This window comes from Dermacentor albipictus, chromosome 1, assembly GCF_038994185.2.
Source record: "Dermacentor albipictus isolate Rhodes 1998 colony chromosome 1, USDA_Dalb.pri_finalv2, whole genome shotgun sequence".
Taxonomy (NCBI): Eukaryota; Metazoa; Arthropoda; class Arachnida; order Ixodida; family Ixodidae; genus Dermacentor; species Dermacentor albipictus.
Window position 1 is genome coordinate 445,644,664 of NC_091821.1, and position 144,179 is coordinate 445,788,842.

General features: G+C 44.6%; 2 protein-coding genes and 3 long non-coding RNA genes across 5 annotated transcripts; 1 reads left to right on the plus strand and 4 right to left on the minus strand.

The window, feature by feature from the left end:
• Positions 1–8,398: 8,398 nt before the first annotated feature.
• Positions 8,399–10,944, minus strand: LOC135903102 (uncharacterized). The gene is made up of 3 exons (XM_065433483.1): positions 10,896–10,944; positions 10,135–10,232; positions 8,399–8,702 (listed from the first exon to the last, which is right to left on the minus strand). Exons 2-3 carry the CDS (start codon positions 10,220–10,222, stop codon positions 8,437–8,439), a joined length of 354 nt encoding a protein of 117 aa, XP_065289555.1. The 5' UTR covers positions 10,223–10,232; positions 10,896–10,944; the 3' UTR covers positions 8,399–8,436.
• A 16,553-nt stretch (positions 10,945–27,497) lies between these two features.
• On the minus strand, positions 27,498–33,913 carry LOC135903101 (uncharacterized). Its single transcript, XR_010564721.1, has 3 exons — positions 33,859–33,913; positions 33,138–33,235; positions 27,498–27,969 (listed from the first exon to the last, which is right to left on the minus strand). It is a non-coding gene; the product is annotated as an uncharacterized lncRNA (long non-coding RNA).
• Positions 33,914–43,676: 9,763 nt separating this feature from the next.
• On the minus strand, positions 43,677–109,196 carry LOC135903100 (uncharacterized). Its single transcript, XM_070537240.1, has 3 exons — positions 108,955–109,196; positions 45,572–45,669; positions 43,677–43,994 (listed from the first exon to the last, which is right to left on the minus strand). Exons 1-3 carry the CDS (start codon positions 109,032–109,034, stop codon positions 43,729–43,731), a joined length of 444 nt encoding a protein of 147 aa, XP_070393341.1. The 5' UTR covers positions 109,035–109,196; the 3' UTR covers positions 43,677–43,728.
• LOC139059190 (uncharacterized) lies at positions 59,891–62,879 on the minus strand. The gene is made up of 3 exons (XR_011513984.1): positions 62,862–62,879; positions 62,121–62,218; positions 59,891–60,204 (listed from the first exon to the last, which is right to left on the minus strand). It is a non-coding gene; the product is annotated as an uncharacterized lncRNA (long non-coding RNA).
• Positions 109,197–113,754: 4,558 nt separating the features above from the next.
• Positions 113,755–130,495, plus strand: LOC135903099 (uncharacterized). The gene is made up of 3 exons (XR_010564719.1): positions 113,755–114,203; positions 118,206–118,291; positions 129,669–130,495. It is a non-coding gene; the product is annotated as an uncharacterized lncRNA (long non-coding RNA).
• Positions 130,496–144,179: the final 13,684 nt, after the last annotated feature.

Genomic DNA, 144,179 nt, shown 5'->3' on the forward strand with positions numbered 1-144,179 from the left:
CTGTAAAAACAGCTGGTTGCTAATTAGTACTTATGTACACAATTATGTGTATGTACAGTTTGTACAAGGCTGCTAAACATTTTTGTAATCGACCATTCAATAGACATTTAGGCTATCGGTACAAATATTTCTGTATTACTTTTTCCTAATCATATATAAGGTTCCCTTTTGACTGAGTTGATTGATTGATTCTCAAGGTTAAATTGTAACGGATGTTTTTGGAACGGTAGCTATTGTCCCTGTTTTTCGTCGGGCCACTCTGATATTGTTGAACTTTTCCTAAAGTCAATGGGGAAAAGGCTCTCAGAAGATGGGGACTTCATACCGTTCTGTGCGTTTTTATCTATTGTGAGAATGATTTCGCACACTACAGGCTTTACTGTTCATTAAACGCTTTGTTAAACATATTTATGGGCAATTTGTTTATTTAATAAAGGAACAATATGCATTGTGCCTAATTAAGTATCGAATAGAAGCCTTGTCCGTTTATACTCATCAGTGTGACATGCCACTTCGAAATGAAATTGGTTCGTGCATACAGCTCGCTTATAAAGAAGATATAATGGTGTTTTCTAAACCTAATTTCTGCCAAAACTGTGCCTAAACGTATTTTCAGTAAAAGTGTTGCATGCAGATTACTTTGAGAAAAGGATGCAGTGTTCGCCGACGTCACACTGTGAGATACTGACTGAATAGCGGCCTGAAAAGCGAATGGAGAAACTCGGAATAAGAAGCCGGTAGGCGTGCAACAGAATATATTTCAGAGGATTCCTAAACACTGTGGCGTTCCAGGCAGCACAAAAGCAGACAGTTTAGAACGCGGTGCGCATACTGAAAATAGCACTCATGTGACACATCTGTGTCACAGCGATGTACGCAATAGTTTACAGCTTTCAGTTTCATTATCATTATCATGTAGCCATAACTGCTTTTAAAACGGTGGTCAAAAATGCATTTAATTTAGGATTGGCCCGAAAATACAGTTCACTATTACAGCAACACTTAATCGTTCTTTCAGCGCAATCTTGTTTTACAGTTCAACTCCGCTTAAAACAAACGCAGTTTTTTTTTAAGTGATGGGCATCAATGTGGTAGCAGAGGGGTACCCAAAATGAAGGGGGGAGGTAGGGGAGTGCACATGTCACTTCGTTCTTTTTTCTTCTAAGATTAGCATAGCGTCCGGAAGCACTATGAGAAGCCAATACGGCGGTACTGCAATACGTCACTGCCTGCTTCGTATGCTATGCAGTCAAGCTGCCGTCGCTGCGGCAGCTCGCAGAACAGCAATTTTTACCTGAAAGCGTACGCGGGGAGCGATACGTGCTTCAGACTGTATGTAGGCTCAGGAGCACCTTATCATGATTTATGGGGTTCGGATGCTTGTTTTCGGCTTGTTCTTTATTGACACGTATGATGTTCTGTATGTTGTACGCATGATTTCAAAGAATGGAATGTGTTCACTGTTCGCTTCCTTGAGCTGTGTGCTTGCGGCCTCGTCCTTACGGGGGTATGAGCCATTGCATTTCTGGGTATGAGCCACTGATGCCTACAATTTTCTGGGCACTCCACGCAACCAAGATATCCCGGTATGCTAGCCATAGATAGCTTTGCTGTAAAATGCGCTGCAATGATATATCGCTTCAGGTGCGGACAACAGCGAAAGCACACCATCCAGCCACTTACTATTTTGATGGCAGAAAGCGCAAGTTTGTTTCTCGACAGTTTCTCGACAGTTTGTTTCTCGACATCGCATAGCGTGCACATTTGTCGCACACATCTACGGAATGATAAAATGCAGAAGAGTACCTTGAAAAGCCACGGAAAAGAGGAAATGAGCGGAGACCGAGAGCGTGATGCAAGATTGGGCGCCTGTTATCGCGCCACATTTAGTTGACCGCGTCTAATGCATTGCAAGATAGGAGAGTCAGTGCTTTTACACCGTGGTTGTGACGTATCACGCCCCCATTTGAATTTTACTCTGCCTTAGTGCTTTCTGACCTGTATGCAGCTCTCATATTTATATCGTATTTCCTTTTAGTGTCTGCTACAGCCAGTATAATTTTTACGTACCATCTCCGTCTTTTCTTCCCTTCCTCCTTTTAGTTTCCTATATTTTATAAGAACTATTTGCCTAAGAGAGAAGTAGTAGTGGGCATCACCCATTATGCCAAACTCTCCTGCACGCAATTTCTAAAATAAATCTCTCCCCTCGCGAAATTATTTTTCCTATGCCATATTGTATGCAACTGCTTTTCTAAGATGAAACAAATTGACCGACACAAAGTTCAAAGGTGCAATTTCTACACACCTCAGCAGTACGGCAGAAGAGGATCACCGCTTTCGCATTCACTGGCATTTAAGTGCGCTCAAGATAAGTTGAACTTACGCGCCCTAATAAGTGTGATTAACCATACGGCGTGGAGAGGGGGCAAGAGATATAAACAGCGATGTCTGTGCTTTTTTTAGCGTTCAGTCCCAGGGCTGGAAGCGAAATTTTACGTCATTGGCCCCTACATCATTGGACTTCACTTGTAAGCCTTTGTAAAAATTTTAGTGAGTGTTTAGCCACCAGATAACTAGCGAGGAAAGTCATGCAGACTAAAATGCCAGACATTTAGTCTGCCGATGACACTGCGATATAATGTCACCCAACTATCACAACTAAAACAGTTTGGCAAAATACAGATTGGCAAAAAACGTCTGCCTTTAGCGATGGCTGGTCCTCGGAGAGGCCGCGCGTAACCACGAACATCATCTTTCTCGCCTTAAGGGTCCCGTGTCAACACGTGCAAACTTATTTCGCGTCATTGCTCCCCTCTCAAAAGCGACCGGCCTGGTCGCTTCAAGGGCAGCGGGCGCGCACTATGGGCAAGAGTGCCAACATGAAAAGACAAAAGAAAACAGAGGAATGTACACAACGCTGACGCGGTTTGTGAGGGTTGCTTAGCCCTGGCGTGCGTAGTACGGCTTCATCCGTACTACGTGGACGACTTCAGCATGGCGACGGCGTCGGTTCAAACCAGGATCAGAGCTTTGAGGCACCACCTCGTAGTTCACATCACTGAGGCGGCGTAGAGCTTCGTAGGGGCCGCAGTAGTGGCGCAACAATTTCTCTGAGAGCCCATGGTGTCGGATAGGTGTGCACACCCAGACGCGGTCGCCTGGTAAATACGGGACATTCCATCGGGTCCGGTTGCAACGGTAGGCATCGGTATTCTGCTGGGTGCGGATGCGATTCCGAGCAAGCTGGCGAGCTTCCTCGGCTTTCTCGACGAAATCTTCAGTGGTGTCATTCCTTGTGGTTCCGTGGTCTACTGGGAGCATGGCGTCTAAGGGGGTTGTAACGCGACGTCCGTAAACAAGCTCGAATGGTGTAAACTCGGTGGTCTCCTGCACAGCGGTATTGTAAGCAAATGTGACGTATGGCAAAATTTCATCCCATGTTTTGTGTTCCACATCAATGTACATGGAGAGCATGTCGGCTAATGTTCTGTTTTTTGGGGATGTTGGGCTGTGGTCTTTCGGTGGCCGGTGTGCGTCAGTGTGACGACTTGTTGCAATAACTCCGCTGCAAATGCTGCACCGTGGTCAGTAATGAGTACAGCGGGTGCACCGTGGCGAAGCACGATGTTCTGCACGAGGAAGCTGGCGACTTCAGCAGCAGTTCCCCGCGGCACAGCTTTCGTCTCGGCATAGCGAGTTAAATAGTCAGTTGCCACGATTATCCACTTATTTCGCAAGGAGGACGTGGGGAACGGCGCAAGAAGGTCCATTCCCACTTGCTGTAACGGCGCCGGAGGCGGATCCAAAGGCTGAAGGAGGCCGGCAGGCTTGACGGGTGGAACTTTACGCCTCTGACAGTCACGGCATGTTCGCACATAGCGCTGAACCGACGAGCATAGGTGTGGCCAATAGTATTTTTGCCGTATGCGCGCTGATGTCCTCGCGAAGCCTAAGTGGCCGGAACAAGAATCGTCATGACACGCCTGTAAAACTTCCTCGCGCAGTGCCGTCGGAACGACGAGAAGGAACGTTTCCTGGCTGTTCTCGAAATTTTTCTTGTACAGGACATCGTTTCGCAGGCAGTACGACGTCAATCCTCGGGAAAGTTGGCGTGGGACAACAACGGTCAGCTCCCTCGAGATATGGGATGACTGGAAGCAGCTCAGAGTCTGCACGTTGATAGTAAGCCATGCGCAGCACGTCGACGACACCAAGAAATGGCAAATCTAGCTCCAAGTCGGAGGATGTCAAGGAAATAGGCGAACTTCACAATCAGTCAGCGTCGCTATGCTTATGGCCGGATCTGTAGACAACAGTTACGTCGTATTCCTGGAGGCGGAGGCTTCAACGAGCGAGGCGACCTGACCGGTCTCGCAGATTGGCAAGCCAGCAGAGCGAGTGGTGATCACTGATCGCTCGAAATGGCCTGCCGTATAAGTAGGGTCGGAATTTGCTGATGGTCCACACGACTGCTAGGCACTCTTTTTCGGTCGTTGAATAATTAGCTTCTGCTTTTGTCAGACTATGACTCGCGTACGCAAATACACGTTCTGCGCCATCTTGCCATTGAACCACAATGGTCCCGAGTCCTACGTTGCTGGCGTCGGTGTGTATTTCAATTGCCGCGGTGTCATCAAAATGCGCCAGCACTGGAGCGGATTGAAGGCGTTTACGCAATTCGGTGAAGGCCTGCTCTTGGTCTTCCATCCACGCAAAGGGCACATCTTGTCGCGTCAGTTTCGTGAGCGGTTCAGCAATCCTTGAGAAGCCTTCAACGGAACAACGGTAGTAAGCGCAGAGGCCCAGGAACCGCTGAACAGCATTTTTGTCTTTAGGACGAGGAAACCCGGCAACGGCAACGAGTTTTTCCGGGTCTGGTCGTACTCCTTGGGAACTTACCACGTGGCCTAGAAACTTGAGTTCTTGGAAGCCAAAGTAAGATTTTTCAGGTTTGATGGTGAGGTTGGCCTTTCGTATTGCCGTGAGGACACTCCGTATCCGGGCGAGATGTTCATCGAACGTGCGGGAAAACACAACAACGTCGTCTAGATACACTAGACACGACTGCCACTTTAGTCCAACGAGTACAGTGTCCATCATTCGTCGGAACGTAGCAGGAGCGGAATAGAGACCAGCACAGAGGCAGCACTTTAAATTCATACAGCCCATCGGGAGTCACGAAGGCGGTTTTTTCACGGTCATGCTCGTCCACTTCGATTTGCCAGTAGCCTGACTTTAGGTCTAACGAAGTAAACAGCTGAGCATGACGCAGACGGTCCAAAGCGTCCTCGATCCATGGCAGGGGTCAAACGTCGCGTTTGGTGACTCCGTTAAGCCGTCTGTAGTCAACACAGAAGCGGAGTGTGTTGTCATTCTTTTTTACTAGTACGACAGGCGATGCTCACGGACTTGTCGACGGCTGGATGACGTCATCATTTAGCATTTCTTGAACTTGATGCTTAATTGCCTCCCGCTCCCTAGGTGACACGCGATACGAATGCTGACGAACAGGCCGCGCCGACTCCTCTGTAACGATCCGGTGTTGCGTAACGGAAGTGCGCTGGACTTTGGATTCCGTGGAAAAACAGCCGGAGAATTCTGTTAGTTGGCCCAGCAGCTGATCCTTTTGTACATTTGCTAAGTCAGCATTAATGTGGACGCGGATATTCAGGCTGGCGTGAGTTGTTGCATTCGGTGAAGTCACTTGTAAAGGGCCGATATCGGAGAAGTCAGCAATGTCGTTCAGGAATGCCACATCTGTACCTTGAGGGACGTGCTGATACTCATGGCTGAAATTTGTCAACAAAACTTGCGAGTACTTATGCTGTATTGGAACAAAGCCCCGGGCGATGCAGATGCGTCTTTCGAGCAGCAGCGCGATATTTGCCTCGGCAGTACCCTCATAGCCGTCGAATGCATGGAAGGTGACGAGGGTCACTGCGCTGCTCCTTGGCGGCACCGTGATGTTCTCGTCAACAATCTTCAAGGCTTTGACATACGTGTCGTCAGTGCTGCTCCCTGCTAAGGCCTGCGTCGTCGAAAATGTTACCCGTGACTTTTGTAAGTTAATCACAGCTCCATTAGCCCGCAGAAAGTCCATTCCCAGAATCAGGTCCCTCGAACAGCTTGGGAGGATAACGAAATCTCCGAGCTACGTGAACCCACGAATGCTCACTCGCGCTGTGCATCTTCCTACCGTGGTTAGCAGATGGCGCCCTGCAGTTCGAATCTGTGACCCAGTCCACTCGGTAGAAACTTTCTTTAGCTTGCAGGCAAGGTCCATGCTCATAACTAAGGTGTCCGCTCCAGTGTCGATTAACGCCGTGTTTTCTTCGTCGTCTATGGTGACGGTAATGTTCGACGTTACTACCTCTCGTAAGGTGTTCGACTCTGTCTGTACGTCGGCGTCATTCTGTGTTCGTCGTTGTCATCGTAGTGGAGGATATTGCGTACGGTCGTCGTCAGCGGCCTCACCTCCGGAGGTCGCTAAACTCAGTTCTCCCGACCCGCCAGTCTAGGCGAGCCGCATCTCAGAGCGCCACGAGTAAAGGCTTGGCTTGGTGATTGTGACCTGTAACGAGCAGGAGACGACGAACGGGTCTCCGGCCATCGCTGATCAGCATTTCAACGATTTGCGACGAAACTCACTATTTCCGGCGGCCGCTCACCAGGTCGTGGATGAGAAGCATTCGGCGAGAATCCACGGAGCCCCACATGACGATAAGGACACATTCTGTAGATGTGTCCGGCTTCGTCACAACGAAAACAAAGGGGCTTGTAGTTTGTGGTGCGCCAGACGTCGCTCTTCCTAGTCCTTGCTTCGGCGATGTGCGGTGGGCATCGAGGCGGCCTGAAGCTTACGTCCATTTGTTGAGTGGGGTGTACCATGCTGCACGCACTTGAGGTTGGCGGACGGCGTACTGCTTCAGCGTAACTCATTTCGGCGTGCGTACCCTGCTGTGGTGCCTCGTACTGTCCAGGAACTGTCGGACCTCGGCGCGCACCATTTCCGCAATGGAAAGTTGTCCCACAGGGGCAGTGGTCGTCTGCATCTTCTGCAGTTCCTCCTGTACGACAGCCCTGATAAGTTCTCGCAAGGCGCCAACGTCGTTACCGAGGGTAACGGGAGATAGCTCCCTTGAAATCACGGCGTCGCGGTTGTTTTGCCTGGCCCGCTGTTGAAGGGCCTTTTCCATAGTAGTGGCTTCGTCGTGGAACTCTTCAAGTGTCGTCGGCGGATTTTTAATGAGGCCAGCAAAGATTTCCTCTTTGACGCCGCGCATGAGATGGCGCACCTTCTTTGTTTCAGTCATAGAAGGGTCCGCACGTCTGAAAAGCCGATTCATGTCTTCTACGTACGCGGTCACTCGCTCATTCGGGCCTTGAATTCTTGCCTCTAACGCTAACTCTGCCCTCTCCTTCCTGTTCGCCCTGGCGAAGGCATTGAGGAATTGCGCATGAAATTCTTCCCATGACGTCAGTGTCACCTCGTGGTTCTCAAACCATGTTTTCGTGGAATCCTCAAGAGCAAAGTACCCGTAGTGTAGCTTACGCTCGGGGTTCCAGTCGTTGAGGTTGGCAACCCGGTCAAAATGGTCAAGCCGGTCGTCGGCGCCCTGTGAATCACTTCCGTGGATAGGTTCGGCGTCCGGATGCGATTGACGACAATGTGCGATGCTGCAGGAGTGGCAGGAGGTGATTGGTTCGTCATTCTAGTTCGTTCGGGTCGCAGACCGTGCTGTGGCTGGAGTCCTTGGAGATGTCGGCTGGCACGTACGTGTACAGGGGTAAGCTCGGCTGAATTACTCGCCGGGCTTAGGTCTGGGGTATGCTCCGGAGATCTTAACATCGACCATACCCCGCACCTCCACCAGAAACGTCACCACAACTAAAACAACACAACTAAAACAGTTTGGCAAAACACAGATTGGCAAGAAACGTCTGCCTTTAGCGATGGCTGGCGCTCGGAGAGCCCGCGCGCAACCACAAACTTCATCGTTCTCGCCTTAAGGGTCCCGTGTCAACAGGTGCAAACTTATTTCGCGTCAGTATGTGAAGTATACCTTGACATATAAGTACATATCACCTTGTGTTCATGTCTGCTCTTATGCCTTTCGCGAGCGTTTTTCTGTTTAATAGTATCACACACCAATTAGTCCAGACTACTGTTCTGGACATGTATCCAGCGTATAACGCAATGTTATGCATACTTGTACTTGACCTATGACATCTTGTTATTCAAGAAGGTAGCCGCCACAACGCCTTGCGAGAAAATGGCATGCAACTGAGATTTTGTAGCTCAGTGAAATGTTTTTTTTGTAAGATTGTAATTGGATTTATGTGAAGAAATAGAAAACAAGCAGAAATTGTTGGCCTTATTGCCGTACATTTAATTTGTCCAGCGAAGACGGAAATTCACATTAGGAATCAGATTTATCCAATCATTCCAGCGACGGCACCAACAGCTTTGTTTATCACAACTGCCTTAGCAACATTCCCGACTATCCTCCGGATCAGCTTGAAAAAGTACTCTGAGGTTTTCTCATCCAGTTCGTAGTCGGTGCCATGGAAGGCCCCTAGTTGACTCGCGAGTTCAGCCAGGAGTGCACGCCTTTCCATCGGGGTATCTTTTCCTTGCAAAATCTGTCCCAGCGTTTCCAAGGCACGTCCCTCTTGCTTGAGTGCATTCGCCTCTGTGTCTGCAAAAACGGAAAGTAGGTGTGAATTGTCGCTCTGAATGATGCCATGGGAACGTTCCCCAGTTAAATGATACTCAAAATGTTGACAATACTTGTAAAATTATTAACCACAAGCTGCCATTATGTCGAAATTCTGGTCGTTTTGATAAGTTCACACATGCAATGCAAATACATATCTGTAAACAGTGCATGAAAGATCCTGTGCAGAAATTGTTTGAGAGAGCAAGTGTAAGGGAAAAATACTTCTGCCATGGTGTGGACGAAGATTTATTAGGTTTCGACTGGTTTAGACGTACGCATCTGTAAAATTATTATTATGGTTAAACAATGAGAATGTGAGAAAAAGTTGCTTGCTTCATAGACTCCGTGTTCCAATGAGAATAGAAGAGGAACCTCTTATATTCATACCTACGTACGACAAGACGTAGGCACGTTGTACACGGACGTTGTACACGGACATGGCCAATTTTCGGTTTAGGGCAGAAAGAGAGGAAGACGACGAATAACGTTGATAATGTTGGTGTCGCAAAGTTACATTCCGGCCTGTTTCCTCACATGTACATAAATATAACTTCACGCGACGATGTTTATATATTAGTTGCTAAGTGCTAACTTCCTATAATACGTTGTTCGAAAATGGTTCTATCCCTAAAAGAATACGTAAATTTTTATTCTTCAGTAGTCAAAACTTCGCTTATACATTAAAGGAAATGCTTGGCCTAAAGACACAAGGAAACAATATGTTACTGAAAAGGGGCCGTGCGACTAGTGCAGACGCCCATTTTTTTTTTCGGGTGCCTCAGTTGCGCCCTTGCGCCAAACAATATGTCAGGTTTGCCCTACGTACTGTTAATTTCGAAAAGCACGATAAGGAATGTAGCTTTCAAACTGTGTACTTATTCTGTGCTAGGACGACCTTGGATTTCTGGGGCCTAACGTCTCAAAGTGAAAAACTTGGTTATCGGTACAATTGTAATATGGGCCTGATGTCTATAGTTTTCACGGGGACTTGTTCGTTTTTTTTCTGAAAGAAACTATCACAGCGAGAAACGAGCCCCCGAAAATAATGGGGCCGTCGCAGTCGCACATCGAGCCTACCACCAGGTGGCTCGCAGCTATACGCAAAGCGTGCGCCACCGCGGCCGGCGAAACGAAATGTTGCGCAATTGATGAGGGTTGTGCGTGTTTGGGAACCTGTGTTTGTAAGAGGGGCATACTGGTGAAATGAAGACGATCATCACGAGCACTGTTCCAAACTAATTATACATGTGTACATTTAGGGATGTTTAAACAATACCTTTTTTTTAATGCCAACCATCGAATAAGTAAGAAACGCAACCTAGCACGCTTAATTTGCCATCTGTGCAACAAATGCTACGCTGTATTGAAGGTTCGCTGAATTGAATGGGGCGCTTGGAACATGTGTGCTTACCTTTCTCGTTGTGTTCATTTGCGGGGTATGCAATGCAAGTACCGGTGAAGGCCATTGCCAGGACAAAGAACAGCGCCGCTGACTTCATTTTGGTGATCCTGCCATGGAAATAAGAATAGAAGACATGTTTTGTGACAGCAAGAAGGGCTCAAGTTGTAATTACGGTTGCCAACATACAGCGATCATTACGGTAGAAGGAAGGAAGGAAATCAACTTTATTCGAGGTCCTGCAGGCCACGAGAGCTTTGCGCTCTCATGGAGTGGGCGTCTCCCACGACGGAAATAGTAACCGCTGTGATGTAGCTTCGGCATACTGTTTGAAAGTCGCGCCGGTGTAGAATAATAAATAGATCGTTTTTAGATCAACGAACGTGTTCGAAGCTCGAAATAATTAGGTTTTCATGCGCTTTTGTTGGTTGGCTTTCGTCTCCCAAATTATTCGGAATTTCTTTACAGCAATCAGGTACGATCGTGAAACAAAACACTGTGCATGTTGCCTTTGCGAAGCCGTGAACAAAATATGGAATTAGTGCTACAGTTATTTCTGACTGCGGTGCATTTAGTAGCCGCCTTGTAAGTAAAAAGAACTTTCCATGTGTCAAAATTGTCCACACATAAACCTTTGCTTTTTTGTATTGCCCCAAAGTGCCCTAATCCACAGACAAAAAGCTAACAAAAGCATCCCAGTTTACCTCAAATCAATGAAAAACCCAATCAAAGTCACATGTACATATTAAAAACAACTCAATTCATCACCTTACCTGATAGGCAAGACACAGAGGTGTGCGAAGTACGTACTTTGTTGACGCCGAGAAGTTTTTGCTACTGAAACTGTGCTTGCGGGGACGATATTTATATAACTGGTACATGCGTGTCACATGCAAACTCGACGCGTAGGGCATAGCGCTTGAAAACACAGATAAACACGCCCGTACGTTCAACTCCTTTATTATCAGTAAAATGCAGCTAGCGCAAGCCCATCAAATTACGCGCGGAACAAGGCAGAGTCCTTTGCAAATCCCGCTAACAATGTAATCACTAATTATGTAGATAAGCCTTGGCCCTGCTTCATAGCCAATTGTCCATCAGGGAAAAGCTTGCAGAATGCTACTCCTTAACGTCGAAATTTGGAGATCACTGTGCACTCAATGTCAATAGGTTTTTTTTAGAAGCCTGGTGAGTGTACTTCGTTGTGGCCGCGCACAGGTGAAAAAGGAGAGCGAGGTAGTCTAATTTGCACTCTCTTGAATGCCGCCATTGTCACAGGCCTAGACCTCATAGTAAACAGTTCCTATTCAGATGGCACTCAAGAGGAATACGTACACACAAGCTAGGGCGTGTGAAGTCAGGTGTACTTAAATTATGATTGTAGGTTAACTAGCCCTACTATGAACCAATAATGACGAAGTTGGTAAATTCAGGAATTATGAGACTGGGCCAGCCATAATTATAAAGATAGAGTGATTATAACAAAAGTCAGAAAGGTAGTGAAGCAGTGGACATGTGCTTAAGTATATACATATACGCTAATGTAACACACGCCGTACCAGCAGAAAGTAAATAACTGCTGATGACTATGTCTGTTCGATTTTTTGCAAACCTTTATTTCTCTTTAGAATTCTGCTGCACCTGCTATAATGGTTTACCCTATCACCACCTGTCTATAGTTCCAAATAGTTCCACAAACCATGAATGACGTTCGAGGCACGGAATAAAGAAGTGCATGGGCATAAACAGTGTAAGACACTAATTTATCGAAAACGGGTCATCTGGAATATGAAGCACAGCGAGACTTTACAGAAAAGCAAATTGGTAACAACAATCAGCTGCTGATAATTTGAAACAATGAAGTGCGGAAATCAATGTAAAGAATGACGATTCATGTTCAAGTTACAAACTATATTATTAAAGTACAATATTTGCGCGGATAACCTTGAACTACGTTCGGCATCGTGTATCAATAACGGTCAGTCGTCTCAGCTTCCATTGGCGATCACTTGAGAATTTCGTTCTACAAAGCTGAATATATATATTGCGAAAACAGCCCGCATTATTGAAGATAATATGAGCCGTGGAATACCGGCTTTACTTCCAGGTTTAAAACTGAATAATGCGTTCGTTCTGGGACATTAAGGCTTACTACAATATTATATCCTAGATTGCTGGGAAGCAGGTCCTAACAAAACGAAAATGGGAACCTTGTGCGCACCAAAAACGATGATTTTGTACTAAGGCACAGACTTTGGGGGCAATTCAGTAGGGGGACAAAAATAAAACGGAAAAAAATCTAAATATACCGTCCACGACAGGCATCACATCACAGGAATGTGCGTTGAGCGACAATTGGGTTTGCAGTTTTGTTTGTATCCAAAGGCGGATATACAAACAGCAACCGAGCTTGACGACAGATGACTATCTTGGCAGTATGTCTCGTATTTCGTAGAAGCTGACGTCCGAACCGTTTGCTCTTATTAGGCCTGAAATGGCGCTGCTAAACGGGGAGTGTTAAGATAGTTGACGGTGGGGGAATCTACGGCGATTATTAGCGCAATACAGGCGGAGAATTGATAAGAAGGTAAGTAGCATACAGTACGAAAAACAAGTGTTTCTCTAGAGCGATAATATAAAATGCCATTGAATGGCTTGCTAGCACGTACCCCTTTTATCGCGGGCCTGGAACAAACGCAGCAATTGCGCCACCGCTGCAGCAGCCATGTGCTGACTCGACCCGTAGCGGAGGCGATTTCCATATGCACGTTGTGCAGTAGTTTATACATGTATTTGTTGTACCTTCTGTCCGCTCGTTCAGAATTATCGCATTAAATCTCGGTTTCCTCCAGCCACGTTTACAGTTTTCGTAACCAGTAATTTTTACTGACGCTGTAGACTCAATGGAGTGTTCAAGTTCTATGAGTAGATTTTGCCTTTTTCAATTTATAACCCGAGTTTTCGTAGTTGTACTCGATGACGCAGAACGTTAATAATTCTTTGTCGGGGCAGAAATGCATTATGCGCCCGCAGTGTCTGCTCTGTTTCTGGTAATGTTTCTTGGATGGAGGAAGTCTTCCTTTTGAGACAACCGGCTGCAGCGGGCATTACATCAACCGTCACCTCGGCCGGGGGTCCTACGCATGAAAACCAAGAGAACCGGCCAAAGTGTTTTGGGTGGTTCTCCACAGATACACTGGACATTTACCGCCTAGTACGGCACTACCTACTTTGGATGGCTACTTCAGAAGATGTTCTGATAAGTGCCAAGCCAATAACGGGGCAGAAAAGCTGTAATAGACGTTGGGTCATGAACCATGAGTTCGCTAAGCCATCATTGCAATTTAGCTGATGAGGCGCTACACGCTTTTATTTAAATCCAGAATTACGTCGCAGACGAAGCTGATGACAGGAAATGAAAATGGTGGTAATATTTAGGTGATCAGAGTGAAAGTGTACTTCAATGCGCTGAAGTAGCGAGAGATAGAGAAAAAACATTTATTAGTCCCAAAGGAACTGAGGTCCCAGTCCGGGCCTAGAGGTAGGCTCATGCCTCCTGACCCGGCACTTTCTTGACGTGCCGCACCAGAAGTGGCCTCAACAGTTTTTCCAGCTTTCGTTGCGAGAACTGTAGCAAACCGATCTAAATATAGGACGAGTTAGTACTTTGCTAAAACGAGTCTGTAGCAGTTTTTCTGTTAGTTGACTGGCGCTTTACAGTAGTGCGCTAAACGTGCGAGTTCTTTGCATTAGGGTCACGTGGCCGAAACTGCTATAAATGATGGTGCTGCGTTATTCCAGACACTTAGCCAGGGGTACCTCGCAGCAAAGCCTACTTTATTATGTGCCGAAACCAGGATTTACTTATGAAGCACGCCGCTGTAGGGAGCTTCGGACACGTTTGGGCCAGCTGGAGTTGATTAACGTGCACCCAATTCAAGATACACAGTTTTTTCTTCCCTTCGCCCCGTTCGAAGTGCGGCCGCTGTGGCCAGGATTTTATCCCGCGCCCTGGGACAGCAGTGCAACGTCAAAGCCACTATGCAGCCACTGCGGGTGCTATGGGATGAACCTTTAAACAATGCACCTTTAAAGGTGCATTGTTTTGGTAGGCAGCGCACACTTGTTTTCATTATTATATATGCGATGATTATTATCACATTAGCTGATGTTAGGTTTCTGTAAATAGTGCGGAGAGAGAAAGGAGATAAAGAGAAAAAGAAGAGGAAGCCACCAGCCAACCCATCGCATGAAGAGCACGGGAATTAGTAGCTATGGTCTACTGCCATACACTTTACAATAATTGTAGTACATCTTTTTGAGCCTCACAGCAAGATTAAGCACGAATTCTCGGAAACGTGAAGTCATTGAATGCAGTTTCAGTAAGATGTGGTGATGAGTCACTTCCAGCTGGTTGGCATAGTTAAAAAACGCATAAACCGGTGCACACATACGATGGTCGTCCTTTCTCTCGCTTTCCTTTATTATGAGAGTTTTCGCCCTCTTGACTACGTTAAAACATGCGTTCATAGTGCGCTGCGCTGTCAGCTGACCTACGCTATTTCCATGGCCACTTTGCAACATGCTTGACGCAACCATTTTACCATCACATTGCGACTCCTCCCGCCTCTCATTAGTCGACAAACCTGAAGGTGAAGCCGAACCGTAGTCTCTAAGATGTATTCAATTCGCCCGTAAAACTTTTACAGCAAAGCTGTCTGTGGCTAGGGTGCCGGCATACTTTTCGCATCCGTCACGTTGGCAGAAAGCCCAGGCGGGCCGATCTCGGCGGCTGTGCAGGGCCAGGAGCAATAACTCATACCCCCCTAAGGCAGAGGCCTGAAGCGAACATATAGCGCAGTTCTCGTTTCCATACGAAACGCACTAATAAAAAAGGCCATCCAACCACATGATTGATGACGAGGCGCGCGTACTTCCGCGTTGATTAACGTACGTTGCCGCTAATCCCTCGCTGGTGGTCGTTGTCCGAGACACTAGCCTAGACATATCAATACCAGATACAAATCAGTGGTTCTCCCACTTTGTGGAAGAGTTGCGCGTTGGTTACTTCAATAATCTGAGTCAACCAACTAGCGCACATGGTCATCCATCAATTTAAATTTGGGCACAAACATCTTTCCAGTAAGAACGGAAAGCATCCGTGCGTATCTACGGCCACAAAGCAGTTATAGCAGTCACTTCAAAGTAAGAAGTAAAAAAAAATGTTTAGTAAACTGCATTTAAACATGTGTACGTGTCATATCTGAGGCGATACGAGGCCGCGGCAATGGTGTAGGAGTAGAGCATCCTACTCGCGTGCAAAAGGACCGTGGTTGAAATTCTGGTGCCACACAATCTTCCACCGGATTAAAAAAATATGCGCGTTGATAATGTTGTATAAACAGGCCTGGAGTGCGGCCTGACCCGGTGACCAGAACCAGTAAATCACTCCTTCACCAGAACAGGATTGGTCATCTTGGTGCAGCACATGGCCACAACATCCTATATCAATACAACAATCAAACCCCGGCCCTCAGTCCCAGTAGCTGCGAAGCAACTGACCATGGTGGTGGTAAGACCTGTGACGCAGCAGCGGGTGTTAAGAATCCCTGGATCCGGACAGGCCACCATTAGAATCTGAACCTGGCAATGTTTAACGCTAGAACGTTATCTATTGAGGCGAGTCGAGCAGCGCTATTGGAGGAAGTAGCGGACATTAAATGGGATGTAATAGGGCTCAGTGAGCTTAGCAGGGCCAATGAAGCATATACACTGCTAAAAAGTGGACACCTCCTGTGCTACCGGGGCTTAGCGGAGAAACGAGAACTGGGCGTCGGATTCCTGATTATTACGCATATAGCTGGTAACATGCAGGAAGTCTATAGGATTGACGAGATAGTGGCAGGTCTTGTTGTGAAATGTAAGATGTACAATTGAAGGCCGTAAAGGTCAACGCCCTTACATCCAGTCATGATGACCGGCAAGTCGAAAGCGTCTATAAAGACGTGGAATTGGCGATGGGTAAAGTCAAAACAAAATACACTATACTGAGGGGCGACTCCCATGCCAGGGAAGACAAGAAGCAGGCTGGAGACAAGTCAGTGGTGCAATATGGCATAGGTTCTAGGAATACCAGGGGAGAGTTATTAGTAGAGTTTGCAGAACGGAATTATTTGCGGATAATGAATACTTCCTTTCGAAAGCTGGATACCCGAAAGTGGACTTGGAGGAGTCCGAATGGCGAGTCTATAAATGAAATAGACATCGTACTTTGCACTAATCCTGGCATCATACAAGATGTGGGCGTGCTCGGTAAGGTGCGCTGCAGTGACCATAGGCTGGTAAGATCTCGAATTAGCCTAGACGTGAGGGGGAACGAAAGAAACTGGCACATAAGAAGCGGATCGATAAGTTAGCGGTGAGAGGAAATATAGGAAAATTCAGGATCGAGATGCAGAACAGGTATTCGGTTTTAACTCAGGAAGAGGACCTTATGTTCAAGCAATGAACGACAATCTTAGAGGCACCATTAATAAGTGTGCAATAGAAGTCGGTGGTAACTTCATTAGACAGGATACAGGCAAGCTATCGCAGGAGATGAAAGATCTCATTAAGAAATGCCAATGTCTGAAAACCTCTAACCCTACAGCTAAAATAGAACTCGCAGAACTTTCAAAGTTAATCAACAGGCGTAAGGTCACTGACATAAGGAAGTGCAATATGGATAGAAGTGAGTATGCTCTCAGGAACGGGGAAAGCCTAAAAGCAATGAAGAAGAAACTTGGAATAGGCAAGAATAAGATATATGCATTAAGAGGTAAAGCCGGCAATATCATTACTAATATGGACAAGATAGTTCAAGCGGCTGATGAATCCTATAGAGATTTGTACAGTACCAGTGGCACCCACAACGATAATGGAAGAGGGAATAGTCTACAGGAATTTGACATCCCACAAGTAACGCCGGAAGAATTACAGAAAGCCTTCGTAGCTATGTAAAGGGGGAAGGCAGCTGGGGAGGATCACGTAGCATCAGATTTGTTGACGGATGGCGGGCAGATTGTTTTAGAAAACCTGGCCACCCTGTAGACGCAATGCCTCATGATCTCGAGCGTACCGGCATCTTGGACGTACGCTTAGATAATCTTAATTGACAAAAAAGGGGACTCCAAATTATTTACTATGGTTATCCCAAATAGAATCAGGAACACCTTAGACTTCTTTCAACCAAAGGACCAGGCAGGATATTCTAATGGCTACTCAACAACAGGCCATATTCGCACTATCAATCAGGTGATAGAGAAATGTGCAGAATATAACCGACCCTTATATATAGCTTTCTTTGATTACGAGAAAGCATTTGATTGAGTTGAAACCTCAGCTGTCATTGAGGCATTACGGAATCAGGGTGTAGACGAGCCGTATGTAAAAATACTGAAAGACATCTATAACGGCTCCACAGCCACCGTAGTCCTCCATAAAGAAAGCAACAAAACCCCGATAAAGAAAGGAGTCAGGCAGGGAGATACGATCTCTCTAATGCTATTCACAGCGTGTTTACAGGAGGTATTCAGAGACCTGGATTGGGAAGAATTGTGGATAATATTTAATGGAGAATGCATTAGTAACTTGCGATTCGCTGATGAAATTGCCTTGCTTAGTTACTCACGGGATCAATTGCAATGTATGCTCACTGACCTGGAGAGGCAAAGCAGAAAGGTTGGTCTAAACATTAATCTGCAGAAAACTAAAGTAATGCACAACAGTCTTCGAAGAGAACAGCAGTTTACGATAGGTATCGAGGCAATGGAAGTTGTAAGGGAAGGCATCTTCTTAGGGGAGGTAGTGACCGCGGATCCGGATTATGAAACTGAAATAATCAGAAGAATAAGAATGGGCTGGGATGCGCTTGGCAGGCATTCTCAGATCATGAATAGCAGGTTGCCATTATCCATAAAGAGAAAGTGTTCAACAGCTGTGTCTTACCAGTACTCACCTGCGGGGCAGAAACCTGGAGGCTTACGAAAAGGGTTTTACTAAAATTGAGGACGAGGTAACGAGCTACAGAATGAAGAATGATGACAGTAACGTTAAGGAGGATAAGAGGAGAGAAGATTGGGTGAGGGAACAAATGCGAGGTAATGACATCTTAGTTGAAATCAAGAAGAAGAAATGGGCATGAGCCGGACATGTAATGAGGAGGGAACATAACCGATGGTCATTAAGGGTTACGGACGGGATACCAAGAGAAGGGAAGCGTAGCAGGGGGTGGCCAAAAGTTAGGTGGGCGGATGAGATTAAGAAGTTTACAGGGGCAACGTGGCCACAATTAGCACATGATCGGTGCAGTTGGAGAGGTATGAGAGAGGCCTTTGCCCTGCAGTGGGCGTAGACACGCTGATGACGATGATGATGAATTTGGGCACCTCAATTCGTATTACATCGAAAAGCGACGACAAAAAACTTAAATGGTCTTCGATTATCTGTATAGGTATCATCCAGGCTCACTCAGAAATTCTCTTAATCTGTTATTTTTCCTTAAAATAAAAGATTGCGCGATTTGTTTCTCAAGTAATGCTGAGCCGATTTTTGTTAAACCGTCTTCGAACATGAATTAACTCCTCATTTAGAGCTGCGTCTATTTTATAGAGTGTATTACCTTCGAAAATTCGTTCTGTATCACCACCGCACATCAGAGCTTCCGAATGTTTAAGGATACATGGGAAATCATTGACGCATGAGCTGAGCAGAAAATCCCGTAGAACACAGTCATGTATGGTATGCTGTTTAGTATTGTTTGGGCTGAGGAAGGTAAATCTTTATTTGCAAAACATTGCCATCTCTTAGAGGGGTAATTTTTTACTAGAAGCAAGTACGCTTAAAGGAAGGTCTACACGGTGTCTCCATCCTTAGCTTTTATTCAAAGCGAGTGCTCCCATTCTTTGGTAATGTCTCTAAATGAATCTTTATTCTGCTTAGACTACCTGACGGGAAATCTTGCTTCATAATTACCAGCACCAACGTCCTTTGAGGAATAATTGTTCGGTGTAACGGTTAAGTGAACTATTTACCAAACTTCTTGAGTTAAAACGCTTTCATCACATGTGCTTGTATTCTGCACGGACACTCGGCGATGTGTTGGACTCCAGTGTCGGGTAGACTACGGTGTCTGTTGGATGCACTAGATATAGCTCTTTGGTTAACCTCAAGTGGTACTCCTCACGTGGTACACCGTTTTTACTTTACTGAGCCTGATCGGAATATGCGTGTTTTGTACCCAATGCAGCCGACTTCGAAAATAGAGAAATGACACTCGCTACTGTCGCTTGTAAGAGCTAGGCATGCTGAACTGAGATTCTAAACCTTGCGTGCATTGTCAGTTCATTTTGCTAGCGGAATAACCAAACTACGCCCCGCATTAAGAATTTTCGCTTTGCGATATATAATGGGTCACAAGTTTTTACCTTTTACAGAACTTTGACAAATTGCCACCGGCGGACAGCATAATTATGTTCCCCCAATTCGATTCTTAGGAGCGGGACATACTTGCACGAGAAATTGAAACACATATACACCTAATTAGCAACCACTAATTATCTTTCTAAGTATTATTTTACGCTACATATAGCAATTTACGAATTATAGCCGGGGAGTTGGCGAGGCATAACCACTTAGAAATAATTTCCAGGCTGACACTAGTCTGGAGACATTCATTTCCAAAGTGTACGACAGTTACAAGGGCCTTCTAGTTATTTCAATGCGCAGGGATTCTTTGTCGAGTACCCCAGCAAAGTCTGTCTGTCAGGCGATAGTGCAGTGCCTCCTGTCTGCACAAAGATGTGAATTTTTTTTAAGTTAGGACATTTAATCGTTATAGTAGGGAAAATGTAGATGGTTGCTAGGATTATAAGCGATAAGGAACAATTAGAAAAATAAAACTGAATAGAGAGATTACCCATATGATCAGATGTAGGCATACCCATGGCGATACATATGGTTTCATAGAAAATGCACCGAAATTTATAGGTGGGAAAATTTGAAATTGGGGGTGGGCCAACTTAACATTTGGGACTGGATCAACTTAAACTTGGGGGTAGTCTAACTTTACATTTCGGGGTGGGCCGACTTCAAATTTGCGGATGGTACAACGTAAATTTTGAGGCAGTCCAACCGAAATTAGGAAGTGGGCCACGTTGAAATGTAGGGGTGGCCCAACTGAAATTTGGAGCTGAATCAACCTGAAATTTGGTGGTGGTCCAATTTGAAATGCAAATACCTTCCGCCCTTCCAACAAGGCTTCGTCCTTCAGGCAAAACTGCCGCTTTCTCCTCTCATTCCTAATCCCTGATAGAAGTCAAATATGTAAATTAATTGTTGTAATAGTAATCTATTTGGTATTTTTTTCTGTTAGCTTACCTTATTCTTGGTTTCGTTTGCACTGGTGTTTAATGTGCCTCTTGTTTTTAGCACCATCTCTTTCCGGGTTCCCGAGAGCACTTAAGAGTAAGCAAGCCCGTAAATATCGGGAAGGCGTTCCATTCTTTACATTTTATAGAATCAGTTGCTTAAAATTCATACTTTACCTTAACTACTTTAACTACTTTAACTTTAACTTGCTGGCTACTTTAACGCGAGTAAAGTGAACTTCCTTAGTTAAACATTTCAAGGGCAGTTGACATGTTTGTTTCCCTACGCACAACGAAAGTGACACCCAGAGTCGCACATCTTCGGGTAATAAACGAGAAAAAACAAACTGGGATCATTGCTTCTGATATGATGCAGATAGCTCTGTTATATCATAATAATAAATTGGCTGAATGAGTTCAAGTGTAATACAGTTATGTGTTTGACAGCCTGTTTATTCAAACGTTGGTTGCAGGGCACTAGTGGAACAACCAGAAGAATGTTAAATTGCACTGTAATGTAGTCATCTGGGGGAAAAAAAATAACCGCAGTTTCGCAATAAGGTCGAAGCAATGAATGCTATAGCGACGGCGAAGACTCGTAATTGCAGTGGCCGTATTAGTTGCCGTACACATAAACTGGCTAAATAAACGCGCGTGTTGCGGCATGTGCATACACAAAAATAGAGAGGGGAGTATTGTCAGCGTTGCCACGTTGCGTGCATTTCACGTTCCCGTAGGCGAACCAAAGCCTTTCCTCACCCGGACCTAGACAGGTGGCAAGCACGGGACTGGCGCCGCCTTCAAACAAACACTTTCCCACATTTATACAGGCTACACAAAATGTACCCAGACAACTACAGCAACACATGCCCGTGGTACGAAGGAACACCGACATTGGAACACATACCATTCCAGTGCGCGCTACGTCCGGCGGCTGCCACCTCGCCGCTGGTAGACAACGCTCTCCATAACTGGTCGTGGGAGGCGTGACTCGCGGAAGTGGAATACGGAAGCCAACTGGCGACCCTTGACCAGGCCCGGCGAGCCGCTGTAAGCAGTGGCGCCCTGGAGGAGGGGCTAACCAAACAACCTCTATTACAATAAACGTTTACTCTCTCTCTCTCATTCACACGCGCTCCCGTATTGCGGCAAGCTCACGGCGGTCGTGATCCGTGCGTCCGCTTTTCGCATTTAAACTGCAATGTTCTGCCGACGTTGTCGCTTAGCCTCTGGCTTTGGTTCCCGCAGCACCAAGTGCGGATGCCTTCAGCCTTGAGCTGCAGCGGGCGCCGCACACGCAGCAGCAGATTGTTCCTGCATCTGAACTAACGGAGTGGTCTTTGCGCGTAGGCGGGCCCGTCTTGCTTCATTGCGATTAGCGTTTGGCTGGAGCTTCTCGGCCGGCGTTCGGACAAAACGCGGGGACGCGTTTTGTCCAAGAGGGACGCGGTGCTTTGTTGTGGAAGCTACGCACAGACAGGTACTGTTCTGGCCACCGTGCCCTGGCTAATACATGTGGGAAAACAATCGCTCAGGCGGACACGGTCTGCATGGTCTGCATAGGCCGCGTTAAAATTTGTCCCAGCAGGCAAAATTGTCTAACCTGAATTTTTAGAATACAACTACTCCTGCGCACCCGTTCATGCAATTAGACCACGAACACGATTAGACATCTTTCGCCACCTGGCAAAAGATGTCTCCGAAAGATGTCGCCATCTGACGCACAGAGAATCGTGTAGTTATTGCGAGTAATGTTCTACAGAAAAATGATGAGAACGATAGAAATCAGTATTTCTGTGTGTAATACTCTATGGTCATAGAGGTTCTTACTTTATTGCAGGCACGTTTCAGGCCCCACCCCCGAAATTAAGTGGCGTATTCCCCCCCCCCCCCCCCCCACGCACGTACCAAACAGGGGGCCCGGGGGGGCTGAGGCCCCCCTGAAATTAGGACGCATACCCTCCCCCCCCCATTCCCCGCCCATACCCTCACTTCTCAAACACATTCCTAAAGCGCCGCCAAATCAATGTCGAACCTTGACAGCTATTCGGTGGTCAATGTTTTGCTATATTCATTTATTTTGGATGGCGGTAGCTATCGGCATCTCCTGGGATGTGAAGGCCAGTTTCGTCATCGATTCGGTGCTCAGGCGATTATCTCGAGATGCATTCACTTGTTACAGTCTTTTTGATAGTCGCAAGCATCGCTGTTGCTTAGTTTGTTCAACCTTGTTTGTTTAGACTGATCCAGGGGCCAGGAAAGGGATTCGGTTCGTGGTCAGCACGGTCTGTATGCAAGTGCAACGAGTTGCGGTTAGAGAAAACGCCAACTGCTTTTCCTTTTGCTCAATTATTTCCTCGAGTAACGGCGCGCCGCGACGATGACAGATCCTCGGAACCATATACCCGTGATATGGGTTAGAGAAGGGGAAAATAAAATAATGCGAGACAGCGTCCATCACCAAACCGTGCAATAACCCTTAAACTCATCGGCATTATGATTGTCGCACGTTAACTCGTCTGGTTTTTCCCTAATATTAGAGCTCTTTTCGAGCAAAATTGCCAACTGGAAACAATAGTTGCAAGGAGTTGAGAAATCAAGCGATCTACTCAGGGGAGAGAGCCAAGGCAACAACCAAACAGGAAGCAAAAGCGAAAATTAACAAATTAAACCGTTGTTTATGAAAATATTTGTGGATCAACATCATTTTATTGAAAAAGGAAGTAGGCAGAAAAAGGAAATGAAGAACAGTTCTGTGTGTACTGAATGACGCTTCTAAAGTTATCATTAGAGCCGCCTGAGGTAGCCACTTCTCTGCTGTGCTTATATAGGTGTTTTTCTAACCTTCCGCGGTGGGTGTAGTACGTCTAGAATTGCAGCGTCCTGCGCCCTACGTGGTTGTACGGGACTGGCAGCCACGCATCGTTACGTAACTTCCGAAATAACAATAGGAGTCTGTTGTGACACTTAACGTGGTAAAGCAGTAAACGAGCGATCCAAAAGAAAATTAAATTATGGGGTTTTACGCGCCAAAACCACTTTCTGATTATGAGGCACGCCGTAGTGGAGGACTCTGGAAAATTTGACCACCTGGGCTTCTTTAACTTGCACCTAAATCAAAGTACATGGGTGTTTTCGCATTTCGCCCCCATCAAAATGCGGCCGAAGTGGCCGGTATTTGATCCCGTGACGTCGTGCTCAGCAGCCGAACACCATATACCCACTGAGCAACCACGGCGGGTTGAATCCAACATAACTGTGAGAAAGTGTTCCGCAAGTATATATTCCTCTATATATCTTCCAAAGCTAATTCAAAAATTGCTGCTATAGTCAGATACAAATTAAATCTGCTGTGAAGCCCCGCCCCCGCTCTCATAACTGCCAGTCGCTGTTGCTCCGCGAGGCTGCAAATAATTCGTACCTTAAACCTCTTCTGTTGCCCAAATAATGCGGTAAGCACAAAAATAAAATTATTAGCGCGTAATTTTATACGTTTTCTCTCGACTATCAAAATGGAATGACGAAAGCCTAATTCTTTATTGAATTTAAATAACATGCTTGCTTCAATGCAACAATTTATTCTCAAGTTTTACATTTAGTTTGCAGTGCAGTTTCATGAGTAAAACGGATTCAGCATCGAAATGAATGGCACCGCAGACTTTTGAAGAGTGAAATACTCAGACTCCATACACTTTGTCCATATCTGTTGCACACTTCATTGCTTCCGCCGATGAAAAGAATCTTGGAGAACAACAGACGCTCCGGAGGTATCAAGCACGACGCCATTTTGCAAAGGCCGCCTGTCGACGATTTTATTTGCTTCTGTGATTGGCTGGAGAAACACAACTCCGCGTGGTTTGTGCGCCTTGGTTACCAACTGCTGTTTTTTAAGTTGTATTCTACTAAAGTAATCCTGATTTTACACTTTGGCTTCTTTACTTGTTCTTGGCAGTGTTCTTCCTGTGCTTCTTTGCGGCGCAAGTCCATTTGACGTAGTTACTTATTTGCCAAGTAAAAGGGAGGTGTATCGCACAGGCGTACCTGTAACATACGCCTTATTTAATTTTTATTTTGTGGGTTTACGCGTTTTTATGGTGAATGGTGGACGTTATTCACATTTGTACTAGTAAAGGTACCTCCCCCTCGTTTGCATATAAATTACGTTGGATCGCCCCCCCCCCCCCCCCCCCCCAAGAAAAAACCTGGGTATGCGCCTGCCCCCGCCCATGCCACCACTCATCACACACATCCCTAAAGCGCCTGGAAATTACGCGTGGATCTTGACAACTATTCGGCGGCTAATATTTTCCTGCCTTTTCAACTCCTTTTGTATGGCGGTAGTTATCAGAATCTCCTGGGGTGGGAAGGACAGTTTTCTTATTAATTCGGCGCCCGCACATTTAACTCTAGATGCGTTCAGTTACCAGCACGTATTCCAATGGTCACGCGTATCGGTATTGCTTCGTTAGTTTTACCTTCTTTGGTTAGACTGACCCAGGGACCAAAATATGGTCGGATCGTTGTCAGCTGGTCTGTACGCTAGTGGAACGAGTTGCGGCTGGAGAAAACGCAGCTTGCGTGTAATATTTATTTTTGCTTCATTATTTCCTCAAGTGGCGGACCACCACTGCGCTGGCAGATCTTCGGCACCATATAACGGTGATATCGGTTCATATAAATAAAATCATGCGAAACAGCATCCATCACCAAACCTTGCAAAAACTGTTAAACCCACATGAAATATGAATGTCACCCGTTACCTCGTCTGGTTTCTCCCCAATTGTACAGCTTTTTCCGTGCAAAATTGGCAACTTGAAACAAGAGTCACAAGGAGTTGAGAAATTATGCGATCTACTAAGAGACCAAAGGCAGCAGCCAAACAGTACGAAAAAGAAAAAAAATACAAATTTTAACCGTTGTTTGGGACAATACCTATGGATCAGCATCATATTATTTAAAAAGGAAGTAGAGAAAACGCCGCCAGAACTGGAGAATGATTCGGTGGGTTTTGAATGGCACTTCTGCCGTTATCAGTCGAGCCGTCCGAGGAAGACACCTATCTGCTTTGCTTATGTAGGTGTTTTTCTCACCTTCCGCGGTAGGCGCAGTACGTATAGAACCGCAGCGTCTTGTACTCTACGCGGTTGTACGAGACTGGCAACCAGGCATCCTTACGCAACTTCCCAAATAAATATACGAGCCTGTATCGCACTTCACTTGGTAGAGGTGTAAACCCAGGATCCAAAAGAACTGTGATTGTTCCGTAAATATGTATTTTTTGATCATTCATTCAGATCTAATTCAGAAAACGCAACTTCATATCTTTATTTTGCACTTTCATTTGTTTACTTGTTATTGGCAATGATCTTCCTGCGTTTCTTTCCTTCGCGAGTACAAGTTTTGTGGTTCCCTGTTTGCCAACTAAAGAAGAGGTGTATCTCGCAGGTGTACCAGTGATATACACCTTATTTCATTTCTCTTTTGCGGGCTTACGCATCTTTATGGCGAACGGGGGGCGTTATTCACCTTTTTACTAGTAAAGCTACACTCCCTCGTTTGCATAAAAGTTACCTTGTGTAGCCCACCTCCCCTCCAAAAAAGATCCTGGGTTGTGCCTGCTGTATTACGTAGAGGGAAATCTGGCATTGCAGCGCTGTTGCATGCATGGGAATGGTGTTATATGGTGGCTTCGGATTGGAATCGTTCTCGGAGAGCTAGGACACCACGATGGCGCACCTGACTACTCAGTAGGAAGGAGGAAGTAAGAGGGAAAATTACGTCACGCAGCCTGCCTTGGCAAGCGAACACTCCATGACGACGGTCCCTTTGCCCTGTACATTGCTGAGTGTCGGCCCTACCCGTGACCTCTTTAGTGGGGATCAAGGAGCAAGAATCGAGATTTGTCGAGACCTCTGGCACCCGGTACGTGGTTCTTTATTCTATGGGTAGCTTTCAATCGATGCGCAGCTGCTGCGCCTGTATCTGTGGTCACGTGCCGGGACGACACTCTCGACTTTAATCGCGCTGCGCGATGCACCTTTTTATCTTTTTTCTTCCTACATGCTGGCTAGCACCACTCGGTCTGTTTTAATGGTTCATTTGCAGCTAAAGCATTAGGTAACGAGCTGTTTTCACTTCATTCCTTCGCGGGCAGCGAGTATGTGCTAACAGTTTTTAACAATCGAATCGCGGGCTAGGTTTTCGAACCCCCCTTAGAGATCTTTGGCTAGCACGGCGCGGCATTGTGCAGAAGATGTTAAGTTTGTGGTGTCATGTTTGAGTAGACAATTATGTCGTGAGTATACATGGTACTAATACAGCCATAAATGGTGTCGGGGAGTGCGGAGGTGACAGAAAGAAATTTTTATAGACAGAGCTACAGAAAAGTTTTGAGTAGTTTGCGAAAGCCCGAGATGAGAGAAACCAGGAACATGTTAAATGAGAAGGTTTTTTCCAGGTTTAGGAAACAGAATAACTGCGGCCTCTTCCCACTATTCTAGGAGGGGACTGGAATCACGTATTTCATTCCAGTAAGTCATACATTCATTCGTGTCCGAACCACAGAGGTTGGCGAGCACCGCGCACATCTCATCGACAGTTAATTGCGCTCTAAGATAAGCCAGTGTGTTGGGAGTACTCGTGTGGCCCTCATAGCGTGGCGTATATAGTAGTAGGACACAAAATAGTCGTAACTGTGCAAGAAATTTGGAGTCTGTGAGGTTATGTGTCTGGTAAAGTTTCAATATGCTTGTGGATTTCTGTGATTTTTCTTAGCCCGGATAGGTTAGGTGATATTACACAGCCCAGATGCGTACAGTGATAAGAATTCCATTTAGGTTTTCAAAGAGTAAGCGCCAGTTTTGACTTCTAAGGCTATCAGCCTAACAGCAAGCCTCAGCAGAGAGCTGTGCCACGCGCAGCTTACGACTCTGACGTTGCTACCATTTATTTATGCATACTTGCACTTGATTGAACTCTTTATTATTCAAGAAGATAGCCACAATGCTTTACGAAAAAATGGCAACTTACATACGTCGGGACTTTGTGAAGAGCATTTTTATGATATCTTAGTTTTATCTATGCGAAGGAAAGCAAAACAGACAGAAATTGTTGGCCTTGTAGCGTTACATTCAACTTTATACAGCGAAGATGGGAATAATCATTAACAATAATATTTATCCAATCATTCCACCAACAGCACCAGCAGTTTTGTTTACTACAACTACCTTAGCTACGTTCTCGACCACCCTCCGGATCTTCTTGAAGAAGTACTCAGAGGCGTCCTCATCCAGTTGGGTGTCCGTGCCATCGAAGGCCCCTAGTTGACTCGCGAGTTCAGCTAGAGCTGCACGCCCTTCAATCGTGGTATCTTTTCCTTGCAAAATCCTTCCCAGCGTTTCCAAAGCACGTCCATCTTGTTTGAGTGAGTTCTCTTCTGCGTCTGTAAATAAAAACGGAAAGTTGGCGTGAAATATTGCACTGAATGATATCTAGGGGACGTCCTCCACACAAACAAGAATAAAAACGTTGAAAAAAAAAACATGTAAAAAATTTTCAACTATGAATTGCCCATATTCAGAAATTGTGTTTTTTTTTCGGTAAATTGATACCTAAAATGCACCCCAACAATCACAACCACTCAACGTAGCGCCCTGTCCATATATTAAACAAGTGAAGGCGTACCAGCGCAACACAACTCTGACAAATGTGGACAACCTCTTATTCAATTTGGCCTGTTTATGTACACTTCTTCAAACTTTGTGCATATGATTTCGAGTAAAAAGAAACTGGAAAGCGGTGCAGCGGTGGCGTAGAGGTAGAACACCCGCCTCGCGTGCAAGAGGTCCGTGGTTCGAATCCCGGTGCCGGCAATTTTCCACCGGATTAAAAAAAAATTCCGCGTGTTCATAAAATTGCATAAACAGGCCTGGAGTGTGGCCTGATCCCGGTGACCAGAACCGGTAACGCACTCCCTCACCAGAGCAGGATTGGCCACCCTGGTGCAGTACTTGGCCACAACCTCTTATATGAACAACACAATCAAACCCCGGCCCTCAGTACCCAGCAGCTGCGAAGCAACTGACCACGGCGGCGGTCAGACCTGCGACGCTGCAGAGGGTGCTAAGAATCACTGGCTCCGGACAGGCCGCCATTGGAATATGAACCTGGCAACGTTTAACGCTAGAACGTTATCTAGTGAGGCGAGTCTAGCAGTGCTATTGGAGGAATTAGAGGGCAGTAAATGGGATATAATAAGGCTCAGCGAAGTTAGGAGGCCAAAAGAAGCATATACAGTGCTAAAAAGCGGCCACGTCCTGTGCTACCGGGGCTTAGCAGAGAGAAGGGAACTAGGCGTCGGATTCCTGATTAGTAAGAATATAGCTGGTAACATACAGGAATTCTATAGCATTAACGACAGGGTGGCAGGTCTTGTTGTGAAACTTAATAAGAGGTACAAAATGAAGATTGTACAGGTCTACGCCCCTACATCCAGTCGTGATGACCAGGAAGTCGAAAGCTTCTATGAAGACGTGGAATCGGTGATGGGTAGAGCGAAAAATAAATACACTATACTAACGGGTGACTTTAATGCCAAGGTAGGCAAAAAGCAGGCTGGAGACAAGGCAGTGGGGGAATATGGCATAGGCACTACGAATATCAGGGGGGAGTTATTGGTAGAGTTTGCGGAAAAGAATAATATGAGGATAATGAATACCTTCTTCCGCAAACGGGATAGCCGAAAGTGGACGTGGAGGGGCCCGAACGGCGAGACTAGAAATGAAATAGACTTCATACTCTGCGCTAACCCTGGCATCATAAAAGATGTGGACGTGCTCGGCAAGGTGCGCTGCAGTGACCACAGGATGGTAAGAACTCGAATTAGCCTAGACCTGAGAAGGGAACGGAAGAAACTTGTACATAATAAGCCGATCAATGAGTTAGCGGTAAGAGGGAAAATAGAGCAATTCCAGATCAAGCTACAGAACAGGTATTCGGCTTTAACTCAGGAAGAGGACCTTAGTGTTGAAGCAATGAACGACAATCTTGTGGACATCATTAAGGAGTGTGCAATGGAAGTCGGTGGTAACTCCGTTAGGCAGGATACCAGTAAACTATCGCAGGAGACGAAAGATCTGATCAAGAAACGCCAATGTATGAAAGCCTCTAACCCTACAGCTAGAATAGAACTGGCAGAACTTTCGAAGTTAACAAACAAGCGTAAGACAGCTGACATAAGGAAGTATAATATGGATATAATTGAACATGCTCTCAGGAACGGAGGAAGCCTAAAAACAGTGAAGAAGAAACTAGGAATTGGCAAGAATCAGATGTATGCGTTAAGAGACAAAGCCGGCAATATCATTACTAATATGGATGAGATAATACAAGTGGCTGAGGAGTTCTATAGAGATTTGTACAGTACCAGTGCCACCCACGACGATAATGGAAGAGAAAATAGTCTTGGGAGATATGCAAAGGGGGAAGGCAGCTGGGGAGGATCAGGTAACAGCAGATTTGTTGAAGGATGGTGGGCAGATTGTTCTAGAGAAACTGGCCACCCTGTATACGCAATGCCTCATAACGTCGAGCGTACCGGAATCTTGGAAAAACGCTAACATAATCCTAATCCATAAGAAAGGGGACGCCAAAGACTTGAAAAATTATATACCAATCAGCTTACTGTCCGTTGCCTACAAACTATTTACTAAGCTAATCGCAAATAGAATCAGGAACACCTTAGACTTCTTAGACACCTTAGACCAGGCAGGATTCCGTAAAGGCTACTCAACAATAGATCATATTCACACTATCAATCAGGTGATAGAGAAATGTGCGGAATATAACCAACCCTTATATATAGCTTTTATTGATTACGAGAAAGCATTTGATTCTGTCGAAACCTCAGCAGTCATGGAGGCATTACGGAATCAGGGTGTAGACGAGCCATATATAAAAGTACTGGAAGTTATCTATAGCGGCTCCACAGCCACTATAGTCCTCCATTAAGAAAGCAACAAAATCCCAATAAAGAAAGGCGTCAGGCAGGGAGATACGATCTCTCCAATGCTATTCACAGCGTGTTAACAGGAGGTATTCAGAGACCTGGATTGGGAAGAAATGGGGATAAAAGTTAATGGAGAATACCTTAGTAACTTGCGATTCGCTCATGATATTGCCTTGCTTAGTAACTCAGGGGACCAACTGCAATGCATGCTCACTGACCTTGAGAGGCAAAGCAGAAGAGTGGGTCTAAAAATTAATCTGCAGAAAACTAAAGTAATGTTTAACAGTCTCGGAAGAGAACAGCAGTTTACAATAGGCAGCGAGGCACTGGAAGTCGTAAGGGAATACATCTACTTAGGGCAGGTAGTGTCTGCGGATCCGGATCATGAGACAGAAATAATCAGAAGAATAAGAATGGGCTGGGGTGCGTTTGGCAGGCATTCTCAGATCATGAACACCAGGTTGCCATTATCCCTCAAAAGAAAAGTGTATAATAGCTGTGTCTTACCAGTACTCACCTACGGGGCAGAAACCTGGAGGCTTACGAAAAGGGTTCTACTCAAATTGAGGACGACGCAACGAGCTATGGAAAGAAGAATGATAGGTGTAACGTTAAGGGACAAGAAAAGAGCAGATTGGGTGAGGGAACAAACGCGAGTTAATGACATCTTAGTTGAAATCAAGAAAAAGAAATGGGCATGGGCAGGACATGTAATGAGGAGGGAAGATAACCGATGGTCATTAAGGGTTACGGACTGGATTCCAAGGGAAGGGAAGCGTAGCAGGGGACGGCAGAAAGTTAGGTGGGCGGATGAGATTAAGAAGTTTGTAGGGACGGCATGGCCACAATTAGTACATGACCGGGGTTGTTGGGGAAATATGGGAGAGGCCTTTGCCCTGCAGTGGGCGTAACCAGGCTGATGATGATGATGATGAAAAAGAAACTGAAATGTGAAAAGTTTCTGCGTGTTTTTAGTGTGAGTTTTTCAATAAAAATAAGTGGCGAATATTCTGTTTTAGAAAATAATTAGAAGTTGCCTGTGATCAAGAATATTCTATGAGTCATACGTTACATGTACTAGAAATTGAAGCACATATTCTATTTATTAGCACATATGTACTAATTACCTTATTTCTAATTTAATTTATGGCACATATTGTAAACTAGGAATGGTAGCTGTTGAGCTTGCAAGGCCTATTCACTTGGAATAAATTTCCTCCATGACACCACTTTCGAGATATACGCCATGGAGCTCTCCGTAAAAATGCGCGGTTGTCCACACACTTTTTTTCGAAAAAGCTGGTTTGTAGATTGAAGCACAAAAGCAGCACGATCGGGCATGTTTTTCATCCCACACACTGAGAAATGTTATTTCAAAACTGTTGTCAACATTGGAATTCATTTCAAGTGAATGCGTCTTATATCTCACCGGCTAGATTTCGTTAATTGTTGTACGTGTCAGAATAGTTATGCAGTTATTAAGCAAATTATTGTTAATTAGGTCAATACGTGTTTCGCTTTCTGGTACAATTATGTCCACATCATTGAATAATTGATGTCGATGAATAGAATTATCCTTTCAATGACAGGCTATGTGCAAAACTTCAGAAAAACTTCAGCAAAACTTCAACATAATCATTCCCTCCCCCCCCCCGTTCCATGCATTTCACTTTACAAAAATGAATGTGGACGTTCGATACTACATCAAGATGACCTGCATGCACTAACTGCGCTTTTGCTGTGTGCGCAACGAGCATATTTATTTGGGTGTTTTACTTGAAATAAAGTTAGCCTGAAGACGAGCTCTTCTGACTGTTTCCTTTTACAGCAAAGCTGCATATTGCTATATTTCCATGCATTTTGGTTTTCCGTGAGAAAAAGTACCACCAATGGCTCATACCTCCGTATGCATTGAAATTCCCGTAAGCAAGCAAAAAATGCAATGACTCATAGCCCTGTAAGGCAGACGCTACAAGCACTCACCAAAGGGAAGCGAACAGTGCTTAAATTATTTCTAATCGCGCATACAACATACAGAACAGCATGGCGAAAACTGTCCTCATCGATGGCTTGCACCACCGTGACGAATTGCTCATACCCCCGTAAGCAAGTAAAAAAATGCAATGACTCATAGTCCCGTAAGAGTCATGGCTACTCATTTTGCGTAAATTAGCTGTGATGACACTACCCGTTTCGTTGTCGGTGATTTCAATGTGGATGTGTCGGTGCTGAAAAGGGCGAGGTTTACGCGCTCCGAGTTGCAGACGTATCCATTGCGATGCCACACAGATCTGGCCGAACCGACCGCGCAATGTGGTACGTGCATCGATTTAACATGATGAAATGATGTGATTGCAGTTGTGAGTGAAATAATTACCACGTATCAATACACTAAATGAGTGTGCGTACCTTTCGTCACGCTGACCACCCATCAAGACAATAACTGAGTTCGTACCGTTGTTCAAAATTATCTGTCGCCTCTGTGTCCTGTGCTAAAGTTTCTCTGGTCAACCATCCTCACACAATGGAATGGCTTGTTTTTTTTCTTACGTATGTTATTTTACATTGCGCCACAATACCTTTGTCAGATTAATCGTGCTTACCTTTCTCATTGGTTTCACTTGTGGGGTAAGCGATGCAAGGAGCGGCTACAGCTAGCGCCAGGACAACAATCAGCAGCGCTGACTTCATTTTGTTTCACCTGTCATGGAGTGAAGATGAGCAGACACATTTGTTTCGGTAACAAGGAGCACGAAACCGATAGCCGCTGCTGGCGTCAGTAGCGAACATACCCCCTTTAATAACAACAGGAATAAAACTTTGTAAACGTAGTTTCAGCGTAACATTTTACACTGGGTATCTCTCAGTCGAAAAGTGTCAATGTAGAAGAATAAACACTTCGGTTTATATCAACACGACAGAGTTATATCTCCATTTTAAATATAATTCTTCTTCTGCGTTTCTAGCTCGTTTGCATGGATCTCCGCAATAAGTTGGAGTATCTTTACATCAATAAATTGTGCTCAAGAAATAGCCAAATGGGTATGTTGGCTATGCACAGCCGTGTACAAATCTTGGAGTTATTGAGATAAACAGTGCTTAATGTGGCGCTTTTAGTACCTGTTTTGTAATCACAAAGAATGTTCGGCATCTCATACCTGTACGCTTCTGCAAGGACAACTTTTTTACTTTCTATTGCGGTAAGGTGGCCGAAGCCATAGGCAGAATTTGCAAAACCCTTTAAACTACTTTTTCAAAAAAACAAAACATCGAGTAAAGGAGAAATGACACTACACTGTGTGAAAAGTTTACACAATACCGCACCTGGCTGGTAGTGACCGAAGTTCAGCGAGGTACGTGCTCTGTTGACGCCGACGAATTACTGCGACTGACATTTTGCTCCATGGAAGGACATATATACCCCTTTCAGCTGCGTTCGAGGGGAAAGTCCTCCCGTCACGCATACCGTTTGAAAACACAGATAACGCACGGGTGCTCCCCCTAGTCCTATATTATCAGAAAACTACAGCTATCGCTATATGGCCAAAATACGTGGGGAAAAAAACCCAGCGCTTTTGAAAACTTGACAACAACCTAGTCGCTCTAATAGCATAGATAAGGCTTGGCACTGTTTCTGACGGCCTGCAGGTCAGGGAAAATCCTGAAAAATGTTGCTCCTCTATGTCAAAAATTTGGAGGTTACTCCGTGCGATGACAATCAATTTTATTTATGGACGTTGTAAGTGTTCTGTAATGGGGCCATTCCCAGGTGAGGAAGAAAGCAGTGTCGGTCTATATTGCTAAGTCTTTTGTGTATTGCCATTACCGCGGGTGTACACAATGCGCATTACATGGACATTAGAACAAAAAAAGGCAATTCACAGGAAGACGAACACAGAGGTCACTGCGCTTGAAGTCAATTATATTTCAATTGTCGTGGCAAGTTATGCAGCCCTGTTATAACAAGAACACAAAAGGAAGTTTAAAAATTCCGCAAAAGTGAAAGTGCGTCTTTTATAGTTATAAACATACTCGAAGTATAAGAAAACAAGTGACAGCAGTAAAACTGCTCACATGCGATCAAGCATATCAATAAAAGCTGATCAAGTACACTCGGTAAAAACAGAAAAGGATACAACTGCCTGCGCCAAAGCCTGTGCCATTTTGTGTGAGTCGGCATTTTTCTTTAGGATTCGGCTGTAACTCAAAAACCGTGTGATATATTGGCTAATTAACCCGTAGATATATTGCATAAATGGTTGCGCAGAACCATGTTGTTGTCTTCAAAGCTCAGAATAAAGAAGTGTTTGAGTTTGGGCTTGTAAAGCTGCTGATTTAGAGGACGCTGGCAAAGGAGTATAAAAAGAAAGCAAGGCCTTTATGATAAGACAAATTCCTCTCAATATACGGCAGGAGTAATTCTCAAACAATGAACTGGTGGAATAAAAAAAAAGTATGACTCTTGATCTAAGCATTACTAAATATTGTATTAGGTAAAAATATTTGCGTAGATAATCATAGGCTACCTTGGGTATCCAGTATTTGAACCGGTCAGTTGGTGAGTAAAATCTTTTGGGTGGACACTTTGGAAACCTTGATAACAACCTAGTCGCTCTAATAGCATAGATAAGGCTTGGCACTGTTTCTGACGGCCTGCAGGTCAAGGAAAATCCTGCAAAATGTTACTCCTCTATGTCCAAAATTTGGAGATTACGCCGCGCGATGGCAATCAATATTATTTATGGGCGTTGTTTTATTTATGTTGCGCAAATCTAAATATTTTGTATAATGCATGGTATATCTTGTGAAAAGAGCTGGGCTCTTCGAAAATGGTTTGAGCCGGCGAATGAATGGTTGATTTTTATGGTTTCATACTGAACTTTACTCACAGTGACTTAACAGACTTCACCTATAACTAAGGTGGACGATCAGCTCGTGCTATAATAATAGGACTGATGTGAAGAATGTTATCGATGAAAAAAAGAACGAGAAACCTGGTTCGCACCATTTATTTCATATTATTTCACAGGCTTTGCAGGAGCTGCGCAATGGGCAATGAAAAAATAATAATGAAGTCGCTGTTCTCTTCACGACACGTGCACTTATCGAGGAATTTGCATTGAGAGGCATTGGACTCTGCAGCTCTGCTTCGATACCATCATGGATCTAGAAAAAGAAGGCCAAGCTAAACCGCAGGTGAGAATCTCCCCTGTATATGTGCCATCTCGTAGAAGATTTGTGCGCGCTTTTTGTATGGCCGGGCCTTATACTGCCCTGCTAGATGAAGACGGTCAAGCTGTCTAGTGAGAGCTGATGAAACATACAGCCGATATTATAGCAATGCACGAGATGAATCGGCGATCTAGGAAAACGCCACACAAAGGACAAAAAGTAAGTTTCTATAATTAGCAATAAAATAAAATTGAATGGTTTGATAGCACGAACCACACAATTTAAGCGACTAGAATTAGCACAACAGAATTGACGCCATAACAGCAGCCGCTGAACTGTACCGTTGCGGAAGCTTTCATTTGTGCATTCAAGGTCAGTGCGTCCATGAATTCGTCGTATTAAATGTCGGTTCATTCAGAATTATCGAAACGAGGCGGGCGTTTACTTCATTTATATTTACTGTTTTAACTACCATGTAGGCAATTTTTAGCGACACTGTAAACTCAATGGAGCGTTCATATTGTATGAATAAATGGTGGTTTTCATTGCACCTAAGATGCAGAACATTAATAATTCTTCTTCGTGGTACACATTTATTCATTACCTCTTTTATCTGTGATGTACCTCGGACATCGAAATTTCTTCGCAGAGAAGAAGCTGCAACGACCATTACATCATGCGTCATCTGCGCCAGGGATCCCGCATACGAACGCCTGGTGTACTGCCCTAAGTCTTCTGGTTCCGTTTCCTAACACTGGACACCCGCCACATAGTGTGGCACTGCCTAGGATGGATTGCTACTTGAGAAAAGGCTATCAGAGATGCAAAGCTATGAAAGGAACAGAAAATGTGTAATAGATGTTGGTTCCCGGAGCATAAGCTTGTTAAAACACTATTGCGATTGATCTCTGTAGAGGTCCTCAGAGCGCTTGTTTAAATTCACCTCTATTGTTCAGAACAAGGTGCTGACAGAAAAAGAATTGTGTTTGTTTTTAAGTGATAAGAGTGAAAGCATATTTGAAGGCAGTGAAGCGGCGAGAACTGTAGTCAACTGACTTAAATATAGGACGAAGATTTACTCTGGCCAAATGAGTCGCTAACACTCAGTTAGTTGACTGGCGAATTATAACACGACTACCTTACATAACGATTAGTTGAGAAAGCTTCGCGCGTCCCTGTAAGGAACGAGGCAACTTGCAGGCACTAACTCAACAAGCACTGCTGTCATCCGGCCACAGACTTATCTCAAAGTATAGCGGCGTGCTCAGAAATATATTCGCCTCTACCATCCGATACAGGCTTTAAGCCACTATAAAGAATTTGGTGTGGTCTTAAACAGTAAAAACGTTTGCCCGCTAATGGTGCTTGATTTTTATTTGCCCCATAGCTAACACCCTTACCCTTAAGTGTCAATATGAAATTGTTGATGTTGCAACATAGGCTTTTTTATTTTTACTTCTTTTTCTTGCAAGCAAATGTGATCATAGCTGCGGCAAATGAAGGGGAACCTGCAGGATATAAGCATTTCAGGCTATCACAATTAAACTCTTGTGTCAGATATTTAGGGGCACATCATATGATACAAATTATTGCTCAATTTACCACTAGGCTTTCTCCCATTTGAGGGGCAGTTAGAGCGCGCTGCTGTGCATAATGAAATTATTTCGCACCCTTAAGGGTAAGGGTGTGGGACAAAAAAGTATTAGATTCTGGGGTGTTACGTGCCAAAACAGGAATATTATTATCAGGCTCACCGTAGTGGATGACACCGGGATATTTTGATGATCTCGGGTTGCGTAAGGTGCACGCAAGGCACAGCATCTGCCACCGCGGCCAGAATTTCAGCCTTCACCCTCGAACAGCAGCGCAATGCCAATACCACTAGGCCACCATGGCAGGCGCTAGGGACAAACGGGGGCTCTATAGGTGCAAAAACTTCTTTTTTTTTTGTAGGGCGCGCGTACTTCACCTTTATGGTACTGATATTGATATATAGAATATCCTCATACTATATTGGTTTTGAGTTTATAGCGCAGAGAGAGAAAGGGGGTAAAAAGAAGAAGAGAAAGACTGATCACAATGCGCCATCACCTAAGGAATACATACCATATTATACAATGCAACACATCACACGCAGAGTACGAGCATTGCCGACGAGGTTCTATAAAACCGGTATTCATGAAAGTTGTAGTACAGCTTCGTGAGTGTAGTAGCGGGTTCAAGCACGACCTCTACGAAATATGATTGCATTAAATGGACTTCGAAGGTCATGTGCTGCTGAGCCTGTTCCGGTTGCTCCACATCGTAAGAAAAGTAAGAAAAATAAACGCACACACACGACCCGATGTCTCCATCTTGTATGCGCGTTTGAGCGCTTCTTACTACGCTTAGAAAAATTCCTTGATGATGGGTGACCATATGAGTTGGTGTAGGCTATCCCACATGCTTCGGTGCAATGAGTTGAACGCATTCGTTTTATCAACGCAGTTGCTGCTCATCACACCTCTCACCTGTTTAGGGAAGCGCCTTCGCCTCGGTGAAGTTTACTTGTCTCGCCAATCGCCAAATTATTACTTTTGTCAATTTCGGAAAACACTCGAACATTTGAAACAAAAAAAGAAGGCGTTTATTTTTTCAAAATTCCGGATGTCAGCGGAGCATTTAGGTCAAGCTTGCGATGCACCTTGAAACCCTAAATAAAGTAAACTTATGCTCAGCCAATTGTGCGTCACTCTAGGGCCCGAAAACAAAAAAAAAAGTACTAACCGTGCTGAATGCTGTGCTAATCTGACGAGACTCTGCAGAGATTGTGGCACCTGCGTAAACAAGCGTTTGTTATCTTCGAGTGCTCGTACCCGAGAAAGGCAGCGTTCTTCATGGTTTTCACGGCTTCCTTATCTGTGTGTTTTCCGCGAGAACGACACGTCTGAATTCCGGTATATGAGTACATGAGTGTATAGCAATTCATTTGAAAAGAAAAAAAAATGACTGCGTAGTCGCTTCGATTCATGATTAGCTATTGTCGAAACTGAGTGTGCCTATTCTGTGATCATAGTCCTGAATGAATATTTGATCTGCTTATGCAAGCTCAGGGGAAAGCGTCCTTGAAATTTAAAATTATTGGGTGTACGTGTCAGTGATACAATCTGATTATGAAGCACGCCGAAGTGGGCGTCTCCAGATTAATTTTCACAGCCTGGTGTTCTTTAAGGTGCACCCGAATCTATGTTAAAGGTTTTCTTTTTTTTTCATTACATCCCCGTCTATAGTTTTGCTGGCACTGACTCTCGGAGCATACTGTCGCATATTGTTTGTACCGAGGTCCGCAAAAGTGCCTCTTCCTAAAGTGGGACGAGTTAATGTTGTGTAACTGTCACGGGAGATTAATTTTTACTAAAACGAAGACACAAATGTACAGTGCAATCAGCTCCTTCATTAGACACCTCCTAAACCGTTTTTGGAAAGCCCTTGAAGTTGTGTGTCGAGTACGATAAGATCACTTGCACCCATGGCGAGTAAATGTTCTTCAAGATAGTGTGCTAAAGTTTATTAGAGTTATTACATGGAAGCAATAGTTACGCTAGTGGAAGAAAGTGCCAGCATTTCACTGCGTCTCACACTAACGTAAATATGGCATCCTTTGATTAATACGTTCTGCGGTGATCACAGGCATATTACGAAGCAAAAAAAGAAAATAAACTGTTTTGGCATTCGGTCATTTCAGTCAAAAGCAATCTGATTCCTGGCATCCAACTTTTCCAAGCGATGACGATTCATTAGCTCTCAAGCAGGGTCAGGGTGCGGGTTCGGCTATGGGCCTGATCCTACCATTTCTGTGCTGATGTGAATCGTCATGTTTACGGACAGCAGAATCGCCTAAGAACTCATGTGTGGAGTCCGGAATCCTCTGATAACTTCTACATCAGGGGAATCGACCAGAAGTGGAGGCCTGATTCGCTAGTTTTACGCGACTAAAATGACAGTGCTTTCGCTTTCGCTGTCATTACAAAAAAATCGCCCGGTAGCTGAATCCATGGCTGCTGCCAGAATCGGCAACACGATTTATTCGTGCATGTAAACGCTACCAACATTAAACTTGATAAATAGCACACATATCCGAGGCAAAGTCCGAATAGAAATTTGCGACTCCAAAAGTCTCGTTGTCATATGCAAAAAAAAAAATGGCATGTTCACCGAGTTTTTGCTGCCTGTTAAGAGCGAGTCTATTTTTTGGATATCTTTCAGAGCGCTGTCATTAACGAATTTACCGCTGCTCAAGATAACTAAGTATTTAGGCGTAAAGAGTGATGATGAGTTTTCTTATTATGTGTTCAGGATTTAGCGTTATCCACAGCTATTGGCTCTCCCAAAGGTGGGTTTCCTTTGCGATACGGATGCCCAACGAGCACATGCGCATGGTTTTGTGATTGTATGGTGCGGTTGATTGAGATACAGAAAATTCAAGAATTCCGTGTGCTTTAATATAGTTGGATCCCTGACTGCGCAAAGAAACTTCAATTGGCCTCTCCTCACTCCGGCCGATAGTTATTGCACCTAATATTCTTTTTGCTGTGTCATATTTGTTAGCTGTTTGGAAGCTTCATATGACGCAAACAGGCAATAAAAGAAGAATAAAAGCAAGGAGATAGCACGCACGTTGTTTCATGAAGTAGCAAGAGACAACATTAGCAAAGACGATGCCTTGGCCTCTCTGTGTGGCGCTAGAAAAGCAGATTTGTAAATTTGAAAAAAGAAGGCAGGCACAACCTGATAAGCATGTAGAGAAACTGCGTTTGTATATTGTTCCTCAGCGAACATAATGTAGTAGAACTGGAACGCAATAGCATCAGGATAGCTGTGTCCGCTGAATTTGTTTGCGTTGCAAATAACATTCATACCTTTGCGAGGACCTATATTTTGGACTGGTCGTTTCTTTGTCGCATTGGTCTCACTAAGATACTTTCATTTTTGTATGGTGTGGGTATTATATTTGGTCGCGCTATGTGTCGGTCGTATGTCCACCGCGTATGATTTCCCTTACCATTGCACTGGCTTGTAGTTGTATGGTAGGCTTGCCACCAGGTAAACACCTGTTTTAAATAAATAGACTATATCGCAGTTCTATTGTCTTTTTGAAGCTCTACATAGCGAATTCATGCATTTTTTGGCTCATTGTGCGTTCTTTAAGCCATGTTAAGCTTTGGTAGAGCGTTTCTGGTAGAACTTTTGGCTAATGATGCAATGGGCGTGAATTTGCACCTTCCACATACGTTTATTCGTTGAGAGCAAAAATTGCAGTTTGTGAATTAGGCTGGGGCATGGTAAAATCCAGGGATGTGTTCCATCCTCTTCGCATGTATCATTATAGCCTAAGTTGTTTCACTTCAGAAACGTGAAGCAAGCGAGAAGTGCGTTGTTTCTACGTCTCCGCAGCACAGTGACCCACGTTGCTTTTTAACGTTGCCTAGGCACCTCTGCGTGGCTTTATCACTCTAACCCAGCAGCACGTAGCATACGGCCTTCCCCGTGACTACCTTCCCCATGTTTTTAAATCCGTCGCCTGTATCTTGCTGTTGCCGCTACAGACGCGCGGGCCCTGCTCTAGCCCGAAATCATCCGGCAGTGGTCTCAAGCCTTCTTGCAGGCGAGCTACTTGACTTGAATAAACTTTATTGCAAGATCGTGGAGACCAGTTATGCTTAGATGGTGGAGCCCTTAGTCCAAGGCGGCCCCAGAGGAGCAGCCGCCACCTCCACACGGTCCACCAGCCATTGCTGGTCAGTTGCTGTGGCAAGGCCACGTGCAAACATGTGCACTTTCCTCAGTAGTCTAGACATGCATATGTGTTCAGTGCGCATTAGGTTGTGATATGGTGGGTGAAGGTGTGAGTGTATCAAGTCTGAGCAAGACCGAATACATGTGCATCTGTTATTAAATTATGGGGTTTTACGTGCCAAAAGCACTTTCTGATTATGAGGCACGCCGTAGGGGAGGACTCCGGAAATTTAGACCACCTGGGGTCTTTAAAGTGAACTTAAATCTAAGTACATGGGTGTTTTCCCATTTCGCCCCCCTCGAAATGCGGCTGCCATGGCCGGAATTTGATCCCGCGACCTCGTGCTCAGCAGCCCAACACCACAGCTACAGAGCAACCAGGGCGGGCGGCAGCTGTCTCTTTAAAGTCAAGTTAGTCTCTAGAGACTCACTGAAGCACACGCAGTATTTGGTCACATTCGGTGGAAACTTGACGAAGCTAACTTCTCTGCTCATTTTGCGTTTGCTTTTAATGTGAAACCAACCACCAACACTAACAATTTACACGGAATGGGTTTGGCATCTAAGAGGCAGGTCTCGTTGTCCTCGACTGTGCTTTATGACTAGTAGTCCCGATTCGGAAGAGGAGCGTGTCAGACTTCCACACCGGATGTATTAAGCGTTGGTAGTAGTTTCCGGCTGCCAGCTTTCAGCGTGTGCGAAAGAGCCGGTCGTTAACCCGAAAGTGAAATAGTCTATGTAAACACACGCCATGGCGAACATCCCAGATCACATAAAAATGCAGAAGCCGACCTCGCAGGGCAAGGTTGAACAGAAGGGGAACCCTCCATGGTTGCTTAGTGGCTGTGGTGTTGGGCTGCTAAGCACGAGGCCGCGGCATCAAATCCCGGCCACGGCGGCCGCATTTTGATGAGTCGAAAAGGGAAAGCACCGGTGTGCTTGAATTTAGGTGCGCGTTGAAGAACCTCAGGTGGTCGAGATTACTCCGATGTGCTCGACTACGGCGTGCCTCATAATCAGATCGTGCTTTCGGCACGTAAAACAACATAATGTCTGATAGGAGGGGAGAGAGCATGCAGCCTTGTGGAGTGCCACAGGGAGCTACTGGTTCAGAGGCAGAGAGGAGATCACCAATTACAAAGCTGGCAGATCGGCCATGATGTTGCGAGTCTCGTTGCACACCTTGGTGCCGAAGGGAGCAGCTGCTAACTATACAATGCAATAGTCAAATCATGGGCTCGGTTTTAGAACGCCCCTTTGAGGTCTATAGCTGACAAGGCGCGGCATTGTGCTAAACATGATAAGTCTATGACATCCTGTTTTGGGCGTAGTACTATGTCATAACTAGACATGGTACCAATGCAGCCACGAAGGTTCTCACGAAGCGCGGAGGTGTCAGAAAGAAATTTGGCTAGGCAGAGCTGCACAAATTTCTCGTGTAATGTACCGAAGCACGAGATGAGAGAAATCGGGAACATGTTATCTAAGGAGAAGGGTTGCCATGTGTGGCAACCAGAACGAGTGCGGTCTCTTTCCACTATTCTGATATGGCATCGGATTCCCACGCATCATACGTTGATTGGTGTCACAGTTAGAAAAAGATGGTGCAGCGAATGCCGCATCTGGTCGGCATCAAGGAATGTGTTGAAGCGAATGTAGGCGAGCAACGCACGTGTCTTAGGGGCAGTTATAGGTGCACTAAGATAAGCCATTGTGTTGGGAGGACACGTGTGGTCCTCATAACGTGGCATATATAGCAGTGGGTGACAGCGCTATTGTAATTCGTCGAAGCATTCCGGGTCTGCGATGTTCTTTGTCTGAGGAAGTTTCAAATGCTTCTACATTTCGGTGATTTTCGTTAGCCAGGCTCTGCTAAATGTCGTTGCAGAGCCCAATGTGCACAGCACTAAGATTTCCGTTTAGTTTGTCACAGACTGAAAGCCGATTTTAACTTGTGAGGCTATAATTTTAAGAGGCAGCGTCAGCTTCCTGTTATGACGCTAGCATTACTACCATTTGGTTATGCGTACTTGTATGTAACTGAAATATTTTATTATTTATGAAGATGGTCACGACATCTTGCGAGAAAAATGGCAACTTACATAAGTGGTGACTTAGTATAGTGCTGTTTTAGGTGTCTTTAGTTTTATTTTTGTGAAGGAAAGAAAACCACGCTGAAACTGTTCGCCTTATTGCAATACATATAATTTATACAGCGAAGATGCAGATTCCTCTTACTAATCATCGTTATCCAATCATTCCACCGACGGCAGCAGCACCTTTGTTTACTACAACTACTTTAGCCACGTTCTCGACCACCCTCCGGATCTTCTTGAAGAAGTACTCAGAGGCATTCTCATCCAGTTGGGTGTCTGTGCCATGGAAGGCCCTTAGTTGACTCGCTAGTTCAGCAAGAGCTGTACGCCCTTCAGCCGTGGTATCTTTTCCTTGCAAAATCTTTCCCAGCGTTTCTAAAGCACGTCCATCTTGTTTGAGTGAGTTCTCTTCTGCGTCTGTAAATAAAAACGGAAAGTTGGCGTGAAATATTTCTCTGAATGATATCTAGGGGACGTCCTCCCCACAAACAAGACTAAAAAGGTTGAGAAAACATGTAAAAAAATTTCTGCTACAAAGTGCCCACACGCTGAAATTCAGTTTTTTTATATTAATACCTACAATGCACCCCAATATCCATGACCACTCAACGAAGGCCCACGTCCATAAAATAAACGAGTGAAGGTGTACCAGCGCAAAGCAGTTCCGATATGTTTGGTCGAGCACTTCTTGAGGTGTCGTCTGGGTATGTAACATTGAGTAAAATTTGTGAGTACGCTTTCAGAAGAAAAGAAAAAGAAAGATAAAAGGTCTTGTGCGTTTTATGGTATCCTTGTTTCAATACAAATAAATGTCCATAACAATACAAAGGCTGATTACTTCTATGTTTTAGAGAATAATTAAAAATCGCCTGTGTTAGCTACAATGATTCTAGCCTTTGAGGAAGATCATTCACTCAGTCGGACGTTACTTGTACTACAAATCGAAACACACGTTCCACTATTAACAAAAATGTACTAACTACCTTCTTTTTCATATACATCATGGCACGTACATATTACATATTTTGAATTGTAGCCGGTGAGATTGCAAGGCACATTCACTTGGAATAAATTTCCCATATGACAGCACTCTCGAGATATGTGCCATTAAACTAACCGTAATAAGGCACTTTTCTCTAGTTACTTTTTTACCAAAATGCTCTTATATGCCTGTAAGCATAAAATCGACTAGAACGGGAATGTTTTTCGTCCTACACATTGAGAAATACTGTGGTATAAAGCTGGTAAACAGGGATAAGGTGCCTCAGAAACGCTGGCCAACGTTTCAATAGGAGGACCTCTCTTCGTCAAAGGTGAAGACGAAGGTACGTCCTTTGACGAAGATAGGCCTTTGACGAAGATGGGTCCTCTTTTCGAAATGTTGGCCAGCCTGTCTGAGGCACCTTATTCCTGTTTACAAACTTTATACCTCAGTGTGCTATTCCATATGTAGGCCGTTTTCTTGATTTTGGACATTAGGAAATAGTATTTCGAAACTGTTCTCATCATGACAATTTACTCCAGGTGAGCGCGCCTTGCAACTCACCGGCTGTTATTCGTAAATTGCAAATCTGTCATAGTAAATAGGGAGTTACTAGGTATATTTTTGTTAACTAGTTTATTACGCGTTTCTCTTTCTCGTAGAACTAATGTTTGCCTCTTTGAATAATTTAGCTCAAGGACGAAAATCAGGCTGTCGATCACAGACGATTTGTAGAACTTCGGCAAAATTAAAATTAATTCGCCCCCCCCCCGCCCCATAATTCCATTCATTCCTCTCTACAAATATGAATGTCATTGTGAGATACCCCATTATGATAAGCTATCTGCACTTGCTGCGCTTTCATTGTGTGCGCGTCCAGAACTTATAGTTGGGTGTTGTACACGAAATAAAATTAGGCAGAAGACTCGCGCTCTTCCTGGTGTCTCTGTTTTTTTCATGTGTGTTATTTCACCTTGCACCACAATACGTCGATCAGATAATGCACTCTTACCCTTCTGTTTGGTTTCACTTGTGGGGTGCGTGATGCAAGGAGTGGCGACAGCTAAAGCCAGGACAAAAACAAGCAGCGCCGACCTCATTTTGCTGCACCTGTAGTGGAATGGAAATGAAAGGACACACATTTTTTGCGGTGGCAAGAAGCACGAAAACATTAGCCGCAACTAGCTTTAGTCGCAAACATGCTCCCTCCCTTCCTAGCGGTGGAGTTAACGCTTCAGAAATATAGTTTTAGCAAAATATGTTACACTTGATTTCAGTATATCGAAAAGTGCCACCCTACAAGACTAAACACATAAATTTTACTCAGCGTGACACTGTTATGTCTAAATTTGAAGTAATCTATCTATCTATCTATCTATCTATCTATCTATCTATCTATCTATCTATCTATCTATCTATCTATCTATCTATCTATCTATCTATCTATCTATATATATATATATATATATATATATATATATATATATATATATATATATATATATATATATATATATATATATATATATATAGGGACTTGCTACGTATATTTTTGTTTACAAGTGCATTACGCGTTTCGCTTTCTCGTACATTTAATGTCCGCCTCTGCATAATTTCGCGCAATTACGAGAATTATGCTTTCGATCACATGCGATGAGCAGAGAACTGCAATGTTCTCCCCTGCAACGTTACATTCTGTTCAATATATATATATATATATATATATATATATATATATATATATATATATATATATATATATATATATATATATATATATATATATATATATATATATGTTGCGTTTCTTGTGCGTTTACATGCATCTCAGACATAATCTTGTGTATCCTTACAGGCAGTAGGGAGTGCTGCAGAAATTCAATAATGGGCATGTTTGCAATCAAAACCATGTAGAAAATGTGCAATTTGTGTTATAGTAGGGCTGAATATGGTGCTATTGTACCTGTTTTGTAACCACAAACAGCTTTCGGAATGTTAAAAACATCTGCACGGACAGCTTTGCTATTTGTACTGTGGGAAGGTGGCGTAAGTCTCAGGCAGAATTTACAAATCTCCTTAAGGTTTTTTTTTTCAATGGAATAACACCCACATTAAAGAAGACATGAACGTACACTGCATAAAAGTTCATGCAATACCGCACCTGGCTGGTAAGGACAGAAGATCTGCGAGGTACGTGCTCTGTTGACGCCGACGAATTACTGCGACTGAATTTGTGCTCCATGGAAACACATTTATAGCCCTGGCAGTTGCGTTCGAGGGAAAATGCTCGCCACATGCATACCGCTTCAAAACAGAGATAACGTTGAGGCGTTCCTCCCAGTCCGTTATTATCAGGAAACTACAGTTATCGCAATCTGGCCAAAATACGAGGGGGAAAAAGCCCAGCGCTTTTGAAATCTTGATAACAATCTAGTCACTCCAATAGCATAGATAAGCCTTGGCACTGTTTCTGGCCACCTGCAGGTCCGGGAAAAATCCTCCTATATGCTACTCTATATGTTGAAAATTTGGAAATTACTCCGTGCCATGGCAATCGATTTTATTTATGGCCGTTGTAAGTGTTCTGTAATGGTGACATTGGCATGTGAATAAGAAAACAGTTTCGTCTCTATCTTGATAAGTCTTTCGCAGGTTGTCATTGTCGCGGGTGTAGACAATGCATAGTACATGGACATTTGAAAAAGAAAGCAGTTCACAGGAAGACGAATATGGAGGTCATTGTGCTTGAAGTCAATTATATTTCAATAGTCGTGGTAAGTTATGCAGTCCTCTTACAACTAAACACACAAGGAAGTTCAAAAATTCCGGTAAAGTGAAATTTCACCTGCTAAACTTATAAACCTACTCTAAATATAAGAAAATACGTAGCAGCCATAAAAGTGTGCACATGCGACCAAGCATATAACTAAAAGCTGATCAAGTACCCTCGGGGAATAAAGAAAAGAATACAACTTCCTGCGTCAACGCCTGTGTCATTCATGTGTGGCAGTATTTTTCTTTGGGATTCGGCTGTAACTCATTTAATACGTGATAAATTCACTCATTAGCACATAGATGTTATGCATAAACGGTTGTGCAGAACCATGTAGTTTTATTCGAAACTCGGAATAAAGTAGTGCTTGGGATTAGGCTCGTAAAGATGCTGATTTATAGGAAACTGGCAATGGAGTCTCAAAATAAAGTGAGACCGTTATGTAAAAACAAATTCGCCTCAGTATAGAGCTGGTTAAATGATGTGAAAATGAGATGGTGGAATCAAATAAAAAATGACGCTTGATCGACGCATAATTAAATATAATTCAGCGCCAAAACATTTGCGTGCATAATCTTGATTTGCATTTTGCATCCGGTATTTAAGACAGCCAGTTGCCTAACCCCATCGCGCGGACATTTGAGCTTTAATTTCGGGGTACCTAAATGTCCGAAATAATGTCTGGTATACATTGCGAAGGCGGCCTGGTTCATTGGAAATGATATGCACTGCGAATGAAAGCTTGGTTTTGAAGTTTATCACTAGCCTTCACTCACTGCTACTTGCGTCACTTAACTTAGGGTGACCATCAGTGCGTGATACAACACTAGAACCTAGATTGCCGGGAAGAATGCTATCTACAAAAACGAGAAAATTAGATACCTTGTGCGCACCATATATTTCCTATTATTTCACAGGCTTCTCCAGAGTTCTGCAGTGGAAAACGAAAATAAACAATAAAAAAACAGTTCTGTTCACGACACGTGCACTTTCCGAGGAATTCGCAGTGAGAGAGACTGGCCTTTGCAGTGTTAGAAAAAAAAGCCAAGCCTAACCGCAGTTATGAGAGTGCGCTGTATATCTGGCGTCTCGTAGAACATGTATGCGCTATCTGACGTGGTCGGGCCAAAGGCTGATCTATTAACTGAAGACTGTCAAGATATTGAGAGAAAGCTGATAGAATCTACAGAAAATATAGCGCAATCTGCTTGGAGAACCGGCAACCTAGAAGAAAGCCATGTACAGGACGAAAAGAACGATTCTTTAGATATCAGTAAAATAAAATGGAATGATTTGCTTACATGAACAACGCTAATTAAGCGCCTAGACCAAACATAACAGACATGACACAGCAGCGGCAGTCGCTGACCCGTTCCATAGCGGAAGCTGCTGCCATTTGTGCATTCAACGTCAGTCTATCCATGAATTTGCCGTAGCGTCTGTCGGATTTTTGAAAATTTACTGCACACACATTTACTCTTTCCACTTGACTAGGAAATATTCAGGGACACTATGAACTCAATGGACTGTTCATATTTTATGAGTGAGTGGTGCTTTTACCTTGTGTGCTTTTTGTTGTACTTACGATGCAGAACGTCAATGATTCTTTGTCGGAGTAGGCGTGCATCAATCACCTCCTGTGTCTGCTCTTTTCTGCGTAATGTTTGTCTGATGAAGAAAGCCTCCATTCGGAGATAGCCGGCTGCAGCGGTCATTACATCATCCGAAGCCTTGACCAGGGGCCCTTCACCTGAAACCTTTCTGAAACCCTCAAGTGTTCTGGTTCAACGAAGAAACACTGGACATCCATCATATATTGCGGCACTGCCTAGAATGGATTGTTACTTCAGAACAGATTCTGAGAGATGCCAAGCTAAGAACGGACCAGAAGGACTGTAATGTATGTTGCCTCACGGAACGCATGCTTGTTAAAATCTTTTCAAATTGGTCTGGAATGTGGGCCTCCATGGGTTTATTTAAATTCACATCTATTGCGCAGAACACGGCGATGACAGAAAAAAGGGACTGTGGTTTTAAGCGATCAGAGTGATAGTGTACTTCAAGGTAGTGAAACTGCGAGAACTGTCGTAAACTGATTTAGGTGTAGCACGAGCAGTTACTGCAGCAAAATGAGTTGCTAGCAGTCATTCTGTTAGCTGACAGGCAACGTGTCTTAACTCACTACCTAGCATAGCCAAAATGACGAGTTTTCGTAGGTTTCCCTGTGCAATGCTAATACAACCATGCCAGCACGGAAGGTGCTATGGGATGATGAAGGCCTCTAAACATGCAAAACTTCTCTTTCGTAGGCGGCGCATGGTTGATTTTATTATTAATGCTATTTGTATACATAATACCCTCATACTATTTTCTATATGAATTAACGCCACATAGAGAGAAAGGAATAAAAAAAACGAGAGGTAGGCACACCATAATGCAACACATGATTTTGGCTTCTAGCGCGAACTGAAACACTCACACAGAAAGGAGCAGACAGGACGAGCGTTGTGTCCATGTTTCACTTCGCGCAAGAAGCCAAAATCATGTTACCGTACCAACTCGCCCAACTGTCTATCCTTTTGCAACGCAACACATCACATGAAGAGTGCGAACATTACCGACGAGTGTGTAGTGCTGTTATTGACTAACGCTGTAGTACAGCTTAGTGAGCCTGGAAGCCAGTTGAAGCACGACCTTTGGAAAATATCAAACCATGAAATGCCGTGTGAATAAGATGTTCTGCGCAGTCTGTTCGAGATGCTTGACATAGTACGAAAACGAAGGAAGATATCCCCCCCCCCACCTTATATGTCTATTTTTTATGCGTGTTTCCGCACTTTTACTACAATAAGAAACTTTTTTTGATGAACCCCTACCATATTATTTGGTCTAGGCTATACCCCCTGCCACGTTACAATGTGCTGAACACATACGTTTTATCAACATAATTGCTGCTCATCACACCTCTCGCCAGCAGGCAAACGCTTTCGCCTCGAGGAAGTTTACTTGTATCTCCAATCGCCAAGTTATTATATTCTTCGATTTGGACAAATACAGGAACATTTGCAACAATTTAAAAAGGCATTCTCTTTTCAAAATTTCGAATATCAAAGAAGCACTTAAGCATGCGATACACCTTAAAACGCTAAATAATGTAAACTTATGCTCAGCTAATTGTGCGTCACTCAAGGGCACGAGGTAATGAAAGCGAAAAAAAAATCAGGAGTGTTGAGCGCTTTGCTAATCTCACGGGTCTCCGCAAAGATTACGCTGGCTGCGTAAACAAACGTTTGTTATCTTGGTTTGCTCATGACCGAGAAACTCAGCGTTTTTCATGGTTTTCACGGCTTCCTTATCTGTGTGTTTTCCGCGAGAACGACACGTGTACATTCCGGCGTATGTGGTAGACGGGCGTACAGAAGTTCACATTAAAGGAAATTACTACTGCGTGATGAGCAACCTTTATGTTCAGCTCTAACGGGAACTGAGGGTTCCCATTGTCGGATGATACCTCTGAATGAATATTTGCTCTGTTTATGCTACCTTACGAGAAACGTTACCTCGAATTTAAAATCGTGGAGTTTTAAGTGCCAGAGCCACGAAATGAATATGAAGCAGGCCATATTGGGGACTCCGGATTAGTTTTGATCAGCTGAGGTTCTTTAACTAGCGTCTTCATCTAAGCAGATGGATTTTTGCACTTCGCTCCCTAGGGGATGTTGTTTCGCGCTAAACAACACCGGCATCCCGCTTGAATTAACTTCAGGTTGCAACGATTAGGTAACGTTTACCATACTTCTTCCAATAAACTGCTAGTGAGCCCATTTCTTTGTATTTCGCATGAGCAGTTAGTCATATGTTAGACTCTGCTTTCTGTTGGTTATGCTAGGTACAGCTTTTTGACCAATGTAAACTGGTACTTTTCGCGTAGCCCACCGTTTTTCTTTCAATGAGCCTGATGTGAATATGCGTTATCTCTTCCCTACGCAGCCGACTCAGCAAACATCTAAATGAAGCTGCTTCAGATCTTGGCACCCGCTACTGGCGTTTGTAAGTACCAAGTACGCTCAGCTCAATTTTGAAACATTGAGCGTAATCGTAGTGCATTTCTATGAAGAAAAGCCGGAAATTAAAGAGTAAAGCAAAAAGCACGTGTCGCACAAAGCCTCCTCGCATTGTGTGTATAAACAGTCGAATGTCTATAACGAACGCGGACCCGCCGTGGTTGCTCAGTGGCTATGGTGTTGGGCTTCTGAGCACTAGGTCGCGGGATCGAATCCCGGCCATGGCGGCCGCATTTCGATGGAGGCGAAATGCGAAAACACCCGTTTACTTAGATTTAGGTGCACGGTAAAGATACCCAGGTGGTCGAAATTTCCGGAGTCCTCCACCGCAGTGTGCCTCATAATCAGAAAGTGGGTTTGGCACGTAAAACCCCGTAATTTTGTTATAACGAACGCCTTTCCAACGAAGTACCCTGTAAAACGAACGACTCATCCACTCACGGCCAAATTGTTGTATTCATTTCCATTGCGAAGAATTCTTCAACGACGACAACTACATGAAATTTGTCCCTGTACGACGAAGAAATTTAGGCGTGCCTGACGACTGACTTGTGGTTTTACATTGAAACCGACACAGGAGTGCCCCCACTGCCCTTTGCAGACGTCACCAGGGTACGCTCTGCGCCAGCCCTAACGGCAGAGCTATAGCCAGGCAATTGAAGGGTGTGCCGATGCCAGGGGTATCTACTGCTCCACGAATCGCTCAACTCGAGCGCTGCTTGTTTCAACGCATCAGCTGGAATGATCAGTGACGAATACGTTACAAGACGTGATGTCGGCATGATGGTGCGATTGTAAGCGATCTGTGATGACGCCTTTACAGCCAGGTAAGGCGGTAAGGACGTCAATATCAACGAAGGCAACATCGACGAAGATCCGGCACACTACTCAATGATTTTGACAGGTAGCCGCATCTGACGATCTGTGGCTTCACACTGCGTAGCTCCTGCGTTTTGCCGCGGAGCATGCTGTGAATCTCGGTGCAATAATGTTGGCTGCTGTTGCAATTTCTTTAAGGCAAACTCAGCACGAAAGAATCAGCGACCTGTTTCACTCAGTCCCTCTTCGTGTTATTTTAATATTTTATGTTGTTGAACATGCTTTTCTTGCTCGCACGTGATTGGTATTGTGCGCCACCATTACAACGAAGTGGCATGTATAACGAATTATTTGGGAGGTTCCGAGCACTTTGTTCCTTATAAAGGCGTTTCACTGTATACCGGAAAAAGGTCAGTGATTTGAAGTGGAAAGATAGAGTATCTGGTATCAAAAACAAATATTAATAAATAACTTTATGACAAAGCCGGTTACTTGCTGAAAGCTACATCGCCGCAATCAAATTATCATCCTACTTAACTCTGATTTATCGGGACTGTAACTGAATCCTTTTTCTCAAATTATGAATGCACCTACTATTTTCATGTTTTTAGTATTTCTTTCGCTTTGGGCATCTTTCTACCCTATCAGGTGTACTGGTTTCTAAGGTGTTTCTATTTCTTTATCATTTCAGTCCTCTTCCACGTTCCCGTGGCTAGTTTTGTGGGAATAAATGTGTAAGTATTCAATAATCCCTCAATTGATTATATTTAGTGTGAAAGATTGATCAAAGTCAAAATCCTACTTATGCAGGAATGAATAATTTGATCGTCCTTTAGCTAAACGCATGCACGGAGAGCTGACAGGGTTGTCTGCTTCCCCACAATAAAACTGGTGCGCTGCGTCATATATATTCCCAAACAAGAAACAAGCATACATAAAATGTAACAGTGTATATGAATTCAAAATGAGAAAAGAAGCTGAGCTTTTTGCACATTATATTGCCTAGAGTGCTGTTTTATATCACAATAATACTATTTCTGAGTGAGTTCAAGTGTAATACATTATTCACCGACGAATACGATTGAATTTGAACACAGCTGTATAAGTGTTTCGATTTCGTGATATATTTGCAGGCACGGATAATCACACAAACGCGGCACGTTGCAGACTGACCTAAGTGGGGCGAGACTGCCTCGCTGATCTCGATATCCCGAAAGGAAGCGCGTCGGCGACGCTTAGCAGCGATTCACAGCAGCCGCTGCAGACAAACCTTCACTCATGCAGCACTTTGTTTCCATACAGACCATGCGTGCTTCTGTGGCGCCATCTCGTAGCCGTCGTCGTCACAAAGCCCCTCGTGCGCGGCACTATGCTTTCCTTCTCGCGCTTTCGCCATGCCCTCCTCCGTGGGATCCCTTCGCTGTCGCCACTATTTTCATCCACCGCTCCACTCTGCGTTCCCTCTCAACTTCCACTGAGCTCGTTCGCAAGGTTACGGGGTGCGATGCCGATGCTCGCCGCAGGAGCGGGCTCCTAAGAGCCGCGCACCTAAAAGAGTTTTCTTCATCCGTTTCATATAAATATTGGGCTTTAGTTATATGTCACTAGTGGGACTACCACACAAATATGCTGGTATACTGCTTTCGCGTTTTCAATAAGTGGAGCGAAATGCCTAGAAGGCTTGGCACATTTCTCCAGACTCTAGGAAATAATCAGTAAACAGCACAATGATATCGAAGAGGGTATACGACAGTTATCCTTCAAGTTCAAGCACAAATAACAAACACAGAAAAATAATACGGTATTCGACACTGTGAAAGTATTAATGTTATCTGAAAGGCAGTGTGCCCCGGTATTTTTATCAGGTGTTTTAGTAACAGACTCACGAATTGTGAAGCAGGGTATTACGCTGGTTTAGTGCGGTTTCCACCTCATTATCTTTACAGAATTAGATGTGAGGACCAGTGCGACTTTAGTGCCCTAAATATTTTTTTGATGAGGCTGGCAATGCTTCTTTCAGCTAGCGTCCCCAGTTTGTTTAGTTTAATGATTAGCGTCCCTTTTGTTAGCTAAAAGGAAATGAAAAAAGTGTACCGTGAACGTAGCTCCTTTATTTTACTGCAGCTAACACTTTTCAACACCTCTCGCATTTCTTTATTGAGTATGACATTGTCACTAGCACCCATTGCGGGTAAACATTCAATATTTTTTATTGGTGTAACACATGGAAAATGAAACTGAACGCAACGAAGATCAAAGTAATGTAAATTTCTCCTAAACTTTCCACTAACGCTTGTGAGTAAGGGAGCACTTACATATACTTAGGGGTCCACATTAATTCTAACCTGTCTTGGCAACTACACATTATTTTATTGCCAGTAATGCTAACCGCATGCTTGGGTACCTGCACAGTAATTTTTCAGTGGCCCCTTCTTCTCTTAAACTCCTTCTTTATAAAGCTTTTGTTAGTTCCAAACTAGAATACGCATGAGCTATGTTGGATCCATTTACGGAAAGTCTTGTAGTCACCTTGAAGCTGTGCAGAGTCGTAGCGCACGCTTCATTTTTTCCAACTACTCCCGTCTTTTCAGTGTTTCATCTATGAAAACAGCGTATTTCATAAGATTTGCTACCGTAACCGTCGTCTTAAGCAGGAATTACTTTCCCACCCTTCATTCATATCACCTCGTATTGACCATCGTTATAAAGTGCTTGTTCCTTGTCACCCTAACCAACACTTTCATTCTTTCATCCTTCAAACTTGTTATGATTGGAGTCACTCGCCCATCTCCCTTGTATCTATTATAGACCCCAGCGACATTAAAAATGCGCTTGAATATGTTACCTAATATTTGTATTGTTTTTTATATCCTATTTATTGTTCCCACTCCCTTCTGTAACGTCCTATGGGCCCTTAAGGTATTCAAAAAATAAATAAATAAGGGAATATACTTCCTAATAGAGTACTAAGCAGAATTGGAGCTATAATATGGAAACAGTAGTTGCGCTACTCAAGGAATACGCCAGTGGCTCAGTGTTTCTTGCGCTATCCTAAATGTGATATCCGCTCATCAATACGGCCCGTTCTCTTCGTACACATAATAGGAAGCAAGAGTCTATTTAGCAACTCTGCAGTTTCGTGAGCTGATAATGTGTCGGCACTTGGATAGTGCTGATTTACTGCTGCGTTCTTTTCCGCACACATCATGAAGCACTTGGCAGCGCTGGAAAAACCCTCAAATTTCTAGGACAGCTTCTCCAAGGTGAGCGAACGCTGACAGACACGAAGGACAACCTCGGCGATGTCGTCCCTGCTCTTCAGATTTTGAATGTCTCGGAAGACGGCGTCGACGGTGCCACGTCCGAGCACTCATGGAAGAACGGGCAGTTAAAAATGTAGTGAAAGTCATGGCCGTCACCAAAGAAGTTGGCCTGTCGTGAGTACTGTTCGTCAGGTTGATTTGTGAACCCCCCCCCCCCCCAAAAAAAAAACTGTTTTGTCATTTGGAACATGTCGAATGTAATAAATAGAGGAAACCTAAATAATAATACATATCCTTCCTGTCTCACGTATCTCGAGGTATAAAAGAGAATACTCAAAATTTTAGGATAGGAAGCATTCCGAGAGAGCCGCACCACGCTACCATATATAATTACCTGGTCCTTAAAGGAATTTATTTGGAGTCTTTGCGTATTTGAATGTACACGCGTTCGAAGCAGCGTTGAGCAACGGGTCGAGTCTACCCATCATCTTAGAATAGGTCATATTTCTTTCGTTTTTTTTTGCATGCTCATCCACCCACTCTCCATCGTTACGTATGCTGGTTATAGACGCTCGGCACATATACGTAAAGTACCTTTTCATGAAGCTTAGTGCTACGTCTTCAGAGGGCATAATCAGGAATTTCGGTGCTATTTGTGTGTGCATGCATGTGTGTGTGTGTGTGTGCTTATGTGCGCGCATGTGCGTGTGTGTGCGTGCGTGTGTGTGTGTGTGCGTGTGTGTGTGTGTCTGTGTGTGTGTGATCAGCAAGAGGTAAGAGTCTACGAGAGATTGAAGGGAGCAGATTGCTGCTCTGCTCCCTCATGCTTGAATGTTCCCGGAAAGCTTTCCGAATTTCTGTCAGACTCTTTATCGCGTTCCGCCGCTTCTCAGCCCGTACCCTCTAGCTAGCTTGACAAGTATTCATAGGTATGCTTCCATTCAGAGTACTTGGCTGTGAGATGCTTTGAGAGCTTATTTTGCAGCATGTTTCAGCAAAACGGACGTACAAGAATTAAGCACTACAACTGACCCAGGAGAACATAATTCTTGCCACACAATATAAAACGAAAGGTCAAGGTGATGTTGATAAAGGGGAAGTTTTCTCCCTGGTGCAGTGACCCGCCATGGTTCTTCATTGGCTATGGTGTTGGGCTGCTGAGCAGGAGGTCACGGGATCAAATCCCGGCCATGGAGGCCGCATTTCGATGGGGGCCAAATGCGAAAACACCCATGTACTTCTATTTAGGTGCATGTTAAAGAACCCCAGGTGGTCAAAATTTCCGGAGTCCTCCACTACGGCGTGCCTCATAAACTGAAAGTGGTTTGGCACGTAAACCCGCATACTTTGATTTTTTCCCTGGTGTAGTATTAAGTTCTGTAGAATTTAGCGTACGACTTTATCTACGCAAACTTAATCACAATGTCAGAAGCATGTTACAGTGCCGTCATTTCATGAGCTTGACGTGAAAATACAAGAATGAAACGTAAATAAATCGCAAGCAGGCAGGGTGCAGTGTTGTAAAAATTATAGTAGAATATGCGAATATAGAGACACTGAATTGGTGTTGTGCTTGGTTGACAGTATCCTCGCTCTTGCCTTTTGGCATGCAATAACTGTTATTGCTCATAAATGTTCGTTAGATATTTATAGCCACGGCTTGGACGTAGTGTTGTAGAAAAATGCTGCATTCCCAGGCTGGATCATTAGCAAGGGAGTGCCTATATATCAGAAGAGCCAAAAGGGGAAAATTCAGTATTTTTTTCAAATACGGCGGATATCAGAGGAGCAAGTGAGAAGGCAGATAACTCGCCATGACTTCTGAGGTTGGTAGACACCGATAAATTCTTGCGTATTACTAAATTTTTTTCAAGCTTTGTTCTGTCTACCTGCTAAATCACATAGATCATGCAAGCGCCTACAGCGCCAATTCAATTCGTCATGGCCCCAAGCGAAGCTTCATAAGTGCCACGTCTGCGTGCGGAGCACTTGATAAAGAATTTATACCTCTCGCACACTGGTAACGCTTCCCACCACATGTGTCAATTCTAGCGCAGAAGCAGCGTAACTTTTCCCTGTTGAGATGTTTCGTCAAGAATCTTGAAATGCGCCAAAAATGCAAAAATATAGCCACAGATCCTGCAGGCTGTTTACAATTTAAGTTGAGCAATCTTTTCTGCACAATCATTTCAAGTAAACGCTTTACAAAGAGACGCATGAGAGATGCAAACATATAATATTTCTAATCTTCCTCCTTAATGTACATAATTACATTAAGGATAACATGTTCTTGGCAAAGTTGATTGATACTTGAAGCCATCGTAGCGCTACTAAAAACGAACACAAAGAACACGACTCGGACCGTTCAGTATTGCTCTCTTTCTGTTCGTTTGGGGTGCACTAGAGCGGTCGCATTAATTGTTTGCATCGTCTTCTGAAATGCGAACACATTGTATGTCACGTACATGCAGCGATTATGTGCAGACTAATACGACGTTTGCGGAAGAGAACATCATAGGAAGAGGCATTAAAAAAAGTATTTTGTAAAAACCGATACATGATAATCACCTGAACATTTTGGCGAACACGCAATCAATAGTTGACGCCCAACACAGGACCCATGAAATGACGGAAACGTTCTTGTCGGACGATCCCGTGAGAAGTATTTTCTTCACTAAATATGTTTATTGCGTTCCCTGCTCGCGCCCCAGATATCTGAGAAACTTCCAGTTGTGTCTACTCCTTGAGGCACCGACCCCAAACCCGGAAAATGAATCAAAGAAAATATAGATGCACATGCTGCACTTCGCGATTGCAATGCAATGGCCATTTAGAGGTTATCAGGATAGCGCTGCCTGTGAAACCGGTTAGCGTTACAAACACATTAATACCTGGTCGAGAACCCTCATTTTGCACTGTTGGTTTGCCGGCGACATTGATTTAAGGAAGTGACTCTACATTTCTCTCAGGTGTGCATTGTATGCACTGGTGTGCATTGCTGTGCATCTTATGTTCGTTTGTGTTGTCTGCATAATTTTGTGTATCATCGCATTGGCCCTAAGTGGTATGGTGTAGGCTAGCGACCAGGCAATCCTGTCTAGTTTTCACTAGATGAGACTCGCTCTGCCTCTTCTTATTGGGCTTTTGATGTTCGACTGGCTCACTGCGCTTTATACAAGTACTTCCAAGCTAAGGTAGTGCGTTTCCAGTATTAGTTACTTTTGTTGATGCACTCGTGGCTTTCTTGCACCAGACGTTTATTCACAGACAACGAATATTACGCAGTTTGTGAATTAGGCAGCATTATTTGGTAATCCAGGACCGCGTTTCGCCCTTTTCACATCTACCGCTGCGGTCCACATTGTTTCACTTCCGAAAATAGGCCGACCCAATTACTGAATTTTTTTTTACGCGTCAGCAGCACGGCACCCACGTTGCACTTCAACGTTCGGCGGGAGCCACTGCTTGACTACAACTCCCACGTCTTGAGGGGTACGTTAGCGTTTCTCGTATGGTACACCGATATTTAGAATAAAAACAGGAACAGTGCCGCAGAAGACGAGCTAGTGAAGAGCACAGGACACAGGGCTCTGTACTCTGCTCTTTACTCGCTCGTCCTGTGCGGCGCTGATCGTGTTTTTATTCTAAAGGTGAACCGACCAGCCTGCTACTGCTATACTGCTATACCGATATGTTATGAAATGGCTGTGTCAGTGCCTTCTACAGCTCACAGGAAACACATGAGCGTCGACAGCATCAACAACCTCACAGCGTCAACAGTATCTATACGGCATGTCCATGGTAGCACGTGGTATGTCACGTGCATATAGCGATTATGTGCAGGCTAACGCAAGCGCATAATCTTGTGCATAGTCCTGTACATAATCCTGTGCAGGCTTTCTTGTTGCACTGAGCTCCCGAGACTCAAGCAGAATTTTGCGTCACCAGCCCTTTACGTCAATCAACCATAGTGTAAGTCTTTATCGTTAATTTTATTATTTGTTTAGCTGCCAAAAAAACGCAGAATACACCTGTCAGATACACATGTTAGAAATTTACGCTGCTCATAGTATCCGAATATATGCGATATATGCGCTAATATATCCGTTTATATTACGATGTGTTATCGTGATTAATGTTCGCACTGATGCTTTCAGCGAGCGCTGTTCTGTATAATAGTATGACCCATCAAGTGGCCCAATGTACGTTTCTGAACAAGTATTTAGTGTATCGCAAAACGTTGTGCATACTTGACCTATTGTATTTTAATATTCAAAAAGGTAGTCACAACATCCTGCGAGAGAAGGGCAACTTACATATGTGGCACTCAGTGAAATGTTCTTTTCTTAGATGGTAGTTTTATCTGTGTGAAGAAAGGGAGAACACGCAGAAATTGTTGGCCTTACTCCAACACATTTATTTTATACAGCGAAGATGGTAATTCACATTAGGAATCAGATTTATCCAATCATTCCACCGACGACACCAACAGCTTTGTTTACCACAACTACCTTAGCGACATTCTCGACTATCCTTCGGAGCTTCTTGAAAAAGTACTCAGAGGGGTTCTCATCCAGTTCGGTGTCCGTGCCATGGAAGGCCCCTAGCTGACTCGCGAGTTCAGCCAGAGCTGCACGGTCTTCAGTCGTGGTATCTTTTCCTTGCAAAATCTTTCCCAGCATTTCCAAAGCACGTCCATCTTGTTTGAGTGAGTTTTCTTCTGCGTCTGTAAACAAAAACGGAATATTTTGCGTAAGATCGGGCTCTGAATGATCCATGACGTTTGACAGCGCGAACGTAGACAAAGAACGGCGAAGGAAGCGACAAACGAATACGTGTGCTTTTCGATTAAGCACTGTGGACGTCTCGAATACATGTCTTGGGGATGTCCTCAAGCCAAACAACAATCAACATATTTATTTATTTATTTATTTATTTATTTATTTATTTATTTATTTATTTATTTATTTATTTATTTATTTATTGTGTACCTGCATCGCCTCAGAAGGCATTAAAGCAGGGGAGTACATACATATCTACATCAGTTGACACTCATTTCTACACACAAAGCGCGGTAAAACGTTTCTTTACATTTCATACCAACAATATTTGACGGGAGAGCATTCCACTCCCTCGTGGTCCTGTAAAAAAATTCATAACGCTAGGTGTCACCCTTAAAAGGAAATTCATGGAGTTTCAAGGCATGGTCTCTTATACGGGAAATGTACGATGGTAATTCAATATATTTGTTCCTGTCGATGCCTATTTTAGAATAGTAAACACTGTGAAAAATTTTGAGTCTGAGGCACTTTCTTCTATCCTTTAGATCTTGCCAATGAAGTCTGCGCTTGCCTTCGGTAATACTGAGGTTTTTGTCGTAATTACCAAGAACGAATCGAACCACACTAAACTGAATTTTTTCGAGTAAATCGACTAACTGACGCGTATAAGGAAAAAAAAGGCAAACATTTTTAACTACAAGCTGCCCATATGCTGAAATTATGGTTCTTTTGATGAATTTGTGTCTGCGATTGACCGCGATATTCGCAAACACTCAGCGAAGGCTCCTCTCCTAATTTCCACGAGTACACGCGTATGAGCAGCGCAAGACAGGTCTGATATGAGTGGGCAAGCATTTATTATGTGTGGGCTTATATATATGTACACTTCTACAAAATTTCTAACTATGATTTAAAACAATCACTTTGACTTTCAATGTAAACAGAAGTTGGACACATTATATGCATAGCTATATACAGAAACAATACCTAAGTACATTGTGCAAGAAATTATATATACACACATAGCTACGCATGGCGGCGCTTATATAGAAATTACTAAATGTGTTTTAATACTTATATAGGTCAGTCGCAAGTTATTCACTCTTCAAAAATATGTAGATGATTATATTTCTCATTGTACCGTTGTGAGAACACCGCTTTTACGTTCAAAGAAATAATCTGCTTTAAGATAAAAGCAAACATTATGCTGCTGCAAGGATGACATACGGCTACTGCGGGCGCTGGTATTTCGTGTGCCTGTGAGTTCCGCCCGGGTGCCCAATTATAATAATAGAATCAGCGTGCTTTCAGGTTTTATGCTATGTCTGAGTGCGTACGAAAATTTATGTGATTCAACGTCCCGATGTTGCACAGTTCCCTGTTGGGATGGTCATAATGTATGGCTAATGGCTAGGTTTAATGGGGACCGATCATTTTATACCCTGCTGATTTAGCAAGACACGTAAGCGCCCGATCCTATAATAGGGTCATCACAGTCGGACAAAGAACTCACGACCTGGCTGTCCGTAGTTACACTGCATATGTGAGCCACTGCTGCCTGCTAAATGAGACGAGTACTGAAGGTAGCAGGTGTCTGTGAATCTGTTTTGAAAGAGGAATATACCGGCGAAACAAACAAGATAAAAAAAAGCCTCTCACGAACCTCAGATCCTCGATATGAGAAAGGTTCAATACATTAGACGTATATTTTGTAAGCTTCTCACGCCATAATTTTTAATGTCAACCGTGGAATATGTAACAAACGTAACAAAACATGTTTAGGTGTCATCTACGCAATGGATGCCATACTGCATTGAAGGTCCCCTGAATTCACTGGAGCGTTTAGAGCATCTGTGCTTACCTTTCTCGTTGTGTTCACTTGTGGGATAGGCGATGCAAGAAGCGATGACAGCTAGTGCCAGCACAAGGAACAACGCCGCTGACTTCATTTTGATGCACCTGTCACGGAAATACAGAGCGCACGCACATTTTACGGCTGCGACAAACAACAAAATCATAAGAACCGCTGGCTTCAAAGGCAAACATGCGCGCCTTCATAACGTTAGAAATAATAACTATTTTGACCTAGCTTTAGCATACTACTTTAAACTCGTTTGCGACCCCCTGACAAGCACCACCGTAAAAAATTAAGCACATCAGTGTTTATAACAACCATTAGGTTATTTCTAACCTCGAAATAAGTGTATCCTTGCATTTTTGGTTCGTTCGCATTTGTCTTCCTAATTTTTTGCAATTTACTTACAGCAATAAAGTATGGTTCTAAAGGAGAGTAGTATGCATGTTATTTTTGCAAGGCAGTGCACGAAATGTAGAATTAGTGATACATAGCCGAATGTGATGCCTTTGTTATCTATTTTGTAATCGCAAGAAAGTTGGACGCGTCCAACTTTTCTGCACAGAAAGCTTTGTTACTTCCTACTGGGGAACGACGCTAACCAACACGCCACATGACCGCGAAAACATGCACATATTCCGCAAAAAAATCATAAACCACAAGAACGAAGCAGGCTCGTACACCTTATAAGCACAACGAACGCACAACCGTAACCGGCTGGTAAGTGACTAAGTTCGAGATACGTACTCTGTTGACGCCCAAGAGTTACTGGGAATGAAATTGTGCTTCAGCGAAAGACTTTTATACCGCTGGTGGGTGCGTTTTGTTGGAAAACCCACCCGGCTGGCTTATCTCTTCAAAACAAAGATAACACAAATGCGTTAGTCTGATTCCTTTATCATCAGCAAACTACAGCTATTGCAACATACAACTATCGCAAGATAGCCAAAATACATGGGCAAATAGCACAGCGCTTTTGAATTGTCGATAATAATGTAATCGATCAAATAATAAGCATTGACCCTGCTTCTGAGCCACCTGTTGTGAGGGAAAACCCATTAGAATGCTACTCGCCTATGTAAAACATTTGGAGATAACTGTAGGCGATGGCAGTTACACATCTTTAGCTTTGTATTAACATTTAAGGGGGCTGAAAGTGGGCACGCGTGGAGAACGAAGTAGATCTGGTCTCATTTGCAAGCTATTTCTAATGCCACCACTGACGTACACAGTACATGGATATATTGAAGGAAGGTGCTGAAGAGGAATACGAACATACATGTCAGTGCGGGTAAAGTCAAATATATTTCAGTTCATGTTAACTTATTTAGCCCTTCTACTACTTAATACACCAGGAAGTCGAAAACATTCCGAAAGAATGATAGTGTGCCTGCTGCAAATATATAGATGCAGTAACTATCAGAAGACACATAACAGCAATCTTTCAAAAGGCGGACATATGATCGAGCATGTAAGATCGAGCTAATCAAGTAGCCCCGGTACACATAATAAAGCAATATAACTGTCCCCTTTCTCATGTGTGGGTATTTTCCTTTATGATCTTGCTGTAAGCCCTGTAGGAAGTAATGTATTAGACCATTAGCAGCTGTCTGTATTCTATATACGGTTTCACACAACCATGTGGAGACCTTGGAAGTGCGAATTAAAGTATTGCATGAAAATAGATGCGACAGCAGGCTGGTTTAACCAAGCTGGGCATCTGTAATATGCATAAAAAACGAGGTATATATGACAAAACGAAATTTGTTTTAGTGAATGAATGAATGAATGAATGAATGAATGAATGAATGAATGAATGAATGAATGAAGGAAGGAACGGTGGTTTAATTGATTCATGTGAAAGACTTACAGTGGAGAACTGATCATTTATTCAAAACCCTTAGCATTACTGCTAGCCATAGGCTGATGTATGTGGTTATAAATGAATAATACCTGAAGCACACTTTTGTATCAAATGTCTAGACTTGAAAAAATAGAACGATAATAAAATAAAGGCAACACAAAACAAAATTATTACAATAATATGTGTATACACGTGCATGCGTTCCAAAACTCAATGGTACAGAGTAGGTATAAGAAATAGAACAGTGTAGCTTTTTTACTGCACTCTTACACTTTTAGAACGGTTGCACCCTTTGGGGTGTATATTTGTCCCACAACAATAATCGTCATCTGCCTTGCATGCGTTTCCTTTCCTGAAAACTCGGCGCTCGCTACTTTCCTGTCGAGAATGCTGCGTCACACTGATAAGGCGCATGCCGTTCGTGATTGGAAAGTACCGGGCTCGCAGCAATAAAGAAAGGAAACGCGGGCAGCACGGATGACAATTATTGTTGTGGCACAAGATACGCCCCAAAGGGTGTAAATGTTTCTAACAGTGTAGAAAATTTACACCCTTTGGGACAAGATACGCCCCAAAGGGTGTAAATGTTTCTAACAGTGTAGAAAATTTACACCCTTTGGGGCGTATCTTGTCTCACAACAATAATCGTCATCCGTGCTGCCCGCGTTTCCTTTCTTTAAAGCTGCGAGCACGGTAATTTCCAGTCACGAACGGCATGCACATTATCAGTGTGACGCAGCATTCTCGACAGGAAAGTAGCGAGCGCCGAGTTTTCAGGGAAAAAACCGCAAGCAAGGCAGATGACGAATATTGTTGTGGAACAAATATACACCCCAAAGGGTGCAACCGTTTTAAGAGTGTGTATTAGTGCAATAAAAGATTTTAGGTGCACACAAAGTAAATGCATTGTAGGCCTATACATCATGTGAATGACGAAAATTTTCTATATTTGATCACTTTTTTTAAGCTACATGAAATGTTCCTACTGCTCTTTATGGCAAGCGGGAAACGATTCTGTATTATTAGTCCTTGTGCACTCTATTGTACGTTTCCCGTAAAGTTTGTGCATTGCTGCAATTCTGAACGTATTTTAAGCCTACGTAGATTTTGCTCGGCGTTATGAAGATGCTGGAAAGGTAGGGCATATTACTAGATAGGATGCTGTGCATTAGACAAACACTTTTATAATGTCGTCCAATCTGAAATAGAAATACCTCAGGTTATCTAAACCGTGGTTCACCATGTGTTACAGAACTTGAAAATGTCATGAGGCTAAGTGCTGTTTTTTTAATGTGCATGCATTCGAGGTGATATCAACATGTCTATCCCCATGATTCTAAGCAATATAAAAATGGTTACGGAATACTCAAAAATATGGAATTCTCAGAGCCCCGCTTTTTGCCTCATGCAGTGTAAAGGAAGCTCGATTTATTTTAGTCCGCACCATTATTTAATGTTCTTTCAGGTGTAGTGGAATGTACAGCTCATGTCTTTTATTTCTCCAAGTTTAATGAGGTGTTTTTAGTAGTCCTAAGTACATGTTTCAGTCTTGCTAACATTATTTCCTAACATGCTAGCATACCATTCTCCTTCGTGTTCGAGTTCTTCCTTAATATTTCTTTCTAGTTTACTTTTTTGGTGGGGGAAATATTCCGGTATGATCTGCGTGTTAGCTGGCTAACAGTAGAGGCAATGAAGTCCTGGAATCAAATTATGGAACGCACTTCATGTACAAATTAATACATACATAACAATAAACAAAGATATTTTCGCGGATGATTTACGACTAAAATCGATATCGAGTATTCATAACACTGAGTTGAACAACTTATTTTTACAAGAGAACTTGACCTTTATGCTTGCTGTAGCTAACTCTTCTATAAGGCTCAGTATTGCTTGCGGAAGCAGCAAGGTAGGAAAAAAATATATCAGTCGTGGAATAAGGGTTTACGTCTAATTTTAGCTGTGAATGAGCTGTTTCTGCTGAGAGATTTAATCGACACTGATGGACACTGCGCACTACAATGTGAGCACTGAAGTTGCTAGGGGGCAAAGTAATAAAAGCAAAGAAGAATGTGGAATCTCGTGCAAACAACATGTAGGAGGATTTCGTGCTAAGTCACTGGCTTCGAAGGATTTGAGATGCCTAGAAGGAAAAAAATTTATAAACTGAATATTCCTGTCATGACGCAAGCAATGTCAAAGGAATGTGGATTGAGAGACACTGGTCTCTGCAGTGCTGCTTCGATACAATGATCGATATAGAAAAATAAAACCGAGTGCCACCACAGATAACTATGTCGGCAGTTTGACTCCTATTCCGTAGAAGGTAATGTTTTGTCTTGTTATTATCAAAAGGCAGGAAAGGGTACTGCTAAATATATTCCGTTAAGCTATCGAGAGAAATGTGAAGGAATCTTGGGCTGATATTTCAATTTATAGGTGGAGAATCCACAACCTAGAGGTGACCAAAGCACAACACTAAAATAACGTTTCTCTTGAGGGTAGTAAAATAAAGTAAAATTTTATGACTTGTAAGCAAAGGTCATGGATCTTAACAGCTTAGACTAAACGCGGCTGAGAGGCCACGGCTGTAGCAGCGACTGACCTGTTCCAAAGCAGATACCCTTGCTATTTGTGCGTTTATTCTGAATTGCCGCATTGGGAAGGGCAATCCTCACGGTACTTTTATTTCTTTTATATTTAGAATTTGCCCATATCGCATAGGCATTCGTCAGAACACTGCAAACTCAATAGAGTGTGCAAATTTTATAAATAAGTTGTGGGTTTTTCGCATGTAACCGACGTTTATTTGTTCTCACCAACGTAGAACAATTATAACTTTTCGTCGGAGAACACCTGCTTTATACAACTTGTCTGTCTGTTCTAGTCAATGTAATGTTTTCCTGGGGTAAGAAGTCTCTCTTCGTAGACAACAAGCTGCAGCGACAACTTCACCTTCCGTCACCTGTGCTAGAAGTTCTGAACCTCAAGATCTTGCAAACGGCCCGAAATGTTCTTATTTGGCATCTATACACTGAAGATTCTCTGCGAAGTACTGTGCTGACTGGGATAAATTTCGACTTGAGAAAGGTTCTTCATAGATGCGAAGTTAAGAATTGATCATAAACATTTAACAGACATTGACTCACCGACCTTACAATTGCTAAGCTAATACAGGAATTTATGTGCGGAGGGGCTGCACGCTTTTATTCATACTCAAATCTATTTCGCAGGGGAAGCATGTGACACAGATTGGATTGGATCGGATTGTAAAACTTTATTTGTCCAACAGATGTAGGGAAGGCTTTAGGCCTTCCCACCTAGACGACGGCCAGGAGTCCTTGGACCCTAGCGGTGGTTTCGGTGAGTCGTACGGTCTTCAGTTGAATCTTCGGATCGGAGCAGAGCAATAAGGTCTGCTCCGATTGGGAGCAGCGCCTTCGGCACCGCTCCTAATCGCCAAACTTTCCCCATGCAGGTCATTCAGGTGCTCTTCGTGCCATGGTTATCGGCTGTGGTCAGTGACTGCTCAAGCTTTTTCACCCCGCTGTCAATGACGGTCCCTTGGATTGGCCGGCCGGACGAAATGTCAGCTGCGTCGACCTGCTGCGCGGTTGACTATGATGGACCTGCAATTGTACAACTCGTCTACTGCACAACAGCGCAATGGACAACTGCATCAATCACCGGGGACGATTTAAGCAGCCGGCTCGCCAGCGTTTCCTTCAGTGGGCATGGGAGCAGCGCCTTCGGCACCGCTCCTAATCGTGAAACTTTCGCCATGTAGGTCATTCAGGTGCTCTTCGTGCCATGGTTATCGGCTGTGGTCAGTGACTGCTCAAGCTTTTTCACCCCGCTGTCAATGACGGTCCCTTGGATTGGCCGGCCGGACGAAATGTCAGCTGCGTCGTCCTGCTGCGCGGTTGACTATGATGGACCTGCAATTGTACAACTCGTCTACTGCACAACAGCGCAATGGACAACTGCATCAATCACCGGGGACGATTTAAGCAGCCGGCTCGCCAGCGTTTCCTTCAGTGGGCATGGGAGCAGCGCCTTCGGCACCGCTCCTAATCGTCAAACTTTCGCCATGCAGGTCATTCAGGTGCTCTTCGTGCCATGGTTATCGGCTGTGGTCAGTGACTGCTCAAGCTTTTTCACCCCGCTGTCAATGACGGTCCCTTGGATTGGCCGGCCGGACGAAATGTCAGCTGCGTCGACCTGCTGCGCGGTTGACTATGATGGACCTGCAATTGTACAACTCGTCTACTGCACAACAGCGCAATGGACAACTGCATCAATCACCGGGGACGATTTAAGCAGCCGGCTCGCCAGCGTTTCCTTCAGTGGGCATGGGAGCAGCGCCTTCGGCACCGCTCCTAATCGTCAAACTTTCGCCATGCAGGTGTGTACCTACTTTTCCCTGTATGCGGAAAAAAGTGACAATCGTTGTTTGTTGCTGTTTCCATGCCCACACGTCTTGCGCGAAACTTTGTCGGAATGCTTTTCTATGGCGTTACTGTTATTGTGCTGCGGGGATATTGAATCTAACCCTGGGCCCACCACTAGAGCATATGCACTTCTTGATATCGAATCTTTACCAGACAATCCCGCTGAACAAATGAGTGCCCTTTTTCGTTTGCTAAAGGATGTTCACACACGTTCATTACAGAGCACAAAATTCCAAGCCGAACTAGCAGCCGACATAAAAAGCATTAAATCTGGACAAAAAAATATTGAAGCCAAAGTACCCGATATCCAAACGAGACTTGACGCCCTGGAAAAGAAATCCTGTACAATAGACGACCTTGGTGCACAAATTACACATATACAGTCAACTACTGACTTGCTGGCTGTACAGAACAACCTCTTGCAGTCACGTGTTGACGAAATGGAAGATCGGTCACGAAGAAATAACCTAATATTTTATGGTCTGCCTGATGCGAAGGAAACATGGCAAGAAACGGAAACAAAATTAACTGAAGTACTAAGTAAAGTCGTAGATTCATTTTCAGCTGGTTCAATTGAACGTGCGCATCGTCTGGGCACTCTATCACCGAACAAATGCCGTCCCGTTATTGTGAAGCTTGTGAACTTTAAAACCAAGGAACAGCTACTTTCCGCACGCAAGCTGTTGAAATCAAAAAATATAACAGTATCTGAAGATTTCTCGCCCGCCACCCGTGTCACACGAAAAAAACTAACCGAATTTGCCAAAAACCTTCCTGGTTCTCCATCCTTTCTACTCAGCTACAATAAGGTCATTGTTAATAAGAAACGCTACACTTACAACACATTGACGGATAGCATCGAATAAATTTAAACCAATGAACGCACTGAGCGGCATGAGCCCGTCACTAACACTGCAAATGCTATGCCCTAGGAAGGCGAGAGGGGTGCTGGACGGCCATTCGCACAACTGTCTATCATGTACACCAATGCACGCAGCGTCGTCAACAAACATGATTCGTTGTCATCGGCGATAGATTCCGGCTCTGCGCACATTGTTGCTCTTACGGAAACTTGGCTCTTTCCTGACGTACAAGATTGTGAAATCTTTCATGAAGCCTCACATTTTAACATATACCGATGCGACCGCACTACGTCTCGAGGTGGGGGCGTACTACTTGCGATTTTAAATGATATTCCTTCATCGAGCATATCAGTTAGCCCATATCTCGGAATCGTCTGGGCATCAGTAAAAATTGACCATCGTAAACTCATTTTTGGCGTGTGCTATATACCCCCTTCTTCCACTTCCTGTTTTTTAAATGAACTGCATGACGTCCTTAATACGATTTACACTCGGTTTCCCACGTCACCCGTCATACTTTTAGGGGATTTCAACTTCCCTAATATAATATGGAATACGAACCCTCCTACTTTAACTCCGTACTCAACCGAATCACAAGAATTTTTGGATATATGTTCTGCATTTTCGTTAACCCAAACTGTTTCCAAACCAACCAAATTATCAGCTACTGCACCCCACACACTTGACTTAATTCTAACAACTACCCCTGATCTTCTCTCTGATGTCACTTGCTATCCTGGAATTAGTGACCACCTACTGCTAAACTTTCACATCGAAACAACCGCGCCAAAACGCTCAAAACAACGCAAAACTATTTTTGATTACAACAGAGCAAACTTTGACGCAATCAATACTGAACTCCATGCATTCATAGACATCTTCTTGCATAACTTCGACAATAACTCAGTGCACGCTAATTCGGACGCATTCCAAAATAAAGCGCACGAACTAATAAAAAAAATACATTCCAAAGCGAGTCATCACCACCCATTCGCAGGCACCATGGTATAACTTTCATTTAAAACGGCTATCCTACAAGAAAAAAACGTCTTTATAGCGCAGCCAGGCTCTCACCTTCTAAGTTACGTTGGGATGCGCACAAGGCTGCATCTGACGCTTATCTTGCAGCCATTAGAGATGCCAGAGAAAACTATTTATCTACTGTGCTTCCGTCGATGCTAGCCTCTAATGTAAAGAAATTTTGGCGCACCATTAACCCTCCACCACACGATACTATCACCTTACATGATTCTTCTGACCAACCCGTACCCAACAATCTTTGTGCGACCCTTCTTAATCAAACATTTGTACATAATTTTTCCTCTGCTTCTTCAAATGAATCACCCCTGACACAAGTGTACAACTACGTAGCTATGCCTCCAGTACGAATCGACGTATCTGGTGTCGCTAAGCTTATCTACGGGCTAAACAACTCGTCCTCTCCCGGCTTCGACGGTATTAACACCAAATTTTTCAAAAACACCAGTACCTACTGCTCTATTATATTAACAAAAATATTCCAACAATCCTTGGACACGGGTACGCTCCCCGAAAAATGGAAAATTGGAAAGGTGATTCCAATCTTCAAATCAGGTAATAAAAACTTTCCTTGTAATTATCGCCCTATTTCTCTCACCAGTAACTGTTGTAAAATACTAGAACACGTAATCTACACTAACTTGGTTAACTTTCTGGAATCAAACTCATTTTTTAGCGCGGCTCAACACGGCTTTCGCAAAACATATTCATGTGAAACGCAACTTATGTGCTTTACTCACGCGTTGCTCCAAATCTTAGATCGATCATCTCATGCCGTTTGCTTATTCTTAGATTTTTCAAAAGCGTTTGTCAAGGTCTCACATAGATTACTGCTGCATAAACTAAATCAAGTAAATTTAGACACTGGTTTGTTAAAATGGATTGAATTTTTTCTTACACATCTTTCACAGTTTGTTGTCGCGAATCAGTGCTGCTCTGCTTTTAGTCACGTTTCTTCAGGCGTTCCGCAGGGATCGGTTCTTGGACCGCTTTTGTTTCTTATCTATATCAATGACTTGGCGCCTCTCTTAAAATCTAACGTTCTTCTATTTGCTGACGACTGTGTTATCTTTCGCGTAATAAGAACTGTTAATGACACTACCCACTTACAGTCCGATCTAGATGCGGTTGCTACTTGCTCCAAAACGTGGTTCATGGAACTTAACACTAGCAAATGTAAAACAATGCACATTTCCCGCACTAAGACCTCCATATCTCCTTTTTACCTTAACAATGTTCAATTAGAATCAGTCATCTCGTACAAATACCTTGGCATTCACATTACCACTAACTTAACCTGGAACATTCATATTGAACATATAGTTAGCAACGCAAACCGCATGTTAGGTTACCTACGTCGTAACTTTCTTAGAGCGCCATCGTCACTTAAACTGTTGCTGTATAAAACACTAATACGTTCCAAGCTAGAATACGCATGCTCGATATAGGATCCAAGTCAGGACAAGCTTGTAATGGCACTAGAACTTGTTCAAAATAACTCCGTTAGGTTTATTTTGTGCAACTACAATAGAACTGCTAGTATTACTGCCATGAAGTCTAATCTTGCTCTCCCATCCCTGTCTGCGCGCCGCCAAATTTCCAGACTAACCCTTCTTCATAAGTTGTACTATGATCCTGTTTTGCGCGACCAATTTATCTCTAGGCCTCATTAGCGATCCCATCGCATCGATCACAGCCACAAAGTTGGTATTGACATTTGCAACACTAAGCATTTCTTTCACTCCTTTTTGCCCAGGACTAGTCGCGATTGGAATCACCTTCCTTCTGATACTGTATCTATCAGTGATAACCATCACTTCCAAAATCTTCTAGCCAACAATGTATAAACAAGGTATTTGTAACGTTGTTTTTTCATGTTATTGTGCTAATATTTTACGTAATTTTTCCAATGATATAGCTAACATTGTATAATGAGCGAATATTGTATTTTTCTTGTACATTTTTCTTGTATATTAACACCACTCCCTTCTGTAATGCCTTTGGCCCTGAGGGTATCATAAATAAATAAAAATAAATAAAGACTTTATTCTTCCCTCAGAGGGAGCCTGTGGGCATTCACACAGAACGTGATTAAGATTAGCCCTGGCATTACATAGCTTACACTGGCTGGAGTAACGACCCGGGTAGTAGAGGCTGCATGACACCGGGCCTGGAAACGAGTTGGTTTGCAGGTGAAGCCAAGTGGAGGCCTGGCTCTTGTCTAAGGATATGTAAGCCGGAGGATATTTACCCGCCTTAGTCGGTAGTGTTGTGTGATCTCTCTGTAACACACTAAGCGGTCACGCCCCGTGAAGCTTTCGGCTAGCCCACCAGCTCGGAATGTAAGTCCTCGAGCTAATTCGTGGGCCGCCTCGTTCCCAGCGAGGGAGGCGTGCGCAGGTGCAGGTCTGTAGGATTCTGTTCGCCTCGGGAGAAATTCTGCCTCTGGGAAAGTTCATCACCGCAACCTTAGAGTCGCTGACTCTAATTTTGGCTGAAGTACTTGCAATTGCAAGTGCTATGGCAGATTCTTCTCCAATCTGAGAGCAATCCGTTGGAACTGTGCCACTGGCTATCAATCTAGTTTCAGCGCTCGCTACAGCTAGAGCCATGCGGCCGTTGCCATAGTCTGCAGCATCAACGTAGAGCACGTCCTTCGAGTTTTTCAAACCCTTCTCAAGAGCCTCGGCCCGTTTCTCTCTGCGTTCCTTGTGATGGATTGGGTGCATGTTTTAAGGTAGTGGTGGGATTATTAGTCAGTTCCGCACGCTTCGCGGCAGGTCGAATTTGATGTCATCCTGCCCCTCATAGTTTATGCCTAGCCTAGCTAGGATTTTCCTGCCCGTAGGGCTTCCCGCAAGTCTCTCATACTGCGAGATCCTCACTGCTTTAATAATCTCCTCAAGAGTGTTGTGGAGCCCTAGAGCTAAAAGCTTTTCATTTGCAGTGCGGATGGGAAGCCCCAGTGCCTGTTTTATACTTTTATGTATGATTCCCTCAATCTTCTTCTTCTCGAATGACCTCAAACTAAGGAAGGGAGAACATAAGCTATTCTACCTAGAAAAAATGCCTGGACTAGCCTAACTAGATTTGCTTCTGTCATCCCGGACCACCTGTTGGCAATTCTGCGGATCAGCCTCATGGCCTGCAGTGCGCAGCCGTCTAGTTTCCTTATTGTTTCGCCATTAAAGCTGTTAGCCTGAATAAAAATACCCAGAACTCCGATTTTGTCTACTTTTGGAATGGGGATCTCCCCAGCTGTGAGTGAGATTTGCGGTTCCTCCTGACTGGCCCTGCCTTTCGGCTGGTATAGAAGCAGTTCCGATTTTGCGGTGAACATTTAAGTCCCCCAGGTTCGACGTAACCTTCAGCTGCCTGGATAGCCCTGTGGATGGTCTCCTCTATTTGGGCATTGCTGCCCCTAGCTATCCACAACGTGATGTCATCAGCGTACATGCTGTGGTTAAGTCCTTCAATAGCTTCGAGTCTTTCAGGGAGTTTGATCATGGCCACATTGAAAAGAAAGGGCGAGAGCACAAAGCCCTGTGGGGTCCCTTTGCTGCCTAATTTATTGCCATTCGATTGGCATTCTCCAATCTGGATTTTTGCTTCTCGGTCTGACATGAAGTCCCTAATGCAATTGTAGGTTCGTTCGCCTACTCCCAAGTCCTGAAGGTTCTCAAGAATGGCTTTGTTTGTGACGTTATCAAAGGCCTTTGCTAGATGAAGTCCTAGGATTGCCTTTGCGTCCCCCGTTTCCGCATCGACGATTTGGAGTTTTAGTTGCAGCATCACGTCCTGGGTGGAAAGCCTGGGCCTAAAGCCCACCATCGAATGCGGATAGAGGTCATTATCCTCCATGTAGTTATCGAACCGTGTTTGAATAACGTGGTCCAAAAGCTTGCCTGCACAAGAGGTTAGAGAGATAGGTCTTAAGTTCCCTATGTGGAGTTTCTTGCCTGGTTTTGGGATCATCACCACCTTAGCGGTTTTCCACTGATTTGGTAGTTTACCCTCTTCCCAGCACTTCTGCATAAAATTAGTTAATGCAGTTATGGAGTTATCGTCTAGATTGCGAAGCATTTTATTGCTAACGCCATCCGGGCCTGAAGCTGATTTGGTTTTGAGCTTGGCGATCTCCGCCCGGACCTCCACCTCGCTGATGGGCTCGTCTGGGCTGGAGTTGCCTACGCCTTCATAGTTAGCTAGGGGTCCCTTGCTAGTGTCCCCTATGTATCTCTCCTGTACGTCCTTCATTAGATCTACCTCCGTACCTTCGTACAAGTGAAGAATTTTTTTAAGGTTCTGTCGCTGCGCTGTTTTGCAGTTCTGTGGATCCAGCAGGTAGCGGAGTAGATTCCATGTCCTAGCTAGGCCTATATTTCCGTCCATCCTATCGCAGGTGGACTCCCAGTTCTGCCTGGTTAGTTTGAGTGCGTAATCGTCTATATTTTTATTGAGCCTAGCGATCCGTCTCTTGAGATTGCGGTGGAACCGCAATCTCAGGAGAAGACAGCATGGGTCACAGAAAAAAGAACGATTGTTATTTTAAGGGATTAGAGTGAAAGCTTACTTTAATGAAATGAAAGTATACGAGAACTGTCGTTGACTTATTCAAATATTGGACGAGCAATTACTTTCGCGAAATCAATTTATCCCCTTGTTTCAGTTAGTTCAATGGTGATTTATGTCAATAGACTACGTCTCCCAACCGAAATTGTGGTGAGTTTACAAAAGCTTCCGTTACTCTTTATGAAGCGGACCAATGTGCAGGTGCTCTATACGCCATTGTCACTGCTATCAGCTACCAGAAAATGTGTGGAATTAAAGCGACGTGCTCAGGAATATCTTTGTCGTCTGAGGCACTCTAAAGGTATTAGGTACCTCGAATGTACTTAATTTCGTATTAGACAGTGAAGCAGTCGTGCTTGGTTTCTTCCATGGCTAGCACTCTTACGCTTGAGTTGTAAGACCAAATTGTTCATAGAGAAAATTTAGTTTTCTGTTTGTACAACTTCATGTTGAAAGTAAATATGATAAGAGGTGTGGGTAATGCCACGAAAATTGCATAAAATGAAATTTAATAGCTGTCTAAATTAAGCCTTCGCGTCCGATTTTTCATTGAGCACAAAGTGGTCAGTATGATTACTCAGTTTTCGACTACAGTTTCTCTAATTGCAGGTCTATTTCGAGCTAACGATCGTGTACAGTGAAATTGAAAAACTGTGTACAGTGAAAAATTCTTTGCACAAGTTTTGAAGGGGCGTAGGGTACAGCTGCAGTTACGCATTCAAACCATAGTTTAGCAGAGCGTCTCCTATTAGGAGCGATTATAAAGTACCCTGCTCTCTAGCTATGTTTTTCCTCCTCAACTTGTTAGCCGAGTGACTGGGGCTAAGCTCTACCTTCACGTCGGGTCGCTTACTTCCGGCGTTCTGGAACCAGCACCCAATGCATCTCCGACATATCCCTTATCCGCTTGGCTGTCGATCCCCAGCGAAAAGCTACCCAAGCAGCATACATTGCGAGCGTTTCATCACGGCGCTACATCTCTGCACGAACATAGTACTGTAGTGGTAATCACGCGGTGTGAAGCGGCGGCCGCAAACTCGTATGTCCTGGTGCCGATAGTACACCGACAGTGCAATGCACTGCATCTACTCTTCTTGCCTGTTTCCTTGCACAGGGACACAATGTCGCAGATACACGTCCTCAATCACTAAGTTTGCCGCCAACAAAGCAGCACGTTGTATTCACGGTCCTCGAGAAAACCAACCTCTACACCAACACTGACACGCGCAGGTCGCGTCAACACCAAGTACGTTCTATCACAGGCTGATGACCCTTTCTGTGTTCCGGTAGTGCTTGAGTGAGGTGATGCATTGTCGTTGTGGTTTCTCTTTCTGATAATTTTTTAGGAAAATAAATTAACCAATCTTCCAAATGTTACGAACAACTTTGTTCACCATGAAGTTGGAAAAATTACCGCTTCCGCAACGTGAAATGCTAATCGGATAGCTCTCCCGCCTGAGGCCACGCACAACTGCTACGGAGCAGGGGATGAGGCGGCTGGAAACTAGGGGGGAGCGGCATCGCTGTGACTGATAGTAATGCAAACTTAATAGCTTAAATTACATGCTTTGCGCGAAGCGCTTACATGTGTCACTCAATGTTCAGAAACACTTCACCTAGCGACTCACTACGCTTGTCAAGAAGCGTCAAAATCATTTCAGCATACTTTTATGTGTAAGGGCTAAATCTATGGGACGAATGACTGTCCTCAAAGGTGAAAGAAAACATTCCGGAGCACCTACTTCACTTTAATGTTATTGTTATGATATTATTTTTAAACGTGAGTAAGCAGCACGCATGAAGAAATAAAGCAGAGGATATAAAGAACGAAAGACGTGGAATGCACACAACAATCCATCACATCACGCGCATGATAGAAAAATTACAGAGGAAAGGCACAGGGAGACGTGTTCGCTTGAGGCGTTGCCCTACGCCATTGTTCATCAGCTCTGAGAAGGTTAGCAGTGTTGTCATTGCCTCACATGATGTCACACATTGCGGTAGAAATTTTAACCTTTAAATTAAATATAGAATAGTAGGCGCTAAAGCCACGATCGTATTATCAGGCATGCTTTATCGGCGCAAGGCGTGATCTCGAGCAACGCCATAGCCGCACAGCCACAGCGGCGGACATAGCAGTGTTGATTTAACATACGGCCACTTCCGTAGTGTCGCCTACAGCTACGGTGTTTTATTGTGGCTTTGTGTCCGCATGTCCTCCTTCAGTTGTCCTATGGAATTGTTTATTTTTTCGATATAGCATGAAGATATCATAGTGCGCTTCGGATATACATTTATTCGGTTTGTCCTCAACCACGGCCGTGTGTTATAGTGGCGTTTCCTTGGCTTCTTACCTCGCATTTTCCCTTTTCCGTCCAATATGTATGCCAGCAGCGAGAAAAATGTGGCAAGGCTGCTATTCGGGCGTTTCGTAACAGCGTCGGTTCAACCCCATTCTCTGCCTCCTCTTCCTACCTCCTTTCTACCACTACATCTACATCTCCTCCGTATGGTGGCACGTCATTACAAAGGTAAGCGCTACAGTTTCTGCAGTGTTTTTGTGAGGCATCACATATAATTCCAGCCGTCAAGAGGCTAACGGAGCGACACCTTGGGAGCTCCGCAGAGCATTGCGAGAGCGCGGAAAGGTACAAGCGAGTCTCACGTCAAATTTTCTCCCTGCCACGTTCCGGCCATGTATGTGCATGCCCTGAACCACTCCGTGATGCGGCGTGCAAGGCGATGGCGACGACGACAGCAGCAGCAGCAGCGGCAGCGGCAGCGGCAGCAGCAGCATTCGTACAGCGTAGATGTTTTCACAACACTGGGCTAATCACGCCCATTTCCTTCCCGAGGCCTCTTCTAGCTGCCGCACTAGCCCATGGAATAAGGCGTTCTGCTCCTCAGCTCAAAGGCATGTTCAATCTCGCTCACGACTGCGGGAATCCGATTGGGGCGAAATGCCAGTACTCGAGTACGTAGATTTAAGCGCACGGTAAAGAACCCCAGGTGCTAGTGCTGGCTAAGGGAATTGCCTTAAATGTCGAGATGTTAAGCGCTCTTTAGACAAAAAAATTATCACAATCTAGAGGGATTTTCCGCTAGAAAATTTAAAGGGCGGAACTGCTTAAGAGAAGGTATGTTTCATTATGAGTCGCAGCCAATGCCTTCGCATTAGCATGCAAAGTAAGTGCAGCGCAATGAACGCATCTCGCCGTGTAAACGACAGTGTAAGGACGCCCTGCTCTCTTTAACGTAGGGCTGCTACTGCAATTTTTCACTTCATACTTCCCGTTCGGCCGTCGATGTGTCAGTGCACCTAAGATGAAATGTTTACTTGTAGGCGACGATATATACACACATTACTACCCCGAGCGAAGCAGTACGGGCAAATTCGGACGTTAGCATTACCTTGCGCTAAGCATGACAACGTGTTTGTAGCGATAAGCACCTGATTATGCCCGCTCATATCTAAATTTACAAGGCATCACTGTTCGGCAGAGCAAGCTTGGACATAGTCCAAGTAGTCATGTGTTTGGGCAAGCTGTGGTTAGGAGGAAAGATAAATATTGAGCGCGATTGAGCTTAGCTGCACATGATGTTTAAGCGCGTGTTGTAGGGCTGCGTCAGTACATAACAAGCAAAAAAAAAGAAACACGAAATAAAATTATGCACATTTAGTACTCTGGTTTCGTGAAGTTGCACGCTTTCTTGACACCGTTAAATACTCGAAGGGACGTGTAGCCTTCAAATTCATTTCAATTAGAATGAGGTTCTGTGAATTCTGGGCACTTTGCTCTATGTATGTAAGAAGCTTGTTCCATACTTTGTTGTTGTCCAAGCTTGGACAACAACAAAGTATGAGCGTGCTGAATACTTCTATGTATATGGGGGGGCGGGTAGGGGGATTAAGCTGGAGGCATTCTCGTTTCTCTAACAATTCGTATTTGAATATTTGAATATGTTAAAATGAGTTTATAAATGAATTTAAATCATAAACAAGGCTCCATAGCTTTATAATACAATTAAAAGTGTATATTTTGCAGAATTTATAACGGTGAACTGATTAACAACCACATGATGCCAATATCTAGAAAACTTAGGAACATTTTTTTTTTCTAACTTTAGGAAAAACTGAATTATGAGGTTGGCAGCACTGATGGTTGGTAAAAATTATGGTGATTCCCCCCTCGTGCTTCATAAGCAGCTCGTGGTTTCGGCAGTTGAATCCGCGAAATGGCATAAAAAGCTATTCTGGGGAGACAATACCTAAAATGAATAAGAAGCAACTCCAAGCGCGGCGTTCATCCACTAGTTTGTCGTGGCTAGGATCAAAACACACCCGCGGTAAACAACGAAACACAAACAAGAACACATATTGCTGCGTGTTGGTGGGCCGTTAGGATTGTACTTATTACTCTGCAGAAAAACGCGATGCGGCATGAGTAACAACAGTGAAATAAAGAGAGTCAGACGCGAGTAAATTCATTCAGAGCACATAGGTTCTCTTTTTAGATAAGGTCCGAGCGTGCGCAAACACTTTTGAGGGCTGAAATCCTACAATAAGATGAAGTTCGAAAATGAGTGCTTTTTCTATCATGGAATGTTGAAAAATGCAAGAATTTTTCGTCAGTGCTGGTCAGGGCTATAGATATCGCTGCTACAAATGGGTTACTTTGATTTCTAAAATAAAATTATTTTGTGGCGATTATTGTCTTGAAGTAGTGGGTTAGGAGGAACTCCATAGTGCAGCATGGTGCAGCCTGTTGCGAAGAGGGTAATGGGTTCATCACCGCTGTGAATGCCCTATACGAGAAACTATCTTTCCATTTCAAGGCGCCATTGTCACTTGCTGCGTGGACCCTCAACCAGTCTACGTTTTTCCCCTTGATGCTTCTCAAGCTCCTCTTGGTCGGACAAATCTGTTAGTCCATCCGCCCTGAACTTACTTCTTCGCAGACTCAGGCATTGCTAGATTTGTTCAAAAAGCACCAGAAATCATTTGACGCCAATTCGCCTTTACTCGGACAGACTTCCGTCGCAACCCACCGCATCAACATAGGTGGCAAAACTGTTGTCGGCCATCGTTCCCACCGGGTCGGCTTAGCCGAGCACCAAACCGTCAAGGCCAATGTCGCCAATATGCTAGAAAAAAAGCTCCTACGCCCCCGTGGAAGTTCATGGTCATCACCCGTCGTTATTGTACAAAAGAAAGACCGATCGATACGCTTTCTGTTCATTACCGCGCCAGAAATAAGAGCACCCGCAAGGACGTCTATCCGATGCCGCAAATCGATGACGCTATTGATTCTTTGCAACTGGTGCAATGCTTCTGCAGCTATAGACGTTCGTTCCGGCTATTCGCAGATTAGAATAAATGAAGATGACAAAAAAAAGAACACCTTTTCTACTCCTGATGGACTTTACCAACTAAACGTATTCTCTTTCGGCTTATGCAATGCTTCTGCCACACATGAAAGAAAGATTCACAATGTTCTTCGTGGCGTCAAGCAGAAGACGACATTATCATCTTTTCGTCGACATTCCCTGAGCATTTACAGTGTCTTTACGAAGTACTCATGTGCCCTGCAAGGCGTCATCATCATCGCCAGCCGATTTTTATATCCACTGCAGGACTAAGGCCTTTCTCTGTGATCTCCAATTATCCTTGTCCGCAGCCAACTGATCCCAGTTTCATCACCCCACCTAGTTTCCTCCAACCCTCGACTGCGCTTCGCTTTTTTTCGCAGCCATTCTGTAACCCTGATGGTCCACCGGTTATCCATCCTACGCATTACACATCCTGCCCAGTTCCAGTTTTTTTCTCCTAATGTCAATTATAATATCGGCTACCGCCGTTTGCTCTCTAATCCACACCGCTCTCTCCCTGTCTCTAAACGTTACCTCTAAATTTTTTCGTTTCGTCACTCTTTGCGTGGTTTTTAACTTCTTCTCGAGCTTCCTTGGCAACTCCCAAGTCTCTGCCCCATATGTTAGCACAGGTAGAAAGCAGTGACAGTAAGGCCCTTTTTTTTTCAATGATAGTGGTAAGCTCCCAGACAGGATCTGGTTATTCCAGCCGTATGCACTCCAACCGATTTTTATTTTTCGGCAATTCTTTTTTTATTGATCATCAGCGTCCCCTGTGCGTAATTGACTTAGATAAACGTATACTTTACAGACTTTAGAGGCTGACTGGCGATCTTGAACTCTTGTTTCCTGGCAGGATCATCATCATCATCATCATTATCATCATCATCATCATCAGCCTGGCAACGCCCACTGCAGGGCAAAGGCCTGTCCCATATTTCTCCAACAACCCCCGTCATGCACTAATTGTCGCCATGCCATCCCTGCAAACTTCTTAATCTCATCCGCCCACCTAACTTTCTACCGCCCCCTGCTACGCTTCCCTTTTCTTGGAATCCAGTCCGTAACCCCATTGACCATCAGTTATCCTCCACCCTCATTACATGTCCTGCCCATGCCCATTTGTTTTTCTTGATTTCAACTTAGATGTCATTAACTCGCGTTTGTTCCCTCACCGAATCTGCTCTTTTCTTATCCCTTAACGTTGTTACACCCATCATTCTTCTTTCGTTGCGTCGTCCTCCATTTAAGTAGAACTCTTTTCGTAAGCCCCCAGGTTTCTGCCCCGCAGTTGAGTACTGGTAAGACACAGCTATTATACACTTTTCTCTTGAGGGATAATGACAACCTGCTGTTCATGATCTGAGAATGCCTGCCAAACGCACCCCAGCCCATTATTTATTCTACTGATTATTTCACTCTCATGATTCGGATCCGCCGTCACTACCTGTCCTAAGTAGATGTATTCCCTTACCGATTCCAGTGCCTCGCCACCTATTGTAAATTGCTGTTCTCTTCCGAGGCTGTTAAACAATACTTTAGTTTTCTGCAGATTAATCTTTAGACCCACTCTTCTGCTTTGCCTCTCCAGGTCAATGAACATGCATTGCAGTTGGTCCCCTGAGTTACTAAGCAAGGCGATATCATCAGCGAATCGCAAGTTACTAAGGTATTCTCCATTAACTTTTATCCCCAATTCTTCCCAATCCAGGTCTCGGAATACCTCCTGTAAACGCGCTGTGAATAGCATTGGAGAAATCGCATCTCCCTGGCTGACGCCTTTCGTTATTGGGATTGTGTTGCTTTCTTTATGGAGGACTATGGTGGCTGTGGAGCCACTTTAGATATCTTGCAGTATTTTTACATACGGCTCGTCTACACCCTCATTCCGTAATGCCTCCATGACTGCTGAGGTTTCGACTGAATCAAACGCTTTCTCGTAATCAATGAAAGCAATATATAAGGGTTGCTTATATTCCGCACATTTCTCTATCACCTGATTGATAGTGTGAATATGGCCTATTGTTGAGTAGGCTTTACGGAATCCTGCATGGTCCTTTGCTTGACAGAAGTCTAAGGTGTTCCTTATTCTATTTGCGATTGCCTTAGTAAACAGTTTGTAGGCAATTGAGAGTAAGCTGATCGGTCTACAATTTTTCAAGTCCTTGGCGTCCCCTTTCTTATAGATTAGGATTATGTTAGCGTTCTTCCAATATTCCGGTACGCTCGAGGTCATCAGGCATTGCGTATACAGGGTGGCCAGTTTCTCTAGAACAATCTGCTCACCATCCTTCAACAAATCTGCTGTTACCTGATCCTCCCCAGCGGCTTTCACCCTTTGCATAGCTCCCAAGGCTGTCTTTACTTCTTCCGGCGTTACGTGTGGGATTTCGAATTCCTCTAGAGTATTCTCTATTCCATTATCGTCGTGGGTACCACTGCTACTGTATAAATCTCTAAGAGCTCCTCAGACACTTGAACTATCTCATCCATATTAGTGATGATATTGCCGGCTTCCTCTCTTAACGCATACATCTGTTTCTTGCCAATTCATAGTTTCTTCTTCACTGCTTTTAGGCTTCCTCCGTTCCTGAGAGAGTGTTCAATTCAACCCATACTATACTTCCTTATGTCAACTCTCTTACGCTTGTTGATTAACTTCGAAAGTTCTGCCAGTTCTATCCTAGCTGTAGGGTTAGAGGCTTTCATACATTGACGTTTCTTGATCAGATCTTTCGTCTCCTGCGATAGCTTGCTGGTATCCTGTCTAACGAAGTTACCGCCGACTTCTATTGCAAACTCCTTAATGATGCCCACAAGATTGTCGTTCATTGCTTCCACACTAAGGTCCTCTTCCTGAGTTAAAGCCGAATACCGGTTCTGTAGCTTGATCTGGAATTCCTCTATTTTCCCTCTTACCGCTAACTCATTGATCGGCTTCTTATGTACCAGTTTCTTCCGTTCCCTTCTCAGGTCTAGGCTAATTCGAGTCCTTACCTTCCATTGGCACTGCTGCGCATCTTGCTGAGCACGTCCACATCTTGTATGATGCCAGGGTGAGCGCAGATTAAGAAGTCTATTTTATTTCTAGTCTCGTCGTTCGTTCTCCTCCTCGTCCACTTTCGGCTATCCCACTTGCAGAAGAAGGTATTCATTATCCGCATATTATTTTGCTCCGCAAACTCTACTAATAACTCTCCCCTGCTATTCCTACTGCCTATGCCATATTACCCACTGCCTTGTCTCCAGCCTGTTTCTTGCCTACCTTGGCATTGAAGTCGCCCGTCAGTATAGTGTATTTTGTTTTCACTCTACCCATCGCCGATTCCACGTCTTCATAGAAGCTTTCGACTTCCTGGTCATCATGACTGGATGTAGGGGCGTAGACCTGTGCAACCTTCATTTTGTACCTCTTATTAAATTTCACAACAAGACCTGCCACCCTCTCGTTAATGCTATAGAATTCCTGTATGTTACCAGCTATATTCTTATTATTCAGGAATCTGACTCCTAGTTCTCGTCTCTCCGCTAAGCCCCGGTAGCAAAGGACGGGCCCGCTTTTTAGCACTGTATATGCTTCTTTTGGCTTCCTAACTTCACTGAGCCCTATTATATCCAATTTACTGCCCTCTAATTCCTGCAATCTAATTCCTCTAACTCCTCCTGGCAGGATGTTGAACATTAATTTTGTCTTCTGTACATTAGTCGTGAACCCCACTGTTACATTTTCTCTGTTAAGGTCCTCAAGCATTTGTCGGTTTCGTCCCCTGTGTTGCTGAACAGGACAATGTCATGTGCAAACCGAAGGTTGCCGAGATATTCACCGTTGATCCTGACTCCTGAACCTTCCAGTTTAATATTTCAATTATAGGGTTTTACATGCTAAAACCACTTTCTGATTATGAGGCAAGCCGTAGTGGAGGACTCCGGAAAATTTGACCACCTGCGGTTCTTTAACCTGCCCTTAAATATAAGCACACGGGTGTTTTCGCATCTCACCCCCATCAAAATGCGGCCGCCGTGGCCAGGATTCGATCCCGCGACCTCGTGCTCAGCAGCCCAACACAATAGCCACGGAGCAACCACGGCTGGTTAGGTTGAATATTTCTTCCTGTCATGCAGTGAATAGCATTTGAGAGGTTGTGTTCCCTCGCCTGACCTATTTCTTGATAAGTAACTTTTTACTTTTCTTGTGAAGAATACATGTAGCTGTGTAATCTCCATAGATATTTTCCACGATATTTACGTAAGCCTACTGCAGTTCTTGATTACGTAATGCATATGTGATTGCTGGTATCGTAATGCATATGTGATTGCTGAATCAAAGACATTTTCATTATCTGTGAAAGCAATATAGAAATGTTTATTGCAGTCTGCAGATTTCTGGATTACCTGATTGATGAAATGGATATGATCCGTTGCAATAAACGCCAAGAAGTGTCACTTCGCTTGCACAGAGATTAAACTTCTGGGCCCCCTTGTCAACAAATACGGTGTTCAACGGGTTACTGATAATAATTCCACAGCGCTCAACTTTTTACGCCCACTTCGTGCGAGCTCGTGCTTTTGGATATATATATATATATATATATATATATATATATATATATATATATATATATATATATATATATATATATATATGGCCCACAAGAGAGCCAACAAATATGATAATAAAGCGCGAAAGGCACTCTTTGAGTCAGCAGACTCCGAACGAGGGTTGCTGTTATTGCTAGGTACAGGGATGCTCTTATGGACGATATATTTTGTCACGTCAATCCTATAGCAGGAAAAGCTGCTTCTACACTCTTTGGTAGCTTTTATGACGCTAATAACACCGAAGAGCATGGCATCGCAGTTAATCCTACTATTTGCAGGGCATAACTACGTTATTCTTTCTTCCCTAATTGAGCTACTTTGCATTTTTACCTAATATTTTTTTTAGTGTTTACTTTGCTATTTTGGCGTGATTCACCTCCTCGCGGTGCTGATGTGTACAGTCGACCAAAAAAGTTTACGGACCAAGAGATCTGACAAAAAGCTGTATATCTCCTCAGTGTCAAAACACAGACTGTTATTCCCATTTCCAGCCTTTTGTGGCATATGCGAACAACATTGCGATGCACAATTTTACAGGCTGCTTATAAAGGCTGCTCGTATATTTTGAATTTTCTGAGATCCAGTGGTCCGTAAACTTTTTTGGTCGACTGTACACCGTAGGTACACTTGTTTACCTAGCGCAATTTCTATTCGTGAATCAATTGGAGGCGCCAATTGATTCGAACAAGGTTGTTCGATGCATGTTGTACGTTTACCAGAGGCAAAATTTTACCGATACCTTGCAGATCAAATCTACGAAAGGGAAGCATAGTGAAAGGAACCAACAACAAAACACCGGCAAGTTGAAGCAGTGTGAAAGCGTAAAGCTAGGCGGTAGAAAAAACCCGAAAATCCCACGGCAGTCAGCGCTTCGACGTCAAAGGTTATCCGGAAGTTTACCACACGATCGTACGATAGCGATAGGCTATCTGCGCTTGTGACATGCGCTGAGAAATATGACATACTGTTATCCTCACTCGTGCATCTGTATTTCCCGGTCATGCGGCACGTGCAAGAGTATAAACATATATCAACACATTGATGCCTTACGTAAGTGTTCCTGATTGTCTGAATAGTATAGAGAACTACCGCTGCAAGTAAGTTTTCGCTTATGTGCCTTGTTAATTTATCATTTTTTAAAATTCGGCTATGCTTAAATCAAATGTCATAGGTGTTAGCGCGACATTTTTATAAACCCTGCCCTCATTGTGTGCGGTGGGTACTTCAATATTTTACCAAAATTTCTAGATGGGACATATCGAAAATCTCGCTTTCATTTCCTTCTGCGGATACGTACATCCTAGCAAATTTTGAAACAAGAAGGCATATGGAGCAATTTCGTAACTTCGTCATCTAAATGAAGGGCAATCGCCTGGAAAAAGCATACCTTAGTCTCAGAAAAACTTGCACCCTCTGAGTCTTGAATTGTCCTGTACCAATAATCGTGATCTAGGTTGCCCGAATTTTTTAAATGCGCCCTTGCTATGCTTTCAGATTACGAATGCCATGTGCATGTCAGCGGTGTTTAGCCTTTTCGAGAGAAATATGGGGACAGCAGAGTTATACCGGGTGTTTCAGTGTAGAATGAAAAAAAATTTGAGTGTTACTAATGGCAGATAGCTGGTGTACTGGAAGAGGCGGACATTACTTCCAAAAAGAACTGAAATGCATAACCGACTAACTAACGAAAAGTTCTATAGTTATTTTTTATCTAATCATCTTATGGTTCATATTGCAATGTACAAATTCTAGAGCTGGAGTTCGCAAGACAGATCTCCTTGAAACGAATTCATAACTGACAACAGTTTCGCGATAATAATGCCCGAACCATGCCAAAAAATGCATTGGCGTTCCAGTTACTTTTGCGCTCAAATGCGTAAAAGAACGTTTTGTTAAGAAAGTAAGTGGAACGACAGTGCATATTTACTGCAAGTTTGACGGCGCATACTTCGTAAATGGTGTCATACAGTCAATTTTTGAAAGCGCACATGCCTTTGCGAATTTGCAAAGTGCAATATGTAGCGTAAGTTAATTCGTTGAAAAACCTAATTAGCTATTTTTTTTCGGCTAGTCAATTATGCAGTTCAATTTCTTGTGCAAATAATGTCCGCCTTGTCAAATCGACCAGCTTATGGACAAGAATTGTGCTATCTGCCGCAGGCAATTTAAAAAAATTGATTTCGCTAAAACGCCACGTATATAAGGCCTGCGTGTGTGAGATTGAAGACTTTTATTGTTGGACAAAAAAAATGTGCTCCATCGGTTGCTAAACGTCTTTTATAGTATAAAAGAAATAGACGATAATGTGCAATCAGTATGTAAACTCCGTTTTTTTTTTTCGTATTCATGTATGCGGCAGAGAACCACTTTGTATGGACCAATTTCCGAATATCTCCAGTGTAAAATTACGAAGGAAACAAATAAATATTGTACGGATAATCATTTAGGTGCTTTGTGCTTTCCTTACAAAAGAAACCAAGAAAGACGGCGCGCCGTTTCATATCAAAATTCTGGGGTGTTATCCGAGTTTAATTTACGCAGACTGGTATATAGATCAGGAAAACATATATTCTGTATACACAATTGAGCTTTTACTAGTATACTGGAAAGTATCTTTACCGGTACTTTTACATATAGGCACTTTTCCTAGACATTTCTACTAACAAGCGTATCTCCTTGTGTGTCTGCTTGTTTCATCCATAGTAGAAATGAAGCACTTCCAACTTTTCTTCGTCATGGCGCTGGTTCCTCTTGAATGTCAGTATAGCTGCCATACTAGAAAAAAAATATCATTTTCATGACAGTCGTGAGGTTTCTATTCTGCAATCTTCTGTAGCTCTTTTGAGGCGTTAAAATATTGAATGCGTTGCAGACTGATGCTCAGAAAATCGTATATGCTGAGCATCCACATACTTCTTTCATTTTACTGTGTTCTTTAAATGTCATTTACCATTGGCCCGACGATAATATCTAAGCTATTGAAGCGTTGCAAATAGAAGTACGAATCACTTGAAATTCTGAAATCTATCTCGAAGTGTACTTGTAGCTTAATTCCAGCTACAGATTCTGAAAAGCAGCCTATTCCTTGATAATTACTAAAATTATATTTCATTTCATTTTCCGTATATTTCCACCTGAACAGCCTGCAAGAATAACATCAGAGGAGCGAATTCCATGTCAAAGTAATAACCGCAACGACATGGTAAAAGAAAACATGGCAAAGAACAAAAATAAAGCAAACACTATAAGGGACTTACGAAAGTAATAAGAACACTGGTGTTTTCGGAACTGTCTGTGGAAACACAAAAGGCATGTAAAGTAAAAGAACCCAGAAAAATGTATATTATTGTAATGCTCCAACTTTAGCAACGACTACTCAACTATATGTCTTATCTACAGGCGTATTTATTTCGAACACGCTTTGGTAACCTTGTTACATTGTTTAACTTGTGCACAGCAAGGCCTTAAATTCAACTGCATCGCTCAAGATCCCCGTTTCTTGTGGCGTGCTATTATGTAGAAACTCCTTGTATACTGTCTTCTACAATACCTCTATGTTTGTGTAAGTACATACATACATACATACATACATGCATACATACATACGTAAATACATACATACATACATACATACATACATACATACATACATACATACATACATACATACATACATACATACATACATACATACATACATACATAGATACACACATACATACATACATAGAAGCATTTGCTTAGCCCCTATTTGAATACAATACGAATATATCAAAGAACGCCGCTAATGTGTTCAGTTTCTTATTGTCTGAAAGAATGTATTGGGCAAAGCTTATGTATTGGCGACGAGGAGCTTGCAGAGGCACGATGTAGATAGAGCAATTGTTATATAAATAAAAATCTTGAAAAACTGTGTGTTCCGCTTGGTAATGAAAGTTGCATGAACTTTAACAAGGCCTGAAAGTTGTATAAATATGACTGAAGTGTCGTTGATTTGTAATTTTGTATCACTTTCTTTCACCTCTTCTCGAATCCCATCACTGAAGATGGAGCTACATTGTAAGTATTGTATTTTTGCCATTGTGTGCTACTTATTCTTCTAAGGAGTGTGTCTCCTAGGATATGATGATTATATTACTTGGCCATCGACGTAGGCACGGGCACGTAGGAGGGGGCATGCATCAGTCCCTGCATCAGTCCTTCATTTTTATCTCATGGCAGTGAGGACAGAGAAAAATGCATCGAATAGCGTTGTACACAAAAAGTAACTACATTTCTGAGTGACAGAACAATTTATCATGGGGAAAGCAATAATTAGGTATCCCGGCTTTAAACATAGAAACATCTTGCCGATTTGGTCTCTCTTAGGTGGCACGTACTTGAGCTACATCGTTATTTGCACACAACGGAGCATTGCGAACAAGCAATACTCAATAATCTGTGGCAGCTCCGTAGTTCTACTGATTCTTTTACGAAGGAAAAGGCGGGTACATGTGCATTTAAATTTGTTTCATAATGTAATAACTGTTGTTTCTTCAGGACGGTGAACTGCTATAGGGAATCGGAAAGAATAATCGTAGGCCGTCACCCCTAAAGATTCGTTAAGTGGCTATTGCTGCCTGACAGAACCAGCTTAAGTTTCTGTGTTCTAAAGAGCTGGGCCCGTATTCAAAATAGCAAACTTTCTAAGTGCAGTGTATACGTTTAGCCAACCCCCCTTCAATCGCCACATCATCGCGGCAACAGCAATCATCGCCCCAACGTGCTTGCATGCTGACTGGTTGGTAAACACTGTACTTTAAGGAAAGTTTCGCACTTAGAGCAAAGCTTATTCATTTTTTTTCTCTTCAGGAATAATCCGGACAGTAACACAAAAGAAGACGAAGCTCTTGACGTTGGTTAGCGACTATTTTGAATGAGGTCTTCTAATTTTATCGCATTTACTGCAGAAGCCTTTTTTTTAGCTACACCCAATAGGTTGTGTCGAAATCTTAACAGTAGTGACGGCTCTCTCGAAGTACCAACTCAATATGCAAAGTCACCGTTTAGTGCACTGCGAGCCAGAGCCGATATCGGGAGCCGCAATTACGTTAGCTATGCAGTTCTCGCTGCCATATTCAGCACGTAGTTGAAAAGGAAATTTAGGTGCTTGCTCATCTAGGAAAAAGAATGACATTGCATATCTGCACGCTGACCTGGAAACTAATGAAAGAGCACTGATGTGTCTTATCTCCTTTTATCTCTTCACATTAATGCTTCCTTTTCTGTGAAGTTTACAATGTAATAATCCGGTTTTACGTTCCAGAACCACGATCTGAGTATAAGGTACGCCGTAGTCGGGGACTCTGAATTAATTTCGACCATCCGGGGCTCTTCGGTGTGCACTCACCGCACGGGACTCTAGTGTTATTGAATTTCGCCCACACCGAATTGCCGCCGCAGCGGCCGATATTTGATCCGCCACTCTCCAGCATGCTTAGCAGGGTAACGCCAAAGCCTCTTAGGAATCATAGCGGGTGTTCTCTAAATAGTGTAATACTAAATGAAATTTTACAGATGAATTCTCTGCAAGTAATGCTCCATGTCAACTCTATTTAAGTTGATAATAAGGGCGGCTTTATTGGAATTAGAAAGGTCTAAATCCCCTTATCTTGATTTTAGATATTTTACAATATATTCATTATTCCAGTTACATAGATGTGGGACAACGCTTGACTCTACTCGACTTAGGGAGCAGACGGAGGTAAGAAAGGAATATTGAACAATGAATCCTTTTGATCTTGTGAGCAAGGTTAGTGAGATTCGTGCGTGGTACTACCCAGCTCTCAATAAGAATATGGTAGATTACAAAGAGGCGTTCAGTGCAGTACAGATACGAGCAGTCACGATGGCGTCGCATATTCAGGATAGAAACGTACGCGAACATCTTCAGAAATATCTATGAAGGTTCGTCATGAGTCTTGTTTATTCATAAGAAAAGCTGTAAAATACCTTATAAGATTGAAATAAGAAGGAAGAAAATAAGTATACCACGAAGAAGGCGGAATATCTAAAATTTCACTTGCTACAATGCTTGTAAGTAGCATTTAAACTGTTGGACTAGGAAGTACTAGTTGTCGAGATAAACTGGAAAATGACAGCAACCTGCGCCTCAACAATGACTCGAGAATGACTCGAGAATGACCAACAACGAAGATTGCTTGCAAAAAGTTGAGCAGACCTCTACTTCACAAAGACCAGAGAAAGTTCAATAATTCGTATGCTAAAGTTTGAGGTAAACTTGAGCAGCTCAGAAAGATAAAAAATAAATAGTTTTGGTTGTCCGCATCTATAGATCCCGTTCGAGATTGCACTTCTAAATTATGATTAGAAAAAAAGAGATGCGGATGAAGAGGACGAAATACTGAGACTAATTAACCAACTCGGTTAGAGAGCGCGTGGCACGCACCACCTCTCGTAGAGTTTTACAGTGGAGCTACAAAACAGGTGGTATGACGTAATTGCTCTCCAACAAAAACCCGCCAGCTCGCCTCGGCAGTCCTCTGCCTCACAGTGGAAGAAAAAATGACGTGGCGTTTGCAAATGCGAAGCCTCCCGTCAGCACTCCCGAGGAAGAAGCGCTCGGCTGCAGCGCCGTCGAGAAGCTCGTCGTGAACGGCAGCCTCGACAGAGATCCGATCCTGAAGCGAGAGCTAGGGAAGTTGAAACAAGGCGTCAAGGGGGGGGGGAGGGGAGGGGAGGAGAAGATGTGGAAGCTCGCGAATGTGGCCGATTGAATTCTGCGAGATACTGCGCAGCACATCGTGGGGACATTCAGAACGCTATCACACGGAAGATGCTGGAAGATTCTGCGTTGGGCTGCGCCCAGCTCCACTGATCTCTGGTGTTTGCGATAGCAGAGCCACGCATAATTCTTTTTATTAGGTGGACCAGACTATGTAGTAGTTTCACCCTTTCCCTCCCCTCCCCCTGCTGCAAAGCAGACTTTAATTTGAGCTTTTCAAAGGACAAGTCCAACAGGAACGTCTCGGGCGTTAGTAAAAAGTGGAACGTCTTTTCAGACGAGACCTTACTGGAGATCTTATCCGAGATGTTGCCTAGCTTACTGAAAAAAAAAGCATAGCCTAGCTTGGCGGCAGGTGGAGGCTGCTTTGTCTATCTCCTTCCTGAATATTGTAAACGGCCGCTGTACCCTTGCTCTCAGGTTGCTAACTACGATGATGCAAATAAGAACCCGTGGCCATGAATACCGGCACATTACTTCCTATTTCATAATACGTTAGAGAAACTAGAGACTCTGCGCTGAATTTACGCCCCCTTGAGCTGGCGAAAGGTTCCATCCACCTTTTAAGATGCCTATGGCAGTCACTGGCAAGTCATGATGGGTAGCTTACAGTTATACTTGAAAAGAAAAGTGTCAAAAGGCCGCATTTTAACCATGGTAACTTATGGAGTGCGATATCAACGAATAAGCAAGAATTTGGAGTAAAGGACCCTAAAGATCTCGTAACGAACAATAGAACAAAAATGAGCTGCAAATTCGGGGATAGAAAACTTAAGGTAGAGATTAGAGTCGTAAAAGTTGGTCATTGCAGCTAAGTGAGAAAATCGAATGTAGTATGTTGGCGACAAATGGCCTAGAGCACTTACCTAGTGGTCTGTTGAGGTAACACAACATATGCCAATAGAAGAGAAGTGGAGTTGATGGCTGCTGAGGTTTTCCTGGTTTAATGAAGTTAGGATAACTCAATGCTGTACATGAAGCCACTGATACAATAGAAGAGCAAACGGAGATTTGTTAGAGATACCTTCGTCTTGAGCAGCGGACATTAATTATCCAAATTGTCATGACGTTGCTGACGATGATGACGTTGTACAAATGCTTGCAGAAGAAGGCGTTGAATACAGATATTAGATTATATTGTGCAATTCCACACAAAACACACGCGTAGTAGAAGCATGTGCCGTCAGAAGTACATTTATGCTTGAAAGCTCCAGCTAACAATGTTGGAAGAAACAATGTCGTATCATCGCCTCCTCTGTTTCTAGTTGTTAAGGAATCTACCATAGAATCTAAATTCTTCCACGTACGTGGTGAAACAGTGCAAAAGGCCCAAAAATAGAAACGTATGCACATGGAACTGCAGTACGCATCCTGTCTATGTTGTCCTCTGCCTGTATTTTTTCGCACTGTTTTAGGTCACAAGCTCCGTTCCTTCTTGTCAGCTGAAATGTCATTTTCATTGAAGGCTATGAAGGTGCAGGCGTCGCTCTAATTATGAATTGTAAAACTACAGAAGAAATTCTTCGTATTTCGCACCAGATTTAGCAGAATACACCACCTATGTATTCCTGCACGGCACATTTTCAACAACTTGTTTATTGGAAATTTGTAATTGTAACTGAATTACTCGAAATGGCGGTTATGACAATGAAAACAATATGTAGTTGTTCCTGTGTTGATATTGAAGGTTCACTACTGAATATACTCATGACTGACTTGATGGAACATTATGCATCTGGATAAATGGTAACACATGTCAAGCCAGTCTGGGTGAGTACTCACAAAGCACTCTTTCACTAGAACTGTTGAAGTGTTCGTAAGAGCAAACTCCAACCAATCCTGATGCTGGATATTTTAGCAAAAATGGCCAGCCAATGACAGAGCGCACTTTAGAAAAAGAACAGCTTCGTGAATTCGGATGCAGGCTAGCTTCGCTAAAAACTTGATGATTAAATCAATTCTCAGATATGTGTTCCCAAAATCCACAAAAAATTGCTTAATTAACAGTTGTTTCTATTCAAGAAGTATTAGGGCAATAACAGTTGATTATATTCAAGAAGTACTGGGGCAATTTCCATGGTAGATATTCGTTGTGGATACTTCTAACAGCGTGGTAGTTTGGGAACCTCTTCCAAATCGATGGGAAATCATTATTAACCTGCTTTATTGCCGCAATAGCTGCTCATGTCATTTGGCGAAAAATAAAATTTTATATCTGTAAGTATTATTCAGCTGATATTTTAGGATTTTATACGCCCAATTTGCACTCCATTCAGTACGTGCCGTGATAAGCCAGAATAGTGCTACTCCACCGATGATTTTCAAATGTTCAAACCTATTTTGAATTCCCTTTGCACAGCAGATGAATCTGTACGGAGAGCTGGAAAACTTATCGAGACACTCGGGCGAATTTCGCAAGGAGAAGCCACGACACCCTACAGCGTTGATGTAGACTCTGTTATCGCTGCTTTGGACGTAGTCGATGGAGAACAAAATGAGCGAAGAGAAGACAGTGGGGAGTATTTCTTTAACAAGATAAAGAAAGCTATTGGTACTGTCGCAAAAGCAGTTATAGTGCACAAGATTGCTGGTACCATCGGCTGAAATATGTCTATCTTTTTTTTTTCCAATGACGTCTTCTTCATCGAAATTGAACTCACCTCTTCGGTGCAATTATATTCATCCTCCTGATAAAGACTATGTATCCTCCACTAAATATTAGATAAAGAAAGCACCATCTACTGCGTGGCATTCTTTTTACCGACGTTTGTTAATTTGGCTTCCTTCTTTTACACCTTAAACATTGAGAATGTGTATTCACATTGATCAAGTGCTGCAAAACATGCGTAGGAATAAGGAATGTAGGAAAACATGTTGAAGAACAAAGTCGTGAAATGTTTGAAACGAATAAATGTAAAAGAAAAGAAATAGGCATTGTACGCGCTTTCAAAATAAAGAACACTGGAGCTCATATTCCCTAAAGATTTTCACCTATAATTTGACAGAATGTGTCATAATTGCGGGCGAAAGCAACTAACGTTTTATTTTCAATGGCTAATTGCAACAAAATTTCACTAAGGATAAATTAATTGTAGATGATTAGTCTTTGCTTCTGAAGCAATGTTTGCCAATAGGCAGGGCAGCTAATTGTAAATTTTCTTATTAGCAGCCTTTTAACGGCGCCTAAGCAGACGATGGCTTCGCCTGGTGGTTACAAACAGGACGCTAGTCGCAGCACGTCGCCTGCGAGATGTTTCACTACGACGCAATCTACGGCGGGGCCGCTCAATCTTCGTGGTCATGCTGAGGAGCAGCGCCTTCTCGGTGATCCGTGTGGTGCGACGAGCGTAAATGTAGGCGTATTTTTTTTATATGTTGTACTGCCAGAAAAGTCACGTGCCTGTTCGGTACACGCAGCACAGTCACAACCTAAGCTGAAGGAGCGGCTCCGTAGGATCTTCATTTTCGACACCAGGATTTTCGCGGCGAAGTCATCGCGTTGTTTTCAGGAGCACGATCTGAACTGTCCGCCCGGCGTCGACGGCGAACTGTAGCTTGTGCTGCGGCTTGTCTCTATCTCTGCACATTGGTTTGCTGAGCCCGACGCTGCCTCGTTGCAGCCGTGCGCGCTTTTCTCGACGATTCGCTTCCTCAGCGGCGATTCGTACCTTGAGAGGAGGGGCCACAATGCGTACCAAAAAGTAAACACAGGTATCCAGACTACGTCGCACACATGACACATCCCCTTACCCGTTGCACGGTACGTTGATGCTTTAGATCATGATGATGCTGATGATGACGATGATGGCTTATTGGTATGCTCTTGGAAAGGGGCGGTGACGAAAAGTCACCTAGCATGCTCGAGTTAACCAGGTCCAGCTACATTCAGCATGAAAATCTTGTACGCGACTGCTACAAGTCGGGACATCTGGCGGAATATAACGGAACGGCAATACAAAGTTTATTCGTAAGGACGCTACGCGGCGCGCATTTCACATCGCGTGTAAAATGGCACGATACGACGCTACAAATGATGGTGGTGATGATTTCATGGCATTCCCTTTGAAATGGGACGGTGACAGTCACCTGGCCTTGAAGTTCCCAGGCCAGGTGACTGGCCTGATAACTGATAACCTGGTCACGTGACCCGGTTATAGGTTATGATGCATGTTTTTCATTACATCAATATTTATAATTTGCTTCACGTAAATCACATTATCACCCTAAAACCCCATTAGAGGGGTATTATACATTAAGGGTGGTTACTAAAATAGATATAAAGAACAAGAGTTCATTTGAAATATGGGTTGTAACAGCTTCAGATAAGGAAGATAGGCTTGCGATAGTTGCAATGGCGTGTGGAAAGCCGTTGCAGCCTCTTGCTGCTTGAACATAAAAAAGATGCTTGAAAAATGATGACCCGGGAACGTGCGCGTACAACGTGAAGCGGATGACCGGGACGGTGAGATATTTATGAAGTGGGCGTGGTATATGGTGGGTGATTAAGGGAGCTGTAAAAATAAGCGGACGAGGCAGAGGGTAGCTTCCTCACGACGGAAAGCAAGCTTTGCCAAACCTAGTTCTGCTTCCAATCATGAAATGCTGGTATCGTACGAATATGACAAATGAATAAACCCAGTAGCACGAATTTGTACTGACTCGAGTGCATTTACGATATAAGTTTGATGGGGGCTCTAGATCGGAGACGCATGCTCAAGTTTTGATCCTACAAATTATTGATAGGCCAACGCTTTTACTTGTCGCGGAGTAAGACGTATATGTCTTCTAAGAAATCCCATTGATTTATTAGCAGCTGAGATGATGACAGAACACAAGACAGGTCACAAATACTGTGTCACCGAGGTATTTGAATAACTATACTTTCTCTATTGAAACATTACAACGAAAAAAGCTAAACCAGAAGGGTGGAAGTCAGAAGTTTATATTTGTTAGGATTTAGTTTGATTAGCCAGCGGTTACACCATTCTTGTGCCTTATTAAGGTCGTTCTGGATCAATGTGTGGTCAAGTGTGTTGTTAACTGTACGGTAGATTACACAGTCATCTGCAAACATACTAATATTACATGATACATTCGTTTGTATATCGGTAATATATATAAAAAAGAAGCGGTCCTATGACCTACCTCTGCAGGACGCCTGCCGTTATGGGTAGTCTGCAAGAATAATGGTTGTTAACGAAAACAAACTGAGAGCGGCTAGTCAAGAATGCTTCACTCAATTTCACTACATCAGGGTGTAAATTTCACGTACACAATTTTAGCCGCAAACGTTTATAAGCAACCATGTCGAGTGCTTTTGCTAAATTCAGAAATATGGCATCCATCTGAAGATTACTGTCGAGGTTAACATGCATTTCGGGACAGAAAATGGCCAACTGCGTTTGACAAGGATACCCTTTTCGAAATCCATGTTGACAGGGGAGAAAAAAGCAGATTGAGTCTAAGTTCATAGTGTGCGAGTACATGACGTGTTCCTTGATTTTGCAGGGGACACTAGTTAATAATTTATGACGACAATTTCACGGGGTGTCTATCTTGCCTGGTTTCAAGACTGGAACGACCTTGCCCACTTTCCAGTCGGATTCAATTATGCCTGTAAAGAGTGAGTGCAAGAAGACAGTTGGGTACGCAGTAGATACGTGTTTAATATTTTTAAAATTTTTAGGTAATACCATCTACACCTGCTGACGATGGACACTTGATGTTTTCAATGATCAAGGTGATGACGCCTGCCGAGAAAATAATTGGTGACACACGCGCAGTTATGTTAGTAGATGTGGGAAGGTCTGGAATTGAAGTCTCATTAGTAAATGTAGAGAAAAAAGCTGCGTTAGAACTGTGAGCGCACTCGCTGTGACTGACCACTTCGCCATGTGCATTTAGCCCGCCGATCATGCGCGCCTCCTGAGGGTCTAATCTTTGCCAAAATTCACGAGGGCAGTGCGTAAACATTTTAGGCACGTTATCGTAGAAAAGACAGCATTTAGCATTCCATATAGTCTTCAGGTAATCGTATCCCGCGAAGAAATATTTCTCTCAAGCAAAGGGGTGTCGGTTTAGTTTAGCTGAGCGATAGAGACGCTTATTATGGTTTTCAGGTGGCTTAAGTGTTTTAGTGAACCGTAGCTCCTTTCGGTTTCCGCTGAACGTTTTTCTCGGCATGAACTTAACGAGATCACCTAGCTTGTTTTAAATATGGTGAAGTTTTCATAAGTATAGCGTGTAGAACATTACCTCACGAACGTCGGAAAGGATGCATTCACATTATTAGCGTCATGATTACCTTTATTGTACAAGCGGATTGTTTTTTTGACTAAACGGCGCCTTAGGGGCTGAAACAAAAAGGTGACGTGAATTAATTGTGGTCGCTCGCTTCGGGTAATGTTATCGGTTATAAGCATTGCAGGTTACTGGTTAGGATGAGATCTAAAATGCTAGAAGTGCGTTGTTTAGTATGCGTAGGTTGCGATATACGTTAAATGAAATTAAGGCAGAAATCCTCAAAACATCTGACGGGCTCATTGCGCATAATTACGGGGACGTCCAACTCTCCGCCTGTATACTACCTAAATAACGTTGCGTTAGAAGCGGTTACTTGAAATAAATACCTGGGTGTTCATATTTCTGCTGACCTTAACTGGACGCGCCATACTAAATACATTACTAACAAAGCTAACCATATGTTGGGCTACGTGCGCCGTACCTTTTCCAAAACTCCTTCTTCTTTGAAATTACTGCTTGATAAAACACTAATACGTTCTAATTTGGAATATGCCGCCGCGATATGGGATCCGCATCATGAAAAACTGATAACTTTACTTGAGCTGGTTCAAAATAACGCTGCTCGTTTTATCCTGTCCAACTTTAACCGTACCGCAAGTGTAACAAGCATGAAAGCTAATCTTTCTTTACCTCTTCTAGCATCCCGCGGCAGACAATTGTTTGAGCCTCTTTCATAAACTGTACCATCACCCCATGCTACGCGATTCCCTCATTTTGTCCCCCAGATACGTGTCCAACCGCATTGACCATCGTCACAAAGTTGGCATTGAAACATGTAACACTAAAACTGCATTTCAGTCTTTCTTGCCTCGCACATCAAGCGAATGGAACCACCTTCCCGCAGGTATAGTCGACATAATTGATAACCAGCATTTTCGTTCTGCACTAGCTAACATTGTATAACAGGAATATGATAATACTTGTTCTGTAATATGCATTGCACTTATTTATGGATTTCTGTTTTGTAACCACTCCCCTCTTTAATGCCTTTGGCCTTGAGAGTTCAATAAATGAAATGAAATGAAACAAGACGTGGAGAAACGGGAGCTTCTGAGAGCAATGGAAGGCCGCCAACATCATCCTGAACATCGGGAAGGTGGTGGGAAGGTGGCGGGAAGGAGCGTCGGGAAGGTGGTGGAGCACATCGTACTTAACATACTAAGCAAATCTCTCGAAGACAACAACGTCTATACTCACCACATGATTGACTTCCACGCCGGCCTTTCGACGAAGGACGCCATGAAGATGATCAAACATGAAATCATCGATGGCAGTACCAGGGACACCAGGGCCCTGCTCGCACTCGACCTCCAGATGACCTTTGACAACATTCTTCGCGAATATTTCCTGGCATCCGTGGTGGCCGTCGGGCTGGGCTCCATACTGCAAAGCTACGTCTTTTCGTTCCTGACGGGGTGGAAAGCGAAATTGCAGATCGGCGACTTTGTCTGCGACGAGGTGCTCTAAGGCACACGAGGCATGCCGCAAGGCTCTGCCATTTCACCCACTCTCTTCAATATCTGCAAGGTCAGCCTCTCGAGAAATCTGGCGAAAGTTTAAGATATCAAACACACCATCTACGCCGACGACACCCCGATCTGGTGCACCAGCGGCAGCGAAGGGCAAGTGGAAAGCACCATACAAGAGGCCGTAGACCTCACGGAGCAGTACCTGCTGCCTACTGAACTCAGCTGCTCATGGACCAAATCCGAGCTTCTTCTTTACAGAAAAGAAAGAGGGGGCAGACCAAAGGGCTGGAAACCAGTCTCCGAAGGCGACATTCACCTGCTTGTTCGCGGCGGCGAGGGATACCCAGGGTCGCCACAATCAGAGTTCTGGGTATGTTCATCCAATCGAGTTGCAGCTACGGTACTGTGTTGCGGAATATCATTGCACGGACCGGCAAGACTTATCACCTCGTGCAAAGGGTCACGAACAGACATCGTGACTTGAAGGAGGACAACCTGCTTCGGCTCATGAACGCCTTTGTGCTGTGGCACTTCCCCAACATGGTGACCATGCAGAATTTGCTCAAAGTTGAGAGGGACAAGCTCAACAGCCTCATTAGAAAAAATCGTCAAGAGAGTCCTTTGGCTGCCCGGCAGAACCCATATCGAGGACCTTCTCCAGCTCGGCATACACAACACCATGGAGGGGATAGCTGGGGCTCAGGAACTGGCCCAGCGAACTCGGCTGGGAACCGCGCCAACCAGCAAGCGGATCCTCGAGGATGTTGGATTCTCCCCCACCAAGAACTTAACTAACAGGCATATACTCCGAGAAATTCTGGAGGAGCTAGTCTTTGCAACGTGGCCCCGTAACGTTCATCCCATGCACAACGCAAGTCATCGCAAGGAAAGAGCGCTGATTATACTAAAGCAAATCTACAAGGACTAGGTCGAAGGAAGCTTCGTCGACTCTGCCACGTGCCGAGACGGGAAGGATTCTGCGGCTTCCATCGTGGACACACTGGGCAAAGTCATCGGCTTTGCCTAGGTGGCCGAGCAAGTGATGATTGCACTCGTCATGCAAGACGGTTGGAGAGACAGGGTGTATAGCGATTTGAAAGTGGCCGTCACGGCATTATAAAAAGGCCGGGAAGCTTGACGCTAGTTTATATTCTGAAAGGCACCGATCACTGTGACAGCTACACAAACTCCATCATTTTGTTTGCTGCCCGCGTCGGGGTGATCTAGGGGTTCCTCCGAATCTAAACGAGTAGGCCCACGAGGCTGCATGTGGCTTTACCGACCGCGCTGCCCTCAGATCAGGCAACTCTTTACCCGGACACAGATGCTCCTATCACCAACAACAAAATTACTAAATTATTTTACTTAGAGAGAAGGCTTTTCCCGCCCCCTAATTCCAAGGTAAACAGCCCGCAGGCGGTCACGCTCAGGCTCCTGCAAACTAACTCCTGCCCAAATGCGGCGTGCCTTAACAGCATCAATGCTGACATTTACCAGAATTGTTCTTGCGCGGCCTGTGGTTAGGCTGCTACTTTGCCTTACATGATCTGGGAGCGCGGGTCGGTAGGCCTGAAGTTCCCCAAGGAAGTGTGGGACGCGCTCCTGCGTAGTCCTGCCTTTGAAGACCAAGTTCTGGCTGTCTAGCACGGCCGCGATCGGGTCGGTAGGCCAGACTTGTCGGTCGCGTCGTGGGAATATCCTCTTGCAATTTTCATTGTGTTTTGCTGGGCTCAATAAAAGTTTATTCACTCATGCACTCACTCATTCATTCACTCACTCACATTATTGCGTGACTCCTGCTGTCACCGCAACAGACACCGCCGTTGTCGCGGCACCGATGTCATTCATGTTTCCCGCATGAAACCTTTCACGCGCAGTTCTCCGTCGCCTTCACTTGTGGCCAGGGTGGCCGCTTCCTTGTGGGGACGGGGCTTTAGTGTGGGCGTTTATTACGGGCGTCTTCTTCATTCGTATATTTTTCACCATCATCCTGGTTGATCGATCCTCGTTTTCAGTGCCGTGGGATCATCATATCCGGGTGTGTGCCTTTGCTGCTGCGATGCTGAGCACTCGGGAAAAGAAAGACGTGCTTCCAACAAAGACATAATATTATATAATCATTTGCGGTGAGAAGTGCGGAATATGCTTCATTTCTATATAAGTTATATGTAATTGTCCATTCTCTTGCAGTGTCTAATCAGAGGCGGTATTCTATCGCACCCTCTGTCACAGTTTTCTACCCCTCTCTTTTATAGAAGTAACATTACGATCTTTCCATTTCGTGCAATAACCCCATTCCAGGCCGCTTTCTTATTGTTGCTAAGCGCCATGTTCTAAAAGCCCATCATCACCATCATCGGCAGCTGCATCAGAAGACTGGGCAGAAAGGAAGATGGCGTGCGTGTCAACGTCCCGGCTTAAAGGATCTTCCGACGATGAAGCCAGCAGCTCTGTTGACAAAAAGAACATTACGGGAGTCGACTCGCAAGACGAGGGATCAAGTCCGGAGGAGGTCCAGCTGCGCCGGCGGCAGCGACAGCAGAGGACCGCGCGGACATCGCTGATGCTGCAGAACATGCGCCTCAAGCAGCGCTCCTCGGAAGGCTTCAGTTGGCGCCACCAAAAGCTCATGCAAGCCCTCGGCGCGGTGCTACTCGTTGGGACGGGCGTGCTCGTCTACAAGTACCTCTTCGGCGCTAAGTAGCGGCTGGCCGGGACAAGACACTAATTCGGCAGCATCCTGAACAGCGGACGATGCCCGTGCTGTGAGCGGACCACTGGTGCTGTTCCCACGACGCTCGTTTGCCATCAGGCAATATTTCCTTCCTTTAATTTAAGCGCGCAGAACTGTGCGATGACATCTCAGGAGAGTAATTAGCACCCACGTCTTCTGTATAGCGCCACAATAGCATGAATTAAAATTGATGGAAATGTTTGGCGAGGAACTTGTCATCGCAGAGTTTGTATAATATATTTAACAAGCTGCTATGACCACACAAGAACATTTACGTACAGATTCATACCTGAAAGGTTTTATGTCTGGTGTTGCAGAATCTAGTGTAATAGCGTCCTTTCGCTCTGAGTATGAGCTAAAGCGCGCGAATGCTTTGCCACGAACTTGCGCGTTGTAGCTCATACTGACCGCGATAGTACGGTATTCCTCCACTCTATAAAGGGCGAGGTTCGATATCTTCATAAACAGGTGCATGTGGCTTTGTAGGCTGACATGCCGGCTGGCCAGTCGGATGCGCCACGACAAGCATATACAGGATGACCAAGCTAAGGTTAGTGAAGCTGTATTACTGAAGAGGAAGCTCGTACAACATATCGTTACGAGGCCTACGGTTGCTCTGTGATCGGTTCTGTTTTCACCACCAGGGCAGTTTTCTCTGCAAACTACGTGACCATTTAGCGAAGAGTAAAAAACAAAAACCAGTTTCTAAATTCTTGGCCTCGTTTGCGATTGTCAAACAGCATGTGTACCCTCGAACAACTAACTCAGTCGTTTTTTATCGCATTATCTCTTGGGTAAGCAATTTTTTTCGCGCCGTAGAAGTAAGCCGCTAAATACGACATGTGTCATTGGAGTGGATGCATGCGTACCGTGGCATAAGCGGTCCCAAAAGCAATTCGAAGGAACTAAATCTGATCGCCCGACTCGGTATTCTGTCTGCAAGTGGTAACCTGTCGGAGTGGCCGTCCGTTTATCGTAAGCTGCGTGTTCGTGTTGACGACCGCAGCCTATTGCATCGACCAGGTGGCTATATATTCGGGCCGCTATCCGTTCTTGAAGCGACTCTTGGGACCGCTGGTGTCTCGTCATGTTGGCGCGAAATTATGCGGCACTTTTTTATATTTAGCGCGCTACGAGCAAAGTTCAGCAAAGAAATTACGCTGGCCGTATCGCCGCAAAAATAACTTAACGGGCTGTATTAGGACGCAGTAAAGGTTTTTTCATCAGGAGCCCTGCCCTGTAATAACAAGAAATATTCAGACGTCCTCATTTGTCTTCTCTATTTGGCGAAATCCATGGCACACAAAAAATTATTTACAAGCCAAAATGAGACATTTGATGGAACACCGTAAATCTCATTCGTATATTCTGTCAGCGTTTTCTTGTTTGTTTATTTTTTAACTACCTTTTCTCAGTTAGCTGGCGCCATGTGTGGGTTTTCGTGCGATACTGCCACACTAATGTGCCCGTGCAGAACCGGACACCGTCGCTGTCATACTTGTGACTCACCATTTTAACTATTACGCGCCGCACTTCAGTAACATTGAAAGCGTAACTATAGCAGCGAGCGCATTCGTCGGTCATCAAAATCCAAACTGACTACTTAGAGGTCGCAACTTGCCTACAACTTACGTATATGTGTTATAATGCATACATACGAAAGCACGACAGCAACACTTCTTCGTGGGGAAATCTGCAAGTATTTGAAACCCTAGGGCGACAAGGAAGCCACGCCTGCAAAACTCATGGTCTCATTTATGTTTGTAGAAGATGGAGGGCATGCCCGTACAAAAAAAATTCTTCAGAAGGCATTGAAATATTGTTGGTCAATGTTGAGTTTTTTATTGAGGAATTATTGAGAGTATGTTGGAGAATTGTTGGGTTGAGTGTTGAGCACTCTTGAATATTGGCCACTGAAATCGAATTGAAACACCATTGGGTACCTCAATGTTGAATAATTGTTAAGTTACCATTGAAAGTCCATTGTGCTTAGACGGCCCGTTGTGTTTGTTTTGTTGAATGGTTGTTGAGTTACCATTGATACTGCGTTGAACTAACGTTGTAGTAGTTCTGTTGACCTGTTGTTGAGTTATTATTGCCACAGCATTGAAAAGCATATCGTGCCACAGTTGAGATGCCATTGAGATTTCAGAAGTCGCCATTGAAATATGATTGACGTTTCGTTGGGCTAGTGTATTTTTATTCATATACTGAAATTGCTTCGCTGTTCACACTTGCATGCCCCGGTGCCTGCTCATAACTTTCCCAAACACAAACAAAATCAAAGGAGAGACTGATCAACTTGAAGTACCTTTATTTACACTAAGGATGTGTGCACGTGAAACATTATTACAGTACATAAGGCACCACTACATCGAACCTGGAGACACAGGCTAGTACCTACAGCACTCTAGCAGTGTAAATACATCTGAAAAGACCTGTACATATGAATCCAATCAAAACGATCATTGTGCTCTTCACTTTCGACTTAACTTTATGACTAGAAGTCAAAGCGACTCAAAAGGCAGGGCTTAAGCATACCCTTGCAACAACCAACTTTGAACACATGAACACTTGGAGCTGCTTGCATGTGAATACACAAAAAACATCTGAATATGTTACATTAAAATGTTGCGCACACTAACACATCACAGGAAGAGCTACGGCTGACTGTGAGAAGGCAAAATAACCAACTTGAAACGAATGACTTCACGTAAATATATACAACCTTTAGCACACGTCTTTCACCGTGATTAAAATTTAATGAAGTACCAAAGTAGACTTGCCTGAGCTTTGTCTTCGAGATATATATATTTTCATGTTGCCCAATTATTTTATAAAATAGCATCACTCAACTTAGCTATTTGACGAGACATCATTTAGAAAGTTGTCGGGCATGATGAACACCTGAATCGTGTTTCTGACAAGCCAGGATTGCTTTCTTCAGAAATAAACTTGTAAAGCTTTTGTGTAATGAAAGCAGCTTATGTCCGTGGCACAAGTCAAGAACAAACAGTACGCCATTTGATTATGTTAATTTGGGGTACAGAGGAGTTCGTTAGTGGCATTTCCTCAATTTAGTGAGCTCATTTTCAGGTAATATTTCTGGACTTGCACAAAGCTAATTAAAGCACTTTTTGGGGCCTTTTTTCCTATACCCAGCAACTAAGTGCTACCTCAGTCAATAAAGAGATAAGTCTGCTAAGAGATAAGTCTGCTAATAAAGATAAGTCTGATAAGTTTGCAATAAAGATAAGATAAAGAGATAAGTCAGAAATAGTCTTACAGTATGAGAAAAGGTTCCAATGAATCGACAGCCCGATTGCTGAGACAGTGAAAAACGCAAATAAACCATATACGAAACACCAATTACCTCAATTTCACAGATAAAATGTTATTAAAATAGCACCAGAATTTTGCTGCATAAAACATATAAAGGTTGCATAAAAATTGGGACAAAGCAGTAACTGAAAGACAGAGGGAGCTACAGCGCACCCATGTTGAAAAAGATTACAAGGAAAATGATATATATGCATATTTAAGTTTACAATTTTCGCTCCAACATATAGAAAAAGAACGCATGCACTTAGAGCATAAAAAGGTTCATGTGCCTGGAGAATGCAGCGCAGTACAAGGAAGCGTCATGAGAACCGAAAAGTAGATCTTACTACGAATGCTTGCAACCTACAATCAGGCATGTGCCATGTCATGCCTTGAATGGATGAAATTAATAAATCTTACACACAAAGGAAGTTACCATCACTCTTATTGGCTTCCTGAGGGGACTCCTTGAAATTGAACTAGAAAAATGTACTCAGTGTCAAAAACAAAGAGAAGATAAGACCCTATAACGTTCTTCCTGAAATGAACAGCGCAAATAACTTCATGTATCAATTCTATGGACACTTCGCCAATTCGGTGTACATTTATATTTCACAACCACCCAAACAGAGACGAGAAGCATGAATTAAGGTAGGAACACACATGAACGCTGACTCAAGTAGAAGTTTATTCGTGAAGACCAAGATTTTAAACACACTGGCCAACTTCACAAAGAAAAAGCCATGAATGCGCAGCATACACAGCCCGGCACAACAAAAAAGGACCGAAATACGTCCTGTAGAATAAACGTGTGCGTCAAAAACTAACAAAAACATGAAAACTGAAAGGTTTCTCCTGTAAGTGATATTAACGAGAAGTACTGTAGCAACTCTTTCCCACTAAGGGTCACAGAAATCTTGCTTATGAATATTTCTTCGTGATCAATAAATAATGCTTCCATAAGTCCTTTTGTGTTCTTGTCTCTGTGATGAAAGAATCGTTCTTTCTGCTCTATACCGCAACACCAGAGGAGTTCCAGAAGCAATATTTATTGATCACAAACGAAACAATTGCGTAACCAAGTTATCTGTTGCCCTTAGTGGGAAAAAGTTGTTCTCAAAAGAGTATTTCCCGTTGGGTAGTATCACTTATCGGACAAATCTTTCGCTTTTTCAATAGATTTGACCGATAGTTCTCGTTTTTCACGCACGTTTATTCTACATGACATGGCTTTTTCATATTTTTTCTTGTCGGACGTGGCTGTTTCTGCCACGCACGCACGGATTTTTACCTTTGCCAAGTTGACCAGTGTGTTTAATACCTTTGTCATCAAAAGCAAACATTTAGTAGAGCTTGCGCTCGTGTGTGCTCCTACCTATTTCGTCGTCCGCCTCTGTTCGTGCTGCTGTTTACAGTACCCACGTATCACTTGGTTAGGCTGGTAAACATTCTCACAAACAAAAGTAAATGCCTCCCCTCAAAAGGTAGCCCATCCTTTACTACTAAACGCCAGAGCAAATCGAAAGTAAGCCTTCACAGCGTCCATGCAGCAGCTGGTACACCACAGAGTAACACAAAAAATAGTTGAAAATCCCACTTGATCCGAGCTTGCTAATGAATCAGCCACATATCAACGGGTGTCTCTTGCACGACGCCAAGGTGCTTTTGGCGTAGAACACTTTAGCATCTGGGAATTTACTGCATACGTAACCTGTGAGAAGGGAATGTGGACAGAAAGTGAGATTGCGCGGATTAAGAATCTGCCACGCACTGCACATAACTACGCACGAAATAGAAGTACACACTATACTGACAAGTAAAAGTTTGGGACTCTTTACGAGTGCCGTCGAGAAAAGGAAGGAATGGGTTGCTACGGTAAATGTTAGCTAAAACACGCACAGCGATGTTTCATAGCGGGAAAAATATTCTCGGCTCTCTCGCAGAACCAAAGACCACGCGACAGTGCATAGCCCATACCAAACAGATATCGAATCTTTTGGTAGAAGTCTAGTAGAAGGGATGACCTAAACATACGCCGAGAGCGATGCGAGCGTGAGCGTGCCTGTACGAGTGAGAACATGTACCGCTTCTTTGAAGCTAGCCGCGCTCCAGCGTGGCTCCGATCATCTCGCGCGATTTGTGCGCAGAACGTCGCGCACACGCCCTTGCGTTGCGCGGTAGCGTCCGCGCAGTGAGCTAGCTTCATGCACGCGCCATTCTTCACCGCGCAAACGGTGCTCGAGTGCGACGCTTAGCTCGAGGCGACAGCGCGCCGATTGGCGCTCCTTTCGCTTCTGGAAACAACGAATATTCGGATCGGTCCAACTCAAAGAGGCAGCAGAGAACGGTGGCATGTTTCGGTTATCGCTTATTAAAATTGTACAGTACGTCTTCAACGGCAAACCGCCGCGCTAGATAAAGATGCTTACTGCGGTAGTTTTGGCGGTGATAGACGATAAGGTGAGCCCGTCGGACGCTGTGTTCTTTGACCACGTCACCACACCTCTGTTCATTTGCGCTGTGTATCCATGTACAGTCACCGCGCGGAAGCTGTGACTAATCGGTTGGCCGTTCTCCGAAAATCCCAGAGAGGCGAAATATATTTCGCGGTGCGCCGCATCATTAGCCGCAACCTAAATCGAGGCGCGCTTAACTGCTACGGCACAAAAGGTGATCACACTAACCGTATGGTATACGATGAGCCACTACGGAAAAAAAAATTCTGATGTTCCATGTGCCAAACCAACGATCTGATTATGAGGCACGTCGTAGTTGGGGGCTCCGCATTAATTTTGACTTCCTGGAAATTTTTACGTGCATACAATGCACAATGCACGAGCGTTTTTGCATTCCGCTCCTTTGGAATGCGGCCGCTGCAGGGATCGTATCCACGACCTCGATCCCCAAATTGCCACGGAGGCCGCCATAGTTACGAAATGCGTAAGCGTGAAGTGCAACACTGCCTTCCGGTACGAGTGTGGTGTGCACAGCTGGTGTGCACAGCTGCACACCTGCTGCACGATTATTTGTCGCGGTTCTCCTAAACTCGTAGTGCCTGCCTCAATACCTTGAAAGGCAGCGCGCCTCTCACGTATCGGAACGCGATAACAAGCGCTTAGACGGCATACGTGAGCCGCCATGAAAAATGACGTGGCCACTGTAAAAAATTATCACTGCGCCGAGAAGCCTATCCTTATGTTCCAATTGTGTTCTCTCATACAAATGAAGGAAACGGTATTATACATGAACAAATGAAGCAATGCAATTTTACGCACATGGGGCGCCGCTGCCTCTTCGCCTACCATTGGTTCAAACGAAGTGACGGCGGCAGCGACAGTTAGTATCGCGCGCATTTGCTCCGGGGCATGCGGTTTGCTTCAAGAAAGTGAACGGTGTGCTTAACATGTCACGCTCGTCAATGTCAAAATAGAAAAGAAGGCTACGTGACCAAGAAAACGAGATTACTTACCTATCTTCAGAAGTGCGGCTGCGACTGTTTAGGGGTGCCTTCTCTCCAACAGGCATCATGGCCTCTGCCGCGCAACTCATCAAAACCGTCAGGCTCGCACATCAGTAGAAGACTAGTTGTTGGGTGAGCCAACCACTTCTCCGGATAAACGTCCCACTTATCGTCGTTAAAGCATTCCACTAAAATGTGCGTCATGATGTCCGAAAAGAAAATACTTTCATCAAGAAGCACGATGCGTGAACCACCGCACAACTGCAACCGAATAACTGAGTCCGAAAGCCGTTCACAGCTTCACATAGTTTCACTATCGTATTCAGTTGTAAAAACGTTTCAAACAGAAAATAACGGCATTTAAGAACCACTAATTAATTAACAATAATTTTTCATCAACTAACCTTCATAAATTACTAAGAACTACCTAATTTATAGCGTAAACAATAAATACTACGACTAAAAAATGCGACTACGAAACTAGCGGTAACCATGTGTACTGTTGCAAAAGTGTGCGCAAAATGAAGCTTGGTTGCGCCCGTTTGCGCGCACACATACACACCCGAACGCTACCTTAACGTTTGTCGCGCCACCTAGAAATAAAAATTACTACTAGTTTTGCTATTTTTACAAAAATAAAGCTTCTAAAATAGTTTGTAGCATATTTGCAGATGACGAGGTGACAAGTAAAGTACAATAAGAGTCCGTTACCTGTATTTCTGTCATTTCCCTTTGGTGTTCTTAACTGAACATACGAGACCTGCAGGCTTGGGAGAGGACGACCGTTCGGCGAGGCTCAAATAAATCGCGTGCTGCTGGCAAGGCGAGAAACGGGAGCAGCCGCAGATACAGCGATTAGCTGTGATACTGTTGCGGCTGTTGCTGAATCTGAAGCTCCTTGAGGTTATAGCGGTTATAGCGGCTGCGCGCTGCGATCTCAAAGCGCGTTCATTCTTTGATCTCTAGTACCACGGACATTGGACAAAAACTATATTCGCTTTACGGACAGAGGGTACGTCGCAGGAAATTCGAAGACCTCACCCGTGTATGTTTGTAGCGTGTGCGCGCTTGCATCCTACGGTTCCCACAGTGCGTCCGATGCTCGAAGGTAGCGTCGTCGCCTGTCGGCACCTGTCTTATCGCCGGCCGCGCTGCCGCCGTGTCTACTTTTGGGGAACTCCACATGCGCGTAGTCACCGTGTTGGCAAGTTAATTCGCATTCTTCTGCTCCCCAAAACGTGCTCATTTCGGATCGTACCAATGGTTATGTCATCTAGTGTATGTTAAAACGACGATGGCATTCGTACACCGGCGAAGAAATAAATCGTTATGAACTTGGACGGTCATGAATCTAGTCTAACGTTGCAGTTTTTACGTAGCGAAAATGGCTACGAAAGTGGGGCGGTCCCGGAGATAGGCGCTTCAAAGCGCCAGCTGTAGCGACAGCACCAGGAAGTGGCACGCGGCGCCCACGCCAAGCTTTTCAGAGCTCACTGGCTTTCGAATGAGAGGAGTATGCGCGCGCTCGTGGCCTATTGGTTAGAGTACCGGGCTCGACGGCCGACGTTCGATTCCACCCCATCGGTCACACATAATTTTCAATTAATGAAATCGAGGCGAAAGAAGAACCTACCTGCCGCAAAGTGAAAGGAATGAGGTTGGAACGCATCGCAAAACATGTTTGGAATGCCTTCATATGCGAGTCCTAATTATTGTATACTGGACTCAACTGCTACACAACAAAAGAACAACTAGAAAAATCAACACAAATTACCCAATAAATTGTTTATTGAGAACACTCAACGGTAATATTGTTGTGCAACGGTTGAGTGAACTCAATTGCTCTTGAATATTTGTTGAAGTCAGTTGTTTCAACAATTCTCCAACAATATATCAATGGTTAATCAACACTCATTTTTGGACGGGATGTATCGTGGGAAATCGGCCGATCTCACGCAGCAGCTGCAGTGCTAGGATAGAGTATTTACGGTGCAGTTCCGAGTGTATTGCAATGAGAAGCTTTGTGGCATATAGTAGCACACACGAGCTGTTATATTAAAGGCGCCTTCCTAAGCAACCTGAAAAGTAAGTTTTCCCGCACGTAAATACTAAGAAGACATAACATTTTATCCATAGCAATATAATCGCTGGCGTGTGGCTTATATTATGACATAGTGGGACGAATAAAGGCTACGTTTTATTGCAATGGCAATTATATAGACACTCCAAGCTAATTCTCGTTGTCGTCGAAGCGGCGGGGTTTCGCTTATTTTCGGACGTGAGTGCTATATGCTTCTTCTCTGCTATATGCGGAATATGCTGCTAGAATATTCAATTGCCATATTTCTTCACACCAGGCCTTACGTTCCTGACCTAATTATTCTGCAGAATTTTGAGAATGGCAGCCCACACACAAAAAATATGTCATGAAACGCAACAGCCACAGCGGATGCATTCTATCTTAATTATGCTCTGCTTAATAAATATTAAAAGTGTAAAACAGCATGAGTGCTCACACCTGAAAGTTGTGTGATTTTACTGGTGTGGCTTCTTGCCGGCTGCGTAGAAGCGCCTGCGCGATGTCATTACATGCCCTACACGGCAAGTCAAAGCTTTTAAGAGTGCCATAAATTTTGCCGACCCCCCTCATGTCGCACCCTCCCTTGTCGGACTCGCGTAACGTTAGAACACTGTTCGATAAGTTCAAGCGCAACGCTTAACTTTGCTGTCACCGACAGCGCTTCGCCCTTCGCGAAAAGGTAAATTTTCTTTGATTAGGTAACTGATGGTTCGTGGTATCTAGTGTAACAAACTTGATGAAATTAGTTAATTCAGTAACGTTTTGCGTAACGTCATGGCGAAGCATGGGTCCTCCACTCCCTCGTCTTCTATTCTTCGCCTTTAAGACAATGTCCCATTTGTGCAGAGCTTCCGTGATCCGTTTTCGTATTTTGTTCATATAAAATTGCGTCGGACCAAATTTCGACCTAAGCAGGAGGAAAAACAGTGTAGAAATAAGACAGTAGTTCAGAAAGCAGAAGAATTCATTGAAACCCAGTAGGACAGGAAGAAGACAGAATGTCAAACTGTAGGCATTGCACTAAAGACGAATAATCAAATTTTCAAGCTGGTGACAAGAATCCCTGGAAACGCAAAGAGTTGCTTCTAGTGTGTTTCAATTGATCATTGTAATTAAAAAAGGGGAAATTTTTAAATGCTATAGTTCACGCGTAAAACTGCAGACCTAAAATGGTGCAAAGGATAATTAAAAGGCGCTCAGAGTGGCCTCAAGGGCAACTAGGCTAAGAAATCGACAACCATATGCACAGGCTAAGAAAAACATGAAACTGCTTAAATATACGTAAGATAAAGTAAACGATAACATCATAAGGCGATAAAAAATTTAAATGACAGCGAGGACGATGACAATGATGTCGGATGATGATCGTGGTATATTTGGCGTTTTATTTTAATTACAATGGAATACCAACTAGCCCGTACCCAAGCCCTGCTTCATTACAATTAAACCCTTTTGATAGTACTTTACGCAATGTTTCTTTTTGAGTGTTTGCTGTTTTCTTCTTTTAGCTCTGTTTACCTCTCATTATCTGCGGTGTGCCCAATCATGGGTCTGAGCCATGAGTTGAGGCCACAACAAAACAGCAACAATAACAAGGCAATGAACGCATATATTTTGATTATTTTAACTCATTTCGCAAAAATGTGGGACGTCCTAAAATACATAAGTTTCCCGTACAAAAGATACAGCAGAAATCCTAGGTCAGTCAATTGTGTCTAGCAACATACCTTCTGACTCAATACCTAAATTCTTAAATAATCACCTGTAAAACATCCCCCCACCCCCCACATCTCCCATCTTTTGTTCAGGACACTCTACACTTACTTAAGATTACCGATGGCAACCCAATTATTCAACCCGTTAACCGTCAACCCAATTCTTTCCGACCACGCTTTTCTAGTCCCTTAGGTGTTTCTGCTCTTTACACTAACATACTTATGGTGTAGGAATTGAAGCCCTATCGAAATCCCTCGCATCCAATCCACAAGCGCACGCTCCTGAAGTTTACCCATCACTCCTTAGGTTAGTCCTCACGCTCTGCTATTTCGAATTCGATTCTATTCAATACCTGCAAACTTTTGGTACTAGCATGGTAACGCTATTCCCACCCACGTACGCCAACATTTTCATGGGGTAGCTTGAAGCAGACCTGATACACTCCCGCCCTTTAAAACCCCACACCTCTCTGCATTACAATGACGACGCATATAATACGGGAGCACGGCAGAAGCGCGTCAATGGACTTTACCAGCCATTGCAACCGCTTTCACCCGAGTATTAAATTTGCTGCTCACCTCTCTCCTAGTCAAATCAACTTCCTCGGCAAGACGGTCTACACAGAACATGCAAAGCGGAAAATCACACTTTACGAGAAGCCTACGGATGGCCAGCAATATTTACACTAGAAGAAGCATTACCCGCGACACTGCAAGCCATAAATTTTGGTCGGACAAACGAAGCGACTAAGAAGGATCGGCATCGAAGACGATGATTGTATCCACCACCTAAATAACCTTAAAAGTATTCTAGCAGATAGAAGCTATCCCGAAATTCCTCTCGGCAGGGCTTATAACGTCGCGTCAAGATGGGAGAGGCAATCTAAATTAGCTAAGAAATAGTGTACACCCAAATCTGACAGACCGCCAGCCTTTATAACTGTGGCGAAAGACGACAACGACAGACGCGGCATGACGTGGGAAATGGAAGGACGCGCTCGAGGGTTGGCGGAAGAGAGAAAAGAATAATCCACCCATTTCTTGGCCAATGCCCCTTCGTGGGTAGGAGCCACACACGTGTAGGCAACAGCAACAACCGGAAGACACGAACGAACGGGAAGTGGCAGGCCACTCCCGCATAGAGGGTTTGTGCCAGTGTTAGGGAGACAAGACAACACAAGCGCTGAGCACGAAGGCCAATCGAACGAGCCGAAGAAGATCGAGCAACGAGTGCCGAGAGGGCTACCCGGGTTGTGCCGCTGGGCAGCCTCATGGCGGGCCATCGAGCCAAGGTCCTGATGTGGCCGGTGCCTGGCCGGTTCCGGTGCTTTCGGGAGTTTTGGTGACACTACCAGGAATCCTGAGCTACTACCCCAGTGGCGTGTTGCCTTGTCACCACCACCGCTACCCAACCCAAGACCTATTCGCCACCTACGGCGGGCCAACGAAGATTATAACCACACGTGAGTGAACTCAGAGGGCCGTATGCCGCTACGCGCAGACTTCACGCGTTAATGGGCGAGGTACGGGAACTGTGCAGTGCGCCACGTCGTAGGATTCTGCGCATTAGTAGACAACCTTAATTCGTGCTAAGTTTCTAACTGTGGAAGAGTGCAGTGTTGTAAAAACTGTCCACCTGTGCATCCTACCCGACTGTCACCTTTGAGACCTTCCTCTCCGCACCTCACGTCAACAAACGTGAGGGTCCACCTTATCACCCTACAAAAAGAAAAGCATTCTAAGGCCCTCTCAAACACAAAGATCCTACGGAATTGCGACCCAATGTTATCAAGTAACGAGCGTCTGAGAAAAGCGTTCCCGCTGGTAACAAGGGTGACCTATTGCCGCATCATAAGCAATATAACATATTAATGCGCAACAAAGTCAGCTAACATCATTCCCCGTAATGAAAGCATGCTGTCGATCCTCGAACCTGCAGGAATCTTCAAAGCTACATCAAAATTAAAAGAACCGCATAGAATAATACACAAGAAGTGAGAAATACCTCTACTTGTACTAGTTCGGATCCGATATGCATGGTTTAATGTTCCCTTTGTAAGAAACCACATATCGGTGAAACGGAACAATGAACTTCGCATTAATCGGAAATTGCCCAGACAAAGCTCAAAAGCTTCGCAGCACCGTCGCCGAGCATATAAACCAACTGGACCTTGACTTTGACGAACTTTAACTCTACATTCTACAGTCTAATTTTCGTTGTGTGCGACACAGAAGAAAATACAGAGAATCATACCTCATTCAAGAAAACACTATCAACTGCTATAGTCCTTCGTCATGGAAAACAGCAATAGTTATTCTGTAATATAAATCTGGTGACAGGCAATGTTTTTCGATTTATAAGCCGATCTCTGTAACGTCATACTCATGCAAAATGTCGCAGCACATATTACACAGGCCTATTTCAGACTTCCTTGTTAATAACATTATGTTATCTAACTTTCAACATGGTTTTCGTCATACTGCAGTACTGCCACTCAATTGCTACAATTTATTCATGGCATCGTTGGCGCGCTTGATTTAGGTTATCAAACTGATTCCATCTTTATTGACCTCTCTAATGCTTTTGATAGCTACTCACTCCAAAACTTTATGCAAGCTTGACTCAATATTTAACAATCCTTGTTGACTGGATTACAACTGTTCTCACTGGCCGTTCACAAAGCTTTTATTTTGGAAACACTAACTTAGTGCTGTTGACGTAACATCCAGTTTGCAGCAGGGTTCCGTCCTGGGGTCAGTACTCTTCTTGTTGTACATCAATGACCTACATTCTAACAAACCTGTTAATATACGTTTATACGCGGACGACTACGTGCTTTATCAAAGATCACTTCCCTTAGAGATCATATTCATCCTAACGATTCCTTTGACCATTTCTGCCAATGGTGTAAAACCTGGCAAATGGCTATAAACTTTAAGAAAATCATGTATATGCACGTCGTTTTGTAGGCGTGTGTTTGCATCCACATTTTCTTATACATTTAATGGTTGAGCACTAGAAAAAGTTTCTGAATATAAATACCTGGGTCTTTCTTTTACACATAACATGTCCTGGTCTCATCATATCAAATACATCTGCAATAAAGCACTTAGAAAGCTGGGCTACTTACGGCGTACTCTGCGCGCCGCTCCTTTACAAGTTAAAGTGATCACTTACAAAACCGTTATCCGCCCACTTTTGGAGGATGCCAATGTGGTATGGAATATGCATAACAAATCAGACACCCCGAAGTTCGAAATGGTACAGAAAAAGGCTATCAGGTTCATCTAACATCAAAATGATAGCAACTTTTCTCCGTCTTCTAAATTTTCAGAGTTAAATCTAACTACTCTCAGCATCCGTCGCAACGTAGAATCCCTAAAGCGCTTGCACTCATTAACTCACCGCACACTTCTTCGCTTAGTTAATTCATAAAATTTGCTGAACTTTTCTCATCTAGGAGGTATCACCATCTTAATATCGTACCCTATCGGTCATGTACTAATGCGTTTAAGTATACTTTTTTTTTGTCATTACCCATTGAATATTGGAAGCCGTCGCCTGGTGGCCATTCGTTCTCTTCCGTTGAATGATTTCTTGTTTAACTTGATTGTGATTGATACATTCTAGGTTCTGATTTTTTCTCTTTGCCCTTTGCACATTTTTGTATGACACACAACTGTACAATTCCCCACTCCTGCCATAGCCCTATAAGGGCTGCAGTATCTAAAAATAGAAAAGAAATGAAAGAATCCATAGGTCAAGGACATTGGAGCCAATAGATAAAGGCTTCATAGGGAGCTTTAAAATCCCTTCGCTAGCATTTTTTCCCACCAGCACCATTTTCTGCCGCTTTTCTTATCCTCTTTCTGAGAGACGATAACTCAATGACGTCCAGTGCGACAGATAATCACCCCCTCCCCCCTATGTCGTCCAAGTCTCTTCCACGAAAAACACACAGCCGGCTGACGCACAGCCATGTCACCGGCCGTGTCAATAGCATCCCTTTCTTTTCAGTTATACACCCTCGCTACTAACACACCTTCAGACCTTGCCTCATCCACCCACCTTACCCTCTCTGCCTTTCAGAAGAACCCTACCTATTTATGCTGTGCCGAGGAAAGCATATGTCACCTTGAAAAAGACAAGTTCACGTGTCGAAACGCTGGCTCACGCTTTTGCCTTGTTCTAATTTTGCTTGTCCTATTTAGATCGTACAGTAAGGAAATCCGCCTTAAAGTGCTCAGGGAGAAATAAAGAAGAATGAATTAACGTCTTTGTTGATGCATGCCTATGCGAAGTTCCCATTGGTATGTACTTTGCAAGTGTGGCCACGCTGGATCTCTCATGCAGGATATAAAGGGAGATTCGAAAAACGTGTTCAAAATACTTTATAAATAAAGGCGATGTATTAATTGAGACATTTTCATGAGATTGTATTATTATAAGCACATATCTTTCGTCTTTACCCGAGTAAATCATTAGACAAATGATTATGCAAATGACCCCATTTAAATATTGACTGAGAGAGCAAAAAAATGACCAACATTTAGGACTTGAAAGTTCAGCCTTGAGACACTTCATAGTTATTCCCCGATATGCAAACTGGTAGTGCTGCAAATTTGTGCAGCGTAATAAATTACAGTTATTGGGACGCAAACCATTTGAAGTATGTGATTTGATTACGTGCCACTGAAGTTATTATTGCAGATGTTCGAAAGAAACAGCTTTCCTGGAAGTCTTGCGGCTGCCTTTTGTTTTTAGTCGCGCGACAAGGAGGTGCGTGTTCGAGGAAGCGCACGCACCTATAAGGAACCGTTCCTGCCACCATGCTTCACACACTGATGTACAGTGCTCACGCGCCCATGCTCTGCGCGTGCGTGTGAAGGTTCCATAGCCTGGCGGCTATTACTGCACCCTTTATTGCAGGGCTGTGTTATCAGAGACACGGAGCAGCACAGGGAGTATGACTCTGACCACAAGCGTTGACAACCTGTCTACCTGGTATCATCAGAAGCAACTACGTTCTTCCAATTTTCTCGACTAGGCGGGCCCATGAGTCTCACAAACGAACCACTGCGATGCTTTAGAGAGCCATGGCGAGTGCTTCTACAGGACGACCTCACCGAATGTTCTTTTTGTCTGAGTGTCTGCATATATGGATAGCATGTCTTGGATGGTGCAAAGTAAACTGTCTGTGAAGGAATCCATCTGCTGGCGGATCGAATACGCAATTCAACTTTCGAAAAATCAGGCAGAGTACACCTTTCGATGAAGGCTGCCGTGTGTGCAATTAACATTGAAGCAATGTAGCGATGCAATGGATGAAAGCAAACACGTCACTTTAGGGGGCAGCTTTAGCTTGAGCGAACTCCGATTAGTTTACTCAAATACGTGTAAAATGCTGAAATGCTTTTATGAGGCAATTTCTAGAGTATTTTATATGAACCTCCTTCCATTTCAGAGAGAAAGCTGCGTCGCAGGAGCTCTAGGAAGCGCAACTGCTTATTTAGGACCTCAAAGTCCTCACAAAAGAGTTCCCGAAGTTTGGTAAGTCTAAAGAAAATGGAGGTACCTGGTCTCTGCATACATAACTATGCAGCTAAAACTGACATCCAAGTTGTGTAAACTGCCCCGTCTCGAGCATTTAGGGTGAAGAAGTGGTATGCATGAATTTGCGACCTGAATGAAATCACTATAACGTTTACAAGGTGTTTGAAAAAACTTTCAATTCAGCGCTAAATTACCGAGTGGTGTTTAGCACATCACTTTTTTGCGATTCAAGTATATCTTAAGTTACAACTTACAATTTGCGATAATGTTAGTTTGTTAAGTTGCATAGTTGTAAACTTGACATTTGGTAAAACGGACACCGACCAAGAACAGTGAAAGAAAAGTGAACAAGGGCCCCGTATGGCAGCCGAAACTTCTTGATTTCTTTTCGTTTATGTTTTAAGTTGGCATCCGTCTTACCTTTGACTATGAGCAATCCCGACCAGACGAGTTTTCGTTGAACTCTTGATTTCAAACTTGGCATCTTTTTTTTATTTTAGGATAATCAGGCATGTTCCTAAGAACAGTGGTATCGCATACAGTCAAGATCGGCTTCCTATAGATACACGATGTATATCTTTATTCTTTGAAATTCAAAAAGTTTAATCGAAATAACTGCAGTGGTTGGCGAGAGAACCGATTTCTCCATTCCCATGAATTTAGCAGCTTCCGAGGTAGACCGCCCTCGTAGTAGCTCAGCTGCCCGGCTGCGCTTGGACGGCGTCCAGATCCCATGGAGCAAGGCAGCCAGCCAGCTGGGGCTGCGCATTGCCCATCGGCTGACCTGGCTGCCGGCTACCAAGACCCTGTGCGCCCAGACGCTTCGGGTCCGCAAGGCGATCTCACAGCTCCTTGCTCGTGGACAGGGCTGTACTACAAGGTGGGCTCTGCAGCTCTTTGAAGCGGCAGCCACTTCACGGCTACTGCATGCCCTACCTCTTGTGGCGCTGCCCCCACCCCGCCTACGGAAACTGGCGCTGCAGCACCGGTCAGCAATATGGCTCCGTCTTGGCGTTCCCCGAACCTCACAAGTGGCCGCCACTTCGACTGAGGCAGGTGCCTGGCCTCTGTCATTACTCTTCCTGCAACAGGGGCTACGACACATTGATCGCCTACACCATGCCGCAGATGGCCAAGCACTCCTGGCCCGCCTACGCTCCCGGCCAGTATCACACGTGGGACGGCTATATGGCCTCCATAACGATCGAAGTCATAGGGGACACGCTTGCAAACGCTGTACAGCCTCCACCACCACATCGACCACCAATCCATACCTCGATGGAGCTGCCAGGTGTCTCGAAGAACCGTTCCCAAACTTGTGCCCTGCAGCAGACGGCAGCCTCTCCCCTCCAAGAGAGACTTGGGGACCACATTCACATCTGCGTGGATGGATCCGTGATACCGGAGATGGGCTTATCAACAGCAGCCTGCGTTGCACCGGCCCTACAAAAGCACAAAACGTGCCATCTCCCGGGACATGCAAGCTATACCGCAGCAGAGCTACCAGGACTTTACCTTGCTGTGGACCTACTGGCAGAGGAGCTACGAGTGACCCCAGCAGCCATTTTCTGCGACTCCAAGGCGGCGCTGCTCTGCCTGCAGAACCCTGAGAGGGCTAGCCTTGCGGTTGCGCTGTTCTCTTGAAGACTGACGGCCCTTCAGGGCGCAGGATGCTCACTATCCCTCCATTGGCTACCGGCACACGGATCGCGGGCAATGAAGAGGCGGACACTTGCAAAAAGTGCCCACCACTAAAGCGTCCCCTTCAGCCCTGCTGTAACGGTCGCAGACTTCTCGAGACACAGGCTGCGCCGGCACATCATCGCCTGCCACCTGGACAAACGGGTATCCCTGGGGCGGCCTCCACGGCCTCTTCCACAGCATGGTCTGTCACGAAGGGATGCCTCATTGCTGCTCCGACTGCGACTTGGCTGCTACTGGACGGCAGCCCGCCGGCACTACCATGGGAAAGCCACTTCGACAGCCTGTACCTCCTGTGGTGAACCAGAGACTCTGGAGCACATCTTCCTGGCCTGACTTGCTCACCTGCAGTACCGCGGCTGACTGCTGCAGGAGTTTCATCGCTTGGGGCTCCCGTGTTCACGACAGCAAGATATCCTCTTCCCCTGCCGTAATCAGCTACCAGCCTTTCTAAGTGTCGTCGAGCACCTCGACTCGTCGGGGCTCTCAGTGAGACTATAGGAAATTTCGACAAAGTCGGATGGTCTAATGGCCATCCCACCACCTCGGGCTTCCGATCCGCCCCTACTTCGCTTCTGCTGGGCCAACTTCTATACCGTCTACATCCAGCCTACTCCTCCGGTCGAAACCATCGGGACCTCCCGGCCGGACTGCTCTGATGCTGCTGGGACGACCCTCTACCTTTCTCCATCCTACTCTCTCTCACTTTTAACCCCTTCTCCCCGCCCTGCTGGCACTGAGTGGTGCTCCCACATGGGTTGCAGCAGATAGTGCTAGCCTTTCCTCCTTCCCCACAAGAACCACTTACTTCTCTCTCCTCGTAGTAGCTGCTGATTTGCAGTGCTGACACTTGCGGCAGTCTTTTATATACACTTGCGCACATCTGGCAAGAACTCCAATTAGCCTAGACGTGAGGAAGAAGCGGAAGAAACTGGTACATAATAAGCCTATCAATGAGTTCGCGGTAAGAGGGAAAATAGGGCGATTCCAGACCAAGCTACAGAACAGGTATTCGGCTTTAACTCAGGAAGATGACCTTACTGTTGAAGCAATGAGCGACAATATTGTGGGCATAATAAAGGAGTGTGAAGTGAAGTCGGTGGTAACTCCGTTAGGCAGGATACCGGTAAGCTATCGCAGGAGATGAAAGATCTGATCAAGAAACACCAATGTATGAAAGCCTCTAACCCTACAGCCAGAATAAAACTGGCAGAACTTTGGAAGTTCATCAACAAGCGTAAGAGACCTGACATAAGGAAGTATAATGTGGATAGAATTGAACATGCTCTCAGGAACGGAGGAAGCCTAAAAGCAGTGAAGAAGAAACTAGGAATTGGCAAGAATTACATGTATGCGTTAAGAAACAAAGATTTAGATTATGGGGTTTTACGTACCAAAACCACTTTCTAATTATGACGCATGCCCTAGTGGAGGACTCCGGAAATTTTGACCACCTGGGGTTCTTTAACGTGCGCCTAAATCTTAGTACACGGGTGTTTTCGCATTTCGCCCCCATCGAAGTGCGGCCGCCATGGCCGGGATTCGATCCCGCGACCTCGTGCTTAGCAGCCGAACACCATAGCCACTGACCAACCATGGCGGTTAAAGAGACAAACCCGGCAGTATCAGTACTAATATGGATGAGATAGTTCAAGTGGCTGAGGAGTTCTGTAGAGATTTATACAGTACCCGTGGCACCCACGACGATAATGGAAGAGAAAATAGTCTAGAGGAATTCGAAATCCCACATGTAACGCCGGAAGAAGTAAAGAGAGCCTTGGGAGATATGCAAAGGGGGAAGGCAGGTGGGGAGGATCAGTTAACAGCAGATTTGTTGAAGGATGGTGGGCAGATTGTTCTAGATAAACTGGCCACCCTGTACATGCAATGCCTCATTACCTCGAGCATATCGGAATCTTGGAAGAACGCTAACATAATCCTAACCCATAGGAAAGTGGACGCCAAGGATTTGAAAAATTATAGACGGATCAGATTACTGTCAGTTGCCTGCAAATTCTTTGCTAAGGTAATAGAATCAGGAACACCTTAGACTTCAGTCAAGCAGAGGACCAGGCAGGATTCCGTAAAGGCTACTCAACAATAGACCATATTCACACTGTCAATCAGGTGATAGAGAAGTGTGCGGAATATAACCAACGCTTATATATAGCTTTCATTGATCACGAGAAAGCGTTTGATTTGTCGAAACCTTAGCAGTCATGGAGGCATTACGGAAGCAGTGTCTAAACGGGCCGTATGTAAAAATACTGAAAGATATCTATAGCGGCTCCACAACCATCATAGTCTTCCATAAAGAAAGCGACAAAATCCCAATATAGAAAGGCGTCAGGCAGGGAGATATGATCTCTTCAATGCTATTCACAGCGTGTTTAGAGAGGTATTCAGAGACCTCAATTGGGAGGAATTGCGGATAAAATTTATTGGAGGATGCCTCAGTAACTTGCGATTCGCTGGTGATGTCGCCTTGCTTGGTAACTCAGTGGATCAATTGCAATGCATGCTCACTGACCTAGAGAGGCAAAGCAGAAGAGTGGGTCTTAAAATTAATCTGCAGAAAACTAAAGTAATGTTTAACAGCCTCGGAAGAGGACAGGAACTTACAACAGGTAGCAATGCACTGGAAATGGTAAGGGAATACATCTACTTAGGGCTGGTAGTGATAGAGGGTCCGCATCATGAGGCGGAAATAATCAGAAGAATAAGAATGGGCTGGGGTGCGTTTGGCAGGCATTCGCAGATCATTAACAGCAAGTTGCCATTATGCCTCACGAAAAAATTATATAATAGCTGTGTCTTACCAGTACTCATCTATGGGGCAGAAACCTGGAGGCTTTCGAAAAGAGTTCTACCTAAATTGAGGTCAGCGCAACGAGCTATGGAAAAAAGAATGATGGATGTAACGTTAAGGGATAAGAAAAGATCAGTTTGGGTGGGGGAACAAACGCGAGTTAATGACATCTTAGTTGAAGTCAAGGAAAATAAATGCGCACGGGCAGGACGTGTAATGAGGAGGGAAGTTAACCAATGGTCGTTGAGGGTTACGAACAGGATTCCAAAGGAAGGAAAGCGTAGCAGGGGGCGGCAGAAAGTTAGGTGGGCGGAGGAGATTGAGAAGTTTGCAGGGACGACATGGCCACAATTAGCACATGACCGGGGCAGTTGTAGAAGTATGGGAGAGGCCTTTGCCCTGTAGTGGGCGTAACCAGGCTGGTGATGATGATGATGATAATGATGACATCTATAAAGCTGCAGTTGCAGCTCTCAGGCGAGAATTCATGAGAAGTTCAGGCGTGCGGACGTATAGTTCGAGTAGGTACCTAAACTTTATGGCGACACTGAAGTCGGTGAGAACTGTTGTTGATAGGCTATGTGAGCCATGTGATTCCTTTATCCCTTAGTTTCACCCTCCGAGCCTGAGACTATATGGACAGGAGTGATCACACATATGCAAATGGACTCTTAACAATATTACAGAAAAGAGCAAATTACTGAACAATAACATACCACACAGTGAATGGAAGAGAATAACAAAGTTAGTTTAATTATTGTTATTTACTAAAACAGTACGATACTGGCCATGACTGACAATGGCTGCTATAGATTAGCTATGGTGATGGCATGCGGTTGATCTTCAAGATAGGAAAGGGAGAGACCAAGATGCTTCCCAACTACATGGATGCTTAGGCACTGCAAAGTGCGTAAATTATCATATGTGTACCAATCGCGATAAGATTCAGCCGTCGATTCCTTATATTCTGCAACTAGTTTTTTAACAATTTCATAATTCCAGAAAGAAGTGATTTATAGTTGAGAACGATGCTTGCACTGTGCTGACATCTAAGCAAATTTTTCTTACATTAGCATGTCTTCGTACACCTGCTATTATTTTGCAATGTAGCGAGGAATCTAATTGGTTTCTGCTTTCCATAACGCCATATCGTTACCGAATCTAAGTATCTTCAAATATAAAACTCCATCCTTGGTGTACACCGAATGGTTCGAAATAACCTGAAGGTTTCATTCATGCTGTTACAACTGTTAGCATACACGGTCATCTATTTTTCCCTCCTAGAAAAGGGTTGTCCCCGACTACGCATTTCACATAAGCGCGTCGGCGATGACGTACGTGACAACGGTCCTTTTAAGAAAGCACTGCGCACAAAACATTACATATGAAATAACATATGGCCTCAACAGATTACCTGTTTGTACACCTGTAAGCATAGGTGAAATTGTCATTAATGCATGGCGATAACACACGTGGCCTGCGAAATCATGTTGTGACGCCCTGGTAAAAGCACAACACGACATTCTTCAGATGTAGACGTCAGTTTTAACCAGGATGCTAGTCCTTCTATCTGTAAATTAGCAATCAAGCTTCTTTGCCTGACGTGTCTTTTGTCATTCTATATAAATGCATGTGTGCCAGAGGTTTTTGTTGAAGAGCATTGTGACTTTCCGTTTGTAATTATTGATTCTTTCGCTAAAGACACAGCAGATCCTGTGTACATGCTTTAACCTGCGCCAAGAATCTTCGTTGAAACAACTTTATTTATATTGCCAAATGCCCGCCAGACATTTACACGTCATTTCCCGCCGCAGAAGTTTTGCGCCGTTTGGCTGAGCTGCGCTGCTCAAATAAACTTTTCCTGTACTGTACCCTGGTTTTCTGCATAGCGAATACGTGCTGTGAGTAAAGCGTTGGTTATTGGCTTTCAGGATGCACTTACGTCACATCATGCTGCTTCAAACGCCAAGAACTCCTACATTACTATGATTTATATGCTCAACTTTGCTCACTATAGGCAACAAATTTTGTAGACTTTGCTCATGCGACCGCCGATCGCAACACTACGTGACCCTCACGACCAACGCGACCGTACAATACGCAGTCTCTGACGATGACCAAGTTTGATTACAAGGCTACTGCGATGAAACCAGCAACGGTAATCCTGAGGGAAACCGTCTAAAAATCGCCGTTTTAATAAAAGAGTTATGCACATGTCAGTGAATATTTATTGCAGTAGGGACATCCAAGTTCGGATATGTTATTTCAATGCACAGTTCCGTAGATAACATAGCCGGTCATCGGCACATCTGTAGGTTCAGGGAGTTGGCAACATAAACTGATTTGTCCGCTGTGTGGTCGCCACTCACTAAAATGCATCCACGGAAAACGCTGAGTTTGAAGGAAAAAACGGTCCACGCTTTAGGTTTATAAAGAAAGGAATACGAGTGACATCAGGGAACGCAAACAGTAAACGTCAAAATAAGTGGTTGCTGGGGGAGTGCGTGTCATCTCTTGTTCTGTGCACGTCCAAATGCATTTTAGCCGCTAGCTGGTGTAAAATGGTGGGTGTGCATTACAATTCGAAATGCCTCGCTTGTATATATGTCCCGGTGCCATGCAGCACTTCGCAGCCTGTTCTACTTTTGATATATATCAAACCCGATAATAAACAACTTCAACCTTCTAAAAGCGTGCATATCTAAGGAAAGCCACCAGAAGCCTTTGTCCAGCTGAAACGCGCCATGAGATAGCAACACAATTACCAAGACTGAACTGATTTGAATACGGTTCATTGTACTAGTCCACGTGTGCATCTCGGACAACCTAGAGAGGCTTATCAGCTGCCACTATTGCCATCACATGCAAAAATTGCAAGGACGTAATACCTTTCATAGCAAGTATTCTTTCCAACCAATCTGGTACGTGTCTGAAAGGTCGTTTTGTTAGTGACTAGTAGGGAAGACGCAAGCTATCTTCACCGTATGTATGGTAAACGTGACAGTCTTCAAGCCAGTTCACGTATAGGTAGGTTTCTCCTGCCAGAACACATAGATAAAAGAAAGAGAAAAAAAAACGTTTTATGGATATGTAAAGAACGCTACCGGCTTGTAAGAATACGCCATTATGTTACCCTGCATGGGTCAGGAAGCGGGTATAAAAATGCCATAGGAAGAGAAGAGCAGAAAAAGGAAATAAGGCGTATCATGTTATCTGGAGATGAGAGAGGTGCGATGGAGCTGAGGCAAATGTACTAAACCTCCGTTAAGCCAATGTTTTAGAGGAATGCAATAAGAAAGGCTGAATGTTGATCTCGCTTTGAAGAAAGCATATGGTCTGGTATTACTCATAGCTCATGTGGGTCTTGCAAAGTAAGGTCCGCTCTACTGCAATTGCAAGTCTTTTTAATTCTGTTTGTTGGAAATTCCGATAGCAAGCATGATATGAGTTCCACAACTTATAAAATGCTACAGCTACCGTAATAAGGAACGATGATGAGTTACCGAGAGCACAATTATAAATATTCGTAATTTTCTTGTTGAGATGAACCCGATCGGCACAGTGTCCCACAGTGACAACCAACCTGATACGCAAGTCTTTATTTTAGGACAGGATCAACTAAATGTAGAACGCGATGCTGATTTCTTTGATGCATGGGACATCGTAAAGTATATTCGCCTGAAATTCCTTGAATAGAGACCTCTGTGGGAAGGTCTGTTGCATTGTCGAAGAATTTACTGTAATGTTATTGTGTAGCCAACGAGAGTGTCCATATAATGAATGTAAGCAATTAAGCAATGCTTCAGACATGTTACTTGTTACGAGTCCTGTTTGTGCTGTACTGCATGTTCTGTAGGTTTGCTTTTAGGCCCGTGAAACTCAATTATCCTACTGGTCTTTGCGGTAACGCCATAAGATTTAACTGAGCTGCTTGGAGAATGTCGTCGTGGAGGAGAAAATCGGTGACTTCTGTTGCGCAACTAGTCGGCAACGCCTTTGTTATCGCATAGCGTGTCGCGTAATCAGTAACAATGGCAATCCATTTATTCCCTCTAGTCGTCGTCAGAAAAGGGCCAAGCAAGTCAAGGCCTGCGCGAAAGAGCGCTTCAGACTGAGCTTGAATTGGATGGAGCAATCCGACAGGTGCCAGGGGAGGATTGTTCCAGCGCTGACACAATTCGCAAGTTGCGACATAATGACCCACTTAGCGGTAGAGACCCAGCCAGAAGAACTAGCGTCGTACGCGGTGGTATGTAGGCAAAACTCCAAGGTGTCCCGCCGTCGATGCACCGTGAAGCTGTTCGAGACCGACGGATCGCAAATGACGAGCAAGGACAAGAAGCAACTCAGGGCCGTCAGGGTGGATATTACGGTGGCAGAGGTAGCCGTCATGCAGCACGAATATTCGGCACATGCCGTCGGTGCGGCAAGATTGCACTCTGGCGATGCATAGCATTGTTCAGCGTGCATTTTGGTGATGTCAGTGAAAGCCATCACGCAGATCACCGGATCATGCGCAACAGGATCGGAAGGATCCACGGGGTGACGCGAGAGGTAGTCAGCGTCCTTGTGGAGGTGTCTAAGCATGTAATGGACACTAAATGAAAATTCTTGCAGCCGCAAAGCCCAGCGACCGAACGCTCGCCGTCCAGTCGGGTCCCGAAGGAAATACAGCCAGCATAGTGCGTGATGGTCTGTCCCAACCGAAAATGTGAGGCGTACAAATATGGCCGTAAATTGGCCACAGCCTAAACTAACGCCAAGCACTCACGCTTGGTGATCGAGTAATTTCTCTCGGCAGGTGACAGCAGGCGGCTGGCATATGATATCACACACTCGGTACTATTCTGTTGTGGGGCCAGAACAGCGCTGATGCCATGGCCGCTTGCGTCAGTGTGGACTTCGGTCGGTGCAGATGGATCAAAGCGGGCAAGTACGGGAGTGATTTTTGTCACACAAATAGTAACACTAAAGAAAATTCCCGCAAACAAAGGACAATTTCAATTGAACTCAAAAGAAGTTTCTCAGGACTAAAACTTAGAGCTAGAATAACAATGACACTAATACGTCTGCATAAGTGCCACTTTTCTTGTCCCCGTAACATTCGATATATTAAGTATAAAGGATAGTTATTTTTTTTTCTTTCAAGTACAGGCATTCATTCCGCAGTAAATAATCAGTCGAACCCACTCAGACAGGAAATAACAGCTGCAGTAGGAGGTTTGTCTCACGTATTGTTTAAGAAAAAGAAACTGAGACGAGCAAGACCCACCGAGAAATAAATTGGTTGAAGCCAATTACTTTTGCATAATATGGCGCAGGGCAACTTGTATAACATAGTTTCAGGCATCAACTGGTATGAACTGCGGCACTTTAGAATAGTATCAGCAGCTACACTTCCATGGGAGGAAAGAAAGGCAGATATTCCTGGGTAGGTATGTCCTAAGATAAAGTAGCGCACGCTTTATCCCCGCTCCCTAGAATGCGCTACATATTGCATTCCTTGATGAATGCCCAATATTTGGTGCATCTGCAATAGAAATATTCCTCCCGCAACGCGTTGGGATGAAGGACTATTCAATCGGCTGACCAGGGTATTTGCCGAGACTTGTGACATCCTGCCTCTAATTTAATTTTGCTGGTAGACAGTAGTTGGTGCAGCATTAGCGTGTAACGCTGTCTACGCAAACTTTGCGAAGGAGTACTATTCAATGACAATGGCTGCCTCAACGCAATCCGTCCACAAATTATACCCTTGTCATTAGCAGAGATGGACACACAAAGCTCGTTCAGCTGCGGCGACAATGACACCTCCTGTCAATCCCACCTGCAATAAGTATTATTCTGTTATTTTTGCATCTAAGCACTCTCTTAGAAGCCATGAGGACACACTCTTCTGGAGAAGGAAATGAATTCACTTGAACAGAAGAGATCTGCCAAACACAATGCTGTATCCGTCATCTCGTCCATTGAAGGACCTGGCCAGGTACAACACCTGACGATAATTTCCTTCATATCAAAGCAGCACTTCGCTTTGTGTTACACGATTCATTACGTAACGTTGTTTAGCTATAACTTTTTAGGGAAGATCACACAGATGGAGTGCGAAGTATATGCAAGGACGGCGTTGTTCATGAGCACTACATACGGCCCGACTGCATATTAGCGTATTATGAAAGGCTTGCCGCATGGAGCTGTGCTCAGCCCTTTATAGCTCCATTGTACTCATAGTACCCTAAAAAATATTTGGCCTATGACGTTTACATAATGATCGATGGAAACTACATCAGCGTTTGCTGCTGAGCAGGGCCTACAGAAAATGTGACGTCTCCCTGCAGTGGCAAGAGCAAACGCTCACTAACACCTTCACTTACTACCCACAAATAGGTTTTCGTAGATAAAGATAGAACTTCACTTACATGCTCATTGCATAGGGCTTGTGCCCTGCGTCGCAGCTTGCATCCACGGCATTTTAAGGAACTTAATGAGCGTTTCTCGTAATCAGTGGTTATACAGGGGTCCCAAAACAGAGTATTACTTTTTACGTGCAAGCTTAACTGACCAGCTCGTGAAATTGGTGGTGTTTGTCTGAAGCCGCGAGGCAAGTGAACGAAGAAAGCGTCGTCTGCACATTTAAATAGCGCTATAGACAACGAAAACGCAGAAATTTGAAGATAGGAATCGTTAAGCGTCCTTTATGCTCTCGAAAGTAACACTGAAAAGAAAGCCTGATATTCCGCTGCTGAAATTTTTGCTGTTAATGGACAAAAAAATGCGAAATGCTAACTCCCTTGCTATTCAACAATACGTTCAGCATGCATTGGGAGGTGGTTAATTGCGATACTATATTGCGTTCTGTTATAGGGGTGCTCCCCCTTACCACCGTGCTTTACGCGTACTCGGAAGCCAACCGGTACTTCGAGCGCCACTTCCTCAACTTCGGAAGTCCCTGCAGCGCGTGCCATCGCTTCTCATCGCAGGCGCTGCAACCAGAGGCGCAGCGTCTCAACGACAGCGTCTCAAATCGCTGGCTGCCACGCGGGAAGAATGCGACCATGCTACCCTTTCCACCGTGTCATTATGCGGTACAGAACGGTACTGCAGTGCCAGTGGTACGATCATACTGTGCCACAGCGTGGTTCCAGGAGCTCGCGCCGGCTTTATCTTGAAAGCGGTCTTCTTTACGGTCACAGTCTAGGTGGGCCGACGGCTCGTAGCTTTACGCGCGCCATGTTCTCAGCGCTCAGTTCGCGTTGAAGCGATAGGCAGCACGAAGGTCACTTCGCTCTCTGCTGCTGACGGCATTCCTCACGCCAGCGCTTTGACAGCGACTGTCGGCGGTCATCGAGTGTGAGGTATGCATGTCTGCCTGTGCGCGCTGACGCTATGCTAGGTAATTTAGAAATATAAGCGAATGTTTACAACGGCGCGTTCTACACTGGCCGCTGCTGCGTATGGCGCGGCCGCGCGAGACCTGTCTTGAATAAGGTCTGTGATGCGGACAGTGTGGGCGTCTAGGCGCACCGAGAGTCGATAGCGTCGTGTGCGCTATAGCACTCATACGCTTGCGCATCACCCGCCTTCACGAAGTGAAGCGTCACTATAGCTTTCTTCTCTCAGCGTTGCTCTTCGCAGAAACACATCATTAATGTAAAGGCCCCATGCATCCAACTTCAAGGTTAAGAGCAATGTATCGGTGTATTGCTTCAGGTATAATTTCAAATAAACTTACAATCCGACTTTCATGATGATGGACAAGTACTCTAAGTATGCCAATCTGGCTTCAGGTGACTCCTGAAATTATCTGCGGTCAGCATGCCTGCTGACCTTGCAGCGTGGTTTTGTTGCTGGGGGCTTCAAATGACATTAGGACAGCTGGTTGGTAAGCGCGTACACTGCTTTAAGAATCAAAATGCCAGCGAATAAAATACCTAAGAACAAAACAAAGCCGAGAGGAAGCAAAGGTAAGTTCCTCGAAGGGCGATGGATGGGCCCTGCGACCTCGTGCGCGGTTTGCTAAGGGAGTGAAGAAGTAGGTGCTCGCTATTTTATCGAGTATCGCTGCGTGGAATAAAAAGAAAATGTAAGTAGCCAGTGATCTAGTTGACATTGTTATAGCAAAAAATGCTGCAGGGTAGGCCATGTAATGCGTAGGGTACATAACCGGTGGTCTGTCGCAGAGATGGGTAGTCAAGAGAATATATTACCGTAGCTTGGGATGGCAGAGAATTAGGGGGTGTAGTAAAATAACGAACTTTGCAGGCTTAGCGTGGGGCCACTGGCGCAAGACAGGTGTAATTGGAGATCGCTGGAAGAGGCTTCCATCCTGCAGTGGATGTGAATTGGCTAATGGTGATGACGATCACATCGCTAATTGTAAAGAGTGCACTTGTTCAGGTATGGAGAGTTGTATAGGTTGGGGCTATAGAATATTTACTAGCAGCTTGCAAACAATATTGAGGAACAGCAGCCAGCAAGAACAAAGGCTGCTGCTATATTTCAATGCCCTCGCTGTTACGCAAGGCATTTACGCCTGGCTTGACGACCTGGCGAGAACATCGAGTTAGGGACCTAGGTCCAAAGATGGCGAGAATTGCTCATTCTGAAGTTATGAACATGAACATGAGGTGTGAACATTTATGAGCTGTTTCGTCTGAACCAGTCGGAGATATCTATGGCACCAAGTGTCCTATAAAGACCCGTAACGATCGTTCTGAATAGTGTACCGCTCTAGAAGGAAAAAAAGTAAGATATATGAATACAGTAAAGGCAGAGCCTATAAGTTTTTCGCATCCTCTGATACAAACTACACCACGCGGCGTTCTTAGTACGACGATCAGAGAGGTTGTCGGGTTAACCTTCCTTTCAGAGAGGACAAGAAAATCGGTTTATATTTTCGAAGAGAAAGTTTTCTACTATGAATGGAATCTACAAGTGTCCCACATACCCCAAATTCCTTGGGGAAAGCCAAAACACAGTCATAGGCCGCGGGACCGTCCTTAGTACCTATTATTAATTTGAGATTCACGCTATGAAAAAACGAAGAATGGAAAATGTCTACACTACTGGTCATTCTTTTTGAACTTTGTCACGCTGGCTTCAATATGCGAGAAGCGTCGTTAGGAGAAAATACGTTCATTAATTACTGGTGCTTCGTGAGTTATGGCGCTACCGTAAGTGGCACGTAGATCAATCTTACAAAGCAGGCCTAACGGTGCTTCTTTCAAACGCCTCGCCTTCATGGGCACTCCAGGAATTCATGAAATGCGTGACACGCCATGCAGCAGCACAGTCATCGCCTTGTGACAATGCACGGTGACGCAAGCAGTGCACACCGAAACACCTTCGCCACGCAAGCAGTTATCTTGACCGTGCTATCATTCTTGAAAAGTGCCAGCTTGCGACCAAGGGGCGATAAGTACAGCGGGAATGAACAGCCCTAGCGATACAACGGCACAAAGTGCCTCTTCTAAGGGGCCACAGATTAGGCCTCTGTAGAGCGTTACAGTGCATGACTACTCGAGATATCAGTTTCGAGGCTGATAGCATGCTGCGGTGATAAGTCCAAGTGCTGTCCATTCATCAACAGTATCACTGGCGGCTTCAATTGCGTGTATTGTCACCGATGACTGCATGTCTATACGTGCTACGTGTGTTGAGTGCGCAGCTTATGTCACTGCGATTTATTCGCGAAGGGCAACAATTAACTTCCTGTTCCTGGTATCCGCTGAAAAAGATTCACTCCATACTCAGCGCCATTCACTTTTCGAAAATAATTTGAGAGTTCCTCTTGTACATCTGGAAGTATTTTTAGTTACGGTAAGGAAATATAAAACAATAATGTGATCAAGATAGCGCAAGAAACATTGAAGAACCATAATGCAGCCGCTTACCTATCTGCTCAAAACTCCACGGCGTAAATCTGGAAACTGCTACGGAATAGTCAAACCGGTATTCCACATTCTCAAGAAATGCTTGGGAAAGCTCGTGCGTGCTCTACGATCGACCTGCATCGAACGCTTGCGACCCATGGCGCCACTATAGTAAAACTTGCGAACTTATTAGACTCAGTTAAAATGTATAAAACGAATGTTGTAAAATCTCGCATATATCGCTTTAGGCGACTCCCAAGTTTTATTGCTGATAACAGGCGGTGCTTACTCGCTACAGACTACCTTACATGTTACATCAAAAAAAGCGTTTCTAAGTGGAATAGGAGCCGAAGGATGACGTGCTTCCATGCGGAACAGAAACTGAAACATCATGGATTTTCATGCATAGTGTCGTCCTGGGAGAAGTGGCGCTGGGTTTCGTCATCATACGATGGAGAACTGAATTTACGGCATACCGCTTGTGGAATTCCGTTACGGTCCGAGCGAAGAAACAAATGTACTGCTCCTAAATCAGTGGGCTTAGAAAAAAAACTCTGGGGCATATTAGAGAAGGATATGCTCGCAGGTACAGATACGGCCGTTGTAAGCGCTTACGAACAACACAAGAAGGACGTGAAGAGTGCCGAAAGACACGCACACACGCAGTTTATGTAACTCGTCATGGCATGCACAGCATGGAATAAAATGCCCTATTTCACCTGTTCGTACCGAAGTGGGTGGTAAACAATCGCGGGAACACAACCATGCGATCAACATAGACAAGAAATCCAAAAAGCTTTACCCCGGCTTCTAACGGCTTCATTCTCTGTTTCCTTCATATATTGGTAAGTAAGAAAGCTCGGAGCCTGTCGTCTGCCCAAATTTTTCTTGCTGAGGATAATACGCGCTCTTGTGTTGCTTTACGACTATAAAGTTAGCGGACTCCTTGAAGGTGTACTGTGCTCTGATTATAGCTACGTAGGCACTGATGCTATGTATATTCGTCAAGTTGTAGAAGAGATGAAAGAAGTTGCTGGATTTGTTATCTGTAATCCGCAGGCTTGAACTTAATATTAACAGCATATGATGCCGTCGCCTACTAGCCTTTCAATACAGTATCATTGGCAGCTTTTTTCCGCCTTCTGGCCTCTGTGTAGTGCTCTTGTAGGCATTCTCAGTAAAATTCTAAGCTTCTTTAAGTAGTACGCTTGCGATATACAGGGTGACCCAGCTAAATTTAGCCATAGTTTAAAGATATCAGAATTTTACGTAGCTGGCCAGATCAAAGGTAACGTTGCAGCTCGGGCTCTTCCCCATAGAAGTGGTCGAGGCATCAAATACATTATTACTAACTGCATTCCCATTGTCAAAGGAGCGGCAAACAAATTCTTGAACGCTACGCACTGTCAAAACAAGTAAAATATTTATTTTTTATTAAAAGAACACACAAGTATGTCTAAAAAATTCCGCCGAAAATTACTGATTTCCTTGCTTCCGTGTTTTCTTTCCACTAAGTATAGAACCTATCACACGAACTTTAGAACTATATCAGTTTAAAACCAGCAAAGAAGTGCATGTCACTGACATGACAAATGTAAAAGCCATACAATGAACATGTCGAGGACAAATATTTTAATGAAAATGTTAACCTACCAGCCTTTCTCTGATTTGCATCTCTTGCTCCCACTCTCTCTGTCATTTAAGAGCATTGCTTACATTTTTGTGCATATGCAATGACCAGGTAAAAATCTGAATGATGCTGTTCTTTGTTACAATGTATTGAGCAGGAGGAGCTCTCAACGGTCATGTATTGTGAGTAATTGCACCGAAGTTGTAGTCGCGTCAGAGAGCACATATAAAAAGCAGAAGTTCTGCAATATATACGAAAGCGAGTCACATGAAGGTGCGCCAGTGCGAATATATGACAAACGGGGTACCTTTTTTAAAAGTAGTCTCCATGAGGATTAGGCAATTGTACCACTGACTAACGAGTTGCGTGATTCTTGTCTGATAAAACTCCTTGGGTTGCTGCTTCAAGAAGTCTGTAAATGATCATTGTCCGACACGAGCCTGGTTTCCTTGAGCTGTTTTTTTCAAATGCTCCAAAATGTGGAAATCGCAAAGCGACAAGGCTGGGCTATATGGCGAATGTTGCAGCGTTTCCCACGTGAACTTTACCAGTTTTTTATTAACGACATTAGCGACGTGGGGAAGGGCATTGTCTTGGAGCAAGATAACACCATTCCTCAATTTTCCCCGTCCATTGTTCTTGATTGCGACATGCAGCCGATCCGACGTTTCACGATATCGGAAGCGATTGATAGTCTCTCCAGCTTTAGCGAGTTCGATCAATATTTGCCACTGACTATCGAAAAAGAGGTCAACAGCTTTCCGGCTGAAACGGCGGCCTTTGATTTCTTTGTGGGTTAGTGAATTCGAATGTTCCCAATATAAGCTTTGCCATCGTACTTAAGGCTCATAGTAGCGGCACCGTGATTCATCTTCGGTCGCAATTGCAGACAAAAAGTCGTCACCCTCAATGTGATACCGGATCAGTAGAGTCAAGGCAGCGCCGAACTTCTCCGTATCCTGGTGGTGGTTCAAAATGTTGAAATCCATTGCGCACACAAGAACCGATAACCGAGATGATAATGAATTATGGTGTGACCCGAACCGTGATTGATGTTCACACGCCCTGCCACTTCATCGATGCTTATCCTCCGTTCTTGTCAAATCAACCTTTGCAGTTGTGTTGGGGGTGATTGCAAGGAGGCTTTGTCCCGATCTTGCACCGTCTTTGCAACTTTGCCGTGCTTCTTTAAACGTTTCATCCAAGGCTTCACTGTGGTCAATAAATGCAATGTTCAAGGCTCACGGCAGCCATACCGCGACTAATTTCTTTTTGGGAAACATGTGCAGCTGTTAAGAGCCTCACGACACTACGCTGTCCTACTTTTGGAGTGTCGATTATGTCACACAGTCATGTTCAACCCAGTGTCTGAGAGCATTAAAGAACGTGTATTATGACAGCTGCGTGTCACTTTTATAAATGAGAGATGCCTCTCTGCTACGCGCATGCCTCGCACAAAATGAACCTAACCTTTATTGCTCGGGGTGGGTTGGCTCACCTTCATTTGACTCGCCCTCATACACTATATATGCGAAGATACAATGGAACCTACAAATGCGAAAATACAGCTTGATAAAGGGAAAAAAACTATTACTGGAAACAAAGTTCACTGTGCCTATACGCAAAACCTCGCAACAAGGTACACAAACTTACGTATAATTCTCCAATAAATCTACATATCTAAGAACACGTCACAGCATATAATTCGTCGAACATGTCATACAAACATGTTGCGCAACCACAGATTCACAGACCAAAACCGCCCTGCCCTTACCCTTCCCCTGATGTATCGCGCGCGACGGAATGCGGCGTGCTTGTTCCCCTCTTTTCTCCTTTGCGCACGCAAGACTGAGCCACCATCGTCGGCTCACCCATGCCACCCCCACCTTGTGCTTTCACTCCCACATACAGCACGCGGCGCGCGGTCAATATGTTATCGCCCTTGGACTTTATACGGAACATTAGGGTGACGGCGATGGCAGGAACGCGCCTGGAGTGTCTATAATATTGCGATCACAATAATATTGTTGCGTGTAGAAAGGCACAGACGGAAGAGGCTATACACAGGCTATTTACACTAATTTACATTGGACTGGAGCCAGAGTGCCATGCCGACATTCGCTCGCGCGAAGCGCACAGACCGACTTCGTCGTCGTTCTCGCGGCGGCTCGTCTCTTGAGTATCGTAATATCGTAATACTACCCCCCGGCGGCAAAAGCACCGTCACGGTGCTGTTAAATATCCAAGGTGCGTGGAGAGTTGTAGGGCTTGAGTCGCGCGACGTGGACAATGTCACTGTTTGTCACAGCGGAAGTGGTAGTGGGCGTGGCTAGAACAATTTCATAGGTGACATCGGTCACTTGGCGGAGCACGCGATATGGGCCTGTATAACAGGAAAGCAATTACTCCCAAAGGCCAACTTTACGCGATGGTGACGAAAGCAGCACGAGGGTGCCGGAAACAAGAAGGACATCATGGTGACGGAGGTCAAAGCGCTGCTTCTGTTTGTCTTGAGGCACTTGTAGACGAACTCGCGCAAGTTGACGGGCATGGTCAGCACGGGCGATTGCATCACGGGCATAAGCGCAAGTTGCAGCTGTGGTGGACGGAAGCACAGCGCCTAGTAGTAGCGTCGGTTCTCGGCCATACAAGAGGTAAAACGGCGAAAAGCCAGCAGTTTCGAGACGGGAAGAGTTCTACGCGAATGTAATGTAAGGTAGAGCCAGATCCCAGTCACGGTGGTCGTCTGAAACGTATTTCGATAGCATGTCGGTAAGGGTGCGGTTCAAACGCTCAGTGAGGCCGTTCGTGTGAGGGTGGTAGGAGGTGATAAATTTATGCTTTATGGAGCAGGCTCGCATGGTGCCGTCGATGACGTTGGCCAAAAACGTATGGCCACGGCCTGTTAGCTATTGAAGCGGAGCACTATGCATCAAAAGCATATCATGTAGAAGGAAGTCTGCAACATCAGTTGCGCAACTGGTCGGAAGAGCCCGGGTTACGGCGTAGCGCGTCGCGTAGTCAGCCGCGACTGCAACCCACATGTTTCCTGATGTAGATTAAGGAAATGGGCCGAGAAGGTCTGAGCCAACACAATGGAAGGGCTCGGCAGGGATTTCGAGTGGCTGCAGGTAACTAGAGGGGAGCTGGGAAGGCTTCTTGCGTCGTTGGCAATGTTCACATGCGGCAGTGTAACGTCGTACGGAACGGGCAAGGCCTGGCCAGAAAAAACGGTGACGTACACGGTCATAGGTTCGAGATACGCCGAGGAGTCCTGCCGTTGGTGCGTCGTGAAGCTCTTCTAGAACGGTTGAGCGGAGGAGTACGACGAGGCGTAGAGTGTCATCGGCTGGAAAGTGTGTTCAAAATGGTCGATGAGTGCTCTGATGTAGGCGTCACGACGTTGCTCGTCGGCGGAATGAAGCAGCTGTGATACAGGGAATACGCAAGCAGCACTGCTAATATTGGAGGAATCAGGGTCGTCAACAGGGTAACGCGACAAGCTGTCAGCGTCTTGGTGCAGGCGGCCAGACTTGTAGCCCACGAACAAGAAAATTCTTGTAGCCTCAAAGCCCATCGACTAAGCCGGCCTGTAGGATCTTTTAGCGATGAGAGCCAGCAGTGAGCATGATGGTCAGTGACTACGGAAAAAGGGCGACCGTAAATGTAAGGAAGGAACTTCGCAACCGTGCAGACAACAGCAAGGCATTCTCGTTCCGTAATGGAATAGTTGCGCTCCGATGGTGCTATGAGGCGGCTCGCATAAGCAATAACGCGATCCTGGCCACGCTGACGCTGGGCTAAGGCGGCACCTACGCCATGACCGCTGACATTTGTAGGCAATTCTGTAGGGGCATCAGGGTCGAAATGGGCGAGAATGGGTGGTGAGGTTAGAAGTGTGACGAGACTAGAGAAGGTGGGGGCTTCTGAGGTGCCCCACGACAATTGTATGCCTTTCTTCAAAAGATTAGTGTGGGGTCTAGCAATTGACGCAAAATTTGGAACAAAATGCTGAAACTACGAGCATAGTCCTACAAAACTTCGGACGTCCACGGCTGTCTTGGTTACCGGAAAGTTCTGGACTGCGCGAGTTTTGTTGGGATCAGGCTTTACTCCGGAGGCGTCAACGAGAGGGCCCAGAAGAGTAATTTGACGGTGGTCAAAACGACATTTGGATGAGTTAAGCTGCAGCTTCGCCTTTCGAAATACATCAAGTATAGTTGTTAGACGCTCAAGGTGAGTGTCGAACGTTGGCGAGAATACGATGACGTCGCAGAGGTAGCAAAGGCATGTGGACCATTTGAAACCTTGGAGCAAGGAGTCCATCATACGCTCAAATGTGGCAGGGGCTTTGCATAATCCAAACAGCATTACTTTAAGTTGGTACAGGCCATCAGGTGTAATGAACGCGGTTTTTTTCTCTCCATATCGCCAACAGCAATCTGCCTGTATCCAGAACGAAGATCAATAGAAGATAAATAGCTGCAACCGTGGAGGCAGTCAAGGGCATCGTCTATACGTGGGAGAGGGTAGACATCCTTCTAAATGGCGTTGTTCAGATGGCGGTTGTCAACACAGAAGCGCCATGTGCCGTCCTTCTTCTTAACCAGCACCACAGGTGACGCCCAGGGACACGAATAAGGCTCAATGATGTTTTTATTTAGGATTTTGTTCACTTCACTTTGAATTACTCGGCGTTCCGACGCAGAAACTCGATACGGTCGTCGGTGAATAGGCGTAGCATCGCCAGTAAGAATGCGATGCTTGACCGCGAGCGTCCGGCCTAAAGGGTGTTCGTCGAAGTCGAAAATATCTCGGTAGGACGATAATACTTGGCAAAGGTCTTCAGCCTGCGCGGAGGACAGGTCCGTCGTAACCATTTTCTTTATGTTGGGATTGGCGCCCGAGGCTGGCGCGAGGAGCCTGCGAAGCTCGCAAGAACCATCGGTTGATAACGCTGCCACATGATGATCGCAGAGACAATCAACGTTGGCAAGGCAAATACCTTGCAGTAGTATTTGCTTTGCCAAGCCAGAGTTAAAGATAGGCATGCGAGTGTGGTTCGCAGTAATACTAATTAGAGTGTGAGGCACGGTAACCTCATAATGTAGTGGAATGTCGGGCAGAGGAGTGACGAGGTATTCGCCATCAGGAACTGGTGAGGAAGACAATAGTTCAATAAAGGCTATTGACTTTGGCGGCAGGCGCAGAAAGTCGGTGGGGCATAAGCGCACACTGGGGTGCGTCGAAGGTTCTGCGAGAATCGGCAACTCAAGGCGAAGGGTACTGGCAGAGCAGTCAATAAGGGCAGAATGCGCGGAGAGAAAGTGGAGGCCGAGAATTAGGTCGTGGGGGCAATGAGCGATCACAATGAAGTGGACATTAGGCACAGTAGTATACATTAGGCACAGTACCACCTTCCGCAACGCGGTCGACGAGTGCCGACGCTAGGGTGAGGGGCTTTTTGAGTCGTCGTCGGAAGGCAGCACTCATAATAGAAAGATGAGCGCCTGTATCTATGAGTGCGGTGGCAGGATAGCCGTCAACGTCAAGTAGGTTTTGGTTCGTAGGTAACGTGAGCAGAGGATTTGAGGGCAGTGTCGACAACGCAGCTTTACCCCGAGAAGCTGCAGTGCCTAGTGTAACGGCTGCGTCCGGGAGGCGATAGGCGGCGAAGAGAAGCGGATGGATCGGCGCGAACAAGACTGACGGCGTCGAGGTGAGGGCGAGCTGTTGTAGCGAAGGTTCGGAGCAGCGGCATCAGCGGCACTGGTTTCATGGCTGGTGGCATAGGGAACAAAAGGTTCAAAGGTGCGAGAATAAGTGGCGGCGTATGTCCGAGGAGGTGGTGGCCATCGGTTGCGGCAGTGACGAGCGACTTGGCCGATGCGACAGCAGTGGAACCATATCAGCCTGTCATCAGGGGTACGCCATTTGGGCGGGTTGCGGCGAGATATGGCAGAAAAGGACTGCCGGGGGCGAGGAGGGCCGGAAGAGAACTGGGGAACGTTGGGTTGAGATGTTGAACACACGGAGCGCAGACCCATGTTCTCAAATTCCTGTCTTACTACAGCCTGAATCATGGTAATCATGGTTGCTGGTGGATCAGGAGGCGTCGCGGAGAAAGCTGGCGAACAGGCGGCCTCGAGCTCGCGGCGAACAATACAGGTGACGTCGTCACAGCCTGACGCGTTCGACCCTCACATGTCGACGTAGCAGCAGTGTTGTGTAGCCGCGTGATGTGGCGTGTGATACGGCGGCTCTTAGCCTGTTCAAGGCGCCGGCATTCTTTAATGATGGCGTCGATTGTCGAGACGCTGCCGAAAACAAGCAACTTGAAAGCGTCGTCGGCGATGCCTTTTAGAACATGTGACACTTTATCAGCTTCAGAGATGGCACCGTCAGCTTTGCGGCATAGAGCCAAGACGTCGAGCATGTATGAAACGTACGACTCTGTAGATGTGTCAACACGAGACGCGGGAGCCGTTCTCGCGGCAACCTTGCGCCCAGTGGGGTCGCCGAACAGTTCCCGTAGCTTTTCTTTGAAACTGTCCCAACTGGTTATCTGGTCATCATGCGTCTGATGCCACCCGCGTGGGGTGCCGGCCAGATAAAAGAGGACATTGGCGAGCATACCCAGCACCTCCACCAGAATGTTACGTGTAGAAAGACACAGACGAAAGAGGCTCTTTACAGGCTATTTACACTAATTTACACTGGACTGCAGCCAGAGCGCCAGGCCGACATTCGCTCGCGCCAAGGGCACAGACCCACGTCGTCGTCGTTCTCGCGGCGGCTCGTCCCCTGAGTATTGTAATACCGTAATATTATATTAAGAGTATCCGGCGACTGAAGAATCCCGTGGCCCACTACTTTCCCCAAAAGAAGCAACAAAATCGAACTTCCACCACGCGACCATTCGCAGCGCCGCAGCAATGTCTTTTTTTTTGTGTGTGTGGCGGGGGCACGGAAATGAAAAAATTCAAGAAAAGCATGTTCGCCACAATGTAATGCCTACTTTGGGCACCTAATGTGGATACCGAAGGAACATCAAGGAGAACGTGACATGCTTGGTCCACAGAAAACCACACGCGTACTGGTCTGTATCCTACACCGGCGAGACCAAATTTCCAGGAGAGGTTGCGCTCAGGGGACCGCGTTGTAATCAGTCGCGTCCTCGCACTTATGGCGGGGAGCGACAATGCATCGTTTCTTTTTCTGGTCTGCTAGCCAGAAAGTGTCCAAAACTCTGCCAGACGAAAATCCACTCGGCCATAGAAAAACGAACGCGCATGGAAGTGCGTCGCATGGTGACCGGGCAACCCGCGAAAAACGCATGCACTTTGGCCGGTTGCGGTAGTCCGCGGGTAGCGAGAACAAAAAAAAATATAGAAAAACTGAAGAGGCTAAATGCTACTCGCGAACAAAAGTCAAAGTAGAAAAATAAATAAGAACGTAGTTACCTTGGCTGGCTTTAGTGCTTCGACATGGATGCTTTGGCGCAGGGGAAGAAAAATGTTGACAATCTTTTCTGTGACGTGACGCTATAAATGAACCACCACAATGCATGTTTGTACTCTCTCGACACACTTCGCACTTTTGTTACCACCCTTACTCAATGCCCTGTCAAGGGGCATAAGGTATTTTAAATACATAAACATATAAATAAATAAATAAATAAATAGATAGATAAGTTACAGAACATAAGTAAATAAACACTTCGTCTCATCGGATCTCGATGCGTGCTTTGTCAACTTGTCTGATAGCGTGTCGATTTGCCTTGAGCCTTTGGATGATCCTATGTACGACTTAAGGAAAGTCAATGCACGATTGGCGTCAAATGTTTATAATAATATTAGGTCCACAATCTTTCGGAGTTGAAAATCTGAAGCACGACTTTGGAAATGTCAATGCGCCTGTCGCATCAAAGGTTTATGAGAACTTTATAGCCATGAAGTTTGAGAATTGAAATCCATGCGCTCCGTAAATTCCGCGGCCTCCACCTGACGCCGCGATGAGCCTGCTCGCCATCGAAACGCTCTTGAAACTGTGCTCGGTTGGGAATCCTTGCTATATGATATGTGACTTCTGGTGCACGGACGTTTCCGCGAAATCCAGCCCGATTCCGCAATGTTCGCACTGAAATGTCTTTTCGAGCATGAAAAGGACATCCTAGACAAAATCTAACATGATTTCCGGCACCGTGGGCAGTTTTAGTCGGCGGCGCATGACAGCACGAAAAGATTTCGGTGGGGAGGGCTGAAGCACCATAAGCCTGCCCCCCCCCCCCCCTGCTTACGCCCCTGGTGCTCTTGGTACTTGACTGTCACTTGGGCTCGATCTAATTACACTTGTTTCATTTCCATGAATCAGCCATCCCTCCCTAATCGTGAAATATACCTCCGCAAATTGTTCACTTCCGCAAGAAACAACTTGCTGTATAGCGGGACAGGGGCATCATACTTGTCCTCCTGGTCTAACGTTCTGCCCCTGTTGGGCTTAAGACAAATTGGAAACCAGCTGCCTCGTAATTGAACACATACGCACAAATATATGAAAAAAGAGACTTATGCAAATCAAACGCGCATGCTGGAATCTACAGAAGCGAAGCAATGATGGAGCGGGTAAATGAATTGCGTAACTCGGCAAGCTCTTCAAATTTGTCCGTCTGAACCTGCCAAGCAAGCGAACGGGAAAGGCGCCGGGACAAGTGCGAAGGAGAGGGCTCAGTACGCGGGTAAATAACGTCACCCAGAGGAATGTGTACGTAACGTTAAGCGAAGCATGAATGGAGAAAGGAGGCGAAGCGTAGCAGAAGAGCAGGGTGTACCCTACCATACCCTCTATATATTGCTACGGCATGAGCCGGGCGAGGAGAGGAAGACGTTAGCTGGCGCAACCTCGGGACGCCATCCTGACTTCACCATCAACCGCATTCCTTAAATAAAGCCGGTCCAACATTGCGGGGTACTTCGACCAAGACGATGGAGCTGCTGCAGCAAGTGCCACGCCAAAGCCGACGCCTCGCTCGACTCCCTCCGACACCACTTGAGATTCCGATGTCCCATAGCGGCGACCAACAGCCTTCTCTGGCTTCTCCAGTGTGAACAAGTGGCGCCTGGATGCATCAGATGGAGCCCCGCCCTTTCTCAGGAGAATTCGGCGAGGACGTGGAGGAATGGCTCACCCACTACAAGCGTGTGAGCAAGTACAACGGCTGGAATTGCACGGTTCAGCTCGACAATGTGGTTCTGTTCCTCACAGACACTGCGCTAGTGTGGTTCGAGAGCCATGAAGATACCTTCACAACGTGAGCCAGCTTCGTTACTCATCTCACACACTGCTTTGGCGATTCCACCAGGAAAAGGAAGCGGGCGGAGCAGACATTGCTTCACCGCGCTCAAGTACCAGGTGAGACCTGCACTACGTAGATAGAGGCGATCCTGAAGCTTTGGAAAACGGTCAATCCTCGAATGTCCTAAAAGGACAAATTTGGACACCTACTCAAAGGCATAGCTGAGGATGTTTACGATTATTTAATCGGAAAGGAGAGTCTCGCCTCGGTCGCCGACCTCATCAAGCATTGCCGCACATTTGAGGCCTTGAAGCTGCGCCGTATCACGCCAAAGTTCGGCAGATTATCGAATGTCACAACGGTGGCGATCGTTGACGAAAACGTCAAATACAGTTTTCAATTTGACCTTGCGGCAACTATACCGCAAATTGTCCGCGAAGAACTTGAACGACACACCAAAGGGGCGGATGTCAAACAGCTTGGTTGCGCTTCCAACCAACCTCAAGAACAGGCATCTGCTGTGACCGCATTGTCTACCATGCCAGGCGTTGCAGACTGTCGAGTCGATCAGCTGCGAC

Bases quoted from the DNA above. Each gene is read 5' to 3' on its own strand.
- LOC135903102 (XM_065433483.1), bottom strand. From the start codon at position 10,222: ATGAAGTCAGCGGCGCTGTTCTTTGTCCTGGCAATGGCCTTCACCGGT. The intron at 8,703-10,134 runs GTAAGCACACAT...CCGTTTTTGCAG, and splicing joins AAATGAACACAACGAGAAAG to ACACAGAGGCGAATGCACTC.
- LOC135903100 (XM_070537240.1), bottom strand. From the start codon at position 109,034: ATGAGTTGCGCGGCAGAGGCCATGATGCCTGTTGGAGAGAAGGCACCC. The intron at 45,670-108,954 runs GTAAGTAATCTC...ATTCCACTACAG, and splicing joins AGCCGCACTTCTGAAGATAG to GTGCAGCAAAATGAGGTCGG. The intron at 43,995-45,571 runs GTAAGAGTGCAT...TTTTATTTACAG, and splicing joins AAGTGAAACCAAACAGAAGG to ACGCAGAAGAGAACTCACTC.